The following is a 108407-nucleotide window of genomic DNA, read 5'->3' on the forward strand; positions in this document are numbered from 1 at the left end:
CCCCATATCCAAGGCTTGTGGCTGCTTTCCTAACTGCCATTTTGGGGTTGGAAATGACAAACTGCTGGAATACCAACTTTTTGCAGGATATTCAAGTGTCTTGAGATGTTTTGGTAGCAACCAAACCCTTCCAGGGCTACTGTGCATCTGTATAATTACTTTGCTAAGATCAGGATGGATATCGCTGGAGTATCTTTGTCTAGGAGGGACCCACACACCCCCAAATTCTGAATTTCAGCCCCTTCCATCTCTGCTAGCCCTTTCCCCAGTCCCTCAGCTTTCCCAGGAAGCACCTCTGGGATTCAACAGCAGCATTTCTCATTTAAAAACAGTCCCAGGGAAGGGAAAAGAAAAAAAAGAAAAAAACCCCAACCAAACCAAAAACCACCAAAACAACACTGCAGGTCATTTTGTTCAGCATTGCCACAAGCTTTTGGCTAAAAATTAAGCTAAATCTTCAACCTTGATTAATTTTCCTTCGGTCCACTTGTTGTCACATGTGGACTGTGTGTTTATTTGTCCAGATTATATTCTTTTTTTGCAAGCTGCTGTCTCCTGGGCTGTGTGTAGCTGGTGGGAAGGATGTGTTGGCCAAGGAGCAGATGGATAAGGGCAGCACAGCAAAGCTGCCTGCTCTTCCCAGCTGCCTGCACCACCAGGGCTGGTTACTCCTGTCCTGACTGCTGCGGCAAAGCATCCCCCAGTTCACACCCCAAGATGTTTTCCATCCCTTTCTCACCTCCTCCAGGCTGTTTTCCATTGCTGTGGGGTGGTCACTTGCTGCATAAGCCCTGGGCAGGATCTGGCCATCTCCAAGGAGCTGTGGGGAGGATGCTCTAGTGATGCTGTCCCCAAACCAGTGACACCTGCCCCCAAGTTTGTACCAACCCAAAACTTTCCTTCCCTGTTCCCACCCCTGGGAACCAACTTGTACCAACTGAGCAAAGGATCAGGCTCAACTGATTTACACCAGTAGGGAGCTGGCCCTTTGATTTACCCCAGGAGGAAGCACAGCTGTTTGCATTCCTTAGAGGGGACACAGCAGCATCTCAGTCCCTGGGCTACCCCCTAAACCTTGGCACAGCGGGGTGGCGGGAGCAGCTAAAGCCCAGCTGAGCTGCCGGAGAGCTGGGGAAGAAGGGGGCTGGGTCAAGCTGCCTCCTCTCCCGAAAAGCTCTGCCTAATCAAAGGGAGAGCGGAGCACGGGGTTGGTTGTTTTTAATTTTCTAAACCCCAGGGTGGCCCCCAGCCAAGGCCTCCTGGCGATGGAGGGGATAAAGTTCCCTGAGCCACCGCGAGCCTCCGCTCACTCGCCGCTGGTGCTCTGAACTTTGCCTTCAAGCTTGCATGGCTGCATCCGCACCCAGCTCCCGCCAGCGGATGCTGTAGACCCCGCTTAGCAAGGCCACGCTTCTCCCAAGACCCACACCAAGCCAAGTGCCCGGGTGCCTGGCGAGGAGGTCGCTGGCTGGAAGCAGGTAACGGTTTTTTTTGCCGTCTTTCCTCTCCCCCCACCCCTTTATGTTGTTGCTTCTTGCAAACTTGGCGTCATGGGGAAGCCGGGCTTAAACGAACCCCGTGGAGTTGTTGGTTGCTCCAGGTTGTAAATGCGAGCTTCAGTTTGCAGCCTGTTTGTACTGGGGCAAATCCTGCTCTGCGGTGCAGGACCCCCCTCCAAAAATCCGAGCTCTGCCTTTAAGCTTTAAGCAGGGATTTCACCCCCTTTTGGGAAGCAGTCGGGGGGGGGCGGCGGGGGGGCTTTTCCTGGGAGATGCTTGCTCCCCCTGCAGCATCGCAGGAGCGGAGGATACGGGGTGCTCTGCTCTGAACCCCCCCAGCATCACAGGAGCAGAGGATACGGGGTGCTCTGCCCTGACACACCCCCCCAGCATCGCAGGAGCGGAGGATACGGGGTGCTCTGCCCTGACACCCCCCCAGCACTCTTTTCCGTGCTGGCAGATGACCTTGTCAGCAAGTTTTGGTCCAATCCTGCAAACTCCTGACTTTTCCCCTTCCCCTGGCTTGTGGGGGGGCTTTGTGTGCAGCAGGTGCCTCTGCCTTTACTTGGAAATGAAGGAAGGGGGGCGGGGAGGGGGGAAATCAGGAGCCTAAAAATAACCTTAAACAGCCTCTTTGGCTTAAATGTTCACGCTGCCTTTGCTTTTAAAATGCAAAAGGGGCTTCTCTGACTTTCTGGCGAGCGTGTTTATGATCTCCGTGGTGGATTTATTATCTGCAGGCTCCAGCTCTGCAGAGGAAAGGGTCTGCGAGGAGCTGTGGGGCTCCACAGCTCTCCCCCAGGTGCTGGAGGTTGGGGTGCAGGAGGGATTTGGGGAATGGGGTGAGAACAGGCCTCCCCATGTCTGATCTGGCAAGAGGGAGGAAAACACCGTCAGAGTGGGATGGCTGGGTGGGATGAAAAACTTCCTGTGGACCTTTCCCTGCCCAGGCAGGGGCTTTCCCGAGGGGATGGGGAGAGCTCTGGGCTGGGGTGAGGTCAGTTCCCCAGCCACCGGGCTTCCCGCACCAGCTCACCAGTGCAATGAGTTTGGTGTTCTCAAACCCCTGGGGCTGAGCCTGTCTTGGAGGAAGGGTGGGCAGTGACTTCCTGGAGGTCCCAGCCTCCAGCTGGGTGGTCCAGGGTGTGCGTGGGCTTTGCAGCACTTGTGGTTGGGGAACTTGGAGACAGCATGGGATCTTCACGCTGGAAAAACTGCTTTTCCAGAAAGATGATCAAAGTCTTCAAAAAACTCTGGGCAAGGGCTGGACAGGGCATCTTTGGAGCTTGGATGGCTCCAAAGTCATCAGTGGAGCGAAGGGATGGGACAGGCTGTCCCCTTGTCCTTCCTAGCTGAGCACAAGTGCCTGCAAACCAGCCTTTCTCATCTCATTTTGGGGCTGGGACACTGACTTTGGGGCTGAAGTTGGCTGGCTCGGCTTGTGCTGACGTGAGATCGGGCTTTGCCTCTCTAAGCATCACCTGAAGCTGCTAAATCCACCTTTGGGAAGGCCATTCTCTCTCCGAGGTCCTCTAAAGCCATTCCTCTGCCACCTGGCTTTGCAGGGACCAGCCCAGCAGCCACCAGCCAAGTGGCGATTGAATTAGAGATCTCGCTTAAACAACTCTCTCCCCTCCCTGCCCTGGCCCAAGGGCTCCCTGAACAATTGTGAAATGAGATCTTTATCATTTTTATTAAAAGCTGTACACAAGGCATCACCATTAGGCTGAACGGGAGGAAGGAAAGGGGGGGTAATTCCCTTATGCCCCCTCCCAAGTTTAATTCATAGTGGTGGGATGCAAAAGCTCCCCAGAGAGTGATGGATAGTGGGAAATGAAGAATATGAAGGAGCTTTATTGAACCCATCAATCTCAGGCGAGGCTGCTGCGATCAAAGGCCCCGGCTGTTCCAGCAGAGGTTACCAGAGGAGCACAGAGCTCAGGTTTCGGGGAAACCCAGGGCACGGGGGGGCTGCAAGGCCGGGAGCTCGGGCAGCCCCGGCAGAGGAGCCAGCACCCGCCGAGCAGGGTGGAGGGTGGTGGCCTTGCCCTGGCTGGGGATGCTGATCCCGCTGAGGTTTTGGCACACCTGCCTCCCCTCCTCCTCCTCCTCTGGGACACCGGATTTGGGATTTGCAGCTTGTGCGGGAATAGGGGGGGTAACTCTTCCCTGTTCTGCGGTGAGGCTGAAGCCCTTCATCATGTGCCTCTCCCCAGCTGAAATGCCCACTGGCAGCAAGACCTCTCCTCCAGCACAGTGCCAGCCCTGTTGGCCAGAACAATAAGAGGGCCCCCTGGGGTCCAGGCTGGGATGTCCCCATGCCTCACCATCACTCGCTCAGCCTTGCACTGCCATGGCTTGCCTGATGGTGTCTAGCAGGTGTGCTGGAGGTGCTGAAGCACCTCCTGATTTCTCCAGACCATTCCTGAATGGTGACCAAGATGTTGCCACCCTGCTTGGTGGACCACAAGAGGAGACCTTCCCCTGGAGAGAGACAGCATGAAGATGAGTATGAACATGTCGTAAAGGTGAGAGAACTGGGCTGGAGGACTTGAAGATCACCTGGTGCTGGGACAGTGCTGACCCACCTTGGTCCCATACCCAGACAGAGACGGGCAGCAAAGCCCTGAGGTCCAGATGTGCATGATGCTCCGAGCAAGGATGTGCTGGAAAGGGAGCTGACATGCCACCACCCGGGGAGCTTGTCAGCTTGATCTCGTGATGTTGCTGCTGCCTGGCATGGGTTGAGGCTGCAGCTTGCCCAGCAGGGCTCCCTGAGGGCTGCCTGCACCGTGCCTCTCACTGAGCCTTTCTTTTCTTTCCTTCCTGCTTTTCTGTGGCTGCCATGTCCCCGAGCGGCTGCAAGTCAGGGCACGGGCAAGGTGGCATCTGCTGGCTCGTTCAGAGGTGGATCCCATGGGGTAATGCTGCATGGCTGGGATGGTGGGTAGGTAGATCTTTCTTCTGGTTGCGATTCTTTGGGTGACCCCATGGGGAGGTGAGACAGGCATGGGCAGTCCCATGGTGGCTTTTGGAGCTGGCCATTCATCTGAACGCTGCTTGGCAGGGGAATCGGTATCCCCAGAAGGATGCGGCCCTGTGCCAGGGCTGGCATGGCTTGCTTTACCTGCCTGAACCCCACCCCCAATTCTTCCAAGCCCTGCCAGCCTTTAGTGACCCCACAGGAGGAGAAAGGTGCTTGCAGGTGTGTGTGTGCTCACTGCCAAGAACTTTACTGGCTCCTTCTACCTTTTTAAGGAGTGCTACATTCCTGGGAGGTGAGGTCAGAGCTGCTTCCCTGCACAGGCAAAACCAAGGGATGGCTGGAGAGTCGATGCCTTGAAGCTGGGACATGCACTGGGTGCGCTAAGGATGAGGCCTGGGATCTGTCTGAGTTAGACGGTCAACTGGGGCTAGTGGGATCTGTCCTTCCTCTGCTGGAGCCTGAGCTGGTGGGGAGAAGTATGGTGGTGGCACCCTGACATGGACCAAATGCTGGGGTGGGGGGGACCTGCTTTCTACCTGAGTTTTGGTTCCCTGAGAAGAGAGGTGAAGGTCCCGGGTCTCACAAGGGAGTCCTTGGAAGGGACCCAGAACACAGCTGGGGATGTGATACCCAGTGGATCATCAGGCCATGGGCAGTGTGGCCATGGTGGTGAGTGCCACTTGTCTGTCCCAAGACGGGGCTGCCTGCAGGGCAACAGCCCTGATTTGGGGAATCTCTTTGAAGCTGACACGCTGCATCCATCACAGTCCCTGGTGAACACCAGCTGTACAAACAGCAGCCTGGAGCAGAGCTGTCAGCTCAGCCCTCCACCTCCTACCCATTCCCTTGGAGCTACTGAGCAGCCCTGGGGGGTTTGGTGACATCCTGGAGCTGTGGGATGAGGTGTCCCCAGGTCCTGGGCTGGTTCCTGGGGCTTGGAGGTTGCGCTGAGCATTGCTGCCTGGCATTTGGGCACTGACTTTCAAATAGCTATGGTAGATGAGGCATGTTGCAGCTTGTGTGATGTAGCTCTGGGACAGCAGCAGAGGGTGTGGGGCTGTCTGGGCCAAAGTCATCAAAAAATAATGGGGAGAAGGAGAAACAAGAGCTTGTTGGGTCTGGCACTGCGACAAATCCTCCTTCCTTTTTATTGCTACAAAGGGAGAGGGGCTGAGGTTTCCTCCCAGGGCTGGGAGAGGCTGGATGTTGTGTGGGGCATCTGGGTGGCACAGGGGGACATTGGGGTTGCAGGTCATGGGCTCCTCAGCCGTGATGAGGTCTCGTCTCCTCTTTGCCAGCCAGCCTGTGCTGCCAAGCCCAAAACTTGACCCTTGCGCCGGTTTCAAGTTGTTGGCGTAAAAGCTGTTAAACAACCCAAACAAAGGCTCCAAGTCTATCAGCATCCCGCGGCAGGCAGGGAGCAGCTGGGGGACTATTAGGTGTGCCCTGAGCACTCGGGTTGTGCTGTATGGGGGGTGCTCATCCCTTCTCCCTCCCTCCCTCCGAGTCCAGATAAAAGCTGGATCCTTGGAGGCACAGCTGGATTTTGAAAGCTCCCAGTGCCCCGCCCCAGCTGCGGGAGTGACCTGAGAAGATAAAGTGTCTTGGCTCAGCGCCTCCATCCCTGCATTTCCCAGGAGGACCCACCTTGGGAAAGCCTGGTTGCGTTCTGTCTCCAGCTGCCTCTTGCTGTCTCTCTCCAGCCCGTGGAGGGAGGAAGGAGACAGCCATGGCAGCCAACGGCTCTGCTGGGATGCATGAGGCTCTGCTGGACAATGGCTTTGCTGACTCAGAAGACCTCGTTTCTGACTGGTACATCTATGAAACCATGGACCCGGCCGTGCCACAGGATGAGTAAGTGTCCAACCCCGCTGGTGGGTGCCACATGTTCCCTGTCCCTGCTGGGTTCACCCTGAGTGGCTGCCAGCCTCCTGCCCAGCTGCTCTATCCCTTCCGTAGAGCAACATCCTCTGAGCTACAGAGCCACGATTTATTCCTGAGTGGGAGGTGATTAAAAAGCCTTGTTTCAGCCTCCTAAAAATGCTTCATTTCTTTAGGGTACTTCTGGCAAGAGCTGGGGTGAACCCTGCAGCAGGCATCTCTGCTTAGCCTTCCCCAAAATGCAAAGTGCATGGTGTTAACCTGCTGCCCTCATCCCTCTGAAGCTCCCAGAGCCTTTGCTGGCCTAGACAGGGCTGCTCTGGCTCCACGTTTCTGGGTTTGGAGACATCCCCATGACACAGCCTTGCAAATCTGTCCCCTGCCTTAATCCCACCCCAGTTCTCTGCAAAGCAGCTGTGCAGATCTCAGCTAGGGGTGAAGGGAGTGAGCAGCGGGACAGGGCTGGGATGCTCAGCTGGGTCCTTGCATGGCATGGTGACTCTGAACAAAATAAGGCTGACCATCCCTGGGCTTCCATGGATGTCCTTTCCCCCCCAGCCCACCCGCAGCTGGTGTATCAGTGTGTCCTGTAAAGCCTATTCCCTCTCCATCCATGATGGTTCACGCTTTAACTGAACGTACTCTCAAGAGCAGTGCTTTTCATCCCATCCTAGCTGAGCACCCTTCCCAAGGACAAGAGGAGTGCTATAGGGAGGGGAAGCTGAGGCATGGAGCAGTGGTGTCCCACAAATCTGGAAGCTGGGCATCCCAAGGCCCATCTACCATCATCTATTGTTCCTCTGTTGACTTAGTCCTCTGCGGGTGGATTTTATACCACTCAGTTGACTGATACCTAATCCTGAGGGCAAGCAGGAGGAGATCCCAGCAGTGACCAGCCCAAAGGGTTCCTCCTTGTCCTTAATCTTCTGCATTGCAAAACAGCCTTTGCAATCTCCTTGCCTCACCCTGGTTTTCCCAGGCGAAGCCCCACTTGCATGACCCACACCTCTGCTAGACATTTCTAGGTTATTTTCTGGGTGTCCTGCTTTGCAGCAAGCCGTGGTCAGTGAAGAGATGAAGGCAGCCTCAGGGAGTTGCCCATCTGATGGCTCCTGGATGCTCTGGATTTAGAAGCTTAAGCCCTGGTGGTACCAGAAAGGTTTTGGTATTCCTGTGTTCTCAGGTTTTGGTATTCCTGTGCTTTCAGTCTTACAGGCGAGCGCCCTCGATTTCCAGAGCCTGGATATTTTTTAGCAGCAGGAATTTTCTGGTCTACCCAAGGCCAGCTGTTGGCAGAGAAAAAAAAGGCAGAAATTGGAGCTTTGTTAACAACAGCTGGTCCTATGAAGCCTTTTGTGGCAGGCTGGTGACAGCCTCGGACATATGATGCCTGAGAAATCCTGATTTCACTATCGGACCCTTGCTGGTGGGAGCTCTGCAGCTGGTCTCCCATCTCTGCCCACCCCACCAGCACTGTGGGGGTTGGGAGGGCATGAGGGCTCCTGTGGTGTCCCCCTGGCAAGTTATGGGGCTCAGGAGCTTCAGCTCCCTGACACAGGGTTTTTCTACCCATGGGTGAAGGTGGCTGGGCATGGTCATGCCTGGCCATGGGGAGAAGAGGGCTGCTGCAGCAAAGCAGGGATTAAGGAATGTGATGGAGGCCAGAAAGCGAATAAATAAAACAAAGGCTGGCATGTCTGCTTGGCCGGCCTTGGCTGGCCAGGGGATGCAGCACTTGGACCTCATCCTACATGCACATACCCCAGGCAGCCACCACCTCTGCCAGCCCCCCCAGCTCTGGGGCTGGTCCATCTCCCATAGGAAAGGCATCAGAATACCCTACAAGGGGTCTTCAGCCTCCCAGCTGACATGTATTAAGCGCAGTGCCTTAGGTAGTAAGGACAACTGCTGCTTTGCAGGCTGCATCCCTTGAAAGGGCAGAGCCAGAATGGATATGGGGGTAAAAGGGGTAATGGGGGGCTTCATCCTTCCTTGCTGATCTCCTGTTCAGCCTCAGCATCCTGTACATGCAGGGAGGTTGCCCAATCCCTGTGGGGATCAGCTCGGGGTCGCTTCCGGGTGTTATCTCTCTCACTTGATCATAAAATCATCTTGTGAGGGTGACTTCATCCCTGGTTATTGCTGGTTGTGTAAGGCGGCTCTTCAGAGGTTTGCCCCATCTCAGCATCACGCTGCCGTGTAAATGGGCATTACCCCCGGCATCTCTGCTTTGCCCTTCTGGGACTGAATACAACCACACATGATTATTTTTTTTCCCCTCATTCTAGCATGTTTCCCAGCACAATCCCAGACTGCGACCCCACCATTTCTCCCAGACTGTATCACATCTGCATGGCACCCGTCTCCGTAAGTAAGGAGTCCCACGGGGTAGGTTATCTGCCCTGACATCGTATTTGCTGTCCCCCCAGCTTGGGTCATGCCCATCTACCCCCAAATAGCAGATCTAGGCTCTTCAGCTTGAGCTGGAGTGAGGTTTGAGTTGGGATGCTCTAAGAGGGGACTCACACATCTCCAGACTTTGCTCCGTGCCTGTAGTCAATGGAAGGTTTTGATGCATTTTTATTTTTTCCCAGCACGGTCCCTCTGAGGCATTTAGAGCCTGTAACTCATCAGAGCAGCTTGATGCTGCTTCAGCCATGTCTGCATTTAGGATGTTAGGTGGAGATGGTGTCTCTGTGGAGGCTCCCATCACATAGCAGCACGTCTTAGCCCCCCCCTCCCCCCCCCTCCCCCCGGGCACCCCCCCCATGGATTTATTGTTCCCTTGATTGGGTTTCTGGCAGCTGGCTGTGCTCGTGGGCTTGTCCTTGCTGGTGAAACGCAGACGTCTCCACCAAAGCTGCTGGAATGGTGTCCCAGGACTTCTCAGGTATCTTGGCCCTGCATCCCAGTCCCTGGGGTCCCTGTTACCCTGCAGCCAAGCAGATGGAGGGATGCTGGGGTGCAGCATGCAATAAACCAGCCCTGGGGCAGAGGATGGTGGGGACAGGGTGCCCATGATCTGGTATTGGGCTCATTCTTTCCTTGGCTTGCAGCCCAGCCAACTTTCTGGAGGAGGAAGGCAACCAAGGGCTGGTGGCCGCGGTGTTCGGCATCCTGTTCTCCTCCCTGTGCGTGCTGGTCTTGGACAGGGATCCTCTGCCGCTCATCACCCACTCCTCTCAGAGCACCCGGGGTAAGGCGAGCACCCTCCTGGCCCATGGGCACCACACTCCTCCCCACCCAAGAGGTGTGCAACTTCAGGTGGCACCCTGAGCAGCCTGTTCACCCTGGTCCCTCCTGAGCATGCTGCCTTCTCTTGCCTGTTTATCTCTCCCTCCTCACATCCCACCGTACTATCTAGAGTACTGGAAGATCCTGGCTTTGCTATACTACCCAGCCTTCTACTATCCCCTGATCGCCTGTGCCACCGTCCGGCACAGGGTCAGCTACCTCGTGGGCTGCCTGCTCTCCTGGTGCCACTGCGTGGTCCACATCTGGCAGAAGGTGGATTGTCCCCAGTCACCGAAGGTACGTGCCCCACTGCATGGAGAGGGAAAGGGGGGCTGGCGTGGCTTTCTCATTGCCTCCTGTAAGTGACATTAAGGTGTCACCAGGACACAGCTCCCAGGGTGGGGTGATGCCATGTGTGACATCTCTTCTTCTCCCCAGATATACAGGTACTACTCCACACTCTCTTACGTCCCCATCATCCTCTGCCTTGTGCTCTTAAGCCTTTGGTATCCATCCCTGCTCATCAGGAGCTTCACCGGGCAGGAGGAGACCTTGGATAAGGAGGTAATGAAGATCCATGGGGCAACTCAGGGGCTGGTAGCATGGGAGAGCCCCTTGATGGACCTGCATGGCTATGGGAGCTCTCCTGCCCCACAGCCCATATGCCTTGGGGACTGGGAGAACTGGGGTGGTCCCAGGGCATGTGTTCCCCACTTTGTTCTGGTACCAGGAGCTGCCTCCCTTCTGTCCCTCTGACAGCACGGGTTGCGGCTCTATTTATCTTGCTGGATTTGAAAAGGGAGTGAAAAATCCATCTTTGGAGTAAACTCCTTAGTACAAGAGGCTTAAGGCATCAATGCATCCTGTTCAGGCTGGGACTGGGGTTGCCTTGTTTTCCTGGCAGGCTGGATAATCCCTGGCCTTTTGGGAAATGCTGAGGCTTTGTTGGGAAGAGAGGAGGAAAAACGTACTTAAAAAAAAAAAAAAAAAAGTCAGCCCAAGCATGGACTGAAGTGACCCCAGGGCACTTGCTGGGAGCTGGCTGATGGGAATGAGGGGTTTCAGCTGTCCTACCAGTATGCCTGGTTCTGGGCTGCTTTGTTGACAGGAACAAGGCGGATTTATTTCCACCTTTGCAGTGCTGGAAGATTTGCTGCCAGCATGGCTCTAACATGGTGGCTAGCCAAACAAGGGCTGAGAGCCCATCCCTGGCAGAGGGTGCTGCAGGGCATTGTGCAGGTGATGGGTGGGTAACCAGGGGTAGCAGAGCAAGGAGGTGGCTGCCAGGTGGGATGTAGATGCTCTGGCCACCCAAAAGGCAAGGTCACCTCTCCCTGCCCTGAGTGCCTGAGCTCATCCTTGTGCTCAAATCAGGCAACTTATCGCTGCTATCCTTAAGGTTACAGGGAGAGGTTATTATAAGAAGTACCTAAAGGCTGTCCTGTCCAAACGCCCTCAGAAGGGGAGGTAAGGATGACTGACACCTTCCCTGAGCTCTGCCTGACCAGCAGCGCCTGTGCCAGCCCTGCCTGGCTGCCCGCTGCCTGCAGCAGGGGCACAGGGGTTCCCTGCTCCCAAGGGACATGCTTTTCACCCTCTCCTTCCTCCTCCAGCTCCTCGAAGATAGAAGAGAGCCTCCTATCAAGGGTCCAGACATATTTACGCTCCTACATCTACACTCCTGAGGAAGGTAGGCTGTGGGCAGGCAAGGGCTGCGCTCTTGGCTGCAGCAGCATCTCAGCAAACAGGCTGCCTCCCTCTCCCCAGGGAAAGCAAATGCCTTTCTTGGCTCCTTCCCCAAAGCATCTGTGCCACGGCAGCTGCCGCCTGCCGCACGTGCGACGCCTTGGCTTTGCACAAACTGTTGTGGATTGGGGTGGGGAGATGGACCCCCCCCACCATGGGGGCACCAGGTGGACTGAGGCAGCCAGGTTCAGGCTTGGGTTGTGCTAATATCACAGCCCGATGCTTGATAAGGCTATGACAAGGGAATAAAATCTACAGTAAGTGGATAAAATCCCTAACAGCCCAGGAATGGGGAGCTACTCCTGGCCCCCTCTGCCCATGGAAGCAGTGTGGGGAGAACTGTCCTGGGATGCGGCTCCCCATGCAGCAGGCACCCAGCTGGTGGGACTCAGTGCTGTGGGCACACGAGGTTTCACAGCCTTGCGGGAAAGGAGGATCAACAGGAAGGAAATCCATCCAGCTGAAGTACAGAGAAACGGCTCCCAGCCATATATCCTTGCAGGATTTCCCCGGGGAAATCCCAATGAATATTTGACTTATGCCCTGTTCCAGTGCTCTCCCCCCGGGATGTTTGCTTTGGCTGCTGGGTTGGGTGGATCTGCAGCTGCTCCCTGTGATCCCAGATCACAGCTCCTCTCCAATACAACCCTCCAATTCTGCCTTACAGGTTTCCGGATCCCGCTAAAGCTCGTCCTGTCCATAACCACAGCCGTGATTGCTGTCTACCAGGTGATGCTGATGGTTAAATGCCAAGCAAAGCCCCCTCTCTGCCTTCTTGGCCGTGTCCTCCTGAGGCAAAGGAGCCCAGAGGTCATTGCCACACCACAGTTTTGGCTACAGGGATGGTATTAACGTGCCTCACGGTATTACCATCCCTCGGCTGAGCCGCAGCAACCGGCCATGTGCTTCCAGAGCTCAGCCAGCCTTAAGTCTTTAAGCTAAGGCGATGGCTCAGCAGTGGGATGCCATGACCCAGGGCTCACGTGGCACTGCTCCCTCGCAGGTTGCCCTGCTGCTCCTGGTAGCTGTTGTCCCCACCATCCAGATTGTGCGGGCGGGAATGACGAAGGACATCGTCGTGTTGTTGGTCCAGTTTGGCTTAGTGCCCTCGGAGAACCCGGCTGTCCCAGGTGACATGGAGAAGGAGCTCAACACCGTCAAGTACTACCTGTGGTCACTGGAAGGTGGGTTCCCAGACAGGTCCTGCAATCACAGGTGATTTTTGGAGGATTTCAGGACTTAATTAGAGAGATTTCTAACCCAGAGGGTGGTCCAGGAAACTGGCTGGTGATGGGGCGGCTTCCAGGGGGACTTAAAACCCAGCTGCTGGAGCCAAGACATGAAAGGCAGCCGCGTGATCCTGGTGCCGTGCCAGGCATCTCCGAGCAGCCGCCTCGTGCCAAGATGGCGAGGCAGGGAGAGTCGGCAGCACTGCGCTGCAGATGCTGCCCTTCGGGTGAGGGCTTTGATATGTGCTGGAATCGAGCAGATGGCCCCCAGCCCCCTGGATAATTGAAAGCCCTGGATGGGGAGGTGCGGGGATGGCAGGGGTGCCCCCCTTCTCCTGCATGGCACTACCTTGGGGTACCACCAACCCTGGGGTGTGGTGTGGTGGCTTATGGCTTTTCCCAAGTCACCAAGCTTCTCTCATCCTCTTTGTTTTCCTGATATCTCCATCCCTCCTAACAGACCTCCTTCCCCACTCTTACTTTCTTTCCCCAGCTTTCCCCTGTTCTGAGATCATTTTCCTAGGTTCTCTCCGTCACACTGCCTGCTTATCATGGCTTGCTCAATGATTTTTCCAGTGCTGAGCTAGCTGAGCTGCTTGTATTTCCCCTGGCTACTTGCTTCTCTCCTTCCCTTTCACTGTTGGCATCTGTTCATGCCTACCTGGGAGATGGAGAACCCTGTATCGCAAAGGGGGATATGGAGGGAAACTGAGGCACGGTGCCCTGCTGGGGGGGGGTGTCATCCATGCAACCCCATAACTCAGCCCCCCCGCAATGCTCCTGAGATACATTTTACAACAAAATCCCATTGCTGGGGCTGGCTGCAGCCCTGACCTGGCTATCTCCCCCTGCTCCTTCGCAGTCTGCTACATCTGCTCGCTGGTGCTGTGCTGCCTGCTGACCTGCGCCATGCTCCTGAGGACGCTGGTGATGCACAGGTACGGTGTCCTCACTCCTTTGGCCTTGACCTTGTCACTAAGCTGGGATGCAGCTGGTCTCTCTCCCCAGGAACAACCTGAAGGCACTCTACCAAGGGGCTGTGCTGGATGTTTTCTACAAAGCACATATCCTCCGCCCGTCCCGACAAGCCATCGTCTGCTGGATGAGCTTTGCCAGCTTCCAGACGGCTTTTGCCTGCCTGGGTAAAGGGTGCTGGGGAGCATGAGGGGGCGGATGGGTGGTGAACCCCCACCTTGCACAACCTACCCCAGGTTTAAGCATCTCTTCCCCCTTTCTTGCCCCGTTTTTGCAAAGGGATGGCTGTGAGGCTTTTGTTCCTCTTTCCCCAAACACAATCTGTCCTTCCACGGGAAGGGCCATGCTGAACACCAAATGGTCGGGAAGAAAATAAAAAAAGGCGGTGGGGAAATAATGACTCGTTTTGGCTCAAGCCCAAATATTTTGATTTGAGAAGCTGTCGCAGCGTCTCGTGCAAAGGACTGTCTGTCTCCTCCAGTCCCTGTCTTCATATCCTGGGTGCTCCTTGCTGTGCATCTTCCCCAGCACAGCCCAGGTATCCCTGGCTGGGAGGGCTGGCGAGCCCATGAATGGGTGGAGGATGTCAAAGGGTTAGAAATCTTCACCCCACCATGGTTTGGAGACATTTTAAGGCCTCTCTGGCCCATGGGAAGTGACTCTAGGCAGTGGCTTCAGTGATACATGGACAACACCCAACCATGTCAGCACCCTGAGGCTACACAGGAGAGTGCAGCTGAGGCTCCAGGGGGTTGATAGAAGGGGGGGTGAGGGGGTGGGGCACCAGCTCTGTTGGTGACCACCCATCAGGAAAGTGGACCTATTTCTGCAGGCAGATTGCAGAGATTAGTGTGGAGGTAGGAGCTGGGGAGCACCCAGGAGCCCCTTGTACCCCTTTGCCAGTGAGGAGCAGCTTTCCTTCGGCCACCCACTCGGTGTATCCCTGGCAGAGCTGGCTGCATCTCACCATGCTGCTGTGAATCTACCTCCTGCTTAAAAATCTTGATTTTCAAGTCATTAAAGCAAAGCAGTGGAGATGAAGCACGAGCTCAAGCACAAGAAACCACAACTGCTTCTGATCTTGGTGTGATTTATGATTAGAAATCAGAGCTCAGGCTGATTTTTATGATGAGGCATCATAGTTGCAGCCTCGAGTGATGGCTCTTCTCAGCGGGGATAATGTTGGGAGTGATAAGAAAGGCTGAACTTGTAATTAAATCCCGCGCAGAGCATTGTGTTTGGAGCAGGGGAGGCAGGTAAGGATCTTGCAAGCTCTTTATGGGATTAAAATGAAAGACATGCTCAGCAACGAGCATGGGTTTGGGGAATAAGTGCAAGAACAAGAACCACTTCTCCAGCCTTCCCCACCACAGTTTCTGTCCCTATATGTCCCTTCCAGGTCTCCTCATCCAGCAAGTGATTTTCTTCATCTGCTTGGTGGGGCTTACCTTCCTCTTCATCATCCCGCTCCAGTCTGGCACAAACACGCACCTCTTCAAAATCATTCAGAACATGTGGTGAGTGCACCCAGCCCTCGGGGGAGGGAAGACCCAAGTGGGTGCCATTTCCATGGCCATGGTGTGGTTTGGGGATACTCTGTCAGAGGGAGGCTCTACCTTGGGCTCTTTCAACTTTTCTGGAGGTTTCTGCTGCCTGGGATGGTGTCTCATGCTTGAGACCCTCCTGGTGTCCAACCTGCCTCTTCCCTCCCATCCAGGCCCTTCTGGTTGACCCTGGTTGTTGCCGTCATTGTGCAAAATTTGGCAGCTCACTACCAATTCCTGGAGCAGCATCCCCTCCGGAAGGAGCTCACCAACAGGTATGGGGATGTGGGGGGGTCTTCAGGTCAGAGCTGACCTTCCTGAGGTCCAGGACTGTGTTGGGTTTACATGTGCCCCTGCTGTTGTGGTGTTCTCTGTGCTGTGAGCTCAAGGGGGAAAGCCTGTGGGTTTGAGGGATTTAAGTGGCTCCGTGTTCCCAGAGAGGTTTCTTTAGGTGCTATAGAGGGCCATGGTCCCTTTACAGCCTTGCTTTTGGTGGGGTGAAGCTGGCGAAGTCTGTGCTCTGCTCCACCACCCGTATTTGCAAGCCTCAGAGGAAGCCCAGATTCCTCAGGATCAGCTGGACCAGCTCACACACTGCCAGCAGATGTGGTCCCTCACTCGCGCATGGTGTCACTGCTTAAGCTGTCTCCTTACATTGAAGACCAGGATGACAGACGGATCTAGGTGTCCTGCTCCACCCAGGCACGGCACTTCCACCACCTCCATCACTTGCCCAGCACAGTGGGGAGGCTGCTCTAGGCTTTTCTGGCCTCCATAGGAGCTGATGTTCTCCATCCCAAACCACCAGCCTCACGCTCTGGCTCATTTCTAAGTCTTCAAGGAGAAATGGAGCCTCTGCATGTGCTGGGTGCTGGGGGCCAGGCTCTGAAGTCCTGACTCTGCACCATGCTGTCTCCTCTGCAAGAGCCTGGGAGGGTGTTTGCTTCTCTCCATGGGATGGAGACACCTCAGATGGGGACTGTGTCTGCTGAGGAGTCAGGGAAGGGTGGGAGGCTTATTTTGGCAGGTTTCTCTGGAAGGGAAGGGCCCTGCTTCCCATCCCGTGGTGTTTGTGTTCCTTACTCCTCCTTCTCCACCCGCAGGCGAGCTCTCTACATAGTCACCTACCTGCTCTTCCCCATCAACATCCTGGTGGGCGTTTTGGCTGGGGTGTGGAGGATGGTCATTTCTGGCCTTTATAATGCCATCCACTTCTGCCAGCTGGACATCAGCCTGCTGAACCGTGGCGTGGAGACCTTCGACCCAGGTAGGGCATGGCGGGGTTCCCTCTGCAGCATCTCTGTGAACGTGAGAGCCCTTCTCCCACCACCGAGCTCCTGAGGGACAGCGCCTGGGGCTCCTCCATCACCTGGAGCTGCCAGGAATGAGGGTGGCTTCAAACCACCTGCATTCAGAAATGGGCAGGTGAGACAACTGGAGCAAGTGGCTTCTGATGCCCTCTTTGTCCTGCTTTTCCATCCATGCCCAAGGGCAGGTGATGCCCTTCTGGGGTTCCCCTGGGCTTCACCAGTGGCCAGACCCTGTTCTCATGGGTAGCAGACCCTCCCTTCTCCTGCACTAAAAACAGCAGGGAGAGGACCTCAGCCCTTCCTCTGCTTTTCCTGCTGGGATTTTGGGAGTAGAACTAATCCCCAGCTCTGAAAGCAGAGCAGCTCTGACAGGGTGGAGATGGAGCCTGGCAAATGACCCTCCCCTTTGCTCCAGGGCAGGAGGGAGGGGGGAACCATGAAGTCTGGCCCCACCATATGCATTTACCATGGGCTGTGTTCCCCCAGGCTACCACACTTACTGCCACTATCTGAAAATCGAGGTCAGCCAGTCCCACCCGGTGATGAAAGCTTTTTGCTTGCTGCTTCTCCAGCTGGCCAGGCCAGAGGGGCCACCGGGGCTCCGGGCAAGCAACGTGGAAGAAGGTGAGACCTTCCCACCACCGCTGGGGGGATACAAGGCCATTGCCATGGGGCAGCATCGGGGTCTCTTCTGCGGGTTTGCTGCTCCTCTAGAGATGCTGGTGGTGCCTTGGGGTAAAGGGACCACTGGGGGCTGTGGCTCTGGTGCCCTCCACTTTTATGCCACCTCTGCTTGGTATGTGATTGTCTCTCCCAGGTGCTTCTCCTGTTCCTCTGCCCCATGCAAGGGCAGGATGGGGCTCCTCTGCTTTTGTCCCAGGGTGTAGATGACATCTGGGCAGCCCCAGCGAGGGGGAGCTGGGGCTGAAATTTCCCCCCCTCCTACCTCCTTTCAGGCATCCAGCTGATGCAGCCCAAGAAGACTCCTCCAAGCAGAGCCAGGTTCAAGCAGAGCCGAGCCCGCTGGTGGCTGGCCTACACACTCCTCAACAACCCCTCGCTGACTGCTTGCCGGAAAACTGCCCTCTCCAACCCCACAGCCAATGGCACCCAGCTCAGCCCCCCCAAGCCCTGACCTCCAGAGAAGCCCCCCACCTCTCTCTGCCTCCCACGCACCCTCCCATCCCATCCCACCCCTGTCTCCCATTGACTCTCCTCCTGTGCTGTAAGGAGTTTCAGGCACCTCTCGCCCCTTTCCAGCCTCTGGTCTGTTTCCAGTGGTGACAGGGGCTGGTTTTGAGCTCTACATCCATTCTGAGCCACTACCAAGGTCCAGAGGTAAAGACAAACAGGTCACCTTTAAGCCTGACCTGGATGGAGGGGGGTTGATGAGCCAAGCTAAACCTTTCAGGCATCTCAGAAACTTCTTAGGAGCCACTCCTGCAATGAGCCCACCAGTTCTCAACTGTTGCCTTGCCGACATGTGGCAAGGCAGGCACAAGTCCCCAGCACCAGGGCAGTAAGGAAAGAGGGAGAAGGGTGTGTGTGTGCATGTGTGTGTGTGAAGGGATCTTCACCCAGACTGAGCATGAGGAACTACCTGCATCTCAGCGCGGTTTCCCTGTGGAGAAGGTCCCCACTGCCAACCCCATCCCCAGCTTCTCCCTTGCAGGTCTGGTCCTGGCTCCCTTTGGACATTGTACCTAACCCTGGGACTTTTTTCCTCCAATTTTGTGAAGGCTAAAATCCCCATCTGCTCCTGCTCTAGGCTGTGAAGTTGCAGAGCCATTTGCTTTCTGTCCCCTGTAACATCCCCACTGATGCCTCTTGCTCTGCCTGCCCCACCCCCCTTACCCCCCTCCTTGTGTTTAAAGCCAGCAGCTCCCCAGGGCTGGTGACCCTCCAAGTGAGCTGAGCTTGAATCTATAGAAAGCAGTTTTATACCTCACTTGGACATGCTGAGTCGGGGAAGGTTAATAAATCACATACCTCATTCCTATGCTTGGGGTGTGCTTGGTCTCTTGGCCATTCCCGCATAAACCAGACCTGGCAGGAGGGACATGAGGACCATTGTAGCCATGTCTCCGGGTGGTGGTTGGGACTGACCTTGTCAGAAGAGGCTTTTGTGGTAGATCTGCTTGACCTGGGGGTGATGGGACCAAATCTGTCATCTTCCTCACCACCTTTGGGAAAATTTAGTGCAAAGCCCATCAGTTTGCTTTCCCATGAAAATGTTTGCCCCCTAAACCACAGCTCCCATGAAGGAGGGGGACTGCAACAGGACATTTGGTGGCTAAATCATGAAAGGCATGCATCCAAGGTGTTGCTGGATCACCTTTTCCCACCATGTGTCCCTTGAAAGTCCTGCCTTTGTTGGCTGGAAGGGTGCCTGGTGTCAGTTATCCACTGCAGGCAGCAAGCAGGGCTCTTGGCAAGTTGTTCTGGCGGCTCCTCACTCTCCATCTCAATACCATCCCAAACACGTCAGCCTTGCTAAAGCAGCTGCCTTTGAGACTGTGCAGCCCACCTTGCACAGAGCAGGGCTGCTGGACCATCCCTTCTGCTCAGTGGGGTTTGAGCCCCTCACTCCAGGGATCTCCTTGGAGGTGAGCAGACCTGCTCTCTGCAGGCTTTCAAGGACCCTGTGCCCCCTCGCTGGGGTGAGCAAAGCTGAACCCTGCGCTTTGGGGTTTGCCTGGAGTGTCCTGGCATCTCCCCACAACACTGAGGCTCCCTGAGTGGGAGCTGTCCCTTTCCCCAGGAGCCTGACCCCCTCCTGTTCTATCCCAGGGAAGGGGGGGGGTGTGTGTGTCCCTGCCTCCACCTGCTGCCTGCCGGTGCTGCCCCAACAGCCACCCGGTGTGCTTGGATGCTCAAAACCCTGTCACATCCACTGCCCACTAATCGAATACGATTAAAACAACACCGGTTTGGTTTGGATTTGATTTGATAGTATTTGATTACTGTCTGGCACATAGTAAGATGTCACCAAACTGGTGACAGCAGTGGCACCAGAGGCAGGTCTGGGTTGTTTTCTTTTCAAGACAGCAGGAGCCCAAGGTGCAGTTCCTGCTGCTTTCCAGCTCTGGGCTTTGTGATGTGTGTGCTTGGGTTTGTGCGTCTGAGCGCAGGAGAGATGCGGTGCTGGTGGGTGCTGGGTGTCCTGCATATACCCAGGGATGCCTGAAAGCAAGGGCTGTGCCTTTCCCTCGCAGACCATCCCAGCCCAACTCCAGCTTCCGAGACACACTGGGGCTTTGAGTGCAGCCCTGGTAATCCCTAAAATCTTTGGCAGCTCTGGGCCATGGGTGGAGCTGGATTTCAGCATCTGTTTACACAGCCCTGCCCAAGGCGTCCTGGAGATGTCTTGGCAGGCAGTGGGCTGGGGCCGAGGTGAGAGATGACAGCCCTGGGAGAAAGGCAGGAGGTGGCTTCATTAATTTTCTTGCTTTCTTTCCCTTCTTTGACATAAGCAGGGTGTCCTGGGGGGGTGAACTGAGCTGCTCTTCACGCGTCTTCTCTTAAACCCCCAACGTCGGGTATGGCCATGGGATAGCTCTGCCCCTGCGTAGCCGCAGTCCCCTCCACCCACCCCCTGAGCTGACGGTGAGGTGGTGCAGGGAGCTGATCCGGCTGAACACAGCCCTTAATGAAAAACTGCCCATGTGGGGAATGGAAATTCAGGTCTGGGTCATGCTGGGGCTTTGCAAATGGGAGAGACAGAGAGGAGCTGATAGGGGTTGTGGCATCCTGGACATGCACTGGCCAGTGGCCATGGTGGGTCAGGATGGTGAAACCAAGTGTGATATTACCTGCAGCATCCAGCCCTGAAGTCATGTGGCAGGGTGCCCTGTTTGTTATGAATGAGTGATGCTTAATATTGCTAATAATTTGTCATAAAAGCAATGAGTGAGCTGGTGAATGTGGAGGAATTCGCCTTTCTGGTGACAAAACAGCCACACACCAGGGAAGCTGGGGGGAGCGGTAGTTCTGCAATGTGGGCAGAGACTTTCAGGCATGGCTTAGGGCTGCTGAGAGCCTAAATCTTATTTTTTTTATCCTTATCCCAAGCTCCACACCCTTTTACAGGAATAAGCTCCTGTACCCCCCCTACTCCAAGTCAGGCAGGGAGGGAGGACCCCGGCTGGGATAAAATTGATGTTAGAAGTTGTATCCTATGAAATGAAACCAAAACTCTCATTGGGGCCGTGATGTTTTTCATCCTTTCTGCCTGTAATGGGAAAAATATGCGCCTGCTTGTTAGCATCAAAGGCTGTTCGTACAAGGAGCCGCTGGCTGTTTCTAGGCTGTTTCTGCCTTGGGACCCCCACAGAGACCTCGGCGCCGTAGCCTGACTGTGTTGGAGTATGGCAGCAACTCGGCTGCCCCTTTCCTTGCCCTGTGAGCTGGCTGGACACTGAACTGTGGGGCTGGAGAGCTTGTGTGGAGACTTGAGGCTCCAGGGTAGCTGCTTTTCAGCTGATTTTGGCGTCACTGCCTTCCGCAGGCAGCGATGGGGAGGGATTTTTGGGTATCCTGTAAGTGCATCCTCCCTCCAAGGCCATCATGGAGGGATGCTACAGCACAGGGAGGGCTTTGGGGGAGCTGGAGAGGAAAATGGGGTGCCCCCTGAGCAAAGAGGGTTGGTGATGAGTTGTGGTATCCCAGATGATGTTGGGCCTGCGGGATTTGGGGGTGAACAGAAGCAGCACACACCAGCTTGTTTAAAAAAAAAAAAAAGGTATTTATTGCTGTCTGTACAGTTTGGTTATAAGGCGAGGGTGGCTGTAGGGGTCTGCCCAGCTCCCGCAGGTGAGTGCTGGCAGAAGGCACGAGAGCTGGAACACCCGTGCCTCGGTCGGGGGGAGATGGAGATGCTCAGCCCCCCGCCATAAGGCAACGGGTTCCCCAGCACCCCAGGGCAGCCGGGTATGGTATATATGTCCCGCGTGGGAATACTAAAGCACTTAAGGAGTGTGTTTGTGGCTTATAGGTCAGTTCAGCTTCTCTCTCTGCTGTCTGGGTTTTCCCAATCTTTCTTCCTCCTGCTCCATCATGCAGCCCCTGCTCGGTTTCCCATCAGAGAGGAGCGCTGGGAAATTATTTTGGTCTTTGAGCTCAATCCCCCCCCTCAGGGGTCAGAGCTGGAGCAGGGCAGCTCAGTGGGTCCAGCCCAGGTGAGCATTTTGTACCGCAGGCTTCAGCGGTGAAACAGAAGGAGGAGGGGTGAGGCGAGTGGGAATCAGCTGCATCACGTCTGGGAGAGGTACCGAGGGTGGCAGGGCCTGATCCTGTGACATGCAGGGAGGGTGCAGGCACCCTGTATGCTCCCAGCACCCAGCCAGGAGGAGCCTTTTGTGCTTCTGCAGGGATGAAGCCTGTGAGAAAACTTCTCCTGCTCTATAACATGGCCTGATCCAAGCCCATGGCCCCATCCAATGTGTCCTACTGTACTCATCTTGCTTATAAAGCACCACCGTATCTCTGTCCCTCAAAGCCATGCGCCCTGGGACCCCAGGACTCCATGCCCAGGCTGTTCTCCCTCTCTCAGGCTGGTCCTTCTGCTCCTGGTGCTTCACCTGAGGTGGGTGGTAGGAAGGATGCACCTGGCCAACCAAGGGCCTGGGTGCTGGTCACGGTAGGGATGCCATCTTTGGTGCTGATGGACTGATGGGATCCTCTGTGAGAGATCCCCTCCCTGGTCACGGCTGGCTGCTGCGGGTGGAGAAGGGCTTGTGGTGGGCTCTGGGCGTGGCTGATGATCGCCCTGTTGAGGGCAGACTTTAACCCTGCAGCTGTGCTTTGGTCTCAGGAGGGAGATGTCAGGAAGCGGCAGATTTGGATGCCTGGCAAGTGGCAGCATGGCATGGATCTGCTCTACATCACCCGAGCTCGTTTGAAGCTCTCAACTAATGGAGCCCAGCCTGGCCCCCATTTAAGGAGGGGCTGAACTACCAGCCCTGGGCCTGAGTCTTGGCCCCCTTTGACTGCTGACCGCCCACAGTTTCCAGAAGCTCAGCAAAGGCATGGCACTACGTGAAGATAAATGCTACAGAAAGAGGGGGAATCCCCGAGGCACCGTTTCCTTCTCCCCCCTCTAACAGCAGAGCACGATGCTCAAAGCCAGCAGGAGGGTCCCCAGATGGACCTGGGGCGCTGCTCCTCCAGCCCTGCTCTTCGACTCCCTTGGCATGTGGTAAACAATCACCAGCTTTTCTCCGGCACCAGAGGGATCCATTTCATCCCCCTTGTAGCAGCTCCGACCCCCAAGGTGGCTGGCTTGGGGGTCATCTCGGAGCAGGTCTTCAGCTGGATTCTCCGAGCCAGTCAAGGCTACGTTGACAGAGACATCCCGCGTGCCCACATCGTTGACAGCAAGGCAGGTGTAGGTGCCTTCATCCTCCTTGCTGAAGTTGGGGATGGCCATGGTGCCATTCTTGAAGACCAAGAAGTGCTCTTGGCTCTGCTTGACATTTCCATCCCGTGCCACGTTGGGTCCGTTGATCTCAACGCGGCGGCTGGAGGTCTGGATCTTCCACCTGATCTCTGGTGGAGGGCTGCCCGCCACACTGCAGTGCAGGGTCAGGGTGAGGCCATCATACATGACGGTGTTGTCCAGGTTGGAGAGGTAGGTGAGCTGCACGGAGGGGGCAACACAGTGGTGGTCGGGGATGTCTGTGACCGCCCTGCCCTTCAGTCTGCCAGGAGCCACACATAAGGTAGAGCCCCCCTTGGTGATGGAGACGGAAGTGTTCTCGGTCCACTTCTTCAGCCAGAAGACCTTGCAGGAGCAGTTGAAGGGGTTGTTGAAGAGCTGAAGCTGGGACAGGGAGGGAAGGTTGTCAAAGGTGCCCTCAGCCAAGGTGGTCAACTCATTGTCGTTGAGCCAGAGGGAGCGCAGGTCCTTCAAGGAGTGGAAAGCATCCCAGGGCAGCCCAGACAGGCGGTTGTTGTTCATCTTCAGGATCTGCAGAGCACTGAGGTTACGGAGGTCCTGCCAGGGGAAATCTGCAATCTTGTTGTGGCTCAGGTCCAGGTTCTTCAGGTGCACTAACAGGGCGAAAGCCCCTGGTTCCACCACCCCGATCTGGTTGTAGCCCAACCACAGTGACTGCACTTCAGGAACCTCAGCAAAGGAGCCCTGCCCCAACCAGCTGATCCTGTTGGCTGACAAGGTGAGGATGGTCACGTTGGAGGACAACCCCTCTGGTACCTCCTGGAGATCCTTGTAGGCGCACTCAGCCAACAACCGCCCATTCTTCTTGGTGGAGCAGGAGCAGGTGCTGGGACAGGCCAGGCAAGGACCCAGAAATGCAGCCAGCCCCAGGCAGCAGAGCAGGGGCCTCATCCTTCCTCCTGGGAACAGAGATGGGGGGAATGAACGGGAACGGGTCTAGCAGAGATGGGGATCTGCACCTTCTTGCCAAATACTAAGAGGAAGCGGCAGCAGAGCAAAGCACCCATATGATTATCTCCAGCACTTCAGCTGGAAAAGGCTGTTTGAAATACTCCTTAATCTGAAGAAGGCATTTCCTCTCCAAGAGCAGAGCCTTCGATTACCTAGCGAGCGGGGACCTTCCCCCTAGACCCTTTCCTTCCCCCACTAGAAAATGCCTCTTTTCGATCTTTGATGTGATCCCACACCTCTCCCGCCCCCACGGTCCTGGTTCCCCAAGTTTTTGGATGAAAAGTGGGAGCTGGGGGTTCAGACTTCACACTGCTGTGGCTGAAATGAGGAGAAACAGAGCAACCACAACTCTTTCACAACCAGCCTTGCGCTAAACGATCAAGTTGCCGAGATTTTTCAGCACGCTTTCAGACCTCAAACCAACCCCCCATCTCCATATTTTTCCATGTCATGGAAAAAACCGTTTAAGTGTTTTTTCTCAGCAAGCCAGTGTGGGGTCCCTGGCTGCTGGAAGTCTTCAGAGCGAAATATTTCTGAGCTAACTCCTTACTCCCCTTCTGCCTGCCTTGCAAAGGGGACTGTGCACGCTTGGTTCCTGGCGGCTGGAAGCTGTGTCCCACCAGGGAAGAGGTTAACTGCGGCTCTGCGAGGAGCTGGCAGCGAGACCCCTTTGTCTTTGCCTTGTGGGCAAGTTTTGCTGCTCCTTCCAGTCCCCAACCCCATCATTTCGAGCAGGAGGGGGGAGACATTTTATTGGCAAAGGAGAGGCTGAGCAAGGCCTGCACAACAACTCTGTGTGTGTGTGTATGTGCAAAAGGGGACACAAAGGGTCCTGTCCTGCAGGGATCGACCACCCCAGGACTGGGGGTCAAGGGATGGGGAAGGAGCCCCGAGGGCTGTGGGGGTGATGAAGGGGTGAGAGCCCCGCAGTATGGGGCGGGGGAGCTGGGGTTGGGGGGGGGGGGGGGGGGTGTCTCCTTGGCTGATGCATTTAAAACCCCTGTCTGGTGTCATTTTGGGGTGCCCCGTATCTGTCCCAGCCCAAGCTGCCAAGCGAGGTGTCGGTCCTGGCTCCCAGGGGCAGACCCCCAACCCCCCGGGCGAGGCGCTGCGGGATGCCCGGGAAGCAGAGCTGGGGGGTCCCGCGCCGCTCGAGCTCCCGAAGCACCCCTCCACCCCAGCTCCCTGCCACCCCACCCCATCCCACCCCCCGCCGGCATCCCCCCGGGGCCGTTACCTCTCCCCGCCGCCTCTCGCTGCCCCACGGCCCGGGCGGGCGGAGCAGCCGGGGGCGGGTGAGCGGGGCCGGCACGCCGCATACCAGAGCCGTGAATAACCGGTCAGCCCGCCCCCCCGGCCCCCAGCTCCCCCTAGACCCCCCGCTCCCCCCGGCCCCAGCGCTCCCCCCGGCCCCCAGCTCCCCCTAGACCCCCCGCTCCCCCCGGCCCCAGCGCTCCCCCCGGGCCCCAGCTCCCCCCCGGCCCCCCGCTCTCCTCGGTCCCCCGCGCCCGCCCCCGGCCCCTCCTGCCCCTTCACCGGCGGCGTCGGGGGCTGGAGCCCGCTTGCCCTCGCTCCTCCGGAGTGGGGGAAAACGGTTCGGCCGCTTCCCTCGGTCCTCGTCGGGCTTCTCCTCCCCTCCCCGTCCCCCGGGCCCTTTTGTTTTCCATGGCACCGACCCACTCCCGCTGTCGGAAAACGGCTGCCGGGGCCCTTCCTCCGCCCGCCCGCCTCCCCCGGGGGCCGCTGCCCGAGCCCCGCCGCGGCCGGCCCCCCTCCGCCCCCGCAGCGGGGGAAGAACCGACCGCCGCCCCCCCGCCCCGGCCCACCCCTCCAGGGGACGTGGCGGGGGGGGGGGACGGACAGGGCGGAGGGTGAGTGGCTTCTGCAGGACGTGGGGAGGCTGCTGGGCGGTGAGTTGCCTCTGAGAGGGGGTGAAAGGCTGGGGGGCCTGGGGGCGGCAGGGTGCCCCCGCTGCAGGGCTGTGTGGGGCTGGGGCAGGGTGGGAAGGAGGGTGGGTGGGTGCCCAGGGGCTGCATTAGGGTGGCAGGAGGAAGGAGGATGAGCCCTCGAGGTACAGGGAGGTCACCCAGAGCCAGCTCTGCCCTGCAATAAACTGCTGATAAAAGCTTTTAAAAGTACATCAGGGAACGTTCATCCTTCAGGCACCGTCCTCTGGCCCGCCAGGACCACCTAGGAAGAGGTGGGCATCCAGGACCACTCAGGAAGAGGTGGACATCCAGGGCCGCAATGGTGAGTGGGTCCTTGCTCCCTGCCCTCCCATGCTCATCCACTGTCCAAACTGGGGCTTCCCCCCATCCCTCTGCAGAGGGGCAAGGACCTCCAAACCAGAGGGCCAAGGACCTCCAACCCAGAGCAAGCCAGACCCTCCTTGGAAAAGGCCCTGAACTTGCCAAGGTGGGGCAGGGTGGGGGCTGGAGCTCCCCTGGAGAGGTTCACCTCCCTGTATCCCAACCCAGCTCCTTGTCTTCACACTTGTCATGCCGCATTGGCTGAGGCCAGGCTGGGAACAGGCCTGGGGTTAAAAATAGTGCCACGCAAGGGAGAAAGGGATTATTCTGAATCTTGAGTGTTCATCGGGCGGCTTCACAGCATGGCAGCTGTGGGAGGTGCTGGCATGCCTGGTGGACTGTGGATTTTCTCCGTGGGGGTCAGGATGTGCTTTGCAAGGCACTTCTGGGAGCTGCTACTGCCCCTCTTGGGTGTGATGCTGTCACGGACAGGGCCAGCACGGGAGCTGCTTCCTGACCCCCGTGGGTTGCTGTCGGCAGTGCCCATCACCCTGGAGCAGGGCAGGGTGATGTCTGGCTGGAGGGGGATAGTCCAGCAGTCCCCCGTTCTGTGAAGCACGTCTTGACCATCAAAGGGGCTGCTCTGTCCATGTCTACAGGGACCCCAGACTCCATCTGTGACCCCCCGAGGCACAACTCCTGCAGTGGGTGCAGGCTGTGGTGCTGCCGGTGACCATACCGTGGGGGACACAGTGATGATCTTTTCCCTTATTTTTTTCATTTGGGATAAGAGATAATTTGGGGGTGGAAGGGATGAAGATGCTTTATTCTGAGGCTGTCCTGGGTAAAGGGTGCCAGACGCCTTCCCACAGTTTAAGTGACACTCTAAGTGTGTGACAGCCCGGGCTGCGTGGGTGTGAGCTTGTCACCATCACGAGTGGCAAGTCCCACACAACCCCGGGCTGGCAGCAGGCTCTGCAGAAGGGTTAATGCCTCAAGAGGGGCTGAGCCTTCGTGCTGGGATGCATTAACCCTTTCCAGGAGAAACCCTTTCCAGCCCCCCCTGGACATGGAGGGGGTGGGAGGGTACAAAGCTCCATCCCTGACCCCTTCTTGTGCCTTTGGGCACCGGGTGCTAATTAGCACCCTCCCGAAAAGGACCAAATCTTGGCGTAATCCAGTGTCAGTAGGTAGCTCATCACAGCGAGATTCCCTATAGATATGTTAGGCGGGGAAATCTATTACTCTCTAATTAAACAGAGGCAGAGATGATTGTTCTTTTTCTATTCCTTATATGTTTCTAAGCGTGAAACTCAATTATAAGTGTATCCACAGAGGGGGATTTGTCTACAAGGGGAAGTCTCTGCTTGGCACGGGGTTTTAAAAGCTAGAGCAAACACCTGGGCTGCTGTGGAGCAGCTGCAGATTCCCAGGATTTGGGGGATTTGGGTGGGCACCCCCTGCCCACTGCCTCTTTGCTTGCCAGCCTGCTTTGTCTGTCTCCCCCACGCTCCCTGCTATAGGAGAAAGATGCAGAGGCCAGACTTAAAATAGAAAGACTTCCTCTGGAGGATGGAGAAGCGAGTGCTTGCTTAAGGGGAGGATCTACTGGGATGCAGAGGCTGCGTTTGGGAAGGGCGAGGGGCATCAGTGGGGCCTCAGGGGCCACCCATGGGTGTTGGTGAGTGGGTGACTGTCCCCACATGACAGTGGGACGACACCTCTCATGCAGGGACACTAGGAAGGCATGTGGCTTTGAAGCTACAGATAAGAAAAGCAATCAAATGCAGCCTTAAATCTTCACTGTGTAAATGTGAGCTTAAATCATCAGCTGGGTGAGATACGAGTGCTCCCGGCCGGGCTGGGAGGGGGTGAAAATCCACCGGGCACCTTCTTAGCACCCCTGGTCTTGGGGCTGGGAGTGCTTGGGGACCAGGGTGACACTAACCCTACCCAGGCAGCCCCATCCTGCCCCCGACACAGCTCTGCGGGATGGCACAGAGCCAGCCAGGAATGTACATATGTACATACATACAGGGTGTGTATAGGAGACAAGCGTTGGGCGTATGCATGCATGGAGAAAGAACGTGTGTATACACGGGTAGTGTGGGTATTTAGCATGTATCTGTATAGATATTGAGCATATATATTGTGTGCACATAGGTGCACAGAGCTTATATAAATTGTATGTATTCTTACTGTATATGTATGTATATAGTGTATGAGTACTGCTATGTGTGTAGAGTGTGTGTATGTGCCAGGGGAAAAACACTGTGTGTATTTTTCAATATATTTGGTTTACAGAGAATGTGTCTACAGAGTACATAACATATTTGGTTTATTGTATTTTCATACATATGCTGAATTTATAAAAAATTATATCATGGGTATAGACCTGAGTACATATGAAATATGTGTGCATAGTAAAGTGCATATAACAATTATTTGTGTGTATACGTAGAGTGTGCGTATATATAAAAGGAGTGTATACAGCATAGATGTGTATATATAGTGTGCATGTGTAGCTACATATATAGTATGTGTGTGAATTACATATAATATGGATATACAGAAATACAGAAATATAACATATATACAGTACGGGGTGCATGGTGTATGGGTAGGGGAAAAAAAGTATATTTATAGACTCTGTGTGCATGCTTTGCTGGTAGCTGCGGCAATGTGTCTCTGCACCCCAGTCTCCTCGGGGTCCCCTCGGCTGTGCCAGGCTGTACCGGGCAGAGCCCGGGGGCACCGGGGGGGGCACCGAGTACAACCTCCCCCTCGCCCCCATCAAGCACAGACCCGGCTCCACTTTCAATCCCTTTTATTGACTCTTTCACAGACAGAAGCTCGCAGAAAGGCGCCCGCGGCTCTCGCCGGCCCCGGGGCTCCCGGGAACCGGAGGCGGGGGGCGGCGGCGGCGGCGACCCCTCGCCTCTCGGGGCCGGACCCCCGGCTGCCCGCCCGCCAGCAGCGCGGGCGCGTCTACGGCACAGACACTTGGCTACAAGGCTACTCTACCCAACACACATAGAGGCCCCGCCGGGCCGGGGGGGAGTCGGGGTGGGACCGCGGGGGTCGGGCCGCCCCCGCCACCCCGGGGAGCGGGCGGGGGGCGCGGAGCTGTCCAACCCCGCCGGGTGCTGAACGGCGCACCGGGGAGGGCACCGGGGAGCGCACAGGGGAGAGCACCGGGCAGCCCGGCGGCCCCCGGGCAGCGGGGAGGGTGGCGCACCGGGCAGCCCCGGCACCCACCGGGGAACGGAGAGCACCGCCGAGGAGCGGCAGGGACCGGGGGGCCGCGGTACCCACCGGGAAAATAGGGATGCACCGGAGCGCGATAGGCACCCCCCGGGGAGCGGCGGGGCGCGGACCGAGGCGCGGCAGAGACCCACCGGGACGCGGCGCGGAGCGAGAGGTTCCGCACCGGGCTGCGGCGAGCTTCGCACCGGGGCTCGGCGGGGCCAGATCGGGGAGCGGAGGGGACTCACCGGGGACCGAGGGAGCGGCGGGACCGGACCGAGTAGCCGCAGGGACCCACCGGGGACTCAATTGTTTCCAGGAAAAAAAAAGAGGTTTTGGAATATCGGGCTTTTTTCTTTTAGCCATTTTTTCTCTTTTTTTCGTTTTTTTCCTTTAAGGAGAAAGAAAATAGGGGGTGAGCGGAGGGCCGAGGCGGGCGGGGGACCGGGAGTCGTTGTGGTGCTGTCGCCGAGCAGGTTGCAGGCACCGCCGGTACCCAAGACGGAAACGAAATCTGGGAGATATATCCCGCCCGCCCCAAGCATCCTCGGGGCGAAGTCCCTTCCCCGGGGACCTGCCACCTGAGGGAGGAGGAAGAGGAGGAGGAGGAAGGTCAGGCGGGCAGTCGCTGAGGATGTTGCGGTCTTTCCTCTAAGGAAAAGCAGCGGCGGTGCCCCGGGAGGCGGGGGTGGGGGGGGTGGGGGGTGGCGGGGGGAGGTGGGGAGCGGGGAGGGGGGCAGAGGGGTGCGGGGAGGCTCAGCGCGGGCGCTGCCGGTAGTTGCCGTTGATCTCCTGGGAGATGGTGACAGCCTCGGCGCCCAGCGGCAGCTTGTCGCTGTACTCGGAGCGGACTTCAAACTCCTCGCCGTTGACTTTGGATTGCGACTCCACCATGGAGCTGGCCGCCACGCTCTCCTCTTGCTCCAGCTCTGGAGCCCCTTCGGTTTCTCTCCTCCTCCTCCACCTGCCTCCTTCCTCCTCCTCCTCCTCCTCTTCCTCTTCTTCCTCCACATCCGCTTCCCCCACCTCGCTGGGATTGTAGTTCTTCTCGGACTCCAGGTAGGAGGCACGGGGGTCGAAGTCAGCGGCCATGTGCTTTTCCATCTGGTCGGGGTTCTGGGCTTTCATGATGAGCTTGTAGGTCTTACCCTGGTACTTGGAGAGGAGGTGGCACCACGTGGCCCCCATCAGGGGTAAGGTGGCCAGCACCAGCAAGAAGATGCTTACGACCACAATGATGATGAGCGAGGGAATCTCTTTTTTGGTGGTGAAGACCACTTGGACCTGGCAGTCCTCCCCCAGGTAGGTGAGACACACAGAGTAGTTGGTGCCGGGGCTCAAGCCCTGGAACCAGTACGAGTTCACCCCTTCCTCGATCTTGGACCACTGGACCAAGGCGTGGCCCTGGCTGCTCTCCTGGCACAGGTAGAGCATCCTGAGGTGGACCTTCTCAGGCTGCATGTAGGTGGGCGTGAGCTGCACTCGGGCGTCGCGCTCTGACACATCTAAAGCAATCACCCCCAGGTCAAATGTGTGCTGCTTGAAGTCACCGCTCTGGTTAAAGGCATGGTTGGAAATGTACTTGCTGGTTTGTGTGGAGCCACACTTCTTCTCAAAGGGTGGAAGCTGGAAAGGGACTTGTCCATTTCCTGTGGACTCTGTCCCTGCTGCTGAGGATGAATGGCTCTGCCGGGTGGGACCGAGGGGTTTGCTCCTCTCATCTGGCATGAGCACACTGTTCTTTGCTCCCTTGGCCCCAGGCTTCTTGTCACCTGGCTGTGCTTTGCCCCCCAGTGCATCCCTCCCAGGCTGCATTGGGTATTTCTGGGTGCCTGCCACAGCCACGTTGACCGAAGTCTGATTGCTCCCCATTTCATTGGTGGCCAGGCAGGTGTAGGTGCCTTCTTCCCGCTTGCTCAGGTGGGGAATCATCAATGTGCCGTTCTTGAAGACCAAGAAGCGCTCAGGGTCCTGTTTGGGGAGGTCCTTCCCAGCGCTCTCCTTCAGGTTCCCATTGAGCTCCAGGGTTTGGCTGGAGGTGCGGATCTTCCAGCTCACTTCAGGTGGCGGGGTGCCCATCACGGCACAGTGCAGTGTCAGGGTGAAGCCATCAAAGAGCTCTGTGGTGTCCAGGTTGGGGTAATAGGTCAGCTGCACAGTAGGCGAGGTGCACTGCACGTCTGGGATCTTCCCCACCGGCACTCCTCGGAGCTGCTCTGGGAGGGCACAAGTGATGGAGTCCTTCTCAGGGATGGAGATGAGTGTGCTGTCCATCCACTTCTTCAACCACTGGAGCTTGCAGGAGCACTCGAAGGGGTTGTTGTAGATCTGCAGGTGGGAAAGGGAACTAAGCGAGTCGAAGATACCCTCTGCAAGGGTGGTGAACTTGTTGTTGTTGATGCGTAGGGACCGGAGGTCCTTCAGGGTGTGGAAGGCCCCCTGAGGCACCAGAGCCATGTGGTTATTGTTCATCTTGAGCAGCTGGAGAGCACTGAGGTTGTAGAGGTCCTGCCAGGGGAAATCCACAATCTGGTTGTGGCTGATGTCGAGGTTTTTCAGCTGCACCAGGATGGCAAAGGTACCAGGCTCGATGGAACGGATCTCATTGTGTGCCAGCCAGAGGGAGGTGACCTGGGTCACCTCCACAAAGGAACGCTGCTGCAGCGAGGTGATCTTGTTGGCCGAGAGGCTGAGGGTGGTCACGTTGGAGGGCAGCCCCGTGGGCACCACCTGGAGATCCTTGTAGGCGCAGTCGGCGAACTGGTGTGCGTACTTGTCCACGCAAGCGCAGGGCTCGGGGCACGCCCGGGCCAGGCCGAGCAGGGCCACCAGCCACAGGGACAGCAGCGGGGCCATCTCCCCCTGCCAAGGGACAGAGGGGGCTCTCAGGGCTCCCGCCCCCCGGCCCCGCCCCACTCGCGGTCCCCTCCCGGCCCGGCGGGGCCGCGCCCCATTGTCTGTGCCCAGTTCCCCCCGGCTGCCGCCCCCTCGACCCTCGCTCCTTCTCGCTCCCTCTTTCCCCTTCCCCTCCTCTCCCCCGTTTTCCTCCCTTTCCCCTCCGGCTCTTCCCACCCTTCTCACTCTTTTTTTCTTGTCTTGGTTGCGCTCCCCCCTCCAAATAAAAAAATTAAATCTCGTTTTCTTCCTTCTTTGCTTTAATTTTACCTTTTTCTATTCTTTCTTTCGCTTTTTTTTTCTTTCTTTCTCCTTCCAGCCTTTTCCCTCTTCCTCTCCGCACTTTTATCCCTCCCTCGCCCGTCTCTCCCCAGTTCTCTCCTTCCCTATTTTCCTCTCTCCCCTGACCCCCCACCGCCCCCCCTCCCCCCTCCACATCGGGGGTGACCCCGCACCTTACCCGCTCCTAAGTGGCGTTAAGCAGCACGCAGCGCTTCTCCTCGCCGTTACCGGTCCTCCTCATCCTCCTCCCGACCCCCGTCCCTGTGGCACGGAGGAGCCTCCGCCAGCCCGGACCCAGGGGTGAGGGGCGCGGCGCGGAGGTGGGGGACCCCGCCCGGACCCCCGCACCCCTCCGGGCTGAGCTGCGAGCCGGAGCGGGACCGTGCGGGCACTGGGCTGCCGAGGCGAGAGCGAAGGGAGGAATTAGCATTTCTGCCAGCCTCCCCCTCCGCACGCTGCCCCCTCCCTCCTCACCACCCCTTTCCCATCCCACCACCCACCCACCGCCGCCGCTCGCCAGCCTGCGGCGGGGATAGAGCCGGCTGCTGCCCGGGGCGGGCGCGGCACCCCCCCACGCCCCCACAAATAAATAATAATAAAAAAAAATTTATAACCCATAATAAACGCCCTCCCCGCAGAGCAACGAGTACAACTCACACGCACTTGGCAGCAACCATAATCCAGCCCCCCCGCTGTCCGCCTTCCCTCCAGGCCGCCTCCCCCGGTCCCCCCCACCCGGACGGGCTGGGATGCCGTCGGGGCAGCCACGGGACACGGCTACCCCCGTCTCCCGGGACACGGCGGGGCCGCAGCCCTTTGGGAAGCGCTTGTGGACGGGGAAACGGGGCTCGGGACCCAGCCCAGCCCTCCCGATAGCCCCTCCCCGGTGCTGCCGCCCCCCCTGCCCGGGAGATGCGGTATTTCTGCGGGCGATGCGCGGCGTGTGCCGCCCCCCAGCCCGTCCCGTCGCGGGTGGGTCCCTCCTGCAGGGCGCTGACTGAATGCAAAAGGCTTTTAAGCATTCGAGTGGAGGGTGAAGGAGATGCGGGGCGGTGGGGGGGAGGTGGGGACGGGGGGGGGGGGGGGGGCTCGGAGGGAGCACGGGGTCTCGTGGGGGTCCCCGAGACAGGACCATTCTCCCTCATCTTCCTCCTGAAGATTTCAGCCGCTTGGAAAGGCGCGGTAACTCCTCTCCGCAGTTTTTCCTCGACGTGGGTGTCTATTCTCCCGCCACACCCCCGGCCCTGCCCCTCGCCCCCCCCCCCCCCCCCCCGAAAAACCCAAGAAATCATTGATTTTGTGAGGATCGATTCCTGCCGCCCGCCCCCCTCACCGCCCCCCGCATCCCTCCATCTCCGCCCCACTGGCGGCTGCGCCCGGGAGCGCTGCCGAGGGGGCCCGGGGCGGGCTCCGCACGGACTCGGGTGGGTCAGCCCGCTCCTCCCGGTGTCCCCGACCCGGCTCTGTCGCGACAGCCGGCGGCCCCGCCTAGAGCTGCGGCCCGGCCCTGCGGCTATTTTCCCTCCGTGGGGCCAGGGCACGTCCCGGGGGGTTCCGGGGGTGTGGAGCCCCGGGGGTCTCTGGGGGGTCTCGCCGCCTCCCTGCTTGCTAGCAGGCAGAGTAAAAGCCCGGTCACTTCTCCTTCGGGGCGGGGGAGCTCGGCTCCGCATCCCCGCCCCGAGGCCACGGGGATGGGCGTGCTCTTCCCAAGGACGAGGAGCGGGAGGGGTGGAGCGGACGGGGGCGGGTGATGGCTGGAGGGGCAGAGAGAGGAAGCTGCTTGACAGCAAAATGACAGGTTTGATCCTTGATGCCGGCTCCAGGCGCCTCCACCCTCCCAGGACCACGTCCAAAGCCCCGCAGCCTGACACCTGGTGCCCGGAGACCACCTCAGCCAAAGTGGTTGGCATCAGACGTGCCTCAGTTTCCCTTCAACCCTGCAATCTGGTTGGTGGGTGGCTGACACCCCCGGGTTGGGCGAGGTGTTTGGGTGATGTGTGGCCACCAAAAATGCCTTGTTTCTATGCAAGCGAACCAACACTGTCAAGAGTCTTGCACTGTGACCACCTACTTTGCGGCTCTCCCCATGCTTCCTGGCACGGATTTGGCCCAGCCCAATTGACATCCCCCGAAACCCCCTGGGCATGGTTCAGGGAACTGTCCCAAGCAGATGGACAAGGGCACCTCACTTTGGGGAGCTACAGGGGTCTGCAGAGGGGTCAAGCAAGAGGGAGGCATCACTTCAAACCCAGCGTAGACCTCCACAGGGCGGTGCTTCCACATCTCCCTTCCTGCTGCAGTGGAGTTTGAACCACCATCATGCTCCCAGCATCTTCGGGGCTGAGCCATGACTCACTCCCTTCCCATCCCTGCGGCTGGCTGGTCACCCAAGTATGCCCTCACCCTTACTCTGATGCTCTTCCAAGCGCTAGCAGTTTGTAGCTTGGGGAATTACAGCACCAGACTTCGGGAGCTGTGTTTATAGGCATTTTTTTCCCCCTGTTTTGCTTGTTCTCTGAACACTCAGAGGATGTCAGCCTCTCGCGAGCCCCACAGCAGGGAATCCTGTGGTTGATGGGGCAGCACACTGGGCCTCAGCATCTCCAAGCAGGCCAGATATGTACCCACGCTGCTCACCCCTCTCTGCTGTGTGTCAGGTTCTTGCATGTCCCAGGCTCTCCGTGCTGCCGTGGGGCCACAGGACCATGGGTCAGCCCTTGCTGGTGTTGACTCATGGCTGGGACGTGGGGTGCAGAGCTCAGGTGGGAGGCACAGGGAGTGCAAACTTGCTTTGAGGAGCATAGAAGTAGGTTAAAATGCCACAAGGATGTGGCCAACATGGATAGGACGCTTGTTTTCTGGCTTGGCTGCTCTCCACTGCGCTACTCTGAGCTCTTCCCAAGATGCCTTCATTTATCATGCAAAAAGGAAGAAACTCAAGTGTCCTAGATATGGTGGTGGCATTTCAGGAGCATTGGAGGCAGCATGTTGTGCTAGAAATAGGTCAGGGGCTGAGGCACGTGTAACAGGATGGATGACACATCCCTTCTCGTGCTCCTGAGGGCCAGTCCCTAACCTAGACACTTGGGAGGGCATTGTAGCACGGAGCGGCATGGCATGGGTTACAGCATCCATCCACCTCCCCATTCATGCCTCCCCAGTGGACATGACATATGGGGATCATGCCACCATTTGTGCCTCAGTTTCCCACAGGATGAGCACAGGGAGTAATAACAGTTCTCTGTGGTGACCCTTCAATCCCTCAGATGAGAGCTCCAGGACAGTATGGTGAAGGATGGAGGCATGGATGGAAGGAGAGATGGATGGATAGATGGGTGGGTGGATGGATGGATGGAAAAATGCGTGGATAGATGCATGGATTGGTGGACAGTTGGATGGATGGATGGATGGATGGATGGATAGGTGGGTAGATAGATGGGTGGGCAGGTGAGTGGATGGATGTATAAGTTGGTGGGTGGGTGGATGGGTGGAAGAGCAGGGTCTGGAGCTGTCAGCCTCTCCTTCTCACACCACACCTGCCTCAGCCCCAGGCATCCTAAGTTTCAGCGTGCTCCTAAACATAAGACAAGCAGAAGCTGGGCTGGGGGCCAGGTCTGTAGCTGGCATTGACCGCTGCAGCTCTGGGGACATGTCTCCCGCTGGTGTAAATGAGGGAAGGCTTCCAGCTGGAGGAATCACTGGAACACCACTGTGGTCAATGAGGACTTGCTGATTGACACCATTAATCTCCAGTTGGTGTCTGAGGGAGGAGCCCTCCTCACCATGCTGGTTAGGGGCATCGCCTATTTAAGGAGAAGGCTGATCTCCTGGTTTGGGTTTTGGTGGTATCTTTATCTTCTAGCCCCAAGCCACCTCTACTAAGATCAGGTTCCAGCATGAGCCACCACCCTCAGAGCATCCTGGCTGCAGGACCTGACTGGCCAGAGATGATGTGGCTTCTCCTTCCATCCAGACAAGTCTTCCCTCACCTTTGCCTCGCCACTTCTCAAAATATACGAGTCCTGACCACCCCATCCTTGCTTTTGATGGTCCACAGGATGCAAACCTGTCTGGATGCTAGCAGTCTGATGTTTTTATTAGAAATGTAATCCAGGTAACCTTTGTCAGGCTCATTGGGGTGAATCCTTCTCTGTCTTGGACTTCTACCCACCCTGGCCAGCCAACCTGAGTGATCTCGCAGGGGATAATCAAATGCAGAGGAACCAGCCCTTTGGCTCTAATTAGTTTTGCATGATTGTTGAGGGAAGAAATCCATTTTCATAAACAGAAAGGATTTATGCTGCTCCTTCTTGCCTTTTTTTCCCTCCCCTGCTGAGTCCCAAAGCACTTTGCTCAGGGCTAGAAGGGAGTCATTTTATGAATGGTTTAGATTGAGCAATGCATTATTAATAACAGCCAATCAAGCAAGCAGCGTATTATATATCATTTCAGGAGATTCGCTTAATTCAGTGAAGTTATTTATTGCCCATAAAAAACCAGAGAGACTGATTCTTCCTTGTACCTCTGGCTTGGAGGGGGATTTTCATGGGTGTCTCTGGGTGGAAGGGAGGCCCAAGCAGGGCTGTAGCAGCCTGTGAGTGTGTAGAAGCTACCTGTTGGAGGTGGAAGGTGGTGGGACCTTTAGGAAGCCCTCACTCCACAGGGAAACCCCCACTGCAGCCCTTTCCTGTGGGGCTGGGGCTTGCTGGGTGCTGCTCTGCTCACCCTGCAGTGACAGCCCTGCTCTTGCTGGATGGATGAGCTTTACGGCAGCTCAGGGCACAGCAGCAGCTAATCTGGCTCCTGCAGCCCATTGACTTCGCTATTGTTTTACAAGACTTTGATGAGGCGGGTGACAGCAGACAGATGGGGTCTGCTCTCCTCCGGCTGTGCCCCTTGTAGAGGCTGCTCCCTGAACACAACCCTTGATCAGACACCAGAGAATCCCTAGGGTGAAGTGGCATTGTCTGGATCTGGTGACAAGCCCTGCGTGCCACCATGCAGTCGTAAGGGCTCCTTTGGGGTTGCTCCCTCTAAACTGCTGGGTCTGGCCTGATTCTCCCCTGGCCCGGGGAGGGCAACAGGCAGGGCAGGCAGGGGGAGGGCAGCCTCTCGCCCACCCCTGCCTCACTGGCCAAGCTCCAGCTCCAACAGCTCACAGCTGTGTCCAGGCACTGCTTGATCCGGGGGCAGGTGGCGGGGGCTCCCAGAAGGGGGGGGTCACGCTTCCTCCCTGTCTCCCCGCAGTTTCCAAGCCTGGCAGCTCCCACCGCCCAGTCTGGGAGACCCTCACCGCGTCCCTTTCCTGCCCGGCTTCACCCACGTCTAGCCACCCAGAGGACCTGTTCATCCCCGCCCCGTGTCCAATACAGCACCCCAGGCGCCCCGGTGATGGTCGCAGTGCCTCCCAGGTACCCGAGGGACCGCCGGTGGCTGCAGGGGTGCGTGTGCGGGCACAAGCAGCGGGGACCAGCCCTTGCACGCCCGGCGAGCGCGGCTGTGCAAAGAGGACACCTGGCGGTGTGTGTCCCTCACTGCCGTGTCACACAGCCCCGGCTGGGGCCACCGGGGGCCACCTCTGCCTCTCACCGGGGGCCAAATCCAGGCTGCGGGGGTTTGGGGAGGGGGGGCAAGGTACCTGCTGCTGCCCGGGCAGGGCGAACAGCGCTCCGAGCATCTCTCCTCCCACCTGACCGGGGAAAAAAAGGAGGGGTAGGGATGCCCCGATGAATTATGTTGGCCTGCGCTGTGTAATTTATTTTATAAAGATATTAATTTGGGTGATTTCTTCCCCCTAGAACTGACCCAGGGTCCTGAACCTTTTAAGCCCTGTGCTGGCAGCAGAGAGGGTCTGCGAGTCCTGTTTGGCACCACCACGAGCATCCCTGCATCCCTGGTGCGTTTGGCCTGAGACCTGGCCAGCTCAGCTCACCCCACAGTTGCGCTCACGCCTCTTCCAGCTCCCAGAGGATGAGGTTGCGCTGGGCCAGGATCTTGGCCGCCCTCCTGGTGAGCAGCTTCTCCCGCACCAGGGGCTGCAGGGTGGTGTAGCTCTGCAGGTTGCAGTGGGTGAACATCATCCCCACATCAGCGCAGGCAGGGAGCTCCAGGGCTCCCCAAAGCTCCTGCAAGGCCTTGGCTGTGGCCAGCGTGCTGTCCTTGTTGAGATGCTGCTGCAGGTGCCTTCTCATCAGGTTTTTCAGGTCGTAGGAAGATGCCTTGGGCAGCTTTTCTTTGATCAAGGACAACATATCCACGTAACCACCCACTATGTGGCAGAATTCCACTTTCATGCCCGTGGCATCCAGGGCTTTAAAGAGAGCGGGCATCTCCAGTGCCCAGAAGTTATAGATGACGAGGATGGGCCTGGGGAGTGGGGAGAGGTACCAGAGGAGGTGTTGAATCCCCTCCTCCATGGTGACGCCCTGGGAAAGCAGCGTCAGCACCGACTCTGGCGTCTGAATCAGTGCCTTGAAGGTGTGCTCTCCATTTGCTGCTGCCACCTCCGTGATGTGGTGGGCTGCAGAGGGGAAAGGATCAAGCTGGAGTAAGTATCTGGGGGTGCCCCGCTCTGCCCTGCCCCCAGCCCCAGGAAAGGCAATGCTCACTTTTCTGGTCAAGCTTCAAGCTGAAGAACACTAAGGTGTTCAGCTCCGACCTGTCGTCCCAGGGGCTGGTGGGGCCAGTGTTGTGTTGGGGTGAGGTGCTGCTCCCAGACCATGTGGGACTGGAGGACTTCTTGATGTCCTTGAGCTTTCTGGAAGCCTGCAAGAGATTGGACAAGGGGGCCAAGTCCCCTCTGCTTGCTTGGACTTGGCTGGGAAGGCATGTGGAGCACCCTTGGGTGCACCATTGGCAATGGGTAAGGTCCTGGTTATGCACAATGTCATGAAACTCAGTGTCTGATGTCCTGGCACTGCCAGGATGGGTTGGGTGTGTGCTGTACCTCAGGACTGTGCTAGCCAAGGGGAGCCCTGTTGAGAGCCCAAAACCAGGGTCTGGACTAAGTGGGCAAGAGCAGAGCCCTGAATGAAGCTCATCCTAAGCAGGCGGGGGCCAGAGGGACACAACACGCAGGTCCTGGGACTTGTCCCTTTCTGCACATCTCATGTGGATGCAGCTCATGCAGGGACATAAACGTGGCTGAGCAACCTCACCATGTGAGATACTGCTAGATCTGAAGATCTGGTTGGTGTCTAGAGGAAAAGAGGACTAAATCAGGCCAGGAGGAGGTTCGGTGCCTCTCCAGGCTCAGCAGATCCAGTGCCTACAGTGGTGCTTCCCAAGGGTGAGTAAAAGCAGCCACACCAACCATCCCCTGCCTAGCCTCAGCAGGGGTGGGCATCCACAGCAAATAACTCCCTACGGGAAGAGCAGGACAGCAAAGTATTCAAGAGGCTCCCAAGCTGGGTTTCCTCCCTCCTTCACCCAGGGACACCCTGCAGTGATGGGGTGTCCACCTCCCTCTGCACCAGCACTTTGCATCTTCCCCTGCAGTCCAGAAGTGGCGGAAACATGGCTGGACCGATGTCTGCAGGCACTAAGCGCTCCTCAGCTCACGGGACATGGGGTTGCTTAAATGCCTATGGGCTTCCTCTGTCTGGGAAGGGACAGGAGAAGGATGGTACCAGTGGCGGAGTGGTGGCAGCGCCCTGTGTCCCCCTCTCCTGGTTGTGCCCAGAATGACCCATCTGGCCCGAAGGGAGTTAGATGAACCAAACTCAGCAACAAAATGTGATCACAGATGCTCTTGTTACCCAAACCAGCAACAAGCAAATTGAATTTCTATGCAAAAAGGTTTTATTGAAGGGTTAAGCAGAGGGAAAAGGTGTGGGATTTGAGGGGAAGAAATTAATCCGTGCAGAGACACACGCTTGTAGCACCGTGGTGGCCGTGGGCAATGGAACCGGGCAGAGCCAGATGCTGGCGATGCTCTTGTGGCTTCAGCTCAGTGTGCAGAGTGTGACAGTCCCCAGGTGACCCCACAAAGGTTCCTCCCCAGCACCAAAATCTCCTTTTAAATGTCTGAGCCTCTAGACAGGTGCTCAGCCCTTGCCCTCCACACCCTGAAGGCTGCAGCTTCCCTGGGCTGCATCCTGCCGCCTCATCCCACTTTTTTCTCACTCTGCTGATATTCCTTCACTGCCCACTGCCCCTTTTCCAGGCTTTAAGCCATTTTTTCCCAGTTCTCAAGGTTGCGCTTTCCTAGTGCCCAGCACCAGACTATCGATGAGATGTTTATACCCCTGGGACATCTAATTTTCCAGCCTACACCTTTGCTACACCCTTAAATCCACATCATACCAGGGGACACCCGATCCACACAGGGATTTCTCACAGCAAGCCGCTAACATCCCCAAAAGCTCCAGCCCTGGGATTTTTTGGCAGTAAGAGGGAGTGGGAACAGGGTTTCAGGCCCACAACTCTTTTTTTCCACCCCCCCTCTGTTACAGATTAATCAGAAAAGCAAAGAAAAACAGAAAAGGAAAAACTGAATAAGTCAGCAGCAGGTTGGGATTTAATCTGGGAACAGCTTTATTGAAGAGTAAGAAGAGCTTCTGCACTAGTTCATACAAAAAAAGGGGGCTGCTAACCCCTCATTAAGCCAGTGCTGGAAAACCAACTCCACCCAGCTCCCAAATCAGATGTGCTTGCCTCCCTTTCCAAAGAGATCCCCTGCCCTTGCTGGTGATGGAGGATCTCAGCAGGGGTTCCATGCCCTTGGTTCATCTAACCACCTCGGCCAGGGCCATTTGGTTGCAACACACCAGTTTGCAGCATCAGTGCCGTGAAATGTCATCGTAGGGAGCTTGGAAATGTCACTTGGGGGGTGCTCAGATGGTCCCTACCTGCCCTGGTGCCTCCCGGGAGCTTCTCAACCTGTGTAGGCACAGGATTGATGAGCTCCGCGAGCACAGATGCTCATTCAACTTGCAAACTTGATTTTTATATGAAAATTGATATTTTTTTTAAGCTGAGAACAGCCTTCCCAGTGAGATGGAAAGGAAGAGGCCATAAGGACCTACTCAAAAGGGTTGTCTTGGGTGATCAACTGGTGTGGAATCCCACCTCAGAGCAAATCAGATTTGGGTTTGCTGCCTGTGAGAGGGGACCCTGGCTGCTCCAGAACACCAGGTGATACCAGCAAAAGTCTTAGTCCAGGAGAACTAGATTTGGGATGGCCCAGATGCCCACCCACCTGGTAGCAACTGAAGGGGAAGAGAAAGCCATAAGCAAGTCTCTGGCTGATGCTGGGAAGGCAGAAGGCTCAGGTCTGAGCACAGCTGGAGAAAAGGGAAGGCATCCCAGAGACGATGGGGTGCAGCTGCCTCTTCTGCCTGCAGTGTGGCTCAGCAAGGAGGAAGGTCTGGCATTACACTCACCACCGTATCTTCCTCGCTGTCCTCTGAGCTGCAGATGATAATGCTGGTGTCTTCTGTGGAAGGAACAGGAGGGTGTTGAAGCTTCAAGACCGTGATTTTGGATCATGCCGGTCTTCCCATGGGAAGACTGATCTCATCTCCTGATTTTTGCAGCAGAGGACAAATGCTTCTACCAGGACCATGAACTACGCAGCCCTTGGTTACATCCCAAGGTGGGCGCAACCTCTCAACTGCTGTTTCACCCCATGGGCCCTGTACTAGCCCTTCCAGAAGATGCATTTCATCCTCCCTCCTGTTTGCAGAGCTGAGCTCAGGACATCTCATTGAGGGATGCTGCAGCAGGCTGGAGTGGGGCTGGGTGAACTCAGGGAAGAAAATGTGTTTTGTGAAAAATGGTAGTGTTTTCTGCTCCAGAATCCAGAGCTCCTGGAGCAGGTGGCAGGGGAGTCTCTCTGCACACTTACCCTGCTGCAGTTTTTTGGCTTGTTTTTTGGCTACCTTGGAGGAAGGGCATGGAGCTAGATGGAGCATCCACACCCACGCCTGAGCATTGCTCTCATTTTTACCCCCTGGCACCCAGCTCCCACCCTCTGCTTCTTCGACCCAGGGGAAGTTGGCCAAGGCTCTGAGTGCATGGGGGTGCCCAGAGGTTGGGAGAGATAGGGCATCCCATAAGTGTGGGGGGAAATGGGGTAATGAGGAGGGCCACGTCCCTGGTCCTCACCTGCATCATCAGCATGCCTGCTGGTGGCAGGGATGCTGCCACGGTTTTGGCTCGATGTAGAGGTGCTGGGCCCACTTCTGTCATCCCACTGGTGTGAACTGGGATCACTGGGGTCTGGCATGTTGTTGCACTCCAGCTTCAATAGCTTGGGTGAGATTGGGCTGCCCGTTCCCACACAATGTGACCTCCGCTTGGGCCATGTGGTGACAGGGGGAGCCTGGAGAGAAGAGAGTGCAGGGGATGTAAGGTGCTGGGGTGGCAACTCCTAGTCCCCAATGGCTCCTGCCTGGCTGGGGCAGTTCTTACCGGGTTTGTAAGTGTCTCCTCAAGGTTGATGGTGAAGGTGGGTAAGACAGTCTGGTTCTGAGGCTGCACCAGCTCCTCTTCCTGCAGACAGAGTGCGGACCAGCGTTAGGGTGAATGTTGAGACCACCGACCTCTCTGCAGGGCTGGGGTGTCCCCCAGCAGCAGGCAGAGCCAGTGGAGGGGGGCAGAAACATGCTCAGCAGGGGGGAAACTGAGATACATCCTAGCCCTGTGGCTTGGCTCAGTGTTTGTGCTTAAGCTGAGGGTGTTTGGCAGTGCTACAGCCAGGGGAGGCTACAATTTTCCCTGCTGAAATTGAGGGATGGAGCAGCAGGCTCAGAGAAGCGGGATGGGGTAGAAGCACACTTGCGTGGTGGAAAATGATGGCTACAAAGCATGTTCTCTGCCCAGGCAGAAACATCCCTGCAGGCATGTTGTTGATGAAGAAATGGGAGTGATGGGTTGGGGAGGGGAAGGCAGACCCTTGAGAAAGGTTTGCAAAGGTCAGAGGAGGGGGGGATCCACATTTCAGCTGATGCAGGAGCCCTCCCTGCATGGCAGTGCACCAGGACAAAAGATGGATATCTCACCAGGTTGTTCTCCTGGGCCACCTCAACCACAGGGACAGATGGAGAGATAGTGCCTGCAATGGAGAGAACAGGGTTGCAATTCTGAATCAGAGGCTCCAGAGCTCCCACCCAGTCCCAGCAGACGCTGAGCTGGGAAAAACCTGCTCAGCAGGTGCATCAAGGAAGGGGCAGCTCTGGTCTCCTTTCCCTTTCCCAGTCCTTTGGGGTGGGATGACCCAAGGAGTTTAAGATCTCTGGGACCCAGAAGTCAGCATCACCAGAGCCTGTCAGAATTGTGGGAGACCAAAAAGGAACTCTGGCCATATAAGCAAAGGAGCAAATGCTCGCCCCAGTGGAAATAAGCACTTTACAAGAGTGAGTCTTGGCTCACCTTGCTGGAGGGAGATGGCTCTAAACCCTGCACGACCCAGAGCTGGGCGATGGCTTTCTGAGCTGGTCCAACTCCTGACTGCCTGTGGGATGGGTGGATCCATCCCCCTGGCAAGTCCTCACCTGGGTGCCCTGTGACACGCTCCACCAGCGCCTGCAGCCTGGCTTTGCACTCGCTCAAGTCCCTGGGCTGTGCTCGGTCCCCAGCCGCTGGCAGCTGCAGTCGCTGCAGCTCCTCCAGCGAGCCCTTGATGAAGGGCTGCATGTCCATCACCTCCTGCTCCGTGGCATAGAGCCTCATCTTCTCCACCAGCTGCTCGCCTGCCTCCATCCGCTGCAGCACCCCCTCCACGCGCTGCAGCTCCCTCATCAGCTCCCGCCGGCCCTGCTCCTGCCGCGCCTCCACCAGCCCCAGCAGCTCCTCTTCCTCCCGTCGGATCAGCCGCACCAGCTGCTCCACGCGCTGCTGGATCAGCTCCCGCATCTCCCGCTCTGCCTCCTCCAGCCGGGCGGCCTCATCCTGCAGCGCCACGTAGGTGGCCTCAAAGCCACTTCTCTTCTGCCTCAGCTCCTGGCTGATGGTGCCCAGCTCCTCCTGCCTGCGCTGGGTCTCACTGCGGATGTCGCAGAAGGAGGCATGCTGGCTGTCCAGCAGCGCGCAGATGCAGCACAGCGCCTTCTCACACGTCTTGCAGTAGATGCTGGAAGGAAATGGGAGCATCCTTCAAAGCTGGTACATGAGCAGAGGGAGAAAAGCATTTCCACTGTGCTGGGCATGATTCTCCCTCCCCAGGTGACAGCAGAGGAGTTTAACATGAGAGGAAACTGAGGCATGGGACAGGAAAGGGCTTTGCCTCATGTCACCAGCTGCGGGTGTGGGTATGAAGCTGGGTGTTCAACCTACCTTTGCTCCCTTCCCTCCTCCTGGGGACCTGCCAGCCCCTATCATACTCTGCTCCTGGCCAGGATCTCACTGGGATTGCAATGGTCGCTCTCCAAAGGCAGGTGATAAAACCCCCTTGTCTCTGCCTTCCTGGCAGAGTTGGTCCTGGAGCAGCAGCCCCAGAGCCCTTGGTGCAGGATGGGATCCAGGGACAAGGCACCACTCTCACCTGGAGATGTAGCCCTGGTCAGCGTGACTGGGATTGGAGCACAAGAGGTTGCAGGACTTTCTGGTGTCTTCCAGGAACTGATGGGCTGACTCAGCACAAAGCTCCTCCACCCTCCTGGCCTTGTGGCTCCTCTTCTTGAAGAACCACTGGTGGTCATCAAAGCACTTGGTGCAGAGGAACTCCTCACACTCACAGCACCACACCACCGCTGCTTCCCCCCGGCACCGGCTGCAACTCGGGCCACTGCTGTTACTCATCTTCTTGTAGATGCTGAGCCTGGCCTGCAGGTTGGTGAAGAGCAGGTTGTCCATGTCGGGGATGCCGCTGGCCTGCGGGATGGCCGTGCAGCACTTGGGGCACTGCCCGATGGGCTTGTTCTCACTCAGGCAACCGAGGCAAAAGGTGTGGAGGCAGGTGAGGAGCTTGAGGTTGGGCGATTCCTGCTGGCAGCCCTCGCAGAGGATGAACTGGAAGTCGTCCTCCACCTTGGAAGGGTGGGCTGGAGGGGAGCACGGGGGTGTACCCGGCTGGGGTTCAATCTCCGTGGGGGCAGTGGCACCGTCTCCATCTAGGTGGGATGTGGGAGAAAGACCCCATTGGAGCACATGAAAAAGAGGAGGATGGCAAGCTCAGTTTCCTCCGTGGGGGCCATGTAGGCCACCCCTGGGCAGTCCGCTTCACCCACGAGTCCAAAGGGAAGCGATAAGTGAGCCACAGGGTGGGTGACTGGCTCCTCACCCTCCCTCCTGCTGAGGGCAGATGGGTGGCAGCACCCCGGCAAGGAAAAGCATTCTCTTCCGGGGATTCTCTGCTGGCTGCAAAGGGTTGTGCTCCCTCCTGCCCTCAGTGTGGGACCCTTGGAGGCTCACGTCCCCCCTCCCAAAACTCTTTCCCTTTGGGGGATTTTGGATTTCAGAGCTGGAGGATGAGAGGGCGATGACACAAAGCTGCAAAGCGACGTTTCCTTCACTTTGCTGTCAGTTCCCTCCCCTGCCCCGAGAGCAGGGGAGGGCAAAGGGGGGGGCCTGGCGACGGTCCCCCCGGGCTCCTGCAAAACCTCCCGGGCAGCACCAGGATGCTGGCACCAGCCACCAGTCCCCAGAGGTGCCCCCTCCCCATCCCTCGCCCCCTCAGACCTCCCCCAGCCCAGCAGCACGGGCAGGAGGTCCCCGAATAAAGCAGGGGACCCTCCGCCTTACTCCTCCCCACACCCATGCGATGGGTTTGCACCCTAAAAAGTAACACCCCCCACCCAAACAGGCAATCCCCGCGGCTCCCTTTCGGGGGAGGCAGGGCCAGACTTTGCCCCCCTCCCCGTCCCGCCTCTCCCTCCCGAAAGGCGGCGACCCCCGTTACCTGCCGGAGGTCCGGGGCTGGGCGGCCGGGGGGCGGCGGGGCTGTCGGGCATGCGAGCGGCGTGGCCGCGCGGCACTCCACGCAGCTTTCGTTTCTCCAGCCTGACAAAGGGAGGAAGAGGAGGAGCTGGCGGGAAGAGGTGGGGAAGGCAGGGGGGTTCCCACTCCCTTCCCTGCCTTCCCTCTGCCCTGGGGCAGGGGAGGAAACTTCGCCGGGAGGGGGCACGCAGGCACCGGGGGGCGCTTGGCTTGGCACCGGGGATGCAGGCACCGGCGGCGGGGATGCTGGTACTGGGGGGATGCTGGTACAGGGGGGATACAGGTACCAGGGGGATGCAGGTACCGGGGAGATGCAGGTACCAGGGGGATGCTGGTACAGGGGGGATGCTGGTGCCAGGGTAGGGGGGGAAAGGTGGCAAAGCTCTGCTTCAGCTGCTAGATAGGACCCCCGAGCTGTGCTAGGGTGCATGTCTGGGTGCTGGCTCGGCTGCAAGGGCAGCTGCTGTGTCTGGGGCAGGGTCTCAGGCCCTCGCTTCAGCCAAGGGGGCTTTAAAACTGCCCTCTTGCCAACCCCCATCCCCTACAGTGCTGCTCTGGGCTGCTCTTTGCGCTCCACTACCCTTTGCATGCCAGTGAGAGGGAGTGGGAGGGTTTTGGCACGGTAAGAAGGCCATGCTGGAGCAGGAATTGCTGGGAAAAATACCTCTCCTGCTGCCCTGTGGGGCTGGGTACCCTCTGGAGCCCCCCAAGGTGAATGTGCAATGGAGGATGCCATGCCTGGCAGAGCAGTTCCTGGGCAAGGCCTCTCTAGGAAAACTCACCCAGCCGTGGGCCGTGAACCATGAGCCGTTTTGTTTCGTCCCTGTGCCGTCAGCAGCCACATGACAAGCGGACCAGGAAGCACAAGTGGCTGCATCCTTCCCCGCCAGCATCCTCGCTGCGTCTCCGGTCCCCACGGCCACAGGGCTGGTGGTGGGGACACCCCAGGGGTATCTCCCAGCTCCAGGGGGCTGCGAAGCAGAGGGCAGCTACGGGGCTGCAGCTTTTGTCTCCCAGCTCAGAGGGTTGCTGGGAGGATATGAAGACCCCAGCCCCCCAGCCTGGGTGAGACCCCCGCAAGGAACCCCCCCGAAGGATTGGATTTCTTCTAGCAAGCATCCTTTGTGATCCAGTGGCACATCAGGACAGGGAGGTTTGTGGGCAGCTGGGCAGGGACGTTGGATCAGGGCAGGGACAGGCAGAAGCCGTGCTGGGCACAGAGGTGGCTGAAATGGCAGCGGGAAGGTGGCCTTAGAGGGCTCTGAACACCGGGAGCAGGACCCCATGCAAGGCACCAGCACCATGTTCAGTCGGTCAGGATACCAGGCCCTTCCCTTGGGAGACTTTGACCGCTTCCAGCAGTCCAGCATCGGGCTCTATGGTGCCCAAAAGGGCTTCTTCTCCTTCGGATCCAAGGAAGACTCTCTGGGACCGGCCAGGAATACCACAGGTGAGTCCCAGCCTTAGAGGGGAGTTGCTGCCTTCCTCCCTTTTGCCACTGTTGCTGTAGGTGCCGTGCTGGCTGGGTGCCCCCCATGCTGTTGTCTTCCCTGGGATACAGGGTACATGGGGGGAGAGGCTTGGATGGGGGTTCACGGGCAGGGCAGGGGGTTTTGGAGCAGGTACATCCCTCTTTCATCCCCTTGCAGACACCTCCCAGGGCTGGCTGTCCTGGATCTGCCATGGGATTATCACATCCTTGGTCTTCTTGCTGATGGTTGTCACCTTCCCCATCTCAGGATGGTTTGCCTTGAAGGTAAGGGAAGAAAGCAGGTGAGAAGGGGGATGACAGCCCATCCTCCATGGCAGGGACTGTTCCCAGCTCCCCTTGCTGGCATAGCTCCTGGCACTACAGGATCCAGGGTTTTGCTTCTGCCCTGGTCTGAACTTCCCGTTCCAGATCGTGCCCACCTACGAGCGAATGATCATCTTCCGCCTGGGCCGCATCCGGGCGCCACAGGGACCCGGCGTGGTCCTGCTGCTGCCCTTCATCGATCACTGGCAGCGAGTGGATCTGAGGACGAGGGCCTTCAATGTGCCCCCCTGCAAGGTGAGCTGGCTTGGGCCTCAGGGCAGGATGGAGAGGCATCCCTGAAATACCCAGAGCAGGTGGATTTTGGGATGGTTTGACCCTTGGTGCTGTGCAGGGACCCAACTTTCAGTTCCTCCGTCATCACGGCGAGGTGAGGGGAGTTGTAACTGGTGCTGGGAAGCCAGAGTCCTCACCTGCCTGAGCTGAAAAGCTCCTCTGGACTTTGCACACCTTGCTCAATGGGTGTTCCTGGCTGGAGACCTCTCAAAAACATCAATCCCTATCCTTCCCAGATGTCATTCAATAACAGCCCTGTGCTAGAAACTGTCCTCACCATTCAGTCTAGTTTAATCTAATTATTTGGGTTGGTTTTGTTCCTAATAACCCTCTTAATAAAGAGATCTAGGGCTGGTTGCCAGCTGGGAAAGAAGTGAATGCTTTTGCTCCCAGGCTCTAAGCAGAAGGGTTGGGCCATGGGGTAGAGAGAGGAAGAGATCGTGACTCCCCTCTGCCTCAGCTGACCTCCAAGGATGGGGCAGTCATCTCCATGGGTGCCGACGTCCAATTCCGGGTGTGGGACCCCGTGTTGTCTGTCATGATGGTGAAGGACCTCATCGCAGCCACCCGGATGATGGCACAGAACGCCATGACCAAGACCTTGGTAAAGAAGAGCCTCCGTGAGATCCAGGTGGAGAAGCTGAGGATCGGGGAGCAGTTGCTGGTGAGGACTGCCCCAGCCCTGTGCAGAACCCCCTTAGGTCCCTCGAACCCTTGGGGTCTTGGTGTGGAAGTAACAGTAAGGGAAAGATGGAGCTGCTGAAAGTCCATCTGACCATGGACCTGGCTAGGGAAGGGAGCTGGGAAAATGTGGTGGTTAGCGAGGAGCAGATACCTTCAGCCTGTGGATCTCTGGAGCTTATCTCTAAGGACTTTGGCCACACAGAAAAGCCCATGTGTTGTTAGCACATTTGACCTCCATATCTCCACCAGGAAAATGACTGGGGGGGGGCTGCAAACTGGAAAAGGCTTTTGGGGAGAAAAGCAGGACAGGTCAGTGGCAGAGAGGGGATAAGTAATACCCACGGTCGATGCGGGCCAGGCCAAGATCTTGTGGGTTGAATGCCTACAAAAGATGATGTAAAAAGAGGCTGGAGGGATATACTGGTATGTCCAGCATGGTTTGGAGGCCAGCCATGCTGCCCGGTGGAGCACCACACCAGGCCATGTTGCTCAGGGGGGAGAAAGGAAGGAGGCCAGCCTGGGAGAGAGCCATGGAAAGGGGAACAAGACAGACCTGTCCTCCCTGTCCCGACCTCCTCCAGGCTGGGAGAGCAAGTAGAGGAGCAGGGTTGAATGTGAGCGTGGAGGAGGTGGACTGCTGAGCCTGGTCCAACACTCCACATCTAAAGCTGGTGGGTAGCAGAAGTGTAAGCTCTGGGATGCCCACGGTTGGGGGTGCTATGGTGGGTGGTCACCATAGCCATACCCAACTCTGCCTGGGCTGCTAACGCCTCTCCCTTTCTTCTCGGCTCTGCAGCTGGAGATTAACAACATGACCAAGTCCTGGGGCCTAGAGGTGGACCGGGTGGAGCTGAGCATGGAGGCTGTGCTGCAGCCACCCCGGGAGAACCTGGTGGGCCCTCTGGCCACCATGCCACCCGTGCCTGGGCTGGAGGGGCTGGATGGCACCATTCAGCAGCTGGCTGCCCATCTCTTCAGCAGCACCCTGGCTCTGGCAGGCAGTGGGACCAATGCTCCAGAGGCAGGTAACAAATCCAGGGCCACTGCTGGGCGATGTCCATCACGCCTGATGACCTTTTTGTGCACTGGCTGTTTGACAGAGGAGTCAAAGTCTGGGAGATATCACAGTCCTATGAGCACAGCACAAATAGTCTGGCAGGGGGGAGGAGAGAGGACCGCTTTGGGCACAGATCCATACAGCACATGGCACAACACAACCTTTCTAACAAGACACCAGTGGTGGGATGGGGGAGGGTGGGACCCGATCTGCAGGAGCCTGGGCTCAAGACCAGCTCAGATCTCAGCATTTCCATCAGTCAAACCCAAGCCTGAGCTTGCTGAGAGAGTCACATCTGAGGAGAACACGGATCTTTTCCCAGAAACCCTGAACAGTTTGTGCTCCGCTATTTCTTTCAGGGTTAATCTTCCAACCCCCAGTAGCAGGGGGAGAGTAACCCATGGCAGGCAGAGGAGCAGGTGTAGGAACTGGCAAAATCAGTTGTCCTCTTCTGGCTTAGCTGGAAACTTGCTGGATGAGTGGGTTTTTTTGCTCTGGAGACCTTTTCTGGTGGGTCCATGCAGACCAGCAAAGCTCACCACCCGAAGGTGTCTCCTCAACCCACTTCTGTCCCGTTGTGCCCTGCAGATAGTGTGGAGACAGTGAATGAGGTGGAGCCTCCCACCGCTCCCCTCCTCACGACCCCGAGCAGTGCCTGGAGGAAGCCCAGTGCAGATGAGCTGTTCTCAGCAGTGGAGCCTGTCCTCTCTGAGGCCCTGGTCAACCAGGTGGGAGCATCCTACCAGGTCAACATCATCCTGCCCAGCGGCGCCCAGAGCACCTACTTCATAGACCTCTCCTCAGGTCACCACTCTTTGGGGTTGTTGTGTTGGAGGTGGGAGGGTGTTTTGTGCATGTGTCCCCTTTGCATGCTGTGAACCCCACCGGGCTTGGTGGTAGCTGGTCCCAATCCAAGCCCATCTGGCAGCTCCATGAAAGGCACCCCCCAGAGTCCATCAGCTGAGCACTGAACTTTGGTGTCCATGGCCTTGAGTCTGTGCTCCCTGGAAGTCCGAAGTATAACTTGGTTTGGGTTAAACCCATGAATTTTCCTTCAGAGAGTGTTGATAGAAAATTGGCAGCCAGGTCTGCTCATGGCTGGCCAAGTGGGATGGCTCAGCGACCTTAGGGTTTGTTGGCTCTCACATGCCACCAGCCCAAGGGGGTAGTGATGGAGGGACATGCATGGGCAGTGCCTTGGGCCACTGCTATGCTGGAAGATGTTCCCCCATCCCCCTCATGGTTGCTGATGGTTTTCTTGGTGGCCATGGCAAAAGTACAGGGCTTGGAGGTGGACCACTGTAACAGGGCATTGGCAGAGCAATACAAAGGAAATTTATCTCCTTAAGGAGTAAGGACCCCTGTCCCCACAATCCCCCTGCCAGGCCCTTACTGTCATCTGGCCCAACTCAATCCTTATGAAATGGTGGGGGGAAGTGCTGACAGGCAAGGCTGGGTCGTGAAGCACCCTGTTTCTCCCTCTCCCACCCATTGTGTCCTATAGGCAGCGGGTGGGCTGGCCGCAGCATGCCTGAGGGCAGCCCCGACGTCATTCTGGAGGTGGCAGAGAAAGACCTGCAGGACCTCTTCTTAGGTGACCTGCGCCCCTTGAGTGCCTACATGAGCGGGAGGCTGCAGGTGAAAGGTGACCTGCATCTGGCCCTGAAGCTGGAGGAGCTCGTCAAGGCGATGAAGCAGCGTAGATAGAGCATGCGTGTGGTTGTGTGTCTGTGTGCATGTGTCTTTGTAGGTGTGCGAAGGCGGGGGTACACATAGAGGTGTTGTGCAGTGGGGGCCTTGCCCTGCTGGACCTCCTGCTGCCCTCCCTGTGGAGGCTGCAGGAACTGGGTGAAGACCTGAGCAGGGAAACTGAGGCTGAGCTCCGTTGCCTGTCCTTGTCCTTGGCTTTACCTCCCCTGCCCATCCTTCTCTTATGATGTTACGGGATGGGAACCAGTTGGTACCCCAGCATGTGCCAGTTTGCTCTCAGGCCCCATGGCCAGTGTGCCACCAGGGCACGGGGCGATGTCCTGATGCCCTGACAACAGGCTGCATGGCCAGGCATCTCAGACTGGAAGGGACATGAGCTGAGCAGAATGGATAGAGAAGAGCATGGGGACACTGTGTCCAAGGACGGTAGTCATGGGCTGGGGTGGGCAGCCAAAGCGGGGCACGAGGGCTGGCTGGACCAGGCTGGGATGCCACCAGCGGGCTGGAGTTGGGGTCCAGCATGGCACTGATAATGGGATACTGGCACTTATAGGGAAGGAGCAGAGATGGCATTTTGGGGAACGACCTGTCTGGAGGTACCTGAGCCTTCCCGACACATTGGTTTGTAATAAGTGATTGCGCTTATTTGTGCTTCAAAGTGCTTTTGCATGCGTGCTGTGAGGTCTGTCCACGGGGGTGTGTGGACTGTATATAGCCATATATAGATATTTATTTATTTTGTAAGCTTCCTTTCTATCAACTTTTGATGGACAATAAACCTGGTCTGCAGCCTTGGGCAAGATGAGCTGATGACTTATGCAGGCAGCCGGGGCTGCACCCCTCGGTGCCTCAGTTTCTCCAAGGGACCCTAGGGTGCTGTGTAAAGAGGCCATGTGCTGGTCAGGGCATGGGAGCTGCTGCCAGTCAAGGAGGCTGTGTGGTGGGACTCCATCTCACCATACGGTCGTGACGAACACATGAAGTCCTGCGGTGGCGAGGAAGCGTTGCCAGGATGCGGCATGGCTTCTCCAGGGATGCTCAGCTCCCCAACAGCACCCAGCACCCCAAGGGTTAAAAGGTCTTGGAGCTCCAAGCAGCTTTACCAGCCCCCAGGATGTTTTGCTGGGACAAGCCCACTGGTCTTGCTGGCCTAGCAAGGGGCAAGGGGGAGGCAGGGGCAAGGAGAACTGAAATGTCTCCAGAATTGAAGTGTTTGGAATTGAAATATTTCACGGGTGAAATCAGGCCAAGCCTGGGGCTGGGTGCCACCAGCCTAGGCTAAGCTTTAGAGATCCTACAGGGATGAAAAGCCCCGAGGAGAGGTGGCAGTAGTGCCCCACCGTGCCCTCTCCCTTTGGGGATGCCGGGCTAGGGGAACCCCAAGTGCTCCTGGTGGTTCCCGTTCATGGTGGTCCCCATGGTGCAGGGGGTACCGATGCCCTGCAGGAAGGAGGGAAGGAGGGCCAGATACAGCCCCCCCAGGACAAAGAGGGATGTGGAGAGCGTCTCCAAGGCGGGGGATGGTCCCTGAAGCCCCCCCTCCCAGAAGGGTGCAGACGGATAGGGTGGTCGCAGCAGCAGAGACCCCTTGCACAGCCCCCCCGGAGCCGGGCAGGGCACTGCGCCCTGCAATACATGTCCTGGGAGATGCTCTTCCTTGGGGAAATGCCTTTGGTGTTTTTTTTTGGGGGGGAGGGGGCTGTTCTTGGGGTCTCCTCCCAGTTTCCTCGCTGCTGGATGGCCGGGAGGAGCTGGGGGTGTAACCGGGGCTGGGAGCGGGCTCTGCGCAGCGCGCCCCCCCCCCCCCCCCCCGAAGGAGGAGTCAACGGCAGCACCGAAGAAACCGAAAGTGCCGGCGGCAGCGCGGGCAGGGGGGCTCGAGGGGGGTCCGTGGGGCCCTGCCCTGCCCGCCCCGCCATGGCCGGCAGCGGCTCCCGGGTGAGCGCTGGGGGGTGCGGGCGGTGGGCTCCGGCCCTGGGAGGGGGGGTCCGGGCCACCAGGAAGTCCCCGGTCCCAAGGCGTGGCCCTTTTTTTTTTGGGGGGGGGGGGGGGCGCGATGGGATTAAGAGTTTTGGGGTGTTCCCCACCTCCTCGGGTTGGTGGGTGGCAGGGAGAGGAGAGATGGTCCCCAATGCAGCCACCCCACCCCAAGCCCTGCAAAAGCACAGATACAGGAGGGAGGAAGGCTGGAGGCCAGAGGGATGGGCTGAGCGAGGGGGGGGGGCGGCGCATGGCTGGGTCATGGCCCCCACCCTGCCAGGCTGTCATCCTGGGGTCTTTAGAAGCTTCCTCCGTGCCCCATCCTCTGCGCTGCCCCCTGCAGCCCTCCCTAGCCCCATAGCCAGGGGACCGTCTGTTCCCTCTTTGCTAGAAAGGGATACGCTCAGCAGGGCCCCATCCGTCCTACCTGACCACCGTCCCACCTGACCACGCTGCACGGGCCATAGCTGCCCTGCTTACGGGGCCTGAGTATCACTGGTGGGAACTGGTTGCTCCAAGTAGGGTTTGCAGGTCACCTCCCCCTCCAAGATGTCATTTCAGAAGCTCTTAAAAACACACCCCAGCACTCATTCCTCTTCCTCTGTTCCTCCCTCCACAAGCTCCTAGAGGATGACTTCCAGTTCATCTTCTGCGAGGGCTGCCAGCAGGAATCGCCCAGCCTCAAGCTCCTCACCTGCCTCCACACCTTTTGCCTCAGTTGCCTGAGCAAAAACAAGCCTGTCAGGCAGTGCCCCAAGTGCTGCATGGCCATCCCGCAGGCCAGCGTCATGGACAACCTGCTCTTCACCAACCTGCAGGCCAGGCTCAAGGTCTACAAGAAGATCATGGATGGAGCTGACTTCTTCTGCAACAACTGCAAGAGAGCCGGTGAGTTCTGGTGCTCCGAGTGCCAGGAGTTTCTCTGCACCCAGTGCTTTGAGGCCCACCAGCACTACCTGAAGAGGGAAAGCCATGAAGCCAAGAGGGTGATTGACATCAGGGCAGGGTCTGCTAAGGACTTCCTCAAGGCTGCCAGGAAGACTGGTAACTTGTCCTGCTCCAACCCGACCCACAAGAACCAGACTGTAAGGTAGGTCTAAGGAGGTCTGTCTCCAATGCGTGTGGTTTCTTGTCACAAATATCTTTGTCCTCGTTCATGATGGTACTGAACAGCATGTTCTCCACTGCCCTGATTGGCACCATGTCATGCAGAAGATGGGTGGGAAGTAGTGACTGGTGGGCTCTAGGGCATGGAGGGAGGGTTTGGATGAAGCCAGGTTTGAGGTGATGACAGGAGAGGGTAGAACGAGGGAGAGGAGTGCATGGAGTTCTCCTTGCTGGGGTAAGGAGGGTGAGGTTGATGGAGCTTAGCAAGAAGAAGACCTTGCTGTGATAGGCAGCAGAGTGTTTTGCTGATGGTACTAGACCATCTTGGAGAGGATTTGGGGAATAACATGGGTGCAATGCAGGACAAGATTTAACTGGGTAAGTCCAAGAAAGAGGGGAAGAGGCAACATCATCCATGGAGGCCAGCACTGCTGCTAGCCACGATGGCCCAGATGCAACCCCTCCCTGGTTGTCCCTGATGTTCCTGGCCCACCACTTGCCAGGGCTACCAAGACTTACATGAGAGATGATGTTCTCCACTCCCCACTTGTTATATTCTTGCCTTAGGCATCTTATGGAGATAAGGTACTCTTTGGTCTTATGTTTTTATACATAACCCCAAGAGGCGCTCATAGAAGGGCAGAGAGCTCATTTCTTCACTGCCCGTGTGGTACATGGAGAAGTGTCTACCATAACATTTGCACAGTCACGACAGTGACTTTCACCAGCCCAGCAGATGAGCAGAAACCCCATGGAGACAGTGAACCAATGTGTTTTTTTGCAGTTGGGAGAGTATAAAACCAAATGCCCGTCCCAAACTTGGTGGTGACTTAAATTCAATGAATGAACTAATTTGCAATTTGATAAATGAATGAATTGCAAAGTGCATGGTCTAAATTACCGCTTTACTTGTGCTTGGCCTTACAGCATCTACTGCAAGAAGTGCTGCAAGCCTATGTGCTGCATCTGCGCGCTGCTGGACAGCCAGCATGCCTCCTTCTGCGACATCCGCAGTGAGACCCAGCGCAGGCAGGAGGAGCTGGGCACCATCAGCCAGGAGCTGAGGCAGAAGAGAAGTGGCTTTGAGGCCACCTACGTGGCGCTGCAGGATGAGGCCGCCCGGCTGGAGGAGGCAGAGCGGGAGATGCGGGAGCTGATCCAGCAGCGCGTGGAGCAGCTGGTGCGGCTGATCCGACGGGAGGAAGAGGAGCTGCTGGGGCTGGTGGAGGCGCGGCAGGAGCAGGGCCGGCGGGAGCTGATGAGGGAGCTGCAGCGCGTGGAGGGGGTGCTGCAGCGGATGGAGGCAGGCGAGCAGCTGGTGGAGAAGATGAGGCTCTATGCCACGGAGCAGGAGGTGATGGACATGCAGCCCTTCATCAAGGGCTCGCTGGAGGAGCTGCAGCGACTGCAGCTGCCAGCGGCTGGGGACCGAGCACAGCCCAGGAACCTCGCTGAGTGCAGAGCCAGGCTGCAGGCGCTGGTGGAGCGTGTCACGGGGCACCCAGGTGAGGAGGCACTTTGCCAGGTGGGCTGGGGAAGGGGGGACTGAAAAGAGAGTTGAAGGTTATATCCCTGGTTAGACCATGTTCTCCACGAGGTTGAGGTCTCCTTCCACATGGTGACTTGATGGACCTGTGCCTCCAGCATTTGCTCATGTGGTGAGCACACTCCAACCTCCCCCAAGGATGGCTGGGTGTTGCTGTGTCCATCATTCCCAAAGCAATGCTTGTCTCATGCCCTTGTGGGGTACAGCGGTCCCCCAAACGCAGTGGTGCTGGGAGGGAACATGGTGAATCACTTGGGATGGAGCCATGCCATGGGTTGAAAGACAAAGGAGGTGAGTGGCACCTGGAGATGGGGTGCGTGGATCAGGGGCTTGCTGAGGCTGGTGTTCACAAGGAGGAAGCAGGTGGAAGGGTTGGATCAACCACACATCCTCTCTGAGAAATGTTTGTGTGGGTGACATGTGCCGGTCCCTCAGGGGTCATAACCATCCTCCAGGCCTTAGTGTCCTGCCACTCACTGACCACTTCTGCTCCTCACATCTCTAGCCAGTTTGTCTTTGCTCAGCGCCTTTGTCCACAACCGCCTGGGGCAATTCCCCTTTCTGGTTGTTGATTACCGCCTTGGGACTTGGGACGGCTACCCAACCAGGAAGGTGAGACGTTCCCCCAGAGCACTTCCCCCAGAGCACTCCCCGACAGCGATGGCAAGAGGTCCATGACCACTGCTAGGTTTGCCCAGGTCTTCTCCCAGCTCTTCAGCAGAAGCACTGTGGTGGAGATGGTGGTGGTTTGGCAATGGTGAAGGCCTTGGCATCTGTGCTGCGTGCAGGGACAGGTTTGGTCAGAAGGTGGTAGTGTCCTTCCAGAAAATAGGGGAGGGGGGGAAGAAATGGGAGGAAGAGGCTTTATGGGGTCTTCTGCTCCGTCCCCCTGCTGCTGTGTTCAGATCTGGGCTATGACCAGTGTTCTCCTTGGCCCTATGTGGCCATCCACCACTGAGCTCCCCAGGGCAAGCTCATGGGCTATGGATGATCCATAGAAGAGCCCAAGGGGTAGGGGTGATGCCCTGGATGGAGCTTGGGGTTTCCTGGAGAGGAGCTGCCTCCCACCCCACACCTTCCATCTCCATCACATGGTAAGTATTGTCCCTCCATCTCCCCTCTCCACCGCACCAAGGCTGGGAGGACCCTCTGAGCCCTGATTCTTCCCTTCTGTTTCCTTCAGCCCCCCTCCCCACAACAGGTACCTCTGCTCCCCAGCATGACTCCCCATCTGAGGATGAGATCACCCTGATCCATGACCTTGAGCCTCCCAGGGAGCAGTGCCAACCACATGGAGGTCTCCCCATGGGGCTGCCTGCCCACCGCCAGCCCTGTGTCCCTGCGTCAGACCCATCTGGTGGCAGAGGAGACATGTGTCCAGGCCAGAAAGGGGATATGCCCCTCACCCAACCCACTCCTCCAGCCCTTCTGATGCAGAGGGATGAAGAAGCAGAGGAAGACTCGGGATCAGCCCACGGCAACACTGTGTCTCTTCTCAGGAGCATTCAGGACTCTCTGGCCTCCCTGCAGGAAGGTTTTGGTGGCTGGGCCAGGTCCAACATGCAGCAGGTGGACAAGTTCCTGAAGATCAGCGATCGCCTCCTGCAATCTCAGCACAAGGCAAACAAGCACCTGGTGTCCATGACCCAGGAGGTCCAAGCCATGTCCCACTCCCTGGCCACCATTGCCTCTGCTGTGGGACCCTTGCTGCAGCCCACGGCCAGCACATGGGACCCCCCTACCACAGATGACTGGCCATCGCTGCCCTCCAACATGATGGAGTTATTCCCTCCCAGCACTCTGCAGAAGCATGAACTGCTGGTCCCAGCAGCTGCCACGGCCCCTTCCCCCAGCAGACCCCCTTCTGCTTCCCCCCCTGCCAGCCCAACACACTCAAAGACCCCCAGCCCAGCCTCCAAGGGAGAATGCCCCAAATCAAGGCACCCCACCAGGGGCAAGCGTGGTGGGAAGCCCAGCACCAGACTTCAGAAGCAGAGGAAGAAGTGAGGGTCTGCAAACCAGAACATTTGCCTGGACTGCAGCCACTTGGAAACCCCTTTAAAGGTCCCAGTGGAGGACTTGCAGGGTGATTCAGCTGGGTCAGCCTGCCCCAGTCCACTCCTTCTGGGGACCATGGAGGAGACAACCTGCTGCTGCATCATCCCAGGAAGGGATGGACTACCCACCATGAGGACCATTTTGCCCCAGGTCTAATAATTCTAATAATTTGTAAGAATAATGATTATGTATAATACCTAATAGCTTTAATATTATCACTGATAATGATTATTCTATTAATTATTTTACTGCCAGTCATTTCAGCACCACTCCTGCCCAGGAAGCTGGTGGCTGTTCAGGAAACTGGTTCCTGTTCAGGAAACGGTTAAACAGCCACGTGTGCACAAGCGTTTTCCACCCTTTTGCTGAAATCCCAGGAAGCACAAGGAAACACAAGGAAACAGGGGTGACCATGTCAGTGTGGATGCCACCATGCAGAGTCTGGTCCTGCAGGACCAGGGATGTGGTTCAGGCCAACCCATGGGGATCTCCTCCACGAACCTCCCTTTTCCTTTTATCCTGATTCGAATTTAAGTTTCCGCTTCTTCCTCAAAAAAAAATCAGCTTTTGCTTGGTAGTGAAGAGTCCCCTGCACCCTGGAAATGCCCCGTTGCCCTTGATGTGAGCAGCTCCATGAGAACCATCAGCACCTTTGAGGAGCTGGGGACAAGGACAAGTTTGAGCACATGAAGAGTAGGTTCCTTGGGAAAGTGTCACCTCCACACCATCCCCCAGCTGCAGAAGGGCCCCATGATCTAGAGGTGGGACATATGGTCTGGAGGTGGGACACATCTCTGGATCTTACAGAGCTGGCTGGTACCTTAAACAGGAGGAAAAAAAGCAGTTGGCTGCACATCAAACTCATCACCTCTCCCAGAGGGAGACCTCCCAAGGGACCCAGTCCAGCACCTCGTTAGCTCATTAGAGCCCACCAGGATGGGTTCCCCAGGGAACTGAGTGCTCTCAGCTGTTGCCAACTGCCTTTATGGGAAGTGTGCCGCTCACCTGGGTTAGGAGCAGCTGTGGGAGATGTGGGCTATAAAAGGTCCCTGGGCAGCAGTTGCTCCTTGTGCTGGACCCTGGTAGGCAGGATGAAGTCTGGAAGCAGCCTGGGGTTTGCTCTTTTCTGCTGGGTTTTTGGGGAGGTGGTTTCTTACAACCCCTGGGGCTTCTTTAGAGGGGAGGCAGAGCTATGGCGGTATGGAGGGGATCTTTCCTTGGGACAGCCCCGTGCTTTCTCCCAGCCCTGGGCATGGGTGGATGTGTCCCAGCTCCAGGCTGTGGCCCCGCTGCACCCCGTGGCTGTGCAGTGCCAGGAGGCGCAGGTGGTGGTCGCGGTGCACAGGGACCTCTTTGGTACGGGGCGGCTGGTCAGGGCTGTGGAGCTGACCCTGGGCTCGGCTGGCTGCCTGCCTGTGGCCCCGAGTGCTGCTGAGGGCACCGTGACCTTCGTGGCTGGACTGCACGAGTGTGGCAGCACCCTTAAGGTAAGGCCTGGGGGGGGGGGGGGGGGGGGGGGCAGCATTCCTGGGGGGGGGCTGCCTCTTGGCTTGCACCTTGGTGCCTTGGGGTGCTGACTGGCAGGGTGTCGCGGTGTAGTTGGGCTCAGGGAAAGGCTCCTAAGCCTTCCCTGGAGGCTGAACATCTCAGTCTGCTTTTCAGGGGCAGCAGGAGCTTTGCTGGGGGTTGTGTGAGGCGGGAAGGGTAGGCAAGAGGCAGAGAAATTTTTTCCTGATGAATACAAAAGTATCTAAATCTTCCAGGACTACTTAAGCTGGTGCTGCCACCTCCAGGGTGGAGCCCAGAGGAGCTGATGCTGGGAGCCGCTGCACCAAGCCAGCAGTGGATGCTCACCTCGGGAGGCACCCGAGTGCTCCTACTGCTGCTGGGGTGTAGTGTGAAGCTGCCTGTCACAGAGAACTGAAATTTGAAGTGATCTCTCCCCTAGGACAGGCTTGGGCTCAGGAGGGTGAGCAAGTGACCCCCCCACCGCCATACTCCAGCCAGCAGATATCTTCATTAAATCCCCCTGAGCAGAAGTCATCCTCTGTCCTGGAGGGCAGACCTTCTTGTCTGTTGTTCTGGGGTACAGGAACTAGAAGAAAAAAAAAAAATTAGCTTGAACACCTCTGTGCGCAGCTCGGCTGAGCAGAGGCAGTCCTGGGAAAGGCTGGAGCAGCTTCCTAGTCCTGAGCATCCCTGCAGCAGGCTGAGCACCGCTCCCCTGTCTCCACTACAGATGCTGATGGCCAGAAGAAATATCTCAGCACTCTGTGTCCAGGCTTAAATGTGCTGCTCTGTGTGTGGCTGAAAGAACAGGGCTCTTAATGACCGGGTAATGTGTCTTGTCTTTCCCCAGGTGACCCCTGATGCTCTAGTGTACAGCACGAGCTTAAATTACAATCCAGTTTCTGCTGGCAACCCTGTCATCATCCGCACCAGCCCTGCCATGGTTCCAATTGAGTGCCATTACCCAAGGTGAGCTGATGTGCAGGGATACGGAGCAAACCCCCCTCCTGCCCCAGAATTTAACTATGGGCATCTCTCCCCAGGAGGGACAATGTGAGCAGCTATGGTGTGAAGCCCACCTGGGCACCCTTCCACTCCACCCTCTCTTCTGAGGAGAAGCTGTCCTTCTCCCTGCACCTCATGAATGGTAGGTTGTGGGTCAGGGTTGTCCCTGGTGCAGGGCACCCTGGGCTGGCCGTGCTTCCACTAGATGCACAGGTGGTGCTGGTGTTGCCCCAGGGCTTCTGGAGCAGCTGGGATTTGGTACAGTTCTGGGGAGTGCCCTTGGACCTGTTGGGCTTCCCTGGGTGGAAGCAGTGAAGGACAAGCTGGCTTCCCATTCATGAGTACCTGCTGACCTCTCTCCTTCCAGATGACTGGAGTGCTGAGAGAGTCTCCACCATATTTCGGTTGGGAGAGGTCCTCCACTTCCAAGCTGGTGTCAACACTGAGAACCATGCACCTCTGAGGCTCTTTGTGGACAATTGTGTGGCTACCCTGACCCCGGACAGGAGCTCCTCTCCCCAGTATGCTTTCATTGACTTCAGTGGGTAAGAGCTGGCTGTGCCCTTGCTTAGGGGTGCCTTTCTGCATGTTATTGATATCTGACAGTGAGATCCTGCTGGCCTTCGCTTTCGTCTAGGTGCCTGGTGGATGGGCAACTGGATGATGTGACCTCAACTTTTATATCCCCAAGACCCAGGCAAGATGTGCTTCAGTTTGCAGTAGATGCATTCAAGTTTGCAGGAGACTCCCGCAATCTGGTAAATCCTTTCTAAAGCAAGTGGATTCTCTTGTCTTAAATGGAGTTATAGCCTCGCTCTGTTAAGGTTAAGAAAGTTCATGTGGTTTTTTTGTCTAGAGTTACATTCCCAAGGCAACTGCCTCCTAGCAACGTAGGAATGAGGTCACGCTGTATTACTGGTTCTGTGTCATGGCCCTCTGAGCCAAGGATCTTCCTTGGAGACCAGTATTGACACTGGCCAGGACAAGCCCTCCTGATCACCTTCAATAGCTGAATGTTAAGGGGTTTGAAGGAAATGGAGGGGCTTGAGTTGCCCTGGGGAGCTGGTAGTCCCATTGGAGACCACCTTCACGGTGCACAGGAAAGCCATGAAGGTGAAGGACAGCCTAACCCTCTGTTCTGCCGGGCCTCCCCAGATCTACATCACCTGCCACATGAAGGTCTCCCTGGCTGACCAAGCTCCAGACCCTCTGAACAAGGCTTGCTCCTTCAACAAAGCCAGCAGCCTGTGAGTGTTTGAACAGCAGCTTGCCTGGGGGTGAGGGGCTTGGGCTTTGCATTTGGTGTGTCACCTTCTAGGAAGGTGGGGCTGGCCATCTGGGTGGGCGGCTTTTGGCCTCTTCTAGGACATCTCAAAGCACGTGAGGGGTTCCTGCCATAGGGTGGGCTGCTCACCAGGCTGTCTTCTAGCTGGACTCCTGTGGAAGGCACCAGGGATGTCTGCTCCTGCTGTGAGCTGAGGAGCTGTGGCTCAGCCAGGCACTCCAGGAGGCTCTATGCTCCCTCACAATGGCAAGGAGGACGCGTCCGGAGAGAGCTGCCCTCCCAGCTCGGTATGTCTGTGCCCTTTGGGCTCTGTCACCATCACGGATGGAGCTTTGTGCAACCTGGTCTAGCAGAAGGTGTCCTGGCCCATGGCAGGGAGGTTGGAACTAGATGATCTTTAAAGGTCTCTGCCAACCCAAACCATTCTGTGATCATGGTCACTTGCTCAGAGCTGGGTGCCTGGAGCTGCCTTACTACCTGTTGGCTCCTCAGTGCTAGTCCAGGACTTGGGAGAGCTAGGTGTTCAAATAAGCTTGAGTGTTCAAAGGTCCTCCCTTTCAGATTCTGTGATGAAAGAAGCAGATGTTGTGGTTGGACCTCTCTTCATCCACAGCTGGCAGGACCACCCAGTTAGGAGGAAGCCTTCCCCAGGTAGGGTGAACCCAGGGAAGGTGGATGGCTTGTGTGGCAGGTCCTGGCTCTGGCCCATAACCACCCCTTTACTTCTCCTTCCTACATGCAGGTCACTTGTGGATGGTGTTGGGGCTGGCTGCGGTTGCTGGGTTGGCCATCCTGATCATAGGTGTCCTGGGAGCTCTGGCTGTCTGCTGGAAAGCCAGCAACCCTGTCTAAGTCACTGGCTTCAACTTTTCTAGTCTGTCCAAGAAGAGAATAAATGGGAGGACTGTGAGGCTTGGTGGGGAGACAAGTCTTCCTAGAGGTAGACAAATACTAATCTTCATGCTAACTTGTACCTGTGCCTCTTTGCCTCCCTAAACCCAGTTTAGATACCTCATTATGCTGAAGCCCTGTCCTCAGCAGAGCTTTGTACAGTCTTGCACCCCCATGAACTCCTCCCTGAGCACCCAGCTGGGAAGTGATGGGGGAAAAATAGCCACCCAGATGCTCTGTTTTCTTGTCTGTAGAAGCTTGGAGTTGTGTTTAGCCCCAAAACCTTTTACCTTTCTGTGGAGCTACTCGGGTCTGCTCCATGCTGGTAACTCCTTACTCAATAAGCTAAGAGTTTAATAAAACTTTGATCATTCTCCTCCTGCCTAAAGCTGTTTCTGGGAGAGAAATCAGGCTTTGCTGGGTGAGGAAGGGAGCATGACTTGAGGGCTGGTGGGTTGGACTCTTTCTGGGACAGGCAGGAATTCCAGCGCCTGCCCCAAGGACTGTTTACACATAGTTATGTGTAACAGGCCTTGGCTGAAATGTATAAACAGTCCTTGGGGCAGGCGCTGGAATTTCTACTCTTGCTGCCCCCTCTTCAGACAGGGACTTTCTGATATGTCGGAGTCACACTTGCACTTTTTCCCCCCCCTCCCAGTGCTGTGAAAATTTGGGCTCTTCTGCTTAGCAGTGTAGCTGTAATGGGGCACAAACATCTTGCCAAAGCAGAGTCCTGCTGCTCACAGTAGCTGGGAGAGGTTCCCGCTTTAGGCAGTGGTGGGAACTGGGTGAACTGAACATCTTGGGATGCAGTGTTTGTTTTCAGAGCTAATTCAGGTGGCTGGGTTCATGGAAAACAGACATGTGAGGCGCTGGGGCTTGCTTGCCGCGTGGCTGTCTCTTGAGCTGGTTTTGCAGGGAGCAGGAGGACTTTAGCAACCTCTTTGCCTGCTCCAGGGGAGCTGGGGCAGTGCTCTTGGCTGTGGGGGGCAGGAAAGTGGTGTCTCATCTTTGGGTGTCATCCAGCACCCTGAAGACCCTCAGCCAGGTGTCCTTTGATAGATGTTGCCTTGCACAGAGGTTCCTTTGGTACAAGGTGCCAAGCTGGACTTGGGAGTTCAGGTCACCTAAACTACTGTCTCAGCCCTTCCTTTGCTGTCAGTTTGGCTGCTCACAGCTCTAAATGCAAATTTTGAGGCCCTCCCTCATAACTAAAAATTAGTTTTGGCTTGGGTCAGGGAGCTGCACACTGAGTTTAGGCTGCAGTGGTCAGTGCAGCTTTTCTCATCCATATAACCTGTTTGTTGCTGGGAATGTTTTGCAGCAAGGTGGGATGTAGGAGCTTCTAAGGGGAATAGCTGGGAGAAGTCTTCACTATCCCCTGGGAGCTGTGAGCTACATGGTTTTGGGGCAGAAGGGAGAGGAAGGGCCATGGAAATGTGCATGGAAGGGGTCTCAGAAGGTCTCCAGTGCAACACTAGATGTGTCAGCCTGGTGCTGGCCTGGCTGAGGATGGCAATGGCTGTGGGGGAAGATTCCCCCAATCCTAGGGCTGCACAACCCTTCGGAGAAGAAGTATTTCCTCGCTCAGCCTGAACCTCCCAGACTGGGAGTTGTGTTGATGTGTTAAATCTTTGCATAACTGATTTCTTCTTGATCAGCATCTTTTCTAGATGCCCAGTACCCTGACCATCCCTTGGCACATGTGTTCTGAGCTGGCACTGTCTCTCCGATGAAAACCCTTCTCCATGCCACTCAGCACAGCTGGCCTGCAGCTATTCAGCCAAAATACTTCTGCTGCCTCCAGGAAGGGAGACATCGGCCAAATCTGGTCTGTAAGGGAGCTGGGGGATGGGGAAACACTGGATTTCCCAAGCAGCCATCCTGCTCTGGCAGCTCCTGCCCTTTCCTGGGCAGCATCCCTGGCTCCAATGAGGCTTAACAGCAGCACTGACTGCGCCATCTGATGAGAGGTTTTTTACTTGAAAGCACATCTCATTTTTCCTTAAAACTTCTTGTTATAAGTCCCCCCCATTGTATGAAAGAGAAAGAGACACAAGGGGTTTGTGCTTGTCCGGTGCCCTGGGACTTTCTGATCTCTGCCTCCTCCAAAAAAAAACCTCACGCTTTTTCCCAACTGTGCTGGTCCATAGCCAATGTGCTGTGCTTAGAATAAAGATGGACAGCTGGTCCTGGCAAGGGCTAAGCTGGGAGCAGAAATCCCCTTTTTCATAGAGAAACACCTCTGCCCTGAGTCGGTGTGTGACCCGTGAGAGGGATTTACTCTCCTGCTGGGATCAAGCCCTGGTACCCAGAGACCCACAACCTAACCCCAGAGCTGGCTCCTGAGCTCCGGCGCTATGGGGTGAGACCAGGCATCGCCTGTGGTCCTTGCAGCCAAGGACCCAGCCAAGCAGTGATGTTCTTTCCCCCAGGAGGGGGTCAGCTGCTTATTTACTGATTCAGCATCGTGGGCTGGTGTTATCTTCCCTGATGCATGCACTGGGCTCGGTATGCTGGAATCCCTGGCATTTCCACACAAGTGCCAGCCTCAAGGTATTTTAAACATGGAGGAGAAGTCCTGGACTTGCTGACAGCAGCAGGGATGGGGAATTGGCTCCTGGGGGAAAAGGCAGAAGGTTTTTTGCTGGCCCATAAAGCTTTACATGGGTGGTTTTTGGGGTTGTTGTCAGGCACAAGCTAGTCCCAGCTCCAAACCTGGTGTGATTTCTGCTAGGAGCAGGCTGGCCAACACCTGCCCCAAAACTTTCTGTTTCTTTTCATTTTCCCAGAAATGGCACAGCTTCTCCAGCTTGAACATCCAAACCAGAGGCTTTCTACTGTCCCTAGAGCTTGCCAGGGGTATCTCAAAAAATAGAGAGGGATTTGGGGTATAAAATGGAGCGCCCCATGTATGGAGTCTATGGGATGCTTGCAGAGCCCTGGTAGGGGAAAAGTGTTCAAAAGAAGGGACAGAAACTCCAATACCGAGGCTTGAAAACATGTCTGGTTTATTTTTAAGCAGCTTTCCCTGTTCTCCAGCTGTGACAAGCCAGGCAATGCCCAGCCCTGCTTGTGGGGGGTGGGATACAAACCGGGGTGCTGCAGCACGGGTGGAGCGAGTGCTTTGCCTTCAGCTTCTTATACCCTGAGCCTGTTTCCTTGAATGCAACAAAACAAACACAACGGAAAGAGCTGGAGAAGGGCAGGAGAGACAAAAAAGAGAGGTTGTAGTGCTGCAGCTAATGCCCTCGCTGCCGAGGCTGAAGCAGGGCTGGTTTGGCCCAGGCTGAGAACACCCACACTCGTGTCAGGGGTGAGGGTTCTCCATCAGCTGCTGCTGCCTGAAAGTCCCCATCCCGGCCCTGCTGAGGAGCAGGGGGATGTGTAAAGTCCCCATTCAGGCTGGAGCTGTGAGTGCGTGGGCTCCCCAGCTGCCCCAGCACATCAGCATCTGAGCGGAAAACCAAAGTCCCAGGGGAAACAATGGCGCCGGGCAGGGATGGTCCCCATGGAGGGGATGGGAAGCACCCGGATTGGGATCATGGATCCTGTGCTCCCTGCTGCTGTCACCTCCCCAGCAGCCTTGAAAAGCCCCTTATCACCTTATAACCTAAACAAGTCTCTTTGCACCAGTCTCCCCGTCTCCGGCTTCTGCTGAGTTTTATAAACAACCTTCCCCGAAGAGGCTGACAAGGATGTTTTCTTTTGCCTTGGGCAGCCCAGGAACAGGGGGTCCCCACACCCCGGGAATGACGGGGTTGTGCCTCCCCTCTCCCTGCACCTATGAGGGCTGGCCTTTGGGTGCCATTGGTCCCCAAATGGGAGACCAGGGGCGGACGGCTCCTGCTCCAAAGTGGATATAAAGGCTGGAGGAGCAGCTGCAGCTCTCTGTGCTGGGATTTGCTGGAAGAAGGCAGGATGGGACCCGAAAGCGGCTTGATCCTCGCTCTTCTCTGCTGGGTGGTGGGTGAGGTGGCTGCCTACCCACCCTGGGATTTCTCCTGGGGTGACCCAGCGAGCCGGGGGGTGCGGGCAGGCCCCCACACCTGGTCCTGGATGGAGGACCCCCAATCTCGAGCCATCTCCAGCCAGCAGCCGGTGATGGTGCAGTGCCAGGAGGCTCAGCTGGTGGTGACGGTGCACAGGGACCTCTTTGGCACCGGCCGCCTGGTCAATGCAGCTGACCTGACGCTGGGGCCAGCAGCGTGCAAGCATTCCTCACTGAACCCGGTCCACAACACTGTCATCTTCACCGCCGGCCTCCACGAGTGTGGCAGCATCGTGCAGGTAAGTCCTTCTCCCTGCGGTGCTTCCCGCCGGTATTCCCCCTGGGAGCATCTCCAGGGGGACGGTGCACCGGCCATCCAGTGTGATGCTGGGGGGAGCCCTGTGTGCCAGGCACAGAGCCCCATCAGGGACCAGCCTGGGGGAAGGACAAGTGGCTATTTTCCCCATACTGGAGTATTTTTGCCCCACGGCTGCTTTGCCCTTTCAGCTGGAGACATGCTGACGGTGCAAAGCCCCCACGTCAGGCCCATTTCACTCACATTTTGGCCCATTAGGAAGTTTAACTTGCTGAGAATGAGGCCGGCCTCCTTCATCCCTTTTCCACCGGCTTTTCCCCCCTTTCTTTGGATTTCCCCGGCATTTCCCACTTAGGAAAGGGTGGCTATGTGGCTTGGTTGTGGTGGGAGGTGGGGTGGCCTCTCTGACAGCTTCTCACTGCTTCCCTGCCCAGATCACGCCAGATTCCCTCATCTACCGCACACTCCTCAACTATGACCCCAGCCCTGCCAGCAACCCTGTCATCATCCGCAGCAATCCCGCTGTCATCCCCATCGAGTGCCACTACCCCAGGTGAGGCCTCCCCATCCTCAGTACCCCCCCAGTCCCTGGGGACCAGCACAGGGCTGTATCCTGATGCACAAGGTCCTTGCCCAGGAGGGAGAACGTCAGCAGCAATGCCATCCGGCCCACCTGGGCTCCCTTCAGCTCCACGCTGTCAGCAGAGGAGAGGCTGGTGTTCTCCCTGCGCCTCATGAACGGTAGGTGGGAAGCCATACCGACCTGCAGACAGAGATTTTCCACCCTTTTCCCAGTGTGGGGAACTCAGGGACCCAGCACCCCACTGGGTACACCAACCTACCCCATGCCAAACACCAGCACTCCTGCTTTTGGGCTAAGCTCTGGTCCCATGGACACTTGGGGACAGTCAGAGCCACCCCCACCTTGTCACCGCGGCACTGCCTTGCAGAGGACTGGAGCGCTGAGAGACCCTTCACCGGTTTCCAGCTGGGTGATGTCCTCAACATCCAAGCAGAGGTGGGCACCGAGAGCCACGTGCCGCTGCGGCTGTTTGTGGACAGCTGCGTGGCCGCCCTGAGCCCCGGCACAGATTCCTCACCCCACTACACCATCATCGACTTCAACGGGTGAGCCCCGGGGACCCGCCTGCAGCAGTGCTGGTGGGGGGCTCACTGGGATGCTGACCCTCCCTTCCCACCTCAGGTGCCTGGTTGATGGGAGGTCAGATGACACCAGCTCTACCTTCATCACCCCGCGGCCTCGGGAGGACATGCTGCGCTTCAGGATCGACGTGTTTAGGTTTGCAGGAGACACCAGGAACCTGGTAAGGCTGCGTGTCTGTCCCCCTGCCAGCCCCAAACCAAGCTGGTGTTCCCCACCAGTGGGTCCCCACCTCTTTCCGTTGCCCTCCCCACAGATCTACATCACCTGCCACCTGAAGGTGACCCCAGTGGACCAAACCCCAGACCCCCTGAACAAGGCTTGTTCCTTCAACAAAGCCAGAAACACGTGAGTAGCTGCTGCACCCTGCACCGGGATGTGGCACACCTGGGTAGGTCCCCACCAGCACCCTGCAACCCAGCACAGCACGGGTGTCATGGTCACCCCCATGATGGGGGTCATGGACCCAGATTTAGGGGGGGCATGAATGCTCCATGGGTGCCATCAGAGCTCTGGTGATGATGCTCCCACTCTGCTACAGCTGGGCACCCGTGGAAGGCACTCGGGACATCTGCAGCTGCTGTGAGATGGGCAACTGCGAGTCCCCTGTGCTCTCCCGGAGGCTCAACCCCCTGGACCAATGGCCCAGCCGCCGCTTCCGCCGCCATGATGCCAACGGTAAGGTCCCCATGGGGATGGAGGGGACACCCTGGGGTTGTGGGACATGCCCACCTCATCACTCCTTCCTCCCTAGGGAAAAAGGCTGAAGCAGACGTGGTCATCGGCCCTGTGCTCCTCTCGAGGGATGCAGGCGCCGTGGGAGAGTGGCAGAAGGAAGGTCAGGGTGAGTCCCGGCGGGCTGTGGCCCCATGTCACAGCCCTGGTGACAAGCGCTAACAGCCTCCTTGGTTTTGCAGGTGGGGTGAAAGCGGTGCCCAGTGTGGGGACAGGGCTGATCTGCATGGTGGCCGGTGTGGGGCTGGCCGGCGTGGTGCTGGCCGTGGGCATGGGGCGCAGGAGGTGCGCCCGCGCCTTGGCCTGAGCGCAGGGCGAGAGCGGAATAAAGCCTGGGAAGGACAAAGCGTGTCGGTGCTGCTCCTCTGCAATGGTACCCTGGGGGCGGGATGGGGCTGGGTGCCCTGCTGGAGAGGGAGCATCCATCCCTGGCACGTGGCTGTGGGGGTGCCAGAGCCTCCCAGCTCCCGGGGAGGTCCCTCACATCCTCACCTGGGTTTCGGACCTCTTTGGGGCTCAGCTTTGGGAGCTGCCCCACTCATGGGTGACACCGGGAACAGTCCCCTTGCCCTAGAGGAATCCCAGCTGGGTCCTCTGACCTCTGGCCACTGCTCCTGGGGGGGGAGGCTGAGCCTGGGGTGGGGGGCTCGGGCTCGGCCAGGGAAGGACCCCAGCTCCCTCGGGAGGGCCCTCCTGGAAGGGGACAAGTGACAGCCCCGGCACTGGCACCCCCCCCTTGGGGGCCACACACCCGAGGTAGGGGCATGAGGTAGGGGCACTCCGCTCCGGTGAGGGGCCACCTGCCGGGCCCCTGCACAAGCTGGGGGGGGGTCGGGGCTGCCTGTGGGGATCCGAGCCCGCCCGGTGCCGCCTGCGGGGCAGGGGAGCTGGAGACGGTTGGCCGTTCCCAGCCCCCAGATGCCGGCTGGGGGGGCGAGAGCCGGGGGGCAGCGGGTGTCGAGCAGGGCCATGGGACCCTCCGGCAGCCCCGGTGCCGCCTCTGTCCCCAGACGGCCGCGGGGCCGAAGCGTCCATGGCGCAGCCGGGGCTGGGGGGAGGCAGCCGGGGCTGAACCCGAGCTGGGGCAGCCGCGGGGGGAGACGGGGCGGCCGTCGGTCGGGGCTGAATGAGCCGGAGGGTCCGTTAGGGCGTCGGGGGGGGCGCCCGGGTGCCCCTCAGCCGGAGCGTCCCTTACCTCGGGCGTGCGGCCCCCGGCGCCGAGCTGCTGCCGGGCCGGGGCGTCCCTCGGCGGGGCGGGGGCCGGGGCTGCCCCGCTGCGTCCCGGGGCTGCGCGCCTGGCAGCTGCCCCCGGGCCGGGGGACTCTTCCCGAGGAGCACCCGCGGAGCCCACAGCCGCCCCGAGACCCCCCGCAGCCCCCCCGGGCCCCCGGGCGGAGCCTGGCGGCGGGCGGGACCCGCTGGGGACAGGAGGTGGCCGGGGTCGGGGTGGGGGTGGTGTCGAGGAGAAAGGGGGAGCAGGGGTTGGGGCGCAGGGGCTGATACAGGTCTGTGGCTCCCGAAGCACAGGGGATGTCACCAAGGGGGTGGCCGTGTCCCATGCTCCTTCCCAGGCAGGGCAGGCGGAGGAGCCCTTGGGGTGTTTTGGGGAGCGCAGCCTTCCCTGCCCTCCCCACGTGTTGTGCCCTTTGCTCTCCAGCGTTAAAGGACAACGTGGAAAAGTCAATGGCTTTCCCTTAGGTCACCCCTCGGGAGGGACCCATATCCCATTCCTGGACTGGGGCCATCCTGGGACATCCCTCCTTTGTGGGCCGTCGTGTGGCACCACGGCCTCAGTTAAACACCGAACCCTCAAAAGCAATGTGTTTTAATGATTTCTGGTTTTAAAGCTTGTGAAAATAATAATAATAATATTAATAACAATAATAATAAACCAAGACTTCCAGTCATCTCAAGGACTCCCTCCCTATTCTTAAAAGCCAAACAGACGGAGCGAGCCCCTGTTACAGTGACGGGATTTCCAGCACCTTTGGTCCCAAAGTAATCAGAGCATCCCGGCATGGCAGCCGCCTCGAGAAGAGGGGTTGAGCATCCCTGCCAGGGCAGCACCTCCAACTCCAGGCTGTCGTCTTCCCCTCCTGGGGAGGCGGCATTGCCAGAGACACCCCCCCAAAAATGCCAAAGGGGTTAAAGACTACAGAGCTCTCTATTGCTAATATGCGATTTACATCATTTATACTGCCGTTTATGGGCCCGCCCCTGCCTTTATTCCAGCTAAACCTCAGCATCAGTTTCCCTTAGGAAATGGAAAAAACCCCAAAGGTTAAAGAAAAGTTAAGTATAAAATTATATTTTGCAGAGTCATTCTCGCTTCCCCTCCTTTTAATGTGAAGAAATGTTTTTTGATTTGGGGGCAGGGGGGTCTCGAGGAGCTGCTGATGGGCTCTGGGGTATCCAGTGGGAAAGAGGAGCCAGCTCAGGCACTTTCAAGAGGGGGTCAGAGGCTGGAGCAGGTGACGTCCCTCCGGCCCTGCTCCCATCAAGATCTGAAAGAAGACAAAAAAAAATATCCCAGGAGTTGGGGAATGCGCTTAGGAAGACATTTAAAAACGTTTCAAAAGCAGAGGGGAGGTTCTTTTGAAACTCAGCTTTGTTCTTCCCCAGAATAACAAGGAAATTCAATATAAACACCCCAAAAGGGAGCAAGACACGACCCCCACCTCCACCGCTGCCAAATCCAGCTTTTTTTTCTAATACTCACAGAGAAAACCCAGATGCAAGGGAGGAAAAACAGAATTAAACCACTTGGGTCCAACCCCCATCTCTGGGTTTTTTTGAAGCTGAGGGAAGAACAGAGGAGAGATGGACAGAGGACAGACCGACATCTCCTTACTGTGAAATCTTGCAGTTTGTCGTGGCGACATAGCGTCCGGTGTAATGGATGTTGCACCTCACCACGTTGTTGGTGAAGTCCGACTCCAGGACAATGTATTTGGGGTTCACTTGAACCTAAAAATGGGGGAAAGGGGAGGAAAAACACCCCCAAAAATGAGTAACAGGGGAGACGAGCAGCCCCTAAACCCATGCTAAAGGGATGGCACCAAAGAAGGTGCATGGTCCCGAACTTCATGGTTGAGAAGATCCCAAGCCAACCCCAAACCAGTAATGTTCTCCCCTAAAAAATCTCCCCCAACAATCCCGGCCACCTTTAAGACGTAATTCCCTGGCTGCACATCCGTAATATCGATCCACTGGCAATCGATGTCGGCGTTGTAGGTGTCGTAGCAGCCTGGGCTCAAGCCCTGCAGGTAGAAAAAGGGGGTTGAGGGGGTTCTGGGAGGGGTGAACCCTGAGAAGCCCTTGGAACGTCCCCCCCCCAAACACACCTGGGTGTGGGCTGTGCAGGCGTAACGCTTCAGGTTGCCAAAATCGCAGGTGGTGTCCTCCAGGCAGAAGCTGGCTTTGTGGCCCTCGGCCACCTTCCTCCCTGTGGTGGCATCCAGCAGGTCATAGTGGCTGAACTCATCCATGCTGTGGTAGTGCCTGGGGATGGGGATGGTGAGGGGGTGACACACAGTCAGGGTGGCCCCCCTCATGGTGCCGGTCCCTCCCCAGATGTGATTCTGGTGGCTCCCCATCAACTCCAGATCCACACCAGCTTGCCAGCTCCCTCCTTGGGGACATTAATGGCAGGAGCTTGGTGGCTTTAGCAACAAAGAGGCAAAGCAAGGTCACCCCCCACCCCCCACCCCAAGATCTCCAAGCAAAGCCACAAAAATGGGGAAATGCCATTTAAAACAGTTTTTTAAATGCCATTTAAAAAGCCTTAAAACTGCAGTGCAAAGGAGGGCTGGCGGAGGGGAGGTGGGGACACTCACTGGTGGCAGCTGTGCCACTCCCAGCTGTGCCGGGGCCGGCTGGGCAGAAAGTCGGCTGTGCCCTGGTTCTTCACCCGCTGGGGAAACCGCAGGAGCACCCGCACATCGTAGTCGGTGGCTTCAGCGGTGTAGGCAGTGCTGGGGACGTCAGGAAAGGTCAATGCCCATGGCCCCCCTGCCCTTGGTCCCAGCCCCGGGGACAGGAGCCCCCCCAGGCGCAGGGCATAGCCTCAGTGCTGGCACCCTGAGGAGGAGAATCCCCAGCAAGTGCCTCTGTAGGGAGGGTTTCCTCCACGGAAAAGGAAATTACGAAAAAAGAACGAGAGAAGAGAAGGTCCCCTGCCTGCAGCACCTGCCAGGCACCTTCCTCTGGGCTTTGCTTTGCTCTGTGCTTTGCTTCAGGCTTGGCTTTGCCCTTTCCTTTGCCCTTCCCTCTTTCCTTCTCCTCTCCTTCATCCTTCTCCTTTCCCTTTCTGCTTCCCTTTCTCCTTTCCTCTTCTTTCGCCTTTGTTTCTCTCCTTCATCCTTCTCCTTTCCCTTCCTGCTTCCCTTTCCTTTTCTCCTCCCTCCCCTTCCCTTTCCTCTTTCCTGTTCCCTATCCTTCCCTTTCTCCTTTCCTTGTCTCCTCCATTCTTTTCCTTTGTCCTCCTTCTTCTCCATACCTCTTCCCTTTCCCTTCCCTCTTCCCTATCCTTCCCTTCTCCTCTACCCTTTTCATCCTTCTCCTCCCCTTTCCCCTTCCCCTCCCTATCCTTCCCTTCCCTTTCATTCTGTCCTCATCCTTCTCCTTCATCCTTTTCCTCCTTACCCTTCCCTCCTCCCTTTCCCCCTTCCTTCCCCTCTCCTCCATCCTTCTTCATCCTCCTCCATCCTTCTCTCCCACCAGCACATCCCTTATTGCCCGCTGGTCCCCCCACCTGCCCACTCCCCATCTCCCCCTCGCCCCAGGACCTCGCTCTCTCTCCCGTGTCCCCATGTACACTCTTGCCCCAGGACCCCCCTCTCTCCCCTATGCCCCCATGTACCCCCTTGGCCCAGGACCCCTCTCTCTCCCCACATATCCCCTCGCCCCAGGACCTCCCTCTCTCCCCTGTGTCCCCATGTACCCCTCGCCCCAGGACCCCCCTCACTGCCCTGTGTCCTCATGTCCCCCTCGCCCCAGGACGCAGCCCACACCCCGTGGCTGCTCCTACCTGGCCAGGCACTTCTCCTCAGCTGCGCAGCGCAGCGAGTACAGGTGAGCTCGCTGCACATAGGTGGATGCTTGCACATAGTTGGGGTCCGGCACCAAGTCGGGGAGACCTGCCAGGAGGATGGGGACAGCCCTGAAGACAAGGACAAGGCTTGGGGACACAGCAGTCCCTGCTTCGAAGCAGCAAGCCCCGACCTAGTGGGGAAATTTTGCTTCGGTCACCACCACGTTTTTTTAATTTTAAGCTGCAGACGGAAAATCCTCCCTTCCCCTCCCCTTCCCCTCCAGTTCCTGCTGGCAAATCCCAATCCTCCATTTTCCTACACCGGGATTGCTCAACCCGTCCTCCTGCAAGCAACTATACCCAGCCCCAGCTGCTCGTCGTGCTCGGCTGCCCTGTGAGGGGTTATTGGGGTCCCTTGGAGTCCCCCAGCTCCCACCACTGCAGCAGCCAGAGACAGGGGGTGACATAACCCCCAAAAAAGCAGGGGTGTGTGTCCCTATTTCCTGCCCTGTTCCCTGTTTTCCACCACAAAACAGGGGTGAAAGTGGGGGCTCTGCTAACCCCGGGGCCTCTATGCCATTATCCCTCCCCTCCTCGAATTCCCGATGTTGCCCTGCGCTTGGGGCCAAGCCGAAGCGGGCTGTGGACAGACAGCGGCAGGGATGGGCGGGGGCTGCCTCACTTTCCAAAAGAATTACGGAGCCCAGCTGGAGCTGGCACTCCCCCCCAGCAACACCCTTTCACTCCTCCCCCTCCCAAAGGCTCCTCTGGGACCACCAGCTGAGAAAGCATCCTTACATCTGCACCTCAAGAAGGACTGGGGTGGGGGGGAATGCTCCCCAGGCACTCTGTGCCTCAGTTTCCCTTCTCCTAGCCCTCTGCAAAGTCAAGCCCTGCTCCACAACCTCTGCTTAGCACCTCTCCTTCCTGTGAGCTCACCTGCCTGTCCACATCCCTATGCTCAGCCCCATCTCCCTCCCGGTCTGTCCCCAGCCCCATCCTCATCCTCATCCTCAACACCAAACCCCTTCCTGTCCTCATCTTCATCCCCATCCTCATCCTCGTCCCCATCCTCGTCCTTGTCTTCATATCCATCCCCGTCCTCATTCTCAACCCCATCCTCATTCTCAACCCCATCCTCATCCTCATCCCCATCTTCATTCCCATTCCAGTCTCCATCCTCACCCCCATCCCCACTCTCACTGCCATCTTCACCCCCATCTCCATCCCTGTCACCATCATCATCCCCATCCTCACCCTTCATCCCCCTTCCCATCCCCACACCCCTCCCCATCCCTCATCCTCACCTCTATCCCCTTTCAAGGGACCAGGGGTCTCCAGCCACACCAGTTCCACCCTTTGCACCCAGTTTCCAGCACATTTCCTTTTTTTCCCCCCTTTTTCCCTTTTTTCCCCCCTTTTTTTTTTCCACAGGCAAAAAGAACAATGCCTTCTTGTTCCTTGGCCTGCCTTCCCTCGAGGGATCACGTCACTCCTTTGGAGCTCATTTCCTGCCCCGCTTGCTTGGTCATCGCTGCTGATGTAATACCCAGGGGGGGCCATGCACGCCAGGGGGGAAATTGGGAGAGCTTGGAAAGACTTTTTCCCCCCACTTAAAAAAAATTAATAATGAAAAAAGCAGTGCAGAAAGACCCCTGGGCCCTGTCCCGCTTGCGAGAGGAACATTTGTCATCATTTATAAAACAGCTTTTCCTCCCTGCTGTTGTTTATAATAAATTCTTGTACGCTCCAGAGAGAAACCCGACTCCTTTACCAACAGGGAGTTTTATTTTCCCCCCACGACGGAGCTTGCCCTGGATGGCCCCGTTGTTATTGTAGGGTCTCACGCCTGATTTTCAGCTCAGACATGGCAGCAAAGGGTCAAACCGCAAGCGCCGGCATCGCTGGGGTTAATGAGATGGCAGGATCGGCCCCACCATCCTGCAAATGTCCCCTTATCTCAGCAGGGCACCAAACTGTCCCCATCTGGGGCTGGCCAAGTCCTGATCCGTTTTTGCTGAGCCAGCACTTCTCCACCTCCAGCAAGTCAGGGGGCCTGGCAGCCCCCCCCTATCGCCTCTGAAAAGGGACAACCACAGCAAGAAAATGTTTGTTTTTCCTCCCCCACCCCTTGGCCTGCCCCGGGGAGCTGCCAGAGAAGATTTCCTTCTTATTCACCGTGAAAATTAGAATAATAAAAAAAAGCAGGCCTGCTCCCCACCGAGCTGTTTGTGCAGGTGTGCTGGGCTTAGCCGAAAAATCCCAGCCCCAGCAGTTTTCAAAGAGGGCAGCTGCTTTGCCTCCCTGTGCACAGTCGTGCTGGGTCCCAGCCCTGGAGATGCAGGGACCACTGAAGGGGGTGGCTGTGAGCAGTGGGGACGGGGACATGGGGACACCCCCGAGCGACCAAGATGCAACCCTTTGTGTCCCCATCCCATCCCCACAGCATCCCTCCTCCAGCACCTCTAGATTCAGTCCTTCACCCCCACATCACACTCCAGCCCTGCAGCATCCCTTTTCCAGCACCTCTTGGCACTCCTCTTCATCCCCCCATCCCACCCCCACTGAATCTTCTCAAGATCCCCTGTTGGTTGTTAAATGCCTGAAGATGGCAACAAAATCAACCTAAACCCATTCCCAATCCCACAAAAGGAAGACTTTCCCAACAAGATTGTCATCTCCTGGCCCAGGTGCCCCATTCTCAGATGTCACCACAGCCACCACAACTCAGCCTTAGTGGGTACCAAAATCCCCCATGGGATTTCCAAAACCTGCTCCCATTCAACAACAAACCCCAGACAATCTGTTTCCATGAGGGCAAAGCAAAAAAAGTCTGCTGGAGATGGAGAAAAGCAGAGGGGAGGGGTCGGAGGAGGGGTCAGGGTGAGGAAGGCCCTGGGGATGCCTCCTGGGGGTCAGCTGAGAGTGGGGACCCCCAGTGAGAACTGGCACCTTGGTCAAACCCCACAAGGAGGGGCGAGGTATCTGCCCCCATGGCTTAAAAGGACACGTGGGCTTGGCTTTCACCAGCCAAGACCTCCTTTGCATGAGATGATTCAGCCCCTGAGCAAGCCTTGGGTGGCACTTGAGTCCTCTGCAGAGGCTGTGAGCAGGAGACACGAAGACTTTTGGTGTGTCCTCCCCATCTCCTTGCCAAAGCTTGGTCTTCCCCTTCCCTTGACCAAGCCACATGAGATGCTCCTCCCGCACCTCCCCCATGGCCTGGCCACTTAAAGATTTAGGGCTGGAAGCTCTCATATCTCAAGATGTCTTCATTGGCTGGTTTGGGTGGAGGGAGGCAGATGACCCACGATGCTCACACAAGCCCCAGTAAACCCCCACACAAGCCCCAATAAACCCCCTCATAAAAACCAGTGGGATCTAATCGCTTAATTAACCCTCCAGGTGCCCCAGCGAGGGGCCAGGAATGCCGCACATTCCTGGCAGAGCCCGGTGGGATTAGGAGGCTCTTAAAGAGCTTAGGTGCATAATTAACATCTGATTCAGCTTTATAAAGTGTTTTGACTAATTAAGAAACCTGCCCAAAGGGTGGCCCTGCAGGTGACAGGCTTGGAGGTATTTTTGGTGACCCCCAGGGAGGTGACAGCTTTCCCCAAACAAACTTTGGTTGGAGAGAGCAGCAGGTGACCCGGAGGAGAGGCCAGGCAGCAGGGTGGCTGCAGAGAGCCACCTCCCTGGGCTGGTGGGATGATCTTTATTCCCTTATTTAGATTCATTAAGGAAAAATGTAAAGGAGGAGGCTGGGGGCTCCTTCACCGGGAGGTAGGTGTCCCAGTGGTGGGCTCATTGGCTAACAAGGGTTGTCCACCCACCTGTGGGCAGCCCGATCCCCCTGGCAGAGCCACAGCCCCATCACCTCCTGGCCCAGCTTCCAGGTATCCTTGAAGGACACAGCCTTTGCCAACAGGAATAAGATAAGCTTGGCAGGCATCTTCCCATTTCCCTCTGTCGCCTCGTGTCATCTGCAGGGCAGCTGTCCCCAGACATCCCTCCCCAGAGACACGGGACTGCCAGCATCCCTCACCCCTGCATCCCTCACCCGGCAGAAGCGGCTGCTCCTGGCAAGGTAGGCAGAGATCTGGAGGAAGACCTTCTCTGCACAAATTCTGTTCCCAAGCTCTTTCCCACACATTTTCGGCAGGGCTGGCCGGACCTCAGGCTGACCTAGCCCGGCTGCTCTCGCTGTGTTTACTCACTTGCACGCAATGGGGCAGGGCTGGGATAAACACTTCCCCCAGTACAAACCCTCTGGGATGGGTTTTTCTCAGAAACTAGGGATGGGGCTGGATGGGTTATGGGGTCAGACAGGTCAGAGGCTCCAGCTGACATGGGTTTCCCAAGGGACAGGCAGGGAACAGATCCCCCAGGCTGCTGCTCCTCACGCCCTCCAGCCTTGCTTCCAATTTCACCACGGAGCAAAAACACTCTTGGCAAGCCTCAGAGAAAAGCCACAGGATTTCATCAGGATCGGGGTCAGTAGGACGTGAAATGACAGCGTCCCTGCAGCAACCTTGGTCCCCTGCTGTGGCCAGCACAGGGAGGTGATGGGGTGACTGGCCCCCAGTGAGGCAGCACAGATCCAGCTATGAACTGAGCGTGCCCTGGCACAGGGCATGTGGCCAGGATGGCCCAGGACATGGCACTGTCCCACCCCAGGAGCACGGTGTGTCCCCAGTCCACGGCACACAGCCACCCCATGGATGCAGGATGACCAGGGACATGGCATACGTCCACCCCAGGAGCTGGCATGACCCCAACCCACGGCACACAGCCACCCCACGCAGGCGGGCTGGCTGGGGACACAGCACAGACCCACTCCACAAAAATTCAGGGTGACCTGGGACATGGCACAGCCCCAGCCCAGACCCCACTGGGACTTGCTCCTTCACACACCTTCCCTTTCCTCCCTGTTTTTCACCTCCTCAAACATCATTCCCAAAATATGTAGCATCTCTAACAGCCCCTTGGTGGCCCCTCTGCCACATTTGTCCCCATAGCACTGCGGCAGGCAGCATCCTTGGAGTGCAACTGGCCCCAGACACGTGCAGAGGGCTGTGCCCTTGGGGACGCCGTCTCCCCCAGGTGATGGAGCACCCAGGGCACCATCCCACCCCGGGGAGCTGCCACCCACCCCGGGGTCCCCCCCAGACTCACCCCGTCCGCCGTGGCTGGGCCTGTAGACGCTGCCCACGCTGACCCGGGCTTGGCTATCTGGGACGGCCTGCGGTATTTCGGGGCTCCTGGCAGGCAGGTAGGACTCGGGGTGCGGAACCCCGTAAGGCTCCAGCGCCCGAAAAGGCGGCTGTGGCTGCGGCTCATAGGGGGGATACTGGCCCCCGTACCCAGTCCCGGGTGCCTGCAGGTTGTCGGCGGGCGCGATGCCCTGCCCGGTGGGATGCTGGCTGGCATACGAGTCCGAGCCGCCCTGCTCCGGCGGGCCCCCCGCGTCGTGGTACAAGCTGTGGGAGTACCGGCGGTCCAGCCCATCGGCCGGCTGCGGGGCGGCGGGCACGTAGGGGCGCTCGGCCGCCGGGTAGTAGCCCTGGGCTCTGTAGGGGCTCTGCTCCTCCCCGTAGTCCTCGTAGCGTGCCCGGGGCTGGAAGGGGTACACCACGCTGGCACCCGCTGCCGCCGCCGCCACGGCCGCCCCGCCGGTGCCGGTGCTGCGGTAGTAGGTGTACGCCTCGTCGTACGCCCGGGGCGCCTCGTAGGGCTCGTACTGGGGGGCGAAGGGGAGCTGGGGGTACGCGGGCTGCCCGGCGGAGGCGTAGGCGAAGGAGGAGGCGGAGGAGGCGGAGGAAGGCTGCCGCAGGCGGCCGGCAGGCCGGGCCCGTTGCGAGGGGGTGCTGTCGCCCACCGGCCCCTCCCGCCAGTTTTCGGGCACCTGCCCGAAGCCGAAGGGGTGCCGCGTCTGCCCCCGCACCGTCTCGGAGCCCGGCCGCGGCGGGACGGCCGGTGCCTGCCGCCGCACGCTGCCCGTGCCGCCGGTCACCGCTCCCGCCAGCAGCAGCCGGTTCCCTCCGGGTCTCTCCTGCCCCGGCGGCACGTACTCGGCGCCGGTGTTGAGCAGGCTGTACACCCGGCCGTTGTTCTCCCACTGGATCAGCTGCCGCCAGGGCTGCCCGCCCGCCTGCTGCTGCCCGCCCGCCAGCAGGCACAGCCCGCAGCCCAGCGCTGCCCACAGCCCCCACGCTGCCCGCCGCGCCATCCCGTCAGCGCCGGCCCCGGCCCCGCCGCGGCTCCCCCAGCGCCCGCCGCCCAGCCCCGGCGGAGCGGCTGCCGGGGCGGGCGGAGCGGTTCCCGGGGCGGGCGGAGGGGCTCCCGGGCCGGGCGGAGCGGCTGCCGGGCCGGGCGGAGCGGCTGCCGGGCCGGGCGGAGCGGCTCCCGGGCCGGGCGGAGCGGCTGCCGGGCCGGGCGGAGCGGCTCCCGGGCCGGGCGGAGCGGCTGCCGGGCCGGGCGGAGCGGTTCCCGGGCCGGGCGGAGCGGCTGCCGGGCCGGGCGGAGCGGCCGCGCTCCCCGGCGGCGGCGGCGGGAGGGGAGCGGAGCGCGGGGGGCAGCGGCGGCCCGGGTCCTAGGCACCGCCTCCGGCACGGAGCTGCCCTCCTGGAGCGGGGCGGGGGGGGCTGCGGGGGGCTCCTGCGCGCGAGATGCTGCCACTCGGCGTCAAACGCTGCGCTTTCGGGGGCTTTACGCCTTTTTTTTAACCCTGGAGTGATTCACGCCTTCAGCTTTGGGGCGAACGCTGCGGGGTTTGGCCCCAGTACCGCCTGCCGCACGCATCCTGCCCGCCGGGCGCCGGGAGGACGGGCTGCGGGGCGCTGGCTGCCCGCCCAGTGCAGCCGCTGGCGTAAAAACCCGAAATGTTGGGGGTTACACTTTTTTTCACCCTGGCACTCTGCACACCTTCGACGTTTGGGTTGAATTCTGCAGGTTTTGGTGTTGTACAATGGCCTCAGAACAGTGTTTGGGCTCGTGGAAAGCATCGGGGGGGGGGGGGGGGGGGCAATGCCATGTGACCCTGCCCCGCTTCCCTGCTCAGAAGGACCCTGTTCTTCCCCAAAGGGACCCAAATTCACACCAGTGACTGTCCCACCGGAGGCCTGATACCAGGGTGAGGGCCTGGACAAGCACCTTCAGTCCCTCACGAAAGCTTTCGGCAGGTTTCAAAGGGGAAACTGTGCCAAAAAAATGGAGCTTCCCCCCAGAATTTGTCTGTTGATGACAATTTGGGGGTTTTTCCCTTGCTTTTGTATCCCAAACGAAGACGAATCCTGCACAAAAGGTTTTAAGCCCCAGGGAGGAATTAAAACCAAAGACTGATTGGTAACTCAGGGCTGGAAATATTAAACAGAAAGGCTGGGTGGGGGCGAGGAACACATCTGGGGGCCCCCAACCCTGCTGCTGGCTGGAGCCAGCCCATGTGAACCCCGAACCCATCACCATGCTGGGGCCATCGCCCTGGCTCGCTCCTCCACATCACCGCATGAAGAGCCTGAGCAAACTGAGCCCCAGGGCCTCGTCCTCCACAGGGACGCCCAACACCCCCCGCCCCAGCCTTTTTACAGCCCCGCGACCCCAGCCTGGCATCCACAGGGGGATATTTCAAGGCAGAGATGAAGCTGGGAAAAAGCATCCCAGCATCCTTCCCTCCATCTGCCACCCTGGGGAAACTGAGGCAGCACCCCGAAAGCTGGAGTGGGCAGCCCAGTCCCTGCCACCCCCCCTGTCCCCAGAGCTGCCCTTGTGCTGCCTGGCACTTTCCTGTTGCTTTAAGTCCTGGCTGTAGGGCCGTGTGTTTTCCACGTGTAGATTTTTCCTTTTCTCCTTTCCCCCCCCTCCTGCTGCGTTTGTTCCCAGCCCCAAAGCTGGGGATGAAGCCAGGATGAGGCCAGGGGCCAAGGCCAGCCTGACCACAGGGGATCCTTGCACCAGGCTTTTCCAGAGGGCCTGAATCCCCTGCGTGGGACCCCCCAGTTCCCTGCATCCCCCAATATTTCTTTGCTTTTCCTTGCTCCCCCTGCTCCCGCCCGCGCTCCTCCCTTCTCCCCGCAGGGACTGGAAATACCAGAGTTGATGTAATAGGCAGTGCGGCTGGCCAGGAAGGAAAGCCTGGCCTAACCTCCTCCTCCACAGCCCCACGGCTGCCTGGCCTGAGTGGGGACAGGGACATGAGGGGGCTGGCCGCCTGTCACTCCCCTCTGCATCGCTCCAGCCCACCAGGCAGCCGGGATCTGGGGGAGCGATAGGACTTCGTGGGACATAGGGACACACACGCAGCAGGCACAGGGTTACCCCCACACCGGTGTGAGGCAGGAGGGGACTGGAGGGATGATGGGGGGGTCCCTATAGGTTTGGTTCATGAGTGGGGGTCCTGCATGGCTCCGCACCCCATCCCACTCGCCAGGCCATGAGATGCCACCTGGATGTGGTGTCCGAGGGGACAGGCTACCAGCCCCATAACCCTTAACGGGGAGGGTTGGGGACATGCAGGGTCCCACCCTGCAGCCCCACGCAGGTTCAGCATCCCCAGAGAGGATGCAAGAAGGGGGTGGCCAGAGGGCATCTGCCTCAAAGCAGGACCCTGAGCCACCAAGGTGTGACAGGAGGGGCTATGTCCTGCTGTACCGGGGGTCCCACCCCCACTAGATGGTGCCAGCAGCCCACGCTTGCGGTGCCACCGCACCTGGGGTGACAGCAGCGAGGAACAGCCAGCCCTGCAGTGGCTGCTCCCACCCTAGTCCCACAGAAACCCCTTCCCGAGGTGGGGTGGGAGAAGGGGGCAAAGGTGCTGGACTCCCGGAACCATTTTCTCCCCCTTTCTTTTTATAAGGATCCCGCAGGAGTGTATGTGGGTGCCGGCATCCAGCACCAGAGCTGGCAGCATCGTGGGGTGGCTCCCAAAAAGAGAACGAGGCAAAGCCACGGTGCTGGGGAAACTGAGGCAGCGCTGGCCTGGGGCAAGCCCCCAGCACAGCTTCAGTGCCTGCATCCCTCCCCACCGGGCTCAAACCCCCAGTTTCAAGTTAATCCTTCAACCTGTTCATTCTGCTTTCCCTTTGCAGAAATAATTACCAATAAGGTGAATTCGTTTAATTCCCAAGTGACTAAAAAGTCATTTAGCAACTTAATTACTTGAAGACTAGTTTTGTCTTACTATTATTTTTAGGCCATTTGGGATAACCAGTCACGTGAGTAATTGGGTGTCACAATGTATTAACAGGGACAAATGGTCACCATGGGGCATGGTGGCACAGAGGCTCCTAGATGGCTCTATCCATGTCAAACTCACCCAAAAGCTCACTCCCAGAATTTTCCTGCCTCCTTTTTAATACGCATTTTCTAGGACTGACTTGATTTTTCAAGACAGCCAGGTGAGGGAAAGCACGGGGGAGAAGAAGGGGGATTTACCTGAACTTGAATCTCCACTTTCTTGTGCCAAACCAGGTTGTTTCGAGGAACAGCAGACTTCTCCCACAATCAATTTCTAACAACTTATAGCAAAAATCCCTCTTTTCCCCAGTTCTCACCATACCAAGGACCACCAAGCCCCAGGAGCAAGGTCAGCATCCCCCATCTCTTCAACCCCTGTGCTACATGGCTGAGTGGATGGGACCAAGGCCTCCCAGCTAAGCTGGTGACAGGACAAGGACAGCCACGTCTCCCTGCTAGAGCTGGTCTCTTGCTGTTAATATTTCCTCAAAATCAGCCAAACTGAGAGGTGCTACACCCTCACTGGACAAGGAAACCTGCTTGTGCTGCTGCTGCAGAGGAATCACCTCTTTTCCCTGTGACCTTATGGCTTTGCTCTCCCCAGGCAAAAAAAAAAGGGGGGGAGGGAATTAAAAAATAATCAAAATTAAAAGGAAATAGTCAAAATGTTTGTTCTCTGTGCCCCTTTGGTCACTGAGAAAGCCGGGAGGGGAGGCAGCCGTGAGACCTTGCATGCTATGAGTGTGCCAGGTCTCAGCCATCCTTCAGGATGGACCGCAGGGGAGCTGGGATGTCTCCTGCTCCATTCCTTCATCCCTGTGCCTGTGGTGGTGGCCCTGCTGTTACCTCCTTCCTGCCCTGGGTTGTTGGGAAGGTAAACTGAGGCACAAGGGACTTCCCCCTGGCCAGCACAGGGTACACTCACACTGGGACCTGAGCAAATCCCACCTGGCATTTTGGCATCCATCGGCAGACAAAGGAGCTGGCAGTCAAGGAAACCTGGTGTGCATCCTCCTCCACGTAAGTCACCCAAACTCTCCAGCCAGAGCCAGAGCTTTCAGCAGGGGAACGTGTTTGAAACTTCATTTATCCACTGACCTAAATGGAAGACACTTTATTACTTTTATTTCTGCATCTCTGTTGAAACACTCACCAGCTGGGTGTAAACAAGCCCTTAACGTCTCCTCTGCCAGCTGCCGACAGCCATGGCGGTCAGCTGCCACAACCAATGCCTTCAAAATCCCCTGTTCAACCATCCGCTTCTTAATTTTAAGCATGGGGTAATTTCCAAGCCAGGGAAAGGTGGATTTGTCATCTTAGCCACAGCCATTGAAACTGCCAAACCCTGCTGCCCCACAAAAATCCCCCCAAGCCTTTGTTCCTGGTTTCCCAGGGTGTGGAGAGCATGAAGCGATGCTGTATATCTTCCAGCAGTTAGTGGCAGAGGGATTTTTTGGATCGTCTTGTCCTTAAAAGCCTTTTTCCTCTGTGAATTTGTCTGGCGATGATATTCCGTGGGAAGGAGCTCCAAAGCTGAACGAGGGTTGTGCAAGCTCTTTCATTCCTAGAGCTGGTCTTGAGGCAAGAAGGCATTAAAAGAGGGGAGGAAAAAATCTGATTTGGGGCAATAAAATTAAAAATCAAGCCTGGAGTGAGGTGGCTTCTCTCCTTTTTTCTCCCCAACCTGGACACCACCACAAATAACACAAAATTCGAGAACAATTCCATGGACAAACCTATGGAATGGAGCAGGGAGGTCCCAGCCCTGCCACCACCTTCCCTGGGCTCGGCCAGCTCCTTCCCCACCCCACGGCTGACCCAGGGATGGCTGGGGAGGGTCTGCAAGGGGTGGTGGTCCTTCCCCAAACATGTGCTCCCCTAACTTGCTTTATGGCTTCCCAGTACTTTTGAACCCTTGCAGTGCTCCTCACTTTCCAAGCTGACATTCCTTTGTCATGTTTAGCAATTAAAGGCTATTTTCTACACACACACACACCCCCACACCCACACCCACACCCCTGCCCCGTGTTCTTAATTAGCTTGCTTCTGATTGCATCCCTGTTTGTGTGCTGGCCTCATCAGAGATGCCAGCAAAGTTCTTCAATAACGTCACCCCTGGGCTTTTATAGCCAAGCACAGCTTGGGATGTGAATCCAGGGGGGTTTCTTTTCCAAAAGGATGAGAAACCCCCTGTCCCCAGGAGATGCTGTCCCTCAGCATCCAGCCTGCAGGGGCATCTACAGGCAGAAGGAGCTGGCAGGATCTGTGGCTTCACCCAGATTCCTGGCTCCCAGCCCTACCCGCGCTGAGCATCGCATCCAGAGTGGCAGGGTTTTGGCCAGCTAGTGGAGGAGGAGAAATACAGCTTCTGCAACTTGTTTTGGTAGCTCAGATTGGCCTTTAGTGTAGGACCAGCCACAAGGGACATTAAAGGTGACCAAGAGAAGCATTCTTTTAATCCGCATGGCTGCCTGCTCCCAGCACACTTGCAGGAGTGCCTGTTTTGCTGGAGGTTTTCTCAGCTCTTGTAAATTGAATAAAGTTGCCATCACCCTAATCTCAGCAGTTCTGCATGAGGAACTTTCCCTCCCTTATCTCCCCCAAACTCCTGCCTCGGGTTTCCAGCCCATTTGGATTGCCTTAATGCTTTACAACACAACCTGGCTCTTAGCTAAGCTGGGGAAATCCGTCACATTCCTCGAGGTGAAACTAAAGTCCATGAAGCTTTCCACCATCACAAACCTTCCCAAAGGGCATCTCCTCCGATCTCCTGAGCCTGGCCACCACCACAGTCCCCAAGTGCAAGCCAGCCCTTGCTGGGGGATAACGCTTACCCCCAGACAGGGAGGATGGAGTGGACATCTCCAGGGGCATCACCCTCAGCAGCTCGGGGCTCCTTTTCCAGCCTTCCCGTGCTCCCACAGTTGCAGCCGGGTTGGATTTGTGGGCAGTGGAGATCTTCACCCAGGAGCCCAGGGAGAGATGTGCTCTGCACAGGGTGGGCAGAGGCTCCGAAGTATCCATTAGCTGCTGGGAAAAAAAAAAAAAAAGGCGTTAAAGTTTTCTTTGGGAAGTAGGGAGGGGTTTTCTCTGGTGTATTCCCACTGGGAGGCATGGAAGCAGCCATGGGTGCACGGTTGGGTCTGACCGGGCTGCCTGCACCCGGCCGCGCAGGGGAGGCACCCCAGTCACAGCCAGCTAGCAAAGTCCTGCAGGAGGCTTGGTACCTTCATAGCATTGCTCTTTTGATTTCCACAAGGTAAAACCAAACGTTTCCCCCACCCCCATTCCCCTCCACCAAGGCACCGGAATCATTAATCACAACCAGCATTGCAGCACCCAGGGACTGAACACCCCCAGCCAGCCCTCCCCGGCCCTGTTACCCCCAGCAGCCAAATAACACCTGAAAATAACACAAACCCACTATTCCCATGGGTAAATTATATTTTTTAAATTATTGTTAAATGTTAATGCAAGCATCGAGGGTTTCCCTGACCAGAAGAGGTGACCCCAGGTGGCTCAGCTGTCCCAGCATCAGCAGATGGCAGCCTCGGCAGCCTAAAAACCACCCACCCTTGTCTCGCATCCCTGCAGCATCGGCTGGGGGGTCTCAGTATCCCCCCTGGGGGTCTTACCCCCTCCAAGGGGTCCCAGTACCGCCCCCCCCGCCGCGGTCCCAGCCTGGCACACATGCAGGGTACCCTGCAGGCTTCACTCATGGATGGCAGGAGATGGAATTAATTAGGAAGGCAGAGTGGATAATAACATGTTTTTTAAAGCATGTTGTTTGCAGCAGACTTCTCTGGAGTGGGTTATTTATAGGATGTGTCTATAACCTAAATAAAGCAGCTGCATTTTGCCACGCTGCTCCGGGGGATGATGCTGGCTGGGTCCCGAGGGGGTGCAGACCCTCCCACTGATGCTCCCCAGGCACCCCCAGCCCCTCCGTGGGTGCAGTAGCACGTTTCAAAGCAAGTCACCAGCTTGAGGACCCTGAGCATCTCCCTCTCAGCAGTAACACTGGTGAAATGAGCCGGTTTAACCAGCAGACCCTCATTAGGGTACTGTGGCCCCCTATGCCTCATCCCCCCCCCCTTGGGACCCTGAGGAGGAGGATGCAATGCTCACTGCAGGCTGGACCAGCTGCTTCACTGTGGCTTCATCCCAGCCCTGGGCTGCTGCAAACAGGGAGCAGGAGCCAGAGCCATATCCTGAGCAGGGCAGAGACAGGGCAAAGCTGTCCCACAGCCCCAGTGGTCCCAGCCACAGCCCAGATGGGAACCGGGGCAGTCTCAGATACCTCAGCCCCAGCTCACCCCAAGGGACCCTCACATCATCTGGCAGGGATGCTACAGCCACATCCTCACACCAGGAGCAATGAACCTCCTGCCACAACCCTCTCTGGGGTGGTGGTGCCACCTCCTTCTTCTCCTTCCTCCTTCTCCTCACCCTTTATTCCTTCTGGCTGCCCTCAGGTTTTAATATGTCCCCCAGGTTTAACCCATCGCTGCCCTCCTGCCTGCATCTGCTCTGGCTCCCCTGGGCAGGCTGGGACAGTGGTGGCAGCTGCCACCAGCAGATGATTGTCCCTAAACCTTGCCAGAAGGGCACATGCTTGCAATGGTGTCCCCCAAAACTCTCATTTAATTCACCAGACACAGTCAATAGTGGGGTTGTGACCATGCTCCCCTGTGCCTCAGTTTCCCCCCTTGCCTGGGAGAGGCTCCAAGCCACCAGTGGGAAGCTTGAGCTGATGGCAGGGAGGATAAATAAACCCCAACATGTCCCTTGTCTTTCCTACAGCTGCTTTAAAAGGAGAAACACCACCCACAGCTGTGACAAATGTCTTTGTCTGGCTCACAAGTGGAATAGCTAACACCCAAAGAGCGGTGGCTGCTTATGTTCTGGAGTGGTAGGTGTATAAATATATAGTGAATAAAATGAATAGTTTTGTTTGTTCTGCTCTTATCTAATTTAATAGCTTCTGGGTGAGCAATTACTCTCTGTAACAAGAGCAAATAAGCAGCATTAGCGTAATTGGTTGAATATTACCTTGCTTTATGCTATATAATGCAACATTAGGACCTTAGCACTTACACTTAAAAGAAGGTTTTCTGCTCCAGTCAAGGCTGGAGAGATGCTCAGTGTGAGTTAGCCCTGTTTTCACCCCCAAACTAGCTCCTTTTTGCCATTTCTGGCTAGGAAGAACTGCTTGCTTTCCTTGCTATCTGCTGCAGAAGGTCTGCAGCATGAAATCTCTCCTGGAGGAAGGGATGAGAGATCTTGGTACGGGTCTGGATGCATCTCACCATGATGCTCATCCTCTCCCTCCACCAAAACATGACTGAAGCTGGCCTGGGCAGCCTGAAAACCTCAGCCCTGCTTGTGGCTGGGTTTAAAAGAGAAGGAAAAAAAAAAAATCTGTCAGAAAAGCAAGAGAAATCAGCCCATCATCCTGGGCTGGACCAACTATGTACACAGGTTTAAATGGTCATTAATGCATCTCTTCTCGCTTGAAATCATATCTGGGTTAATGTCCTCGCCCGCATGCTCCATGATGGACATCTCCATTAGGAGCAATTGAGAAAGTGACAAGAACTGTCTGGGGAAAAAAAGAGAAATTGGCTTTTGAGTTGGGGAGAGGTGGAAATTTCATATAAATCTGCTTATTTGCTTTGTTGCTGATGAGTAAATGGAAGCAGCAGCTCTGGATCCAGGTGTGTGCCTAGAAGGAATTGGGACATGGTAGCTAAAAAACCCAAATCAGAACAGTTTTGGGATTTTGCTGGAGTGAGAACAAGCACCGTATATTCTCCAACAACCCCAAATGCTTCTCCCCACACCCCTCAGGAGCTGCCACATCTCTGCCCCATGGAGGAGGTGTTCATCCCTGGGAAGCAGAAGTAAAGCCCAATTCTTCCAGGTGCCCCTGTTCCCCTTTGAAAAAGTCCCAGCAGCTCCCAGTCTTTCCAGTTGCTTCACTGGTCTTGGAAGAAGGAACTGGAAAGCTGAAGGGCTCTTGTTCTGGCTGCGCCTCAGTTTCCCTCCCTGTGGGAAAGAAAGAGGGAGGAAAAGTGGACATGTAGACACCTTGAGTTTACCCAGAAGGACAGGGATGTAGCATCCATCCTGTCCCTTTGTCCACACACCACCTCTGGGTGTGGAGCACCCTCAGCCACTCTCATCTCATCTTATCCCATCATCTCTGCTCATTTCACCTCAGCATCCCATCCCATCCCATCCCACCCCACCCCAGGGACCCACTTCCCTGCGCAGGGATGGGCTGAGCCTGGCTGTATGCCTGGTGTCACCCCTGGAGAGAAGGAACCAAGACAATCTCTGTGCCCCCCAGCCAGCCTTGCCCCTCATCAAGGAGGCAGCAGCCAGCTGGGGGAAATAAAACAGAGGATGAGGAGGAGCTGGGAAGGCTGGTTTAACCCCATCAATGTCCATCTGCAGGAAGGGTGGCTTGTCCCCGGGTCCTACGGCAAGAGAGAGATCGCTTGTAAGCAGATATATTGGTCTGCTAAGGGCAGTGTGGAGTGAACTGGTGCAAACTGGTCCCCAGCAGCATTTGACACAGCCCTGAAGATGCAGAGCTCAAGTGTGAGCAGTTAGTTGCTGGAGCGAGGTGTTGGATATCTCTCAGGTGCAAAGAAACATGAAGCTGTGGCTCCTGTTACCTGCGCTGGGAGCAGGTGGGGTGGCTCAAAGAAAGCCATCACCCCCCACCTCTCCAAAAAAACCCTGCACCTCACAAAAAGGCCTTTTGCAGGCAAAACACTTGTCCCCTTTAAACGTTTAGCAGGGTTACCTCCCAGCTGGTACAAGGCTGATTATCAATACACTTTCATTTATCCTGCAAAAGCCGCCTCATGCCGTGAAGCCACACGTCCGCCCGTGCCACGGCATCTAAACCTGGCCCAGAATAGCATCAAGCCCAAATCGGCTCACACTAATTGACTAACCTTGTTAATCTTACCGAGAAAAAAAAACACAAACCAGCCTAGTAGGTTGGAGAATTCCTGCTGCAAGCCCAAAGCCAGCTTCATTTCGATAAAAGCAATTTATACTCTGCTAAATACCCAGAAGCATCCAATGAGGTGGGCAGAAAGAGGTTTGAAACAGCCAGAACGGTGAGGTGGGGTTTGCTGGGTGGGATGCTGTGGGCACAGCCAGGTTGATGCAGCTCCATCATGGACTAGATGGATGCAGAAATCACTTCATTCAAGATAAGAAATGCAAGATTTGCAGAGAGAGGGGTGGGGGTAGCTGAAGAATGGATACAACAGGGGAAAACACATAATCCAGAGCAAGAAAGTGAGGTTTCAGGTATGGAGCAAGTGCTTCAGCAGCAAACTTCTGGCAAGGAGATGGGTCATGAGCACCCCACACCTGGGATAATGCTTCTACAAACAGAGAGCTTCCCCTTCGGTGCTGTGTTTGTCTGGATGCTGAGGTTCCACAATGGTGCCAAATCACCCCAAAACGTGGCCAGCACCTCACTACCTACGTGGCAGAGCCCACCATCTCTTGGGGCTTTCCCAGAGCAACCTGTCTGCCCCGTCTCATGCTGGAGCAAAGCACCATCATGACCTTCTCCACCTACAAACCCCATCCATCCCACCCTGCTCCTTCCCCTCCATCCCACCCCAGCTGTGGGTGCTTCCCCCGCCACGGCATGTGGGCTCCTCACCGCTGCCACCCCAGAGAAATCAAGGCAGCTGTTTTCTCCATCGCTGCACGAACACAGTCAATCACTTGCAGCACATGAACATTAAAATGCCTCTCAGCGCTGGAGAAAAACCTGCTGCCAAGATGTTTTTGATCTCCCCCAACAAGTTCCCAGCTCCAGCTGAGGTTTTGCTCCTTTCCAAGCACAACGATGCCTCCCCTTGCATCTGCCCATGCCAGGAGGCTGCACAGGGTGGGACAGCAAGCACAGGCACAGGGAGAACCCAAACCAACTCAGTGCCACCCTGGAGAGTCTCAGGTCAGGGCTTGGGCCATTGAGATGGATCAGCATCCTTCTCGGGAATCAGATGAGAAAGGACCAGCAGCCTCCATCCCTCCTGCCCAGCACAGAGGGAATTTGCTTCCGCAGCAGAAAAAAAGCCACCAAACACCAGCTCCACCTCTACAGAGCAGGTCCCACTACCATCTCCAGTGGGTTCCACCTTCCCACCCTCGTGGTGAAACCAGAGGCAGCACTGCCCAGGGAAAAGCAACCTCTTGAGCCCAGTACAGGAGCTGAAGCATGGTCCAGGGAAGGGCAATTCCCCAGGGACTCATTTGCCCAAGCCTCAGCCTGGGGTGACATCCCCCATGATGGAACTGCTGCTGCTGTTCCCTCCCTCCTCACCAGCATCCTGGCGGGGGGTGGGGGGGGGGGAAGAAAAACAACCCCAAAACCAAATCCTGCTGCATGCAATGTGGTTTGAAAAGGGAAGGAAAGAGGAGGAGGAGAAAGTGAAGCAGTGAGTCTTGGGAAGCATAATCTTGTTAAAAATCTCAGCAGGGATGCAGTGTAATTAATCCTAACAAATTCATCGCAGAATGATCCCTCGGTCAGTTTGGCATAAATTGGGAGCTGGCTCCTATGGCGTCATCACGAGGAGGTAGCAGGTACCTCTGGGTACTTTACAGCAAGTGAAGCAGGATGAATCCTTCCCTTTCTGCTGCTGCTGGGGCTGCTCTCACTGCCGAAGAGGTGGCTGCTTGCTCAGAAGGGTTTTTGCCAGGTTATCAGGTGGCAACAGGGACAGGGACCCTGCGGGCTCCCGGGTACCCAAATCCCCCCAAACAGAAATGGGGAGTGGGATGGGGATGCTCAAGCGGGCACAGCCAGTCCTTCTCCTCTGCAATTACATTTAGGAAAACAAGGCTAGGATCTTCCCAGATTTTAGCGGCAGAGTGAAATGAATTGAGTAAATAAATACATGTTGATTTGCTCTGGATTTCTGCAGGAATAGCCTTTTGTCCCTCATTTTGCAGAGGCACCATCACAAACTAAGCCAGCACTGACACGACTGCACTGCTCGACCTCCCCACCTCCTCTCACCCTCAGCAGAAGCAATGGATACCCTCTGTCAGACAAGTTTTGCCCTAATAAATGCCCCATCCATCTAAAATAAGAAGCATTAAAAATCTCTCCTGTTTCAGCTGGAAAACAATGTTTGGCTTAAAATATACAGGGATAAATGTGCTTTGATGTCTCATGAAGACAGAGAGGGACGTCTGTGCTTCATCATCATGTGCTGTCTTGTAAGATGTCCCAGGCCAATGAAATAATAAAGAAACACCCTCAACTTGCTGGAGCCAGGGAACCACTGCTTTTAGCATTCCGTTCAGCCCTGGACTGGGATGTTGGGTTTTGGGTATCACCGGCACCCCAACGCCCTTGTACTACCCTTCCCAGCGTGGGAGGGCTTTCCTCCCCAGAGGCTTTCCCAGCTTTCTTCTCCTCCTCCCCACCTCGCCTTATCTCCTAAACGAAGTATGTCAGGCAGCATTAGCTCATCCTTCCCCTGATCCCTGCCCAGGGAGCATCCCCTGCAAAACAAATAGCTCCGTGTCAGCAGAAGTGTCTGGAGTGATAAAAGCCGTTCAGCGGCGGCAGGCAGCTCCGTATGACCAACCACTGGACACTCCCAAACTTATTAGGACCTTGAGTATATCGGCAGGTTTTCTGCCTCACCCCTCCAGCCTGGCTGAGGATGAATGAATTCCTCACTAGCTGAAGTCTCTTGCTTCTTCTTTAACCCTCATGGAGATTTACATTTCTTCGGGCTTTCATCTTTCTGGGGAGATGACAAAGTCCGATGCTTCCTTGTTCCACAGCAAGGTGCACGGTGGCTGCTTGCCTCAGTTTCCCCCTCTGTAAAAAAAATAAAAATAAATTGGTAATTTTTAGCAGTTTTGAATCTGTTTATCTGTTGCCCACATCCTTGGTGCTGGCATGACATGCTTGACTGCAAGAAGACAGAAAAAGCAGGAGGGTCCTGGGAGATGCTGCCCAGCGTCGTGTAGGGTGAGGTACCTGGATGGCTTCAAGCCAGGGGGCTGACACGTGGGCAGCACACGGAGCTCCCCTCTGAGACAAGCATCTCCCTCTGAGGCATCAGGCACGGTTCAGCACATCACCATGCTCTGTTTCAGGAGCAATTTTCCTCCCTGTGCTTGTTTAGTTTGTTGTGAACTTGTCTGGTGATGGGGAAGGTAAGCCCATCCAGCTCTTTGCAATGTGAAGCAGAAGGGCTTCCCTCCCACCACCACATTTTTCCCTCCCCCCTCCCTTTTTTTTTTCCCTTTTTTCTCCCTTCTTTTCCTTCCCCCTCCCCCCACCCCCGGCCCTTCCTTGCCCCCCCCCCCCCCCCCCCCCCCCCCCCTTTTCCCTCTCCTGCCACTCACTGTCAGGATGTTGTTCCTGCTCCTGTTCTCCCATGGGACCTGCTCCCATACCACCAAGGCCACAAGCATGTAGGAATTTTATTTTGGTAGGGCTTCCCCAACAGGACAGCCTGGGGGGGCAGGTGGGAGAGGGGCACGGAGGGAGTTAACATCAGGGGAAGCCTGCAGGCAAAATCTCCAAACCCAGATAACCAGACCCTCAAATATGATGGGTTAAACTCCCTGATAAGCTACAGAATAAAGCAACAAACCAAATTCCTTGATGTTCCTTCTGAAAAGACCCCAAATTTATCCCCTGCATTATGGTTGAGGGTCTTACAGACCTGGGACAGACCACAATGGTCGGAGGGACACACATAACACCCATGCACACAGGTAGGTTTGGGCGCCCCATGTTTTGGTTTTGGTGTTTGCCTCCCCCTGCCAAAGAAAAAACAAAAAACCAAAAAAAGCAATTTATGGTTCAGGGACTCCTGAGTCATGGGTGCCTCTGAAGAGGTGATCCCCAAGCAGCCAGAGGATAATGAGAACAAACACATGCCACATGGGCTTCACCAAGACAGAAAGAGTCTGTGCAAATATTAATTTGAGATAATCAAAGCTACCAGGAAGTGGGGCCAAAGGATGAGCTGCAAGGAGAAAGACCTCTTTCCTTCCCATGGACCAGGAGCTGCTGATACGTGGGGCTGGCTGGATTGATGCAGGGTGCTTGGGGTGCCTGGACAGATGGATGCAGGATGCTTGGGGTGCCTGGACAAATGGATGCAGGATGCTTGGAGTGTCTGGACAGATGGATGCAGGATGCTCAGGGTACCTGGGCAGACAGATGCAGGATGCTCAAGTTGCCTGGGCAGATGCAGGACAGGTAGGGATGACCAAGGATGGGATCTTAACACACACTCACCTCCCACAGCCTCCAGATATTGTCAAAGGAGTTGAACATTTGCTGGAAGGAGAAGCAAAAGCAGGGGACCAATGAGTGAATAACTTGAAGGCCTTTTCCTTCTGAAGATGAGAAAAGCAAACCCTAGGGCAGAAACAACGCTGTATTTTAAGGGCAAACAGGAGCAGCTGAGAGCCATGGAGATGGGAGGTAAAAGCCAATGTGGCCAGCGAAAATCAGGCTGTTAAACCTGGAGGAGAAGGAACATTTTCCACCCAAGCAGCATAAGGACTGGCCCATGGCAGGACAGCTCGGGAGAGGTCTACAGCTGCAGCTTCGTCTCCTTCTTCATGCAGCTCACAGGGTAAAGGAGATAAATTCAGAGGAGTGAGTGTAAAGGGCTAAGGGCTTCCAGAGTCTTGCCATGGAGCCATCTCAGGAGAGCCAAGACACATAACCCCTGCTCGGTGGCCTTGACCCATGCCCTCAGCATATTTAGCAGGTTTAGGTGACACCAATTGCTGTGCAAATATTTAAATCCTTTGCTGGCCCCCTCCCTAAATGCTGCTGCTGGATAAGAACATATGGGGGTGTTTCCCGCTGGATCTGTGGAGGTGCTGACAGGTTTGGGACTCACCCAGGGGTTTTGCAAAGGTGGGATCCGTAAATCCAACCAAAGTCTTCAGCATGATGAAGCTCTTCCCCATACCTATGTTCATCACACACCTGTGCTTCTGGTGGACAGGGAAAGCAGGAACCCAGGGCAGGGAAAGCTCCTGTGGCCCAGCTTGTCCATAGCCATAAAGGCCCCATAAGAGAGGATTCAGCCCCTTTTTACCAAAATTCCATCCCCTACAGGAATCAGCACTGCCTGGGCAAGGTGGATGAAGGCCACCCCAAAGTGATGCTCACGGAGAGGTGGCCGGGAGGAGGGACCTGGCCTGGGGGGGTGGGGGGGTGGCAGCAAAGGTGAGCTGAAGGCTGTAGGTGGCTGTTTCATCCACAGTGGGAGGACATCAGGCCAGGAGCAGTGATGGACTTTCACCACCTGGTCTGTTTGATCCAAGGAAAAAGCACCCAGAAACTTATTGTTTCCTGGAGGAAGAACTGGAAGAGCCAATAGAGCCCATGATCCCTCTTGACCAGGAGATGGAAGAGCAGGAACATCTCACTAAAGCCTTGCTGGTACACTGCCAATGGAGGGGCCATCCAGACACGCTTGATATACCAGGGGGCAGAGATGAGATTGTCACCACTGGATACCAACGGGAAAGGTACTCCCCGAAAAAGCCCCTTGGGGCCACGTGGGACATGCTGCCCCCCTGCCTGCTCTCCGTCCTCTGCATTGCACACACAGCTCAGCAAAAAGGTCTTCTCCAGCTGCTGCTTCTCCACCACACTTCGGCCTCATCTCATGTATAGTCTCTGCAGGTCCAAGCCCGGAGGGAGAGACATCCACCCACGCTGGACATTTGGAGTGGGGTGTTCATACCAGGCTGTTCACACCATCACATCCTGCACACATAAATACCTTGGGGAAAAAACTTCATGGGCAAAACAAGCCTGAGAGAGGGCAAAGCTAATTTCCTTACCTGGAGGACTCAAGGGGGCTCCAAGACAGCTTTCCTACCCTGATTTTGACCACAGTTTTCCTCCTGATCCAGGAGTCCCACCATTCCTGCTGCCCCAAGTTTTGCCTGCACTCTTGCCTACATCCACAAGAAGTTTTAGCTCTGAGCAATGTGTGTAACCTCCAGCAGCTCTCTAAGCAGTCCACACAGAAGGTTGGAGAGTGATTCCTTCTTCACCCAGCCATGGGAAAGAAAGGGAGCAGAAAGATGTATCTGGCTGAAGGTGTGACAATTTTTCTAAGATCTTCTCCAGCTGGATGCAGCACCTTTCATTTCTAAAGCAACTTTGTCACAGCAAGGCACTTGGAAGAAAAAAACCCAAACCTTACCTTCTTGCTTTGGCTGGGTTGATTTATGCAGGTTACATTGATTTGTAACATAAATTTTGCAAGATCATTTAATATTCCTTTTGTTGTACAACTTGGAGAAGCCTAAATGGGAATCTGAATATAATAACACGTTCCACTGAAGTAAGATCCTTTCATCCACCAAAAAAAAATGGACCCAGAGGTTCTTCCTTGGCTCCCAGCTTTGCTCTAATGACATCTCTATATCCTGTCTTTCTATATATAATTCCCTTTCTCTGGGTCACTTGACCCATTGCTGCAAAGCTGATGGCTCCAGGTGATGCAGTAGCAGGTGCCAGATCCAGCAGTCAAATGCTGCAGCTCACAGTGAGAAAAATGGTAGAAAAATTCCATGAACTGGAGAGGCTGTGGGGATTTTGAGGTGTTCAGAAACATAATGACGTGATGGGGCTGGGGCAGCCAGGGGGTAGCACAGGTGGTTGCCATCCCTCCCTCTGTCACCACCATGGGGCAAAGACACTCAGCCTGTTATTTCAGCTGGGTAAAAATCCAGCATAGATAGCCACAGTCCTGCTGCAGCTGATGAAGAGGAGGGAGGGTTTCATCGCAGCCTCCCCCCCAAGCCCCAGCACACAATTTCAAAATCATCTTAAGGTGATGCAAGATCTTCGCATGGTCTTTGGTGGCATTGACCCCATCCCTCCCGCAAGGACTAGTTGCCAGCCAGATTAGGGATCTGATCAGGCTTGCAGCTAGCTCTGTGCACATCTGCAGGGTTAGTTACCCTGCAGGGAGCTGGACACTGACATTCAAGTCACCGTAACCTCACTGGGGACCCCACGTTCCCCTCCCCACTGCCATCAGAACTTACCAATGAAGCTGTGGACATAGGAGAAACCCCTGTGCTGTGTCTCCAGAAGCAGTTGGATCTTGTCGTACATCTTGTACAGCCTCTCCTAATTCTGCCTGCTAGGAGGGGCATGGCTGAAAAACTACCCCAGGGTTTGGATCAGAATGGGATTTTTTATTATTTTACCCCAGTTTGGATCCAGAGGGCTGTGCAGGATCGGGGAACGGGCTGGCAGACAGACGTATCTCCACGTACTGTCAACCACAAGCATCTCATGAACTTCCCAGTGAGACATTTCCACACCTGTGGCTGCGTGAAGGATGCCAGAACCTGGGGATGACAACCTGGCACCTCAGGCACCCCATCCATGCCCCCAGGAGTGGCTTTGTGGCCATTGTCTGCTTTTGTGGCCAAACAGACCCTTGTGAAGGTGGCAATGTCCCAAACCATGCTACTTGGGCAAGCAGTTTCAGGGTTTCCTGCTAAAGCAGTCCCAGTTTACAAGCTCATTTAAACCTAAACAGCTCAGCAGAAGATCCCAGATTTAGTCATTCCCAGATGCACTGGGGCTCCCTGGTGTCAGGAGAAGGGAGAGGGCTCAGGGGATGCTGCAGGGGCACGGATGGCAGCTACACCCCCTTGTACGGGGGGGATGCCTGGCACTTTTGCAAGATCAACCACATGTCATGACCCCTCTTGGACCACACAACTCCATTTCCAAGGAGGCAGAGGCATCCTCTCCCTCACCTCCCCATCCCTGGGTCCCAGAGCTGTAGGTCTGTACACCAGCTGGACAGATTCTGAGAAGTCACTCGGCCAAAAAGCACTGTCCCCAGCCTCCACGCCACCACCAAGCCAGCCCTGAACACCCCAGCTGCTTCCCAGACTCTGCTTTTAATCCCAGACAGGAAAATTTCTCACTACCAGCCCAGCAAGAGGGAAGCAGATTGTTTTTGCAGCTTTCTGCAAGTGTGACAAGGTGTCTGGGTTCATCTCGGAGCTCTTCCCGACTGCTTTCAGAGGAATGAAAAGCTGTTTTTAGAGGCTTAAGAAAAGGAGGGAATTAAAAAAAAAGGTGTTTCACTGTAAGAATCAATTCTCCCTCACTGGGCAAAGCTGACTAATTTGTAAACTGTGAGAAAAGAATAAAAAGAAGCCAGCGAGCAGGAAACGCCAGATGAGGATAAGTGCAGAGCATCTCTAGGCAAAGGGATGCCGGTTCCTCAAGGACTTATCCTCCTAGAAAAACAGGGAGGAAAAAGTAAACTTTCTGTGGTGGTTTCCCCTTCAGATGGCACCTAGGTGGGCCTCCCAGTGAGGTTGGGGACCCCCTGGAGCCACCCTCTCTGCTGTGCAGCTTGCTTACCCTGTTGATGGGTACCTTCTTGGCTCTCTACAAGCAAGAGGAGAGTAGTGCCAGCCAGGGAAGGGTAGCAAAGGCTCCCCTGGCTCAACACCATCCTAAAGGTCATAAACTACATCAGCAACCTGCTTGGCTCCAGCACAGCTCCTATTGATCATGTACCCCAACTCCCTTGGTGGGAAAATGCAGCCCCAAGCCTACATCACTGCATTTAATTCCAGTCCAAGCCCACTTTTAGAGGATAAAAGGCAAGTGCAGTGTGGGTTAGCATCACTAATTAGAAACAACCAGAGAGGAGGAATTAAGGAGATGAAAACCAGGGGTGGAAATGGTATTGGAATCTGAAATTTCTGCATCCAGCAGAAGAAACACTTAATGACACGACTCCTGGGGTCCAAAGGCAGGTCCTGAAGGAGGGGCTGTGCAGACCGCAAGGCATGGGAACACCACCGATGCTGCTGCCCAGCTCTCTGAAGGGAAGGGGAGCAGGGAAATTCGCTTTTTCTTAAACCCAGCACCAAACCAAAGGGAAGCAAGAGTGAATTTGTGCTCCTTGTGCTTCTGCTCCCTCCTTACAAAAGAGTGGGCTTCAGCAGAAGTGTGGCCATCCTGGGAACAGACAGGCCATGTCACCATCACCAGCACCCACGTAGCAGTTCTGCCACCTTGGGGCTATGGGACTGGAGAAATGGTGCAGAAAACCCGGGCTGGCTCTGGGTGAGCCAGGTCAAGGTGTATTCCCAAACCAGGAGACCTAAACTGGAACATGCCCCAGGTCCTGAGTGATGCCAGCTCAGCCAGTGCTTATTGAGGCACAAGTCCGAGACGACCGACCTTTCAGATCCTGTCTCCGAAACATCTTTATGGCTCCTTTCAATCACCCTGTGTACATACAGTTGGACTTTCACCTCCCAAAGAAATCCCCTGGGCTGGAAACAGCATCTGGAGAGAGTTATGAAGAGGTATGGTGTAGGCTTGCCCGGTTTTTAATCCTCTCCAAGTGGAGTAACAGACAGGGACCAGGAGAGCTGCCCAGACCTGGGGAGCCCCATGTACCAGCAGGGAGAAAAAGGAGAGTCTGAGCTGAGGGATGTTGGTTTGGGAGGAGGCACTCTGCAGCGATGCTGATGCATCACCCACTTATAAGAGGAGAAGAGGGGAGGGGATCACAAGCCTGCAGGGCAGAGATGTGCTGATGGATGCTGTGAGGTCACAGGGACAGGAGTTTGCTGAGATACGAGGTCACGCGGCATTTTCAGCCAGCAACTCCTCTCCAATCCGAATCCGAGCCCCTCAGCAAAGAGCTAAAGGTGCCCAAGTCATTTAGCATCTCTTGGGTTTGCTGATGACCCATTTACAATGGCTTTGGTAGATCTCAGTCTACATCCCATGTATAATGTGATTACAAGGCTGTATAATTGCTGCATAATTGTCCTTCTTCCTGAGGCTGGTGCACCCTGGGGTTCCAGCTTCTCAATCTTAATTAAAAAGAATAAATCTTAATCAATCTCAATCGTAATTTCAGAGCCGGGAGGGGTGGGGGGGGTGGGGGGAGCATCCCCCAGCATACAACCAACCTTTGGGATGAAAGGGGAACATGAACCCATGTGCAGAAATCAACCTGACAAAGGTCTCAGAGGTGCCATGCCCCATCATTAGGGGTCTAATTGAGGACTCTCTTCAACAGTGCTTTAACTCCTCAGTGGCTGCTCATTTGGCAGAGCAAAGCCTCAGGAAGATCCACCTCCCAGCTACAGAGCATTTCCAAGCAGCCAGGTATCCTCTTCCCTGCATTTTACAGGGAAGGAAAGCAGGGCATAAGCAGAGCTGCCTGCCATCCTCCGACTACTGGGAGGCAGGATGGAGCAGATCAGCCTCTTCATGTCCTTGAATCAAAGGGAGTGATGCCACATCTCATTTTTCTCAACAGAAGTTTGCAACAGGAGCTTGAGACTTCCAGTTCCCCTTTCACCCATCTACTGACAGCCCTTTTGGTTGCAGAAATGCACTGACCTGTGGGGCCAGGTCCTGCCTGCCAAGCAAGAAGCCACGTTAGTGATGGGGCAGAGCTAATAAAGGCTTGCCAGGATGTGGCTGCCAAGGTGCTGGGACCCAGGGAACCCGGGGATGAGGAGAAAGGGCTTTCCAAGAGAAGGGTTTTCCAGGGCAGGAATCTGGAAAGAACTGCTGAAGGGGAAGGTAGGAGTGAAGGCAGAACTTAAGGGCAGTGTGATGGGGAGGAAGCCACCCCAAAGGCTTTGCAGACGCCTGCTGAACATGAGCTGCCCCACGCAGAGAGCCTGCTCCTGGAAACAAAGCCTGTGCCTTGGCCTCATACCTGCTGAAGCGGTGGGTCAGACATCCCGATGATGGCTGGGGTAGTTGAACAAAAAAACAGGGAGAAAACAAACAGGAACTAGGGTAAGAGAAGCAAAAAGGAAAAGGAAAACAACTAGAAAGGCAGATAGACGTAGTTAGGGTCTGTCTCCTCCAGTGCAGACCCTGGGTACGTGGCGGGAGCCTGCAATGCCTGGCTGGCTCAGCTGCAGACAGCTGTAAATCAACCTGTCAGCCCCCGTTATTGCAAGCGAACCACCAGTCACCTGAGAAACACAGCTGCTAACAGCCAGGAGGGCATGAGAGAGATGCTCGGGCAAGTACCGCTCAGGGGAAGGTGTGCCCGCAGCCCCCACCGTGCTCCTGCATCCTCCTATCCAGGGCCAGGAAAGCGGCACCATTAGCCCTGATGCTTTGAGAGGAAAGCCACCCAGAGAGCAGGGTTTGCACTTGGAGGGCTGTCATGGTGTTAGATGATGCAGCACACAAAAGAAGAGAGGTCTAGATATGCAGAAATGTTCTCTCAGAACTGTCTCATCGAGGAGTAACTGGGCCAGCTCTCATCTCCTGTATTAACTACTTTGCCTTCGCTTCTGTCTGAGACCAGCAAGGATCTGCCCCACTTGGTGTCCAGGGAAACCTCAGTAAGCTGCAAAAGGGCTAAGACAGAGTGAAATGAGAGGAAAAGAAAAAAAGAGAGATCCCAAGAAGCTTTGGAAAGAGCTGATAGAGGAGGAGAACTCAGCTAATTACATCCTCAAAAACCTCGCTGCTTCCAAATGAATTTTTAATGAAAAAAATAATTCTCTTTTACAGTTATTTAACATAGAAAGGAAAATCTCTGGAGATTGCCACACCATCCCCCAATATCTACTGCATCTGGGCATCTCAAGACTACATGGACTGGTGAACTAGAGCCGTTTCCAGACAGATCCTGACCTTGGGAGGCAGGACCAGATATTAATCCAGTCTCACACAGACCGAGAAAATGCTCTTTAAAGTAGAGGCAGGGAGATGGGAACTCACCGGGGTTGGGTGGCGATGACAGCCCTGGAAGGAGACTTCCTACAGAGGCCCCACTTGGAGGCTGAAGTAGAGTTTTCTATTTAGCACAGAATGCACCTCAGTTCCCCAGGGCTCTGAAAGCAGCGATAAAGTCCTGCCTAGGACAGGACTGCAGGAAGGTAGATGATGCCACAAACCGAGAGCAGCCAGTACCCCAAAACACCTCCTCCATTCCTCAGGGGAACCCCCAGGATGGACTTCATCTCCACACCCATGTCACGCACTGGCATGGCATGGAGAGGGGCATTAAGCATCACAGTACATGGCTTCTACCTCCCTGCAGCCTGCCCTCACGGTCTGACCTCCCCCTCTGAACCAGTGCTTTATTCCGAGGACAGGGTACCACAGCTGGGGTCTCAGCATTGCAGTTCAGCTCCTTCCCAAGCCCTGAGCGAGGTCTGCCTGGAGCCAGACGAGGAGATAATCCCTCATGAGCCATAAGCCATGAAAAACTTTGCTCCCCTTTGGAGATAAAGCGAAAACTGAGTATAGATACAGTGAGCAAACCCCACTGTGATTGGTTCAAAAAGGTGGAAAGAAATTCTAAAACTCCAGCTTCAAGAGGGAATCATTCCACACCATTTCAAAACATCTGGACCCATCATCACCGGGTCCTGGCTGAGATGCTGCTCCTCTGTGTTAATGCAATGGACCTGAATGAGGGGTTGTGCAAATAAATCCTGTCTTTGTTTTAAAACTTCTTTCAGCTGATGTCTTCTGCTTCTCACCTTGTGAAGAAGAGCAATCATTCCCTGCCGCTCAGGTTTTTATAGACCTCTGTCACCAAGCCCATCCGTCATCCCTTCCCTGTGCCAATGAGAGTTGGCTTATTTAAGCTTTCCTCACACATAAGCAGTTCCACCCTGCTGGTCTCCCTCACACCCCTCACAACTGCTGCCTAAGGGGCTCCGACTCCCCCACAGCAGCTAGGAGCCATGAGACACACCTGAGAGGGGTGCAGGCACTGTGGTACACCTGGGTGGAACCTCTAAAAATAAAAATGTGATTCTTTCCACCTTAACCATCTCACATCCACTTAAGACCACTTTCAAGCAGCATTCAGACCCATGATCTGGAAGCCTGATGTCCTAAATTGCGTGTCTGCAGTCACTGAGCAACTCCTAACTACTCTGCCTGGTGAGTTCAGCTCAGCCGTTGTGCCCTCTGGTCTTCTGGTTCCCAGCAGCCATAAAATTTTAAGGGGAAAAAAAAACATTAATAAGAATTTATAAGGGATTTCCAAGAAGCTCTTGTCTCCTTCTTGAGTGGGTCAAAGGTGGACCCTCAGAAACGAGCAGGGAAAGGAGGGGAGCTGTTCTTTGACCGAGCCAAGATCTCACTAAGCAAGATAGTCTTGAAAGATACTGAAGGCAGGGGAACTTTGTGAGGCAGAACAGGGCAGTGGGATGGAGGAGCCCCTTTGGGCAGCAAAGCCACCATCAGGCAAACAGCTGTTTAGCTTCTCTGACAGCATCTTCCAATGACCCATTCATCTTTTATGGATGGAGGGCTGCAAACTCTCCCTCTCTGTCCCCAGTTTTGTTCTTAAAAACTGTTCTATCAAAGAGATCTATGAAAGGCTCCGCTCCCAGCTGACAAGCTATCTATTTAAAGTTTATATGCCCGGGAACATTCACAAAGACTTATTAATGGGAAACTGCTGAAGGGAGCAAGCCCACATGCAGCCACTACACAAATATGTCTCCATTATCATTTAATGCTCCCCAGACTGGCGAAGCAGCACGTTCTCACTTCTCATCCCATCCTCTCCCTGCTTCAGTAATTGGGACTCATTCACCACCAGCAAGAGCAGGTAGCTCCGAGGGTCTGACAGAGTGGGACCAGATGGCACATGGAGGTCCACCTCACTGAGAGGGTGAAGCTGGACACAACCTGCCCCAGTGTCCCAGCTGCAACGACAAGAAGGAGCCTCCTCTAGGAGGTGCCTGCTGTGGATGGCTGCCATTGAGGACTGCATCTCCATCATGGACCACGTTGCTTCAGTCTGTGTGGAAGGAGAGTGGCGGCCATGGGAATGACAAAGTCACATCTCCTGGGGATCAAAGCAGCAGGCAAGTTTAAGATGAGACAAGATGAAACCATCTCCAACACATGCTGACAACTTAGAGTATTATAACCCTTTCTGCCGAGATCCCAGAAGACATATGGGGGGTCTGGGTGGAGAAGGAGGTTTGGGGTAGAAAGGGCTGGGGGCTTGCAGAGCCAGGGGCTCCCCGCTGCCCCAGGAGGCTGCTGCAGGGCGTCCTGCACCTCAAGGTCAAGGCCCACGGGGAAAGTCCAGGCACCTTGCTGCCATTGTGTGGCATGGGGAAGAAGAAAGCAGCAGAAAGGTTGAGTTGTGGCCCGTGCCTCCTCTCAGGGCTGCTTGCTGAGCTAATCACAAAGAAATGCCCTTGCTCTGGCAGCTCCACAAACCTAGAGAGGGTCCTTTCACCCCTTCTGAGCACTTGCTGCCTGGGGAAGACCACCTTCTCCAACACTGGCTTCATTCAAGCTAGGAAAAGAAAGAAATGAAATAAAAGTGTCCTTCCCAACCAACCCATATCAGCTAAGAAATGTGATTGCATTCATGTATGCGTGCCCTGGGTGGTGTTTTCCTCCAGGCATGCTGAGAAGCAGAGCATGACCTTGGCTTCTTGAAATCAAAGATTTATCAGCAAACGCCTGCAAAGCTCATCAAACCAGGCAAGGAGTGGAGCAGAGATGAATGGACAATAAGGGCATCACTCTTTCCTCTTCCCAACGCACATGTAAATAAATACAGGGTTTCCAGCCAGGCGATGACATATCAAATGTGGCCGATCCAAGGTAATTGCTTGTGCTTTTTCTGGCTTAAGATTTCCAGCCTTGGGGTTTTCCACCTGGAAGAAATGCCCCGCTCTTTTGATAAATACCTCTGGCCATGCAGCTGGTGTTTAGTTTGACAAGAAGACAAACCAATAAAGGTCTTGAAATGAGGAGCTAAAAAATGGATACTAAGCATGAGAAGAATTCCTTTGTGGTGAAGGACGGAAAATCCTGGGGCTGTGAAGCCCAGGTTGCTGAGACTGATGGAGATAGAACAACGTATGTTGGAGAGGGTCAGTAGGGAGCTGCCGGTCCCCCTATCTCTGACCACGACCTTATGCTGAGCTCCCTCCACAGACCAACATCACCAAGAACATTTCACCCTGACATCTCCATCACTCCTGCTTGCTGCAGGCTCTTCATTCCTGCATCACCCATGACCATTTCCAAGATGGTCCAAATGCCCCCGTGCCTATCTCCAAGCACCTGGTAGATGTTCTGAAGCAATGAGGCAGCAGAGACCGGAATTTCTGCTCTTATCCTTATTCAGACTTGCACCGCTGCTCTGAGCATTTCCATCTCAGAGGATGGAGCCACACACCTCTCCTGGCAGCAAGAGAGATGCTTTTGTAGGCAGACGAAAGCTCTGCTATAGGCAGGCAGTGCCCGAGGTGGTGCTTAAACCCATCTCTAAGCCTGTGAAGAGGCTATATAAATGGACAGCAATGCCAAACCTCCTTCTTCCCCCGCAGCCAGGTGGTAAAGGCCATCACAGCTAGAAAAAGGCATTCCCCAATGCCCACAAATCCAACTAATGCAGCAGCCTCACATATTGATCACCTGATGTGGCCAAATTAAGCAGCTGCTGGGAATTCCCACCTAAATTTACAGATGCTGCTTTGCGGCACATGGATTTTTGTGAGGACACAAAGGATGTCATTTTTGTTATCATTCCATTTGTTCATGATATTACTTCTTTTTAGAGGTCCAATAAATTTTTAAAAAAGCACTTTTATTGAGCCATTTCCTAATGAACAACGCTGCCAACTGGCTTCTTGAAAGAAGTCAAGGTAATATTGACACTTTATGTCAATGTAGTAAAAAGCAAAATAATGTTGTTAACTCCTCAAAGCTCACAGGTCCTAACCTGCGTGGAAATGCCTTGAGACACAAAGAATAGATCTACCATAAATATATTATCATGAGGCACTTAATACTGCATACCAGCACCTTCTATGGAGCCCAGGCTTGGATTTCGGTGGGAATTAGCCTTATATATAAGCTCAGCCCAGCATTTACTGCAAGGTTCCCCATCTATTGGGAAAGGTTTCTGCTGTCTCAGGCTCTGTGGACAGGTTGGGTGTTGTGTTGGGGCATCTCAGCCTGGAGGTCACTACAGGGAGAAGGGATCAGTGCTGGTTCTCACCTAAAGGCAACCTGAAGAAGCAAGCAGGCCTGGAGAAGGAGGGCCAGATTTCATGAGGACCAAAGGAAGAGATGCAAAATGGGGTCAGGCATAGCAAGCGCGGATCAAAAACCAGCAGGAGAGAGTGGAAAAGGAGAGTCAGAGAGGCAGACAGCCTTCCAATTTCGTTGCTTCACCTTGCAGCATCGCCGACAGACAGCCCATCTGGCTCAGCCCCCGGCGACGGGGCTGGGAGAAGATGCTCCAGTCCAGAAAAGCAGTCAGGGACTGGGAATAGACAAGAACAACTGTCCTCAGTTCGGCTTACGAGCTCAAAAATAGCCACCCACTGCAATTAAATCATTGGCAGGTTATTCACCAACATTGCAAGCCCAGCACAGACTCCTCGTTTGGAGGTTTCAGTCATTGGAAATAAGGTTTGTTCGGGGTGAGCTGGAAAATTACAGGGGGCAAGGAGACAAATCACACTGAGATCACCTATCCTGTTGTTTGCTCGGAGTGAATTACACTGGTTTAAATTCAGACATGAGGTTATACCCAGGACATATTTCCTAGATAAATAAGCCACTAGCCTTTTCTACTTGTAACCAGGCAACATGCAGACATGTGGGTGTAGGACGCCAATGAATGTTTATATTGGGTATTATAACCTTTATTTACTGTTGGACCGTCTCTATTCTCTCATTCTGAAGAAGAAAGGAAGGTTTATTGCCAAGCTGAGTGGATATGGACTCCTGCCTTATAGTCAAGCCCTACATGGGGAAAAAAAAAAAAAAAAAAAAAAAGGTATTAGACCTCCATCCTTCCCCAAGCATCAGAACAAGGGTCCTGCCACAGCTCCTGGCATGGGGAGCAGCTCTTTAAACATTTAACATGCTAAAAGTCAGCAGCGAGTGAGATGGAAAAATAAAAAAAAAACACCCCGAGCAGCTTAATTTTCAGCCTTTAGAGACATAGAGTCATTAAGCTTTCATGTCCACCCTTCACCGCCTCCCTGCCTGGCCCCGATCTGCTTTAGCAAACACACGGTCCCAAGGACCGGGGCCTGCTTTAAGGTGAGGGACGGAAGGTAGGGCACCAGCACCTGGACACGGGATACTGAAACACAGCATCCTCAGGGAAAGGTGGTTTCTAGGGTTAGTCTGTCCAGGATGACTTTCTTTCTGTGCCCAGAGATCTCCCTTCCACCAACCCTGCAAGACTGCCAGGGATACAGGGGACATCCCTGGTGGTATTAGAAAGGTAACCAGTATGGGCATATATATATATATATATATATATATACACATATAAAATATATAAATGTATAAACAAAAATATAGTAAAAATTTATTAAATATATATATAACACATATCCTTTTCTATTTTAGTGAAGTTTTCTCAAAAGGATCTCATGGGAATGATCAATAATAAACTTCTTATGAAGCTAGACACTGCAATAATACAAAACATATCAAGGAAAAAAAATAATCTCCAGAATGGTTCAAATTAAGGTCCTGTACTTTTTTCCTCCCCCATGCCTTGTGTTATGCGGAAGCTGTCCCAAATTCCCCATTTCACCCAGGTTTCTGACACA

The 108407-nt window shown here is 56.2% G+C and overlaps 9 protein-coding genes across 15 annotated transcripts; 5 read left to right on the top strand and 4 right to left on the bottom strand.

Annotated features, from left to right (window-relative positions):
* The first annotated feature begins 1291 nt into the window (after window positions 1–1291).
* STRA6 (signaling receptor and transporter of retinol STRA6) lies at window positions 1292–20677 on the top strand. Its single transcript, XM_056346574.1, has 18 exons — window positions 1292–1478; window positions 6189–6339; window positions 8655–8733; window positions 9171–9256; window positions 9423–9562; window positions 9731–9897; window positions 10039–10164; window positions 11000–11067; window positions 11214–11290; window positions 12014–12075; window positions 12350–12530; window positions 13438–13513; window positions 13584–13717; window positions 14950–15067; window positions 15268–15369; window positions 16198–16361; window positions 16891–17028; window positions 17361–20677. Exons 2-18 carry the CDS (start codon window positions 6215–6217, stop codon window positions 17537–17539), a joined length of 2022 nt encoding a protein of 673 aa, XP_056202549.1. The 5' UTR covers window positions 1292–1478; window positions 6189–6214; the 3' UTR covers window positions 17540–20677.
* Window positions 20678–21127: 450 nt separating this feature from the next.
* On the bottom strand, window positions 21128–25596 carry ISLR (immunoglobulin superfamily containing leucine rich repeat). 3 transcript variants are annotated; one of them, XM_056347484.1, is made up of 2 exons: window positions 25489–25596; window positions 21128–23760 (listed from the first exon to the last, which is right to left on the bottom strand). In XM_056347484.1, the coding sequence occupies exon 2, from the start codon at window positions 23750–23752 to the stop codon at window positions 22502–22504; it is 1251 nt and encodes a 416-aa protein (XP_056203459.1). In that variant the 5' UTR covers window positions 23753–23760; window positions 25489–25596; the 3' UTR covers window positions 21128–22501. The 3 variants fall into 3 exon arrangements, with proteins under 3 accessions (XP_056203459.1, XP_056203460.1, XP_056203458.1); XM_056347485.1 differs by lacking the exon at window positions 25489–25596 and adding an exon at window positions 25349–25482; XM_056347483.1 differs by lacking the exon at window positions 25489–25596 and adding an exon at window positions 25050–25144.
* Window positions 25597–25887: 291 nt separating this feature from the next.
* Window positions 25888–32901, bottom strand: ISLR2 (immunoglobulin superfamily containing leucine rich repeat 2). The gene is made up of 2 exons (XM_056347851.1): window positions 32663–32901; window positions 25888–32169 (listed from the first exon to the last, which is right to left on the bottom strand). The coding sequence occupies exon 2, from the start codon at window positions 32161–32163 to the stop codon at window positions 30064–30066; it is 2100 nt and encodes a 699-aa protein (XP_056203826.1). The 5' UTR covers window positions 32164–32169; window positions 32663–32901; the 3' UTR covers window positions 25888–30063.
* Window positions 32902–38211: 5310 nt separating this feature from the next.
* Window positions 38212–47239, bottom strand: LOC130152435 (protein PML-like). The gene is made up of 10 exons (XM_056345981.1): window positions 47145–47239; window positions 46325–46425; window positions 44969–45536; window positions 43980–44557; window positions 43488–43540; window positions 42898–42978; window positions 42592–42808; window positions 41868–41920; window positions 39093–39249; window positions 38212–39004 (listed from the first exon to the last, which is right to left on the bottom strand). Exons 1-10 carry the CDS (start codon window positions 47237–47239, stop codon window positions 38430–38432), a joined length of 2478 nt encoding a protein of 825 aa, XP_056201956.1. The 3' UTR covers window positions 38212–38429.
* Window positions 47240–47418: 179 nt separating this feature from the next.
* STOML1 (stomatin like 1) lies at window positions 47419–52696 on the top strand. Of its 3 annotated transcripts, none has more exons than XM_056345984.1 (7): window positions 47419–47812; window positions 48012–48118; window positions 48263–48412; window positions 48912–49115; window positions 49932–50160; window positions 50781–50996; window positions 51697–52696. In XM_056345984.1, the coding sequence occupies exons 1-7, from the start codon at window positions 47647–47649 to the stop codon at window positions 51897–51899; spliced, it is 1275 nt and encodes a 424-aa protein (XP_056201959.1). In that variant the 5' UTR covers window positions 47419–47646; the 3' UTR covers window positions 51900–52696. The 3 variants fall into 3 exon arrangements, with proteins under 3 accessions (XP_056201959.1, XP_056201961.1, XP_056201960.1); XM_056345986.1 differs by having other exon boundaries at window positions 50781–50920; XM_056345985.1 differs by having other exon boundaries at window positions 49002–49115.
* A 1002-nt stretch (window positions 52697–53698) lies between these two features.
* LOC130152436 (protein PML-like) lies at window positions 53699–58829 on the top strand. 2 transcript variants are annotated; one of them, XR_008822980.1, is made up of 4 exons: window positions 53699–53840; window positions 54503–54972; window positions 55917–57629; window positions 57719–57856. XR_008822980.1 is itself a non-coding variant. In XM_056345982.1 (4 exons), the coding sequence occupies exons 1-4, from the start codon at window positions 53820–53822 to the stop codon at window positions 58540–58542; spliced, it is 1893 nt and encodes a 630-aa protein (XP_056201957.1). In that variant the 5' UTR covers window positions 53699–53819; the 3' UTR covers window positions 58543–58829. The 2 variants fall into 2 exon arrangements, 1 of the variants encoding a protein (XP_056201957.1); XM_056345982.1 differs by having other exon boundaries at window positions 55917–56494; window positions 57719–58829.
* A 153-nt stretch (window positions 58830–58982) lies between these two features.
* LOC130152437 (zona pellucida sperm-binding protein 3-like) lies at window positions 58983–63659 on the top strand. The gene is made up of 9 exons (XM_056345983.1): window positions 58983–60080; window positions 60953–61071; window positions 61146–61249; window positions 61475–61652; window positions 61745–61865; window positions 62263–62354; window positions 62537–62679; window positions 62954–63043; window positions 63135–63659. The coding sequence occupies exons 1-9, from the start codon at window positions 59685–59687 to the stop codon at window positions 63242–63244; spliced, it is 1353 nt and encodes a 450-aa protein (XP_056201958.1). The 5' UTR covers window positions 58983–59684; the 3' UTR covers window positions 63245–63659.
* A 3545-nt stretch (window positions 63660–67204) lies between these two features.
* On the top strand, window positions 67205–69814 carry LOC130152664 (zona pellucida sperm-binding protein 3-like). The gene is made up of 9 exons (XM_056346598.1): window positions 67205–67573; window positions 68025–68143; window positions 68228–68331; window positions 68541–68718; window positions 68795–68915; window positions 69009–69100; window positions 69294–69430; window positions 69507–69596; window positions 69670–69814. The coding sequence occupies exons 1-9, from the start codon at window positions 67205–67207 to the stop codon at window positions 69792–69794; spliced, it is 1335 nt and encodes a 444-aa protein (XP_056202573.1). The 3' UTR covers window positions 69795–69814.
* A 1501-nt stretch (window positions 69815–71315) lies between these two features.
* On the bottom strand, window positions 71316–81057 carry LOXL1 (lysyl oxidase like 1). 2 transcript variants are annotated; one of them, XM_056347598.1, is made up of 7 exons: window positions 79695–81057; window positions 74517–74625; window positions 73324–73461; window positions 72832–72988; window positions 72652–72747; window positions 72339–72454; window positions 71316–71991 (listed from the first exon to the last, which is right to left on the bottom strand). In XM_056347598.1, exons 1-7 carry the CDS (start codon window positions 80746–80748, stop codon window positions 71985–71987), a joined length of 1677 nt encoding a protein of 558 aa, XP_056203573.1. In that variant the 5' UTR covers window positions 80749–81057; the 3' UTR covers window positions 71316–71984. The 2 variants fall into 2 exon arrangements, with proteins under 2 accessions (XP_056203573.1, XP_056203574.1); XM_056347599.1 differs by lacking the exon at window positions 79695–81057 and adding an exon at window positions 75827–79672.
* Between the last annotated feature and the right edge of the window lie 27350 nt (window positions 81058–108407).

Source organism: Falco biarmicus, chromosome 7 (genome assembly GCF_023638135.1).
Source record: "Falco biarmicus isolate bFalBia1 chromosome 7, bFalBia1.pri, whole genome shotgun sequence".
In the NCBI taxonomy this organism is placed as follows: Eukaryota; Metazoa; Chordata; class Aves; order Falconiformes; family Falconidae; genus Falco; species Falco biarmicus.

What these genes read in the sequence shown, in the direction of transcription:
- LOC130152437 (XM_056345983.1), top strand. Translation starts at nt 59,685, where the DNA reads ATGAAGTCTGGAAGCAGCCTGGGGTTTGCTCTTTTCTGCTGGGTTTTT. An exon ending in AGTGTGGCAGCACCCTTAAG is followed by an intron (nt 60,081 to 60,952) that starts GTAAGGCCTGGG and finishes GTCTTTCCCCAG; the next exon opens with GTGACCCCTGATGCTCTAGT. An exon ending in CAGGAGACTCCCGCAATCTG is followed by an intron (nt 61,866 to 62,262) that starts GTAAATCCTTTC and finishes GGGCCTCCCCAG; the next exon opens with ATCTACATCACCTGCCACAT.
- ISLR (XM_056347483.1), bottom strand. Translation starts at nt 25,131, where the DNA reads ATGCGGCGTGCCGGCCCCGCTCACCCGCCCCCGGCTGCTCCGCCCGCC. An exon ending in GCGAGAGGCGGCGGGGAGAG is followed by an intron (nt 23,761 to 25,049) that starts GTAACGGCCCCG and finishes CTCTGTTCCCAG; the next exon opens with GAGGAAGGATGAGGCCCCTG.
- ISLR2 (XM_056347851.1), bottom strand. Translation starts at nt 32,163, where the DNA reads ATGGCCCCGCTGCTGTCCCTGTGGCTGGTGGCCCTGCTCGGCCTGGCC.
- LOC130152435 (XM_056345981.1), bottom strand. Translation starts at nt 47,239, where the DNA reads ATGCAGCCACTTGTGCTTCCTGGTCCGCTTGTCATGTGGCTGCTGACG. An exon ending in TGGCCCAGGAGAACAACCTG is followed by an intron (nt 42,979 to 43,487) that starts GTGAGATATCCA and finishes CTCTGTCTGCAG; the next exon opens with GAAGAGGAGCTGGTGCAGCC. An exon ending in ACAGCGAGGAAGATACGGTG is followed by an intron (nt 39,250 to 41,867) that starts GTGAGTGTAATG and finishes AATCTCTTGCAG; the next exon opens with GCTTCCAGAAAGCTCAAGGA.
- LOC130152436 (XM_056345982.1), top strand. Translation starts at nt 53,820, where the DNA reads ATGGCCGGCAGCGGCTCCCGG. An exon ending in TGGCCGGCAGCGGCTCCCGG is followed by an intron (nt 53,841 to 54,502) that starts GTGAGCGCTGGG and finishes TCCCTCCACAAG; the next exon opens with CTCCTAGAGGATGACTTCCA. An exon ending in GCGTGTCACGGGGCACCCAG is followed by an intron (nt 56,495 to 57,718) that starts GTGAGGAGGCAC and finishes TGTTTCCTTCAG; the next exon opens with CCCCCCTCCCCACAACAGGT.
- LOXL1 (XM_056347598.1), bottom strand. Translation starts at nt 80,748, where the DNA reads ATGGCGCGGCGGGCAGCGTGGGGGCTGTGGGCAGCGCTGGGCTGCGGG. An exon ending in GCCCAGCCACGGCGGACGGG is followed by an intron (nt 74,626 to 79,694) that starts GTGAGTCTGGGG and finishes TCCTCCTGGCAG; the next exon opens with GTCTCCCCGACTTGGTGCCG. An exon ending in CAGGGAATTACGTCTTAAAG is followed by an intron (nt 72,455 to 72,651) that starts GTGGCCGGGATT and finishes CCCCATTTTTAG; the next exon opens with GTTCAAGTGAACCCCAAATA.
- STOML1 (XM_056345984.1), top strand. Translation starts at nt 47,647, where the DNA reads ATGCAAGGCACCAGCACCATGTTCAGTCGGTCAGGATACCAGGCCCTT. An exon ending in GACCAATGCTCCAGAGGCAG is followed by an intron (nt 50,161 to 50,780) that starts GTAACAAATCCA and finishes TGTGCCCTGCAG; the next exon opens with ATAGTGTGGAGACAGTGAAT. An exon ending in CTTCATAGACCTCTCCTCAG is followed by an intron (nt 50,997 to 51,696) that starts GTCACCACTCTT and finishes TGTGTCCTATAG; the next exon opens with GCAGCGGGTGGGCTGGCCGC.
- LOC130152664 (XM_056346598.1), top strand. Translation starts at nt 67,205, where the DNA reads ATGGGACCCGAAAGCGGCTTGATCCTCGCTCTTCTCTGCTGGGTGGTG. An exon ending in AGTGTGGCAGCATCGTGCAG is followed by an intron (nt 67,574 to 68,024) that starts GTAAGTCCTTCT and finishes TTCCCTGCCCAG; the next exon opens with ATCACGCCAGATTCCCTCAT. An exon ending in CCGCCGCCATGATGCCAACG is followed by an intron (nt 69,431 to 69,506) that starts GTAAGGTCCCCA and finishes CTTCCTCCCTAG; the next exon opens with GGAAAAAGGCTGAAGCAGAC.
- STRA6 (XM_056346574.1), top strand. Translation starts at nt 6,215, where the DNA reads ATGGCAGCCAACGGCTCTGCTGGGATGCATGAGGCTCTGCTGGACAAT. An exon ending in GGTGTCCCAGGACTTCTCAG is followed by an intron (nt 9,257 to 9,422) that starts GTATCTTGGCCC and finishes CTTGGCTTGCAG; the next exon opens with CCCAGCCAACTTTCTGGAGG. An exon ending in AGGACGCTGGTGATGCACAG is followed by an intron (nt 13,514 to 13,583) that starts GTACGGTGTCCT and finishes CTCTCTCCCCAG; the next exon opens with GAACAACCTGAAGGCACTCT.